The 143,072-nt window shown below is 44.3% G+C and overlaps 5 protein-coding genes and 1 long non-coding RNA gene across 7 annotated transcripts; 2 read left to right on the top strand and 4 right to left on the bottom strand.

Moving 5' to 3' along the window:
* The first annotated feature begins 1,306 nt into the window (after positions 1 to 1,306).
* Positions 1,307 to 2,771, top strand: BOLA1 (bolA family member 1). Its single transcript, XM_032154836.2, has 2 exons — positions 1,307 to 1,412; positions 1,750 to 2,771. The coding sequence occupies exon 2, from the start codon at positions 1,800 to 1,802 to the stop codon at positions 2,211 to 2,213; it is 414 nt and encodes a 137-aa protein (XP_032010727.1). The 5' UTR covers positions 1,307 to 1,412; positions 1,750 to 1,799; the 3' UTR covers positions 2,214 to 2,771.
* Positions 2,772 to 5,056: 2,285 nt separating this feature from the next.
* On the bottom strand, positions 5,057 to 19,725 carry SV2A (synaptic vesicle glycoprotein 2A). The gene is made up of 13 exons (XM_032154835.2): positions 19,612 to 19,725; positions 15,083 to 16,052; positions 13,530 to 13,710; positions 12,553 to 12,704; positions 12,297 to 12,430; positions 11,528 to 11,617; positions 11,207 to 11,317; positions 10,938 to 11,026; positions 9,767 to 9,931; positions 9,423 to 9,556; positions 8,380 to 8,586; positions 7,611 to 7,770; positions 5,057 to 6,941 (listed from the first exon to the last, which is right to left on the bottom strand). Exons 2-13 carry the CDS (start codon positions 15,702 to 15,704, stop codon positions 6,758 to 6,760), a joined length of 2,229 nt encoding a protein of 742 aa, XP_032010726.1. The 5' UTR covers positions 15,705 to 16,052; positions 19,612 to 19,725; the 3' UTR covers positions 5,057 to 6,757.
* A 6,111-nt stretch (positions 19,726 to 25,836) lies between these two features.
* Positions 25,837 to 30,305, bottom strand: SF3B4 (splicing factor 3b subunit 4). The gene is made up of 6 exons (XM_032154834.2): positions 30,228 to 30,305; positions 29,670 to 29,798; positions 28,880 to 29,422; positions 28,340 to 28,546; positions 26,361 to 26,534; positions 25,837 to 26,249 (listed from the first exon to the last, which is right to left on the bottom strand). The coding sequence occupies exons 1-6, from the start codon at positions 30,259 to 30,261 to the stop codon at positions 26,062 to 26,064; spliced, it is 1,275 nt and encodes a 424-aa protein (XP_032010725.1). The 5' UTR covers positions 30,262 to 30,305; the 3' UTR covers positions 25,837 to 26,061.
* A 94-nt stretch (positions 30,306 to 30,399) lies between these two features.
* LOC131383519 (uncharacterized) lies at positions 30,400 to 34,576 on the top strand. The gene is made up of 3 exons (XR_009213631.1): positions 30,400 to 30,851; positions 33,323 to 33,481; positions 33,721 to 34,576. It is a non-coding gene; the product is annotated as an uncharacterized LOC131383519 (long non-coding RNA).
* Positions 31,126 to 39,142, bottom strand: MTMR11 (myotubularin related protein 11). Its single transcript, XM_032154833.2, has 17 exons — positions 39,077 to 39,142; positions 38,650 to 38,725; positions 38,075 to 38,196; positions 37,790 to 37,850; positions 37,476 to 37,618; positions 36,938 to 37,016; positions 36,681 to 36,816; positions 36,345 to 36,432; positions 36,100 to 36,188; positions 35,894 to 36,018; positions 34,742 to 34,808; positions 34,441 to 34,511; positions 33,757 to 33,923; positions 33,295 to 33,468; positions 32,868 to 33,050; positions 32,126 to 32,419; positions 31,126 to 31,821 (listed from the first exon to the last, which is right to left on the bottom strand). The coding sequence occupies exons 1-17, from the start codon at positions 39,140 to 39,142 to the stop codon at positions 31,633 to 31,635; spliced, it is 2,130 nt and encodes a 709-aa protein (XP_032010724.1). The 3' UTR covers positions 31,126 to 31,632.
* Positions 39,143 to 43,647: 4,505 nt separating this feature from the next.
* On the bottom strand, positions 43,648 to 115,790 carry OTUD7B (OTU deubiquitinase 7B). Of its 2 annotated transcripts, none has more exons than XM_032154825.2 (12): positions 115,501 to 115,790; positions 80,670 to 80,820; positions 74,006 to 74,194; positions 69,909 to 70,136; positions 68,394 to 68,495; positions 66,647 to 66,774; positions 62,153 to 62,265; positions 52,524 to 52,651; positions 52,057 to 52,206; positions 51,397 to 51,511; positions 49,690 to 49,774; positions 43,648 to 47,501 (listed from the first exon to the last, which is right to left on the bottom strand). In XM_032154825.2, the coding sequence occupies exons 2-12, from the start codon at positions 80,752 to 80,754 to the stop codon at positions 46,293 to 46,295; spliced, it is 2,532 nt and encodes an 843-aa protein (XP_032010716.1). In that variant the 5' UTR covers positions 80,755 to 80,820; positions 115,501 to 115,790; the 3' UTR covers positions 43,648 to 46,292. The 2 variants fall into 2 exon arrangements, with proteins under 2 accessions (XP_032010716.1, XP_058295336.1); XM_058439353.1 differs by lacking the exon at positions 115,501 to 115,790 and adding an exon at positions 82,954 to 83,152 and having other exon boundaries at positions 46,179 to 47,501.
* Between the last annotated feature and the right edge of the window lie 27,282 nt (positions 115,791 to 143,072).

Below are 143,072 nucleotides of genomic sequence, written 5' to 3'. Positions count from 1 at the left end.
ATCTAGGTGAAGAGTGGATAAATGGGTTGCTCATTGTATTAATCTTGCAAATTTTCTGGAAGTTTTAATTTTTTTTAAAGGCTAGGGAAAACAGTGTATGTCATAGGTTGAATTTCTTGAGTGTGATAAAGGTATTGTGGTTATGTAGGAGAATATCTTTGTTCTTAGGAGATACATATTGGAGTAGTTAGGGGTGAAATGTCATGCTATCTGCAACTTATTTCCAAATGGTTCATCCAAAAAAGCATATAAATATATTTTAAAGTATATGTAAAGTACTTAAATATATGAGTATATATGTACAAGTATAAAATAAATATAAATGTAAAAAATGGTGGGTCAAGTGAAAGGTAGAGGGTGTTGCTTTGAACTATTCAACTTTTCTGTGGCTTTGACATTTTTCAAAATGAGAAGTTGGGGAAAAACATTTAGAAATACGTAAATATATTAAGGATACAAAATAAAATTTAAATAATTTTACAAGTTAAGAATCATCCTGGAAAAATTACATCCTGTTACATCAATGCTTAAAACCTCAGTAGCTTCCCACTACTTCTAGGATAAAGACAAAATTGCCTAAGAAGGGCTACAAGGCCTGGGGTGGTCTGGCCCCTTCCTCTCCTCCCGGTACCCTACTCATCACCATCATCTGCCCGCTAGGCTCCAGCCACACATAACCACACTCTAACTACACCAGAAGGAAAGACTCCCTCAAAATTATCTCTCCTCCTGTCCTTTATACATGCGGCTACCAAAGCCAAAACCTCACTATGAGGGACTGAGAAATGGATTCTCATGTTGTTTCTGCTGAACTGTTTCCCTAAATCTTCTCGGAAATATTCTCTGCCGCCCCCCATTCCACCTCTCCAACCCCAGCCAAGTCTGGGTAACTTGCCTCCCTAGCATCCTGTGTTTATCTCATCGTAGCACCTAGTACCCAGTACTGCAATTGTCCGCTCACTTGCTAGTCTTCAGTGCTCTGTTATCTCCTTGAAGACAGGGCCTGACTTGACCCCCCAGTCCCCAGCACTAGTCTGGGGCACAGTAATTATGTATTCAATCAGACTTCCATTTGCTTGCATATAAAATAAAGGAGTTGGGCTGGATGATCTACAAGATCTATTGGCAGTAAAAGAGATCTAATAATCCCAGTCCCAACTGCGCGTGAATTCCCTTTTTCTTTGCATTGCTGGGTTCAGAATTTCTGACCAACTTATCAGTGGAGAGAATCCGAGACTACAGTTCCCATGATCCCTCAGGGCACCACGTGGTGCCTGCCCGTCCTACCAACGCGCAGCGAGGACTCCATTTCCCAGCGTGCCTCAGGAAGGGCGCCAGGACTGCATTTTGCTCCGGAGCGTTTAGCGTCCTGGCCCTGAGCGGGAATCGCAGTAGCCGAGGCTGAGCGGCAGGTAGAAGGGGCTTCTCCGGGGCTTCACAGGGAATACAGGGGCTTCGGCCCAACCACAAGTACGCAGTTGCACATGCCCTACTTTTGCCCATTCTTTGCAAATCCCCTAAGGAACGAACGCGCCTCGCGTGCGAGCATTTCTAATCTCCGCTTGTCCCTCCACTTCCACAGCTGGAGGTCGAATTCACCACGTCACGTAGAGAAAAGGGGCGGTGTCTCGGGTCTCCGTGTGTGGCATCAAGGCGGGCTCCCTACAGGAGCTGGTGTGGACGTCCGGGCGTGGGGTTAGGGCGGATGCGGGGATCGCGGGGCGGGTGTTGACATTGTGCTCTCACCAGGCGGATCGCCCCGACCCTCACTCCTGGCGTTTGCGTCTCTGGCGTAGCCGATGCTGAGTGGGCGGCTGGTCCCGGGTCTGGTCTCCATGGCTGGCCGCGTCTGTTTGTCCCAGGGCAGCGCGGGATCGGGGGCCATCGGTCCAGTGGAGGCCGCCATTCGCACGAAGTTGGAGCAGGCCCTGAGCCCCGAGGTGCTAGAGCTTCGCAACGAGAGCGGTGGCCACGCAGTCCCGCCTGGCAGTGAGACGCACTTCCGCGTGGCTGTGGTGAGCTCTCGTTTCGAGGGACTGAGCCCCCTACAACGACACCGGCTGGTCCACGCAGCACTGGCCGAGGAGCTGGCAGGGCCGGTCCATGCGCTGGCCATCCAGGCACGGACCCCCGCCCAGTGGAGAGAGAACTCTCAGCTGGACACTAGCCCCCCATGCCGGGGTGGGAACAAGAAAACTCTAGGAACCCCCTGAACCCCGAGAGAGGGAGGACCAGGATCCGAATGGACTGGGTGAGCACGAATTACTGAGGCCTTCCCTTTGATACAGTCCAGGATTTGTAAGGGATGAAGACCCCTGGGCCCCATTCTGTTGGGGTTCATACATATTCTCCGAAGATAGCAACTTGCTTCAGGTCAAAGTGAACCGGAGAAAAGAGAAGAATCACTCACTACTGCTCTTGTCCTGGACTATTCAGGAAGGGCAGCCCGGGTGTTCCATGTTAAATCATGACAGAACTGCACCAGACCTGATGAGTTGGAAACGATCCTATACATTAAAAGAAATTACACTATGAGGCTGTGTTCTTAATGGACTGCTGAATCAGTGCCACAGGTGTTCTTGGGAGAAGAAAGATACCTGTAGACTAGTCGGGAAGGGCTTTATGAGGGAAGGGATCTAGTTGGATCTTTAATGGAAAGCACAAAATTAACCAGAAAGGAGAGGATAGGTGCTGTAGGCAGGGAGAAGAACCTTAGCAAAGACATAGACACTGGACTGAGCAGTGAGTTAATGGACAAGACAGGGAATATAGGCAGGGACACATTTGAATTTCATCTTGGGGGAATGTTTGGCTTTTCTACAGCTTATTCATTTCCAAAAAGTAGTACTTGTATTTGTTTAAAAGAAAAATGTTTTTAAAAACCACTAAAGCAGTGAAAAGAGGATAAGAACTAAGAAAATGATTACAAATGATGAAGAAACCTTTATATAGCCCTTTTTCTTTCTTTTCTTTTTTTTTTTGAGATGGAGTTTCGCTCTTGTTGCCCAGGCTGCAGTGCAATGGCACGATCTCGGCTCACTGCAATCTCTGCCTCTTGGGTTCAAGCGATTCTTCTGCCTCAGCCTCCCCAGTAGCTGGGATTACAGGCAAGCACCACCACGCCCAGCTATTTTTTTGTATTTTTAGTAGAGATGGGGTTTCACCATGTTGACCAGGATGGTCTCAAACTCCTGACCTCAGGTGATGCTCCTGCCTCAGCCTCCCAAAGTGCTGGGATTACAGGCGTGAGCCACTACCCGTAGTTTTTTTTGTTTTTGTTTTTGAGATGGAGTCTCACTTTGTTGCCCAGGCTGGAGTGCAGTGGTGCAATCTCAGCTCACTGCAGCCTCCGCCTCCCAGGTTCAAGCAATTCTCCTGCCTCAGCCTCCCAAGTAGCTGGGACTAGAGGCTTGTGCCACCACACCCAGCTAATTTTTTGTATTTTATAGAGACAGGGTTTCACCATGTTGCCCAGGCTGGTCTTAGACTCCTGAGCTCAGGTACTCCGCCCACCTCAGCCTCCCAAGGTGCTAGGATTACAGGCGTAAGCCACCATGCCCTGCAGTGTAGCGCTTTTTGAGCACTACAGATATTGTCATATTTCTGAGGGGAGCTCAAGTAATGTCTATAGAAGCAACTTTCCAATAATCTCAATGTGGAAATTATTAGAGAACAAAACTTGGTTAACATATATCTTTTTTTTTTTTTTGAGACGGAGTTTTGCTCTTGTTGCCCAGACTGGAGTGCAATGGCCCAGTCTCAGCTCACTACAACCTCCGCCTCCCAGGTTCAAGCGATTCTCCTGTCTCAGCCTCCCGAGTAGCTGGGATTACAGGTGCCTGCCACCATGCCCGGCTAATTTTTGTATTTTTAGTGGAGACGAGGTTTCATCATATTGGTCAGGCTAGTCTCAAACTCCTGACCTCAAGCGATCCGCCTGCATCAACCTCCCAAATTGCTGGGATTACATGCGTGAGCCACCACACCCGGCCCTGTTAACATGTATCTTGACCATTTCTAGCTAAAGAATTTAAGGTGCATGTGGTTGGGCAGTAGGGAGTTATTGACAAATTTTGAGTACAGACATGCCAGAGAGCATTTGGGGGCAGATGGATCTGGCAGTGATGTGTAAGTGAGTTGGCATGGGAGATTGGAGGAACAGAGATCAATCCAGAGTGAAGGTAGAACCCTGACTTACAGGTCATCTGTGGGAATGGAAAGGAAGGAGTTTATTTGAGAGCTACCATAAAATCAGAAAATGGTTTGATTAGAACAGAAATGGACTAGAGTGAGAGGGGAGTCAATGGTAACCCCAAGGCAGTGGTTTTCAGATTTTCTCAGGTAAGAACTCCCATGGGAGATTGTTTAAAATGAAGCTTCTGGCTGGGTGTGGTGGCTCACACCTGTAATCCCAGCAGTTTGGGAGGCCGTGGCGGGCGGATCGCCTGAGGTCAGGAGTTTGAGACCAGCTTGGGCAGCATGGTGAAACCCCATCTCTACTAAAAATACAAAAATTAGTTGGGTGTGGTGGCAGACACCTGTAATCCCATCCTCTTAGGAAGCTGAGGCAGGAGGATCACTTGAACCCAGGAGGTGGAGGTTGCAGTGAGCCGAGATCACGCCACTGCACTCCAGCCTGGGCAACAAAGCGAGACTCTGTCTCAAAAAAAAAAAACAAACAACAACAACAACAAAAAAAAACGTAGATTCAAGGTCCCTATCCTTCCAAACCAAGGAAAAAAAAAGGGTTCTGATTCAACAAGTCAAGAGTGGAGTCTGGAGTCTATATTTTTAAAAAGCATACCAGAAGATTTAGAGGAAAGTTGGTTCTATTCTTATGAAACATTACTCCCAAAGTTTTCAAATCTGGGAGACTTAGAGGGCCCTCCATCTGTAGGGGAAAGATCAACGTAGAGAGGCCAATTTAGGAAGTAAATCTGGTATACCATGTTATTCTGACCTTCAGTTTGGAAAGCTGTTTTTCCATCTCACCATTTTACCCTCCAAGGCTGTTAGGAGAATTGGATGTAGGTGGAGAGTCACAGAAGCAGGTATAGCCATTTTGTATTTTGAGGATTTGTTTCCGTTTTATTTTTCATCAATATTTTTCACTGCATTTTTCACATCAACAGAGTTGGGTTTAGGGTTCCCCAGGAGAGCAAGGGAGATGGATGGGTCCCTCCCAGGGGTGCAAGGAAGAGGGCTACGTCCAGCATGTGAGGAGTGAGGGACAAGGGCACAGGGCACACACTCGTACACTGGGCACTGGAGGAGAAGGCAGTCTTTTGAGCACAGACACCAAAGAATTAAACAGTCACCACCTGGTACAGTGTTACAAAATGGGAGGAGTGACCACAGGGTTGGGGCACCGGACGCAGCATGACAAAGGTGAATTTTGGTTTTCTTTTTTGTTATTTTCACTTTTTTCCTTTTAACTTTTTTTTAAACATTTTACAAACATCTAAAAACTACAACACATCACAGCTACAGTGGGGTGAGGGGAGGGCACCAAAGAAAGCAGCCACACAGAGTAGGGTGAGACGGGGCAGCCTAACCTACAGAGGCTATTGTGTGGAAGGGTAAAATGGGGAAACTGAGGCTTCTAGTCCCTGCATTAGGGGTCCCTTACTCACTGCCCAACCTCTCCCCACTCAGAGGAGCTGCCAGGAGGGCCCCTGCTTCCTGCCTCCGCCCCAGCTCCTTGTGCTTTTTGATCTGCTGGTTTGACCAGATGCCTGGTTTCTTTCCCTCCCCTGCCTATGAGGGGACAGGTCGGGGGCATGGGAGGGCAGCTGTGCTGTTCCCACCTGTGCTGAAGTGGGTGGAGCCTCTCACTCCAGAGGAGGCCTGTGCTTCTTGAGGAGGGAAGGAGATGGGCCTTGTCAGATGCCCTCAGATCTCCCTAGACTGTGGGACTCTTATCCCAGGCTGGCCTAGGGCTCCTCCATCCCAGGCTCAACACAGAAACCAGATTAGGCGAGGAACTATGGGAGGCAGGGTTGTGTGTGCATCTGCTAAAATTACCCTTGGCTTATATTTGAGGACAGTATAGTGATACCCCCCGCCCCATGGCACATGCACACACATATATAAGTATACATACACATTCACACACAGTCCTGTGGAGCTGCCTCAGAACTTAATCTATTAATAAATAAGAATCAGAAAGCTAATTTCATAAAATTCAGGCTTCATATTTGCAGCCCATATTGAGAGGGAAGTGGAGGCCAGAGGGCTGAGGTTTATTGCTTCTCCCCCAGCATCCAACAGGAGGTGTGAGAGGGCACCCGAGGCCCACCCTTCAGACTCTAAGAAGTTCTTTTGGTCCATGGTCTACACCAGAGCCCCAGCCCCCAGCATAATTGCGTACCTGTGGTTTCACCAGGGTCTAGGCAGAGGGAATGATGGGGAAGGCAGGAAGCCTATTCTGGAACCCCTGGAACAGGGAAGCAAGGGCCCCTCTCTAACAGGGGGAGAAGGATGGGGCTCAGCCTTCTCTTGTGCAAAGTCAAGGGTAACGGGAAGTGGGGAGTACAGCTTCATCTCAAAACTGGGATGAAGGAGCCTTCCCTGTAGTCCCTGCCCACAGGGGTCACACACATGCACACACACACGCACACGCCCACACAGCTAAGACACCAAACACGGGGAGTGGGGAATGAGGGCTCTGCAGGTCAGGATGGCAGGGCAGGGAGGGGAAGGAAGGAGTTGTTGGTCTCACAGTGTGCCTGCCAATCCCAAAGCCCTAGAGACCCCTTCACTGCAGCACCTGCCCCCGGGTCTCAGGCAGCTTCAGGGCCAGAGAGCTGCCAAGGGCAAGGGCAGCTGAGGCAAAGAGGATGGGGGCAGCCTTGGTGATTCCCACGAAGGATGTGAAGATGCTGATCCCCAGCACAGCTGCCAGCTTACACAGGGCATTCAGGAAGCCAAAAGCTGTGGTCCTGCTCAGGAGTCCCCCAGTGCAGCACGGCGCAAGGTACAGGAGGGGGGCAAAGGAAGAGTGGAGGGCAGGGAAGTGAAGGCCAGGAAGATGCAGGCAGTGTCCAAGAGGGAGAGAGAAGGTTGGAGAGATCAGAGATGTACACCAGGAATGTAGATAAATTGAGAGACAAGGGGAAAGGAGACCAAAAAGTGAGGTTAACAGTTAAAGACTTCGAGGAGTAGATACAAAAGCTACCAGGTTTTTTCTTTTTCTTTTTTTTGAGACGGAGTCTTGCTCTGTTGCCCAGGCTGGAGTGCAGTGGCGCGATCTCGGCTCACTGAAAGCTCCACATCCCAGGTTCAAGCAATTCTCCTGCCTTAGCCTCCTGAGTAGCTGCGATTACAGGCACCCGGCTAACTTTTTGCATTTTTAGTACAGACAGGGTTTCACCATGTTGGCCAGGCTGGTCTCAAACTCCTGACCTCAGGTGATCTGTCCGCCTCGGCCTCCCAAAGCACTGGGATTACAGGCATGAGTCACCATGCCCAGCCAAAGCTACCAGATTTTAGAGGAGAAAATGGAAATGCATATCCTGTCACCCCTAAGGATGCTCTTCCCATTCAGCCCTCCTTCCTCACCCCACCCCTCTCCTGAATCAACTGCCCTGCCCCCACAACATTCCAAATACCTCTTGTCTGAGGGGTAGAGTTCAACAGTCAACACGTCCAGCGCATTCCACGATGCAATGCTGACCCCACCAAAAAGGCAGAGCAGAGCGATCATGGCCGACTCGCTGTTCCCAAAAGATAGGAAGAAGCAGGAGACACAGGACATCACGCTGGAGCCAGCTGGAGCCAGGAGAGGAGAGAGCAGCATGAGCCTGGCCACGGTGAAACCCACCCACAGCCCGCCCTGTCCCATCAGCTGGCTTTCAGATAGCCCAGGATGAGACTTGTTCCCAAGGTATCCAACCAAGGTATCCAAAAGGAAGTCTTTTCACTCCTCCTCAACCTCCGTTATAATTGTTTATTAATATCAGTAACCATCATTTATTCAATGCCAGCCATGGGCCAAGGCAATTGATGCTTTACATGCATTGATCTAGCACATCAATCCTACGACACAGGTATTATTATCACCTCCATTTTCCAGAGGAAACAACCAGGCTCATAGAGGTAACTTGCCCGAGGCCAGAGGTAGGTGGTGGAGCTGAGATTCAAAACCCATAACCTCAAAGCCTGTGCTCTAACCTCTTGCAATTCTGCTTACCTCCTTTACCCCCAGAGAAGCTTCTGTGCCAGTCCCCACCCCATCCTGCAGCACCCCCTAAACAGAAAACATGAGAGAGAGGAACTCTCTAACCAATCTCTTCCACAGCCCAAGGTGAGAAGCCTGTTGACTGCCTCCTGTGGCCCCTGGCCCCTACTATCAGATCTGACTCAGCCTCTCCTGCTTACCAAGCATTCTGAGCCTGCCAATCTTGTCCATGAGCAGGGCAGACACGATATTCCCAGGAAGCACTGCCAGTGTCCCCAGGAAGCTCACAAAGTATACCATGTAGGCACCTTCGCCCGTCCCTGTCACGTCTAGCGGGCAGCCCTCCTTGTTGTGCAGGAATGTACTGTTTATCAGACGGCTGTTCACAAACTTGTACTCAAACAGGTCTGCGGGCAAAAGCCAAGATAAGCAGGCAGTCACAGCAGATGGGAGAGGGAGGCTGCTACGGCTTATGGCTCAGGGCTCTGCATGTATGAAAGTTAGTAGGAGGGGCTCTCAAAATTATTCACAGTGCTAATCACAAAACATCAAATGATATCACCATAGGAACTAGGGATCTTTACAGCAGAAAATGACCATCATCTGTCCAACAGTGTGACTTTGTCCAAGTTCTCCCATTAATAGTCTTAGCTGCTTATTCATTCTTTCTGTCTGTGCTAGCTGACTATAAGCAGTAGCGATGCCGTGGACTTAGGAAATTTTTCTGAGAAAAACATTTAAAATAATAAAAAGTCCTATCCATTGTTGTTTTCCTGCAAGATGGGAAAAGCTCGCCCAGTATGAGGTGGGAAATTTCAGTCTAGCTCACAAAACCAGCATTTCATGTGCGTATACTGAAGTTTGAGAATCACTATTAAAAAGGAGTGGATTCATGCAATGATCCCCACCAAATACCCCTTTTACTGTTTTTCTTTTTCCCAAGAACGCTGTTTTGGATGATTTTTACCTTCTTCAAAGGTGCATTAATTTTACCTACTGAGTTATAATTTCAGCCAAAGGCAAAGAAACTTGATGTTTTTGTCAGATATTCTATTACAGGAAAATGTCCAACATCCATTAGATTTTCAGAATTACTGGTGGTAGCTATCAGGCCCCTCTACCACCTTCCCACAGGGGTCCAGGGATCTCACCTTGAGAACCCTAAGAGTGAATGAAAACGGTTCCTTCTCATCAAGGTCCACCCAACCCTTTGGTCTGACACCCACCAGCCACCCGGCCTTACCAGTGTTATAGAACACAGTGTTGATGAATGTGCAGTTGCGGAAAAACGTGTTGCTGGATGTGACATCCTCGAAATAACACTCTTCAAACAGGGAATCCTCAAAGGACACTGACTTCAGCCGCAGCCCAATGAACCTGTAAGGCCAGGATAATGAAAGACACTCCCCCGTCATCCTCATGCCCCCTCCAAGACTCACTCTTCAGCGAAGTAATGGGAAGCTGGGCATTGAGGAGAAACCACAAGTGTTTGCTCCCCAAATGCCTTGTCTTGAATCCCTAGACTCATAAAAGAGACAAGAGGTAGAAGGAACAGGGAAGAAGTGAAGTTTAAAAGTCCCCACATACTTGTCATTGAAGTACTGCCCGCCTCGGTGGATCTGATTCTCCAACGTGAAGTTAAAAGTTACATGCTCTACGCGCTCCCCAGGGAACACTTTGGTGCGGGATGCATAGTCGACTGCCTGGAGATGGCGGATCATGTCAGGAAACCAGACGGTCAGGCCATAGTAGCTGAAGAGTCAAGGACAATGGAAACAGACAACAGGGCTTCAGACAAGGCTCAGAGATTAGAATCAGGCAGAGGAGAAAATGGAAATGTGTATCCTCTCCAGAACAAGGGAGAAATGGAGTCAACCTCTGTTAGGACCTTGTCCTCTCCAGCCTCACCAGCTTCTCCCTGCTCCTCCCTTCAACAGCTGCTGTGCTCCTGGGGGACTTCAGGGTCTCACACAGCAGCCACTATACTTTTTCTTATCTCCCAAGCATTTGCTTTTCCCTCTGCCAAAAACACTCTTCTCCACCCCAGCCACCCCCACTCCACCTGTCTGACTCCCATTCACCCTTTAGGACTTAGGTCCCCACCCCAGCCCAAGCCCCAAGTGCTCCCACTGCCCTTCCCCCACCCTTCTCTCATCACCCTGCTTCATAGCAAGTTTCGTCTCGCTTCTTTTTTTTTCTTTTGAGACGGAGTCTCGCTCTGTCACCCAGGCTGGAGTGCAGTGGCGCAATCTCGACTCACTGCAACCTCCATCTCCCAGATTCACGCCATTCTCCTGCCTCAGCCTCCAGAGTAGCTGGGACTACAGGCGCCCGCCACCATGCCCGGCTAATTTTTTGTATTTTTAGTAGAGACAAGGTTTCACCGTAGCCAAGATGGTCTCGATCTCCTAACCTCATGATCCGCCCGCCTCGTCCTCCCAAAGTGCTGGGATTACAGGCTTGAGCCACCGCTCCCGGCCTCATCATCCTGCTTCTTGACCAAAACATAAACTCCGGGAGGACCTGGGACCACGTCTGTTTCATCCCAGCACAGAATAGAAACTGAATCCTGGTCAGCCTACAGTACAAGTTTGTTGAGTGAACTAATGAAGTAGAGGAGCTGGCTGCAGGATCAGAGAGGGTCTGCATGGCACCTTCCCTCATCGCTTGTCCCCTGCATCTCCATTCTCCCCACCTCTCTCCCAGCCCACACACCACCACAACCACCACATACCACCCAGCCCACCCATCTCCTCACCTGAATGACATGGTGAACCACACACCCATCATCATCAGAGTGATGCGCCGATATTCGGGACCAAAACAGGAGAGAAAATTCCCCCAAACCTACAGAAGACCGGACAAAGTCAGAACTTGGCTATACTAAGTTCTAGCACCCATAGATCCCCACTTTTCTGCCCTCCCACCTCCCTTCAGCTCACCCATCACCCACACACATAGACTTCAGTCCTGCCTTCTTCTCCACTTCCCCCACTCCCTTCTCTCTACCACCCCATCCACCATTACCTGCCCCCCTAGGCTCAAGGCCCGGACCCCCCAGCGCTGGTACCAGGTCCCTGTGTCCGACTGGATCTCAATCAATTCATCCTCCTGATGAATCGTCTTAATGTGGGTAACCTGGGGTCAAGAGAAGGGGTGGGCAATCACACACTCTGTGTTTCCCAACCTCCGCCAGGTGCCTCAGTTTCCCCTGCATTAGCAGAATGGGAGGCAGGAAAATCTCCTTATGGTAGAGTGTGGTCTGAGGTGGGGGGTACTGAGAGAGGGGCCAGGTAGGGGCTGGGGCTGCAGGGCGTGGAGGTCTGAGTCGGGAGGGCTGTGGCTTACTGAGAACACTCGCTCAGGATGTCCCTTGGCTCGCATGTTGGTATCATGGACCTGCTTCAGCACCATCCAGGCCTCATCATGCTTCCCATTCTGGAGCCAAAGACACAATCCCCACATCCAAGTCAGCCCCTACCTGACCTAGAGTTATAGACCCCCTCCCTCCCACCTGGCTTCTGTAGTCACAGGACACTAAATGGTTCCCGGCCCTCAACCCCACCACCAAGCCCTGACCTACGGGCATACACTGACCACTCGGAAAGAGCCCCAAGCTGAGGTATAGCAAGACAATCAGACTTGGGCAAGAGCTGCAGGTTGAGGGTGGGGAGTGTTGTCCAGGGGAAAAAGGCAAGCACAGGTCCTGGGAATTCCATAGTACAGAGGAAAGTAAAAACCAAAGGTAAGGGAAATGATGGGCAAGCATGTAGTCAAAGACCTAATCCTGCTGGGGTTAGGAGGGGAAGGTGTAGGGGGTGGGAATGTCTCTTGAGCTGTAAATGCAGGACAGGTCCAAGGCCCTTCCCTGCAAAATCTTAAGTCATCCATGGGTGAAGAGGTCCCCTGGTTTCTCCACCCAAGAACCCCTCAGGGACACATTCCAAGGCAAAGGATGCAAGATAAAGTCCTCTGGAGAGTGGACTCTGTGAGGAAGGCAGGCAGGCAAACAGGATCAAATCAAACTCCTGTCGGTGTTTGAACACAGGAGCCCCTGCTGCCGTCCACACTCCACAGCCGACGCCCCACCCCACCCCATGCAGCTCAGCCCCATCACCTCTAGGAAGAAACGGGGGCTCTCAGGCTGCGTGGTCAGAGCCCCAATGGCAAACACAGAAGGAAAGGCGCAGACGAGGACGAAGACCCTCCAGCTGTGGAACTGGTAGGCAGAACCCATCTGAAAACTCCACCCTGGTAGGGAGAAAGTGACAGCATCAGCAGAGAAGCCAGAGGCTGGGGGAACCCACCACAGGGAGCACAGAAGAAGAGGGAGGAGGGAGATAACCTGGGGTGGATTCCGGGGGGCTGCTCACCATAGTGGGGGATGATGGCCCACGCCATAGCAGCTGCGTACACGCCACCAATCATCCAAAACATGCAGAGCCAGCTCAAATGCTCCCCTCGTTTCTCCTGGGCCAGAAACTCGGAGAAATAGGAGAAGACAATGGGGATGGACCCTCCAATCCTGGAGTGCATTTCAAGAATTCAGCATTAGCAAATGGCCATAGTCCTGATCCTCTGCCCCACTGCTCTGGACCCCGAGCCCCTTTTGTCTTCCAGGCTTTTGAAGAGACTCCATCTCACACATAAAGCCTTACAAGCTCCCCTGTGGGCCAGCCATCAAGCACCCATCCTTGGGACCATGGGAAACAGGCAAGCGAGTCTCAGGGAAAGGGAAAGAGCAAATCTTAAATCTTGAAAATGACCTACAGAGTTGGAAGGCAGGGAAGATAATTGCAGAAAAGAGAATAAATCTCCAAAGAAAAAAGACAAGCCAAAAGCCTCCAAGGGCAGATGTTGTGGGAATGGCCAGAAAGGAGCTTGGAGTTGAAGCAGAGTAAGCGGGCCTGCTATGCTTGCAAAAGTGAAGTGGCAGTGCAGGCAAGGTGTCAGGGTTCTGGCAGGTGTGGGTGTTAGCAAGGTTTGTTGTGTAATGCAGGAAATGTGTAGACTCTGGTAGGGGGTAACTCTGGGTCCACAGGAGCCCAGGGGTGGGGCTGAGGCCCACTAGGCCTCTTTGTAGAAGCAGGCTCAAAAATGGAACTAGAGGTGGGGTGGAGGACTCAGGAGTGGGCCAACATGGAACAGCATTCTGGACAGCAGCAGACAGGTCCTGGGCAGGGAGGAGCTGGCCTGAAGATGGTTGGGGGAGAAAGGAACTCATTCATCCATTCAACTCACACAGATTTAAGGTGCATTTGGTGTGCCTGGCACTGTGCTGGGCCCTAAAGATACAACAGTGACCAAGGCACAGTCCTGCCCTCAAGGGGCTTAGGAAGTGGACACTCACCCAACCCCAGAAAGTAGGCGGCAGAAGAGGAAAGTGCCGTAACCCTGGACAAAAGATGAGAAGAAGGCGAAGACGCTGTTGACTGAGAGTGAGATGAGCAGGCACTGCCTCCGACCCAGCCGGTCAGCCAGACCTCCCCAGAGGAAGGCTCCCACCATCATGCCCAGGTAGACGATGAGGCCTGGAAGGAGGAGGAAAACAGAGGCAGAGGGGGCATGAGCAGACACACCTCAATTCTCCCAGGAGATGAGCACTAAGGGAGCTGAAGGATCTGAAAAACTTCTAGAAGCTAAGTCTACCCAGAGATTAGAGCAAGTGAGAGAAAATGAATGGTGTGAGCAAAGATAGAATATCATCTCTGCAGGCCAGGGGTTCAAAGGCAGGAATGAAGGTATGGGAGAACCTGCAACTCTCCACTCTCTTCGGTCTGTCTCATTTCTCACTCTGACACACACACAGTGACACCTTTACCCCTGGCTCACTTTGAAGGAGGAATGGGTGTGCCTAGGAGCACAGACCACCCCAAGGTCCTCTCTATTCTCCCTGCTTTTTTTTTTTTTTTTTTTTTTTTGAGACAGAGTCTCGCTGTTGCCCAGGCTGGTGTGCGGTGGTGCGATCTCGGCTCACTGCAGGCTCTGCCCCCGGGGGTTCACGCCATTCTCCTGCCTCAGCCTCCCGAGTAGCTTTGATCCCTTGAAGCAGCAGGAGAGCTCTCATTTGTTCCTAGGGAAAGGGGCTCCAATTCATTTCATCTTTCCAGGAAATCCCCCACACAAAATCCATCCTTTACTCCTTCCAGTCTCAATATTTCTGGCCCAAAAACTCTCCTGTTTTTCACTTCCTTCATAAAACCAGAGCTGGAATTAATCTTTAAAATCATCTACTCCAAACTTTGCATATTCCCATGCCCAAACCAAGCCCCAGGAAGAAGAGACCTGTCCAAGACCCCATGGCAATTTGGTGGCAGAGTAAGGCCTCGATTCTTTCTCTGTGAGTCTAGGGGGTTCCTCCTCAGAGTCCCTGTCAGGAAAGGCCATCAAAGACTACATCCTGTCCCCTGGAAACTCCCGTCTGAGTGAGAGAAAGTCTAACCAGCTTCTCTGGCAGAAGATCCAGGACCCTCCCCCTCCCCCAACCACCTCAAACTGACTCTCCCCATTTATACCAAGGAGTTTGGATACTGGCTTGTTCCCCAATCAGTGAAAGAGAACAGGATAACCAGAGGGAAAGCTGTGAAGAAACATTAAATGGTAGGGACCATCCTACCAAAGCCTCCTCCTGCAGAATGAAGCAGACCACCACCCAACCACTGGCCCAAGCCCCATTCCAGCTGCCCTCCCGCAAGCCCCTCTTTCACATTCAACTTCACCCTGCCCCAAGGCCAAGAAGAGGGAGTGTGTGAGGGAAGGGTGTGCAGAGGAACCCTGAGCCCTCTGGGAACATCTTGGATGCAGGGTTCTAGGGAACCCAGTGGTAAGGACAAGAGCAATTTCCAGGAGCCAAGGAGGTTTCCAGAGTTTGAGGGGATAAGGCTGGAGCCCCCCATGTCTTACCTAGCATGCCTTTGTTGGAGTCGGACAGGCACATGTCTTTCTCAGCGCTGGGCAGCACGAAGCCCACCACAAAGACCTCCACACCATCAGCCATCAGCGCCAGACCAAGCACAAAATACAGTGTCCACTGGAAGCGGCCGTGGCCACACTCCCGTAGGATGGCTTCATACTGTTGGGCCAGTTCTTCTCGTTCTTTCCGTCGTTGTGCCTCCCCCCGGCCCCCAGGGGGACCTTCCCCATCACTCAAGCCCCCCCTTACTCCAGCCAGGGGCGCCCCATCTGCCATCCGCTCGCCTTTGCCCCCAGACTCTGCCCGGGGAATGCCCTGATATTCCCCTTCGTAGATCTCATCATCCTCGTCATGGCCCTCAGTAGCGTCACTGGACGCACCACCTTCCTCCTCATCCTGGGTCCCTTCTCCTCGGTAATAGCCATCACTGGGGGCAGGGAAGTCGTCATCATCATCCTCCTCCTCAAAGCGGGAGTACGATCTTCGGGAATATTCGTCCTGGACTCTGTCCAGGCCCTTCACCACCTTCTTGGCCGCATGCTTTTTGACTTCCTTAGCAATGTCTTTGGCCCCACGGATGAAAGCTGCCCGGTCTCGGAAGCCCTCTTCCATGATGGGGCTCAGGGCACTTCACCGGGTCTTCTCCACCTCCTGCTTCTTTTTCAGCTTTTTGCTCAAGGACTTGTAGAGTCAAAAAGACCCCTCCCCACAGTTACTTAGATGAAGTGTGTTCCAGTATCTTTGGGCACAAAAAAAAAGAGCAAACAGGTCCCAGCCAATGAGTGCCCAGGAGGGAAAAGGAAGGAGAGGAGCTTTGACCTATACCCAGTTCAGTTGGGTGGATGGGGAAGGGACAGGGGGAGCAGGGGAATGGGAAGGGGAAGGGGAGCCAGATTGGGAGGCTAAGCCAGGATATCTCAGGAAGGGTCGCCTACTTCTCTTCCACAAGCCTCTGGAGACCTAGAAAAAATAACAGACAGCAAAAGGAAGTTGTGAGTCCTAAGGTGGTGAAGAAGGCCAATATAAAGCCTCTCAACCCAGAGCCCCATCTGGACCATGTGGTGCAGAGATGGTCTTCTCGCTTTAGGCTCCCATCCACACACTAAAAAGGGATGGCTATCTGGGCTAACCGGGTCACTCACATAGAAGTCCCCTTACTTTGACCTTGGAGGACTGGCCTATGGAATTTGCTCCAAAGTCTCAGTCACCTACCCCCAAGCCCACCCTAGCCCTTGCTTTATCACCAATCTGCAAAGAACTAAACAGGAAATATGAGAAGCCAGAATTCCCTTCTTTAGTCTTGCCTGGGTTTCTTACTGGGGGTGGAGTTGAGGAGGATGTGTAAGAGGACAAGCCCTCCAACCTGTGGCCTTCCCTCCACTGATGGCATCTGAAGGCAGGGGCTTCCACTGTCCTTCCCTCAGGTCCCAAGCTTACAGGCTTCAACAAGGAGGGATTTTCTCTCAACATAGTCTAATGGGTAAAAGCTCAGCTTCCAGAGTCACAAAGACATGGGTTTGACTTCCCGTTTTGGCAAATACTAGCTAACGGACCAAGCCTCAGTTTCTTCTTGTTTAAAAAGGGGAAAGTAAGGGTTGAATGACACAATGTATCTATGCTCCTTACCATAAGTCACCTGGCACATAAAAATGATGAATAAATATTAACTTAATTTTGTGGTGACAGTAATATAGTGAAATGCCCAAGTGAAAGCCATCTTGGATGCTCTTTAGGGCGAGCAGCAGGAAGGGACACTGGCAAGGAGAATGCTGGTTCAGGGCAAAGCACATGACTGTTAGGGGTGACCTAAGTTGAAATCCCAACTCTGCCACTTACTAACTGATCTCAGTCAGGGTAGTTAACCTCCCTAAGCCTTAGTGTCCACATATTTTAACTGGGGATAATTAAATTGGGAGACTGTTTCTTGGAGTTGATCTGAGAATGTAATCTCACAGTAGATACTCTATGTTAGTTTTCTTCCTTCCTATGATGTTGAAAGTGGGAAAGAAACAGGAAGCAGCAAGGGACAACAGGGGGGTCATACTTAGATGCTGTTGCCCAGTATCCTTACAAAGAGAGTCCCAAGACCCCCCTGTCTATGTTTCAACTAATTCCAGCAGCTGGGCCCACATTAACTACCTCCAGAAAAACAAGGGAAGATCCAGAAAAGGAGGACCTGGAACCCAAGTAAAGTGGAGGAAAGATGGGAAGCTAAGAAAGAGGTGATGACTGTCCACTGCCACCTTGCTTCAGAATGTCATAGATGGGCCCCCTTTCCACAGATGGGGGTGAGAATGGAAATGACTGTCAAATGCATACATTAGAGGTTCTAAGGCTTACGGTTGCATCCCATCCCTCCAGGGCCTCCCTTCCTAATCCCCCTTAATCCTTTCTGCTCCTCCTCCAGGAGTCAAGGAAGAAGGAGTCCACAAACACCGCATTGCGTAGGAGGCGGATGTAGAATAAAGGGGGTTTGTGTGTCCCCCCAAAAAAGACATTCTCCAGAGGAAGGCATGGGATAGCCCCCTTCCTTCATAGGAGCAGAGGAAGCAGGCCTAGATTCTGATCAGAAATCATCCCCCTAAAAATATCCTGCCTCCGGTGCTCCCACCCATCCAGGGCCTTCATTAAATCTCTCACACACACACACACACACACACACACACACACACACACACACACCCTCGTAGAAGACGGTAAGCAATGCTATGTGGTTCAGAGAGAAGCACTGGCAAGCAGCACCTTACCCCCTCAGGACAGATGTAAGCAGTGGACCACGGTGACCAGAAGCAGTGACCCCTATGTCACCTTTTCTTCATGGTTCAGGGCCCAACCATCCCCCATGAAAGAGCTGGAACTGCGGAATCCCCTCAGCGCATGGCAATTTGCTAGCTTTCCTCTCTTTCCTAACCAGGATCTCCCCTCCAGCCCTGAAGGAGGCAGGACCCACCAGGAGCCATACTCTATGTTTGTTGACCCTATTTCCCCCTGAGAGGGGCATGTAGGGCAGAGAAGACTTCCACCACCACAGCAGGATATGAGGGCTCAACAGCCAGCTCCCTCAGGGCCAGCAAGCCCAGGAGGTCAGGAGAGAAAGAAAGAAGACAAATTCTTTGAGCTGGTGAGGAAGTGGTGCTATTTTTAGCCCCAAAAACAGCACAGGGTGGCTAAGCCTGGGGGAGAGAGACAAGACTTGGAGAGGTGGAGGTTAAAGAAGACAAGGTTCAGGGTTACAAGGTCCTAGGCTGGCTGACTTCACCTGACAGGAAAAAATGTGCCCAGGAGATTTTCTGCAGAGGGTGGAGACAGGCAGGGGACTCCAGAGCAAATGCTTCCTTTCAGAACAGCTCATCCAGCCCTGGATCAGAGGAGGGTCCAGAACCCCCCACCCTCCTCCCAGTCAAAGCCCCTGACTTTGGGGGCCACCCCGATCCCCAGGCCTTCCTAGCTCAGGTGACAAGGTCATTAAAAAGCAATCACTTATCAAAATGTCCGCGGGGGCGGGGGTAGAATGTGGGAGGTGTGGGAGCACCCCTTTCCCATGACAGCCCGGTCATTAAACCTCAGCCCCCACCCAGGACCATCAAGGCTGCGCCTCCCCTCCCCACATCCTACCCAGGGTTAGGAAGATGGGAGCACCTACAGTTCTGAGGGATAAAAATGAGGGTGTCAGCTGAGAATGCACACTGAGGAATACGGAGAGGCAGAGAGGGGGACGCAGGGAGAGACCTCCGCACGCACAGACATAGAGACCGCCCCTATCAGCATTTGCAGCGACCCCCCCCACACCCCATCTTGCCTCAGCTCCGGAATAAGGGAAAAGCCCCCAGAACTGACTAAATCCCTGCTCTGAGCACCTCCTCCACCCTTGGTCCTGCTGCTAGACAAGTGCCCACCTTCACTCAACACCCCTTCCCCCCACCCTGAAGCAACTGCTGCCAGCCCCCGCCATCCATGCCCCCAACACCTGGCCGCTCTCCATCTCTGTCTCCCCAGTATTTTCATTCTTCACTCCCCTTCCCTCCATCCTTCACCTGCCCTTCTTCCCCTGCCCCCCCACCCACCCAAGTCCAGGCGCGCACACTGAGGCAGCATCCATTCACCAGCCGCGGCCAAGGTCATTTATCATTCATCCTGGGGGTGGGGGGACGTCAAGGTGAGGATGGGTTAGGAGTTTGAGGGAACCCCATCCCACCTCACAACCCCACCACCACGTTAATCTCCGAAGGGGACAGTGGGGACTTGGTTAAGGTAGAGAAAAACACCCCTCCTCCCCTTTCACCAGTATTACACATATGCGCGCGCGTGTGTGTGTGTGTGTGTGTGTCCTGAAGAGCACAACTGAAATAAATGTCCATCCCCAAACCACCACCAACGCACCAACCCCCCTCACCCCTAGAGAGGGGATCGTCACCCTCCCCATAAGCAAAGCATCGGAAGATAAAATGGCTGCAAGGCAAGGCAAAGATGCTTCTGCCAGGGGCGGGGTGGAGGTGAGCGACTGAGAAAGGGGTCTCACCTGGGCTGGGTTCCCCGGGTAAGGAGTCCCGGGAGAGGACGGGGGTCCCGGCCTCGGGCGGAGGCGGCAGCGGCGACTGCTCCCGGTACCAGGGAAGCGGCAATGCAGACCTGCCCCCCCACACTCCAGCCCCGCCTCCGCCCCCCCCCCCCCCCCCCCCCCCCCCCCACCCCGCGCCACTGAGCATCGGGAGAGACCATTGGTGGGGAGGGGAGAAAAAAGGATGGGGAGGGAGTCAGGGCACGGGAAGAAATGATGAAAGGGCCGGAGGTTGTCACAAGAACAGCTGGAAATGGCACCCAGCCCTTCCCAGTCTCTTCCTAGTAAAAGATAAAAGGAACTAAATAAAAAAACAGTGATGTTAGGAAGACAAGTGGGAAGACAGGGAGATAGGGAATGTGTCAGCCCCTTCCTTAGCACCCCAGTCTCAGTATGGCAGGACCCAATAATTTCAGGGCTTTTGCTGCCTTCAAAACACCTCCCTTGCCTTCTCCACTGCTCTCAAACTCCTTTTTCACAACAGTCTCCCAAATCCAGAGTGCTCCTACTCCAAGTTTACCTGGACATTTTAGAGAAAGCAGAGATAACAAGGCGTGGTTTCTATCCTGAACTGCCAGAGTCCGAGACCCCTGGATTCCTTCAATCTCTTTCCTCAAAAAACAGTCCAGGTTACTTATTTACAGTGGAGACCTCCTCATCCTGTCCATTCAGTTGGTGGTAGCAGAAGTATTGGGGAAGTTGAGGGATTTTTACAGACCTGACCAACTGGACAGTTCCCTTTCCATTAATTTGCTCCAATGACTCAAAAAGGATCTCTCTCAATACCCTTCTCCATTTTCTCTTACTCTCCTCAACCTCCCTCCCCTCCCCTCCACACACTTGTATTTCCCGGGCAGGAAGAAGTAAATTGGTTTCAGCTTTTCCTTTCATCTTTCCTTTGCTCTTGCATGAATAACCTGGACTCAGAGATCCAAGACATGCCACTTGGTGACACTTGATGACCATCCCTGCCGAAGGAGTGAGAGGGAATGTGGTGATTTGGGGAAATACATCCTGAATGTGTCTATGCCAGATAAGGTCAGGACCTTCTGGACAGCACTGACCTGGGCTTAGACCTGGGTTCTCACTGCTAACAAGCTGTCAACTCTTGGTCAAGTTCTCCACATCTGTGAACTTCAGATTTCTCATCTGGAAAAGAGGGGCCTGGACTAGATGCTGCATCGGGTCCCTCTCAGATCTAACAGCATGTGATTCTACCTTACTAAATGTGGAGGCTTCAGAATGCTGAGATATATACATGGAGAAGGCTGACAGGCTATGTCCAAAGAGACCACACAGGTAACATTTGCCAGGTTGAATTTACCTCTGACAGGGACACGGGCCTGGGCTTTGCAGACTCCAAAGCTGGATCTTAGAAATAATCATTCATGCCAACAAAGTTCACAATCTTCTGAAATATAAAGCCATAATACATAAATATTAATTTATCATATTTAATTGTCACTCAGACTGAAAACTCATATCGACATGTCTAGTACATTCTCTCCCTGAAGCCAAATCAGAATCATAATGTCAATGTATAAATGCACAATGACATTACTGGAGGATTTGTATCTTTAATGGCATCTGGTCATCTGCAATAAGGAGCCATGCCAATGGGTCCAGAAAACTCTTCTTGGCAACAATCTTCTACCCCCACCTCTTTGCTATGGGCAGCCTTGCCAGCACTCCTGGACTGCTCTGAATCTGATGGCTTTCCAGGATGGTGCTTGGACTGGCCTCAGGGACTCTCCCTTTACTAGGCTTTCATTGCTGACCCGTCTTCAGGTTAATACACATTCTTTTTTATTTATTATTTTTTTTTTTTGAGACAGAGTCTCACTCTGTCGCCCAGGCTGGAGTGCAGTGGCACAATCTCAGCTCACTGTAACCTCCACCTCCCGTGTTCAAGTGATTCTCCTGCCTCAGCCTTCCAAGCAACTGGGACTACAGGCACGAACCACCACACCCAGCTAACTTTTTTTTTTTTTTTTTGAGGCAGAGTCTTGCTCCATCGCCAAGGCTGGAGTGCAGTGGCATGATCTCGGCTCACTGAAAGCTCCGCCTCCCAGGTTCACGCCATTGTCCTGCCTCAGCCTCCCTAGTAGCTGGGACTACAAGCACCTGCCACTACGCCCGGCTAATTTTTTGTATTTTTAGTGGAGACGGAGTTTCACCGTGTTAGCTAGGATGGTCTCGATCTCCTGAACTTATGATCCACCTGCCTCGTCCTCCCAAAGTGCTGGGATTACAGGCATGAGCCACTGTGCCCGGCTAACTTTTGTATTTTTAATGGAGACAGGGTTTCACCATGTTGGCCAGGCTGCTCTCGAACTCCGGACCTCAAGTGATCCACTCACCTCTGCCTCCCAAAGTGCTGGGATTACAGGCATGAGCCACCACACACAGCCAGGTTGACAACATTCTTTATTTAAATATGTTAACGTTTTCTTTTTTTTTTTTTTTTTGAGACCAAGTCTTGCTCTGTTGCCCAGGCTGGAGTGCAGTGGCGCAATCTCGGCTCACTGCAAGCTCTGCCTCCCGGATTCACACCATTCTCCTGCCTCAGCCTCCCGAGTAGCTGGGACTACAGGCGCCCACCACCACACCCGGCTAATTTTTTTGTGTTTTTAGTAGAGACGGGGTTTCACCATGTTAGCCAGGATGGTCTCCATCTCCTGACCTCATGATCCACCCGCCTCGGCCTCCCAAAGTGCTGGGATTACAGGCGTGAGCCACCGCGCCCAGCCAAATATGTTAACATTTTCAATTAGGTTATAGCCAAGTCCAGCAGGAGAGCATTTGGCCAGCAGGGAGCCATTTCTTCCCTTTGAGGTGACTTTGCCTACTCTCCACTGATACCTCATTTGCTAAAATAGAAATCTTGTACTCTTAGAGTGAAAGCTTATACCATCAGCCCTCCATATCCATGGGTTTGGCATCCATGGATTCAACCAACTGTGGATGGAAAATGTAGTTAGGCCTATGATGGTTGCATTTGTACTGAACATGTATAGACATTCTCCTCTTGACATTTATTTCCTAAACAATACAGTATAACAACTACTTGCATAGTATTTACACTGCATTAGGTATCACAAGTAATCTAGAGATGATTTAAAACACACTGGAGGGCCGGGCGCGGTGGCTCACGCTGGTAATCCCAGCACTTTGGGAGGCCGAGGCGGGCGGATCACGAGGTCAGGAGATCGAGACCACGGTGAAACCCCGTCTCTACTAAAAATACAAAAAAAAAATTAGCCGGGCTTGGTGGCGGGCGCCTGTAGTCCCAGCTACTCGGAGAGGCTGAGGCAGGAGAATGGCGTGAATCCGGGAGGCGGAGCTTGCAGTGAGCCGAGATTGCGCCACTGCACTCCAGCCTGGGCGACAGAGCGAGACTCCGTCTCAAAAAAAAAAAAAAGAAAAAACACTGGAGGATGTGCCTAGGTTATATGCAAATATGCCATTTTATATAAGAGATTTGGGCATTTGTGAGTTTTGATTATCTGTGGAGGGTCCTGGAACCAATCCCTTGAGAATACACAAACGACTGTATATATTTTCAAGTTCTGAAGGAAGACCTCATCATTTTCCCCCAGGTGCCAGTGCCCTGTCCCACCAACCATTCCTTTGTAGTCTCCTTTGCTGGGGCTATTTAGAGTTTCTATGGGCTCAGTCCCAGGAGCGGGAAGGCTTCTACTCTCTTCTTACTCACCACAGGCAGTCCCGACTTTAATACTGCCTATATGCTGATGATTCCCATTTATATCTGCAGTCCAGACCTTCCCATCAAGCCCAGACTCAAAATCTCTGTCTATTCAATATCACCACACGAACATCTAATAAGCATATCAAACTGGGGCAGCTAGAATTTCCGAGCCAACAGCCTCCAGGCTGAAGCAGCTGCCTCCCCTTACCTCAATTTTGTTTCAAATGGTTCCCTGCCATGATGTGAAAAAGGGCTGAGAAATGGTTTCTGGGAGCTCCCTAACTGGCTCTGACCTCAGCCTGCCTCCAATCCCAAACAGCTCTAGTGCGTTATACGCCATGCTATTTATCAATCTGTTTCTCCTCAGAAACATCCCATCCACCTGGAATGAATTTCTCCTTGCCTGGGAAAGGTCTACCCTTCCTTCAAGATTAAATGCAGGTATCACTTTTCTTCCCAGGAAGTTTTCCTGGACTTTTCTTTTTTTGAGGGGGGAGGTGGGGGAAAGAATTTCGCTCTTGTTGCCCAGGCTGGAGTGCAATGGCTTGATCTTGGCTCACTGCAACCTCCGCCTACTGGACTCAAGCGATTCTCCTGTCTCAGCCTCCTGAGTAGCTGGGATTACAGGCGCCCACCACTGCACCTGGCTAATTTTTGGTATTTTTAGTAGAGACAGAATTTCACCATGTTGCCCAGGCTGGTCTTGAACTCCTGACCTCAGGTGGTCTGCCCACCTCAGCCTCCCAAAGTGCTGAGATCACAGGCGTCAGCCAGTGCCTGGCCGTTTTCCTGGACTTTCATGCCACAATAGGTAACTTTCTTCCTGCTCTCAAAATATTTTGTTTCATTAACAATCTCTTATGTGTCAGTTTTGACAGCAGAACTACCTTGCTTATCTTTGAATCCTCAGCTGCCACCAACAGAGAGCCTTTGTAGGTACCATAAAAATGTTAATGAGAATGATGGAAGAGAACAAGAGGGCCATGCTCACTTCTTGCCTAGAATTTAGTAAAGTTCACGGTTACATAAGCCAGAGGGCACTTCAAGGAAGGGGTGACTTAACAGGATTAATGTGGCAAAGAACATGGGGGAGAAAAAGGCCATTGGATTTGGTCTACTGAAAAGTCTTTACACTGAGATTTACATGTGATGAAAATCAAGCTTGGAAGGACTGAGAAATGAGAAAAAAATTGAAATACAAACTCCTTATCTGAGATGACTGTTTACAGACATCTGTAGGAACAGAACAAAATGGAACACGTATGGAACATTTACTGTCCCCATTTACTCATTTTGTTTTGTAATTATGTAAGACATCTATATTGTTCCAAATGAAAAACACATTAACACAGTATACTCAGAGAATCCAGCTTCCCTCAATATCCCCTCCCTCCCCAGTGTTATCAATTTCCATTAGTATTTGGTTTATCCTTTTTTTTTTTTTTTGAGACGGAGTCTCGCTCTGTCGCCCAGGCTGGAGTGCAATGGCGTGATCTCGGCTCACTGCAGCCTCCGCCTCCCAGGTTCAAGTGATTCTCCTACCTCAGCCTCCCGAGTAGCTGGTTTACCCATTTTTAAAAACGTTCATACATATATATATATATATATATATGCCACTCTTAGAGAAAGTAGCACACTACACACATTATTTTCTTCACTTGGAGATCTCTCCACAGCAGTATGTAGAGATCTTCACTTGGAGATTCTTTTTACAGCTTTTTTTACATTCCTTTTTACAGATGCACAGTACTCTGCTGCATGAATTTATCAGTTTATTCAACCCATCCCTTTACTGATAGAGATGTGAGTTGTTTCCAATCTACCGCCATTGTAACAGTGCTGCAATGAATTGCTTAGTGCCTGTTACTTCATTTTTGCCAGACTATCTCCAGATACATCTGTTCACTTTAAAACAATAGTCCAGCTGGGCGAGGTGGCTCACGTCTGTAATCCCAGCACTTTGGGAGGCTGAGGTAGGGGGGATCGCTTGAGCCCAGGAGTTCAAAACCCGTCTGGGCAATATGGCGAAATCTCACCTCTACAAAAAATACAAAAATTAGCTGGGTGTGGTGGCACACACCTGTGGTCCCAGCTACTTGGGAGGCTGTGGTGGGAAAATCACCTGAGCCTGGGAGGTTAGGGCCGCAGTGAGCCATGATTGTGCCACTGCACTCCAGCCTAGGCAACAGATCAAGACCGTGTCTCCAAATAAAAAAAGGAAAAAAAAAAAAATGACGATCCTATGCTATAGATATTGGGTCCCTATCTTCCAAACTAGAAAATAAACTCTATGTAGGGAAACAATTACTCTAGTGCACAGCAAAGCTCAGCAACTGCAACAGCACATTACAGAATAAGCCTTTAAAATGTGGAGTAAGCACCCTTGCTCCTACTCCTACCTTACCATTCTTTTCATGATACTCTGACATCTCTTCTTAAAGGAAAAAAGTTACTGTTGTCAAGGAAAACACCACAAATAAACAAGGAGTTTAGTTTTATTTTCTCTGTGCATTTGCAAAATACTCAGGACCAACATAAAAAAGAAATACCTCCTGTGGAAAAAGTTACATTAAAAAGGAGAATGGAGTGGGGGTGCTGAAAGGGATTAGTACCTTAGCCCCAAGGAGCTACAGCATCTCTGATTGGTCCAAGGAATAGAAAAGATATTGGGAAGATGTAACAGGAGGAAGGAAAATGCGAATTTACTGAGGGAGAGGGCCTCGAAGTGGGCCTCGAGGGGGAACTGGTGGCCGGGGAGTGGGTCTGGGTGGAGGGAGAGGCCCCCGCTGGTAGCCATAGGGTGGGGGTCGTGGAGGGCCAGTGTATCCGTGGGGGGGCATCAGTGGAGGAGGTCCACGCATACCATGTGGAGGCATAGGACCTGGGTGACCTGCAAGGAGTAAAAGAAAAGTTAGTAAGGGCACGGGACAAGGGGTGTGCCTACAAGAAGCTATAAGAACATGATAGGTGCAGATGAGGGAGGTGGCTAGAGCCAACTTACCCATGGGAGATCCGAATGGAGGCCCTCTGGGGGGCATGCCCATTGGAGGAGGTCCAGGATGAGGCATTCCAGGTGGTGGTCGGGGCGGTGGCTGACCCCCAGAGCCTGGGGGTCCAGCGTGGGGATGTCCTAAGCCATGAGGGCCATGGTGTGCCAGCTGCATCTGAGACATCCCTATGAAAATAAAACAGACACAAGGAGAAAAGAGACAAAGAGAAGGAGGCAAAGAAAATAGAGAAAGGAAGAAAACAAAATTAGAAAGAAAGTGACATCAGAAAGAGAACTATATAGAAAAAAGGGTATAGAAAATAAGGCTGGCTGGGCACAGTGGCTCATGCCAATAATCCCAGCACTTTGGGAGGCCTAGGTGGATCACTTGAGCCCAGGAGTTCAAGAACAGCCTGGGCAACGTAGTGAGACCCCATCTCTATCAAAAAATACTTTTAATTAGCCAGGCATGATGGTGTGTGCCTGTATTCCCAGCTACTCAGGAGGCTGAGGTGGGAGGATCACTTGGGCCTGGGACGTCACAGCTACAGTGAGCCAAAACTACACCACTGCACTCCAGCCTGGATGACAGAGTGAGACCTCATCAGCAAAAAAAATAAATAAATAAAGAAGGGTGGTAAAAAGTGCTCCCTATCGTTGACCCTATTCCAACAGCACAAACCAACCAATCAACCCCTTACCCTCTTTGCTTGCTTATTCCATGATTTAGGTACTGTAATAGTAATGATAAAGTATATAACAAGTGGAGTAATAACTCTGTTGATAGGACTTGAGAAAGTAGCAGAGGACATACTGTCTAAGCAAAGATCTAATTCTAAAGGATGAATACTTCAGGAGGATAAGATCATGGGAAGAAAGCATCCCAAGCAGAAAGATTACCATGTGCAAGTCACAGGTGTGGCAAACAGCACAGTATGTTCCAGGAAACGCCAGTTAACTCAGTAATCAGGAGCAAAATGCAGTTACAGAAATGAGGGGCAGGGGCCAGATCATAAAGAGCTGTGAATGCTATGGTAATGAGTTTGGGTTTTACTCTGTAGGTCAAAGGGAGCAACAGAGGAATTCTGAGCAAGAGTGTGCACATCTGTGTCTTAAAAAACCTACCCTGTGAAAGTAGATCAAAGTTAGGGAAAACTGGAGTCAAAGTAGCAGGAAATTACTACAATAAATTAAGTGTAAAATAATGAAGGAATGAGAGACTGAACTAGGGTACTGGCCATGGGGAGAGATGCCACTGATATAAATAAGGCTTGATATTAAGAGTGGGGTGATGGGGAGCAGTCAAACATAGCTCTCAGATTCATGAATTAAGCACCTGAAAAAAAAGAACACTAGAGGAAGAATGAGTTTGAAGGAGAGGGATACAAAAATAAGGCTATCTATTAAGTAGCAGCATTAAGGATCTGGAATGTCAACAGCTATGGACTAGAGATACAGATCTAGGAGGCATCAGTATATATCCAATTAAAACTATAGATATATGCAGAAAAGAGAAACAAGCACAAAAATCTAGGAACAAGTAGACATGAGTCTATTACGGTAGCTGAGATTAAGGAGTCAGAGAGAGGGGTGGAGGATCTAGAAAAGCAAAAGCAAAAAGAGACAAGAATTTCAAACAGGAGGACACGACTAGTTTCAAGTACATCAGAGGTCAAACTAGATAAGGAGCAGAAGCGTCCCCGAGATTTGGCAATTAGGTCACCACTTTGAGGTGGAGTCAGAGAAGAGAATGCAACTAAAGGTTAAAGAAATAAAAACTGACAAGTAGAGTCTACTTGTCAGAAAAACTTAAGAAATGGATTCAGGGTGATAGATGTTAGAGAGTATTTTGTATGTTGTTTTAATAGAATGTCTGAAGGAAAGGAAAACTCTGAAACTGTTACTGTTGAGGAACAAAGGGCAGCAGGGTGAGTGATAATAGAGATGCTCTACCAAGCTCTTCCCTCCCTTTCCCAACAAAGCACACCTACCTGGATGGGGCATCCCACCCGGTGGGAATGGGTGAGGATGTGAGTGTCCATGACCAGGATGTCCTGTCCCTGGGGTTCCTGCCGAAGGGGGGCCATGTCCTGCAGCCCCAGGAGGCATAGGTGGTGGGGGCATGGCTGGGGGTATCCCAGGGGGGAGGGCTCCAGGAGGTGGAACTGGGGGTGGGAAGGAGCCAGGAGGAGGCATGCCTATAGAGGGAATGGAAAAAGGAAGAGTTAATGGTAGTGAGGAGAAAATGTCTTTAAAGAGCCTGTCCCGATCTGGCCTCTCCAGGCAGGGTGAGCTCTTTCCCCCTCCTCCCAGTGCTCTAAAATCAAAAGCAATGTTAGAAAAGTCAACCAACTTCACCCTCCTAAAGAAACCCAACAACTTTCTTCTCCACTACTACCATCACCCTTCAGTCCTCTTTCCATCAACTTACTGACTCAATGTCCCCTGTCCCCCTTTCAGACTCGTTTTTTTCTTCCTCCTGACCCTCTCCCCCAACCTTAAGACAAACATATTTTAACCAAAAGCTTTACCTGGTGGAGGAAGCCCAGACCCCAATGATGATACCACAGGATTGGGAGCAGAGGGTGGAGGAGGTGCATCTGCAAACAGCTGATGCGGGCGATCAGCCTGGGAGAGCGGGTTCTGAGCTGCCAGAAGTCGTTCGGCTGCTGAGCCATGGCGCTCACCCTTGGAGTCCTTCTTGAAGGCATAAGATACGGTGATAGGGCGGTTACAGAGGTACTGCCCATTCATGGCTTCAATTGCTGCATCCGAAGCATCAAATGAAGCAAAATTAATAAAGGCATAACCTTTGGAGTTGCCTGTGTCAGGGTCCCGCATAATCTTGGGGGTTTGTAAGATGACCCCAAAGGCGCTGAAAGTATCATAAAGCAACTTCTCATCAATCTCAGGGTCCAGGTTCCCAATGAAAATGTTGGCCCCTACATCCAGGTTTTTGTTGTGAGCTGATGCTTTGTTCACCCGTATTGGCTTCCCATAGAGTTTGATCATGTTCATGATCTTAATGGCATAGTCAGCATCTTCCTCACTCAAGAATTCCACAAAGCCATAGCCTGGAGAAGTGGAGAAGAGGAGGTTAACAACGTAAGTGAAGAGACTGAAAATGGGGTAAAACTCATCTACCCTCTAATCACAAAGAACAAGAAAGAAACAACCTCACTTTACTTAAGAATGGTTCCAGAAATAAACTGAACAGAGGTTTAAAAGAAAAAAATCTTTAGGTTGCTCAAGTTATTCCAAAACAGTTGTGAATACTGCTGGGACCCTCCGGGAGCAATTCGCCCCTTGTCATGTACTCACCTTGGTGCTGGCCAGTGACTCTATCCTTTGGCATGTGGGTGTTGACTACTGGTCCAGCCTGGAGAAACAGTTCCCACAGCAGCGGTTCACTAACCTTCTCATCCAGGCCCCCCACGTACACAGTGGCATCTGAAGGGAGGCAGCAAAAAGAGCAAGGGTGAGAGTGTAACGGGAAGAAAGGAGGTGATGGAAACATGAAGATGGAACCCAACCAGGGGAACTGGGGACCGGGGTAGGGGACAGGAGCAAAAAAAAAAGTTTAAACCCTTAAACTTCTCTCTTCCCAGGACTTCGGGAATCCTCTGAAGTCTAATTTAGTATTCTGAGTGGATTTTTTTCATTTTTTGAGTGAGAAGTCAGCAGGGGACCGGACATAAGTATCACACCCACAGGCCTCAGCCAGCACCCGGCCACCCCGCTCCCAACAGGCACGGGGCCTGTCTCGCGCCCTCTGGGGAAGGGAGGAGTCCAGTCTCCCCCCCTGCAGAGGCACTGCTGGCTGTAGTCGGGGCCTCCTAGCCACGCTGAGCCCATTCCAGACTTTCCCCCTCCAGTTACCCTGGTTCCGCTCGGAGATCGGCCCGGCAGCCATGGCGAAATAGATCCCGCCGTCTCCCAGCAGCGGTTCCGCCTTCTGACCTCAGCACGACTTCCACTTCCGGGGCGAAGGCGGACGTAGCGGTGGGCGGGGCAGCGGAAGAGGAGGTTCCTGGAAGCGGCTGCAGCCATCTTAGGAGCCTCCCAGACTTAACCTGGGTCGGGCGGTGGAGTCCTCGGCTCTCGTCCTGAGGTGCCGCTGCTAGTGGTCTTAGCGAGGAGGGCGGAACGGAAACGCTCCGACCCTCTTAATGCACTGCTAGACTTGAAAGAATCACACTGTTCCCAAAAATGTAAATTCGAAAGCTAAAAGAACAAAAACTTCAGTTTTAATATATTTTGTGGACAGTGATTCTTCTTTTGTTGTCCAGAGAAGGATGTGCTGAAGAGTTCGCCCCAACCCGAGGACTTGGCTGCTTTCAGGCGCAGAGGGAGCCTTCCATCTCGCCTGCGGCCTTCTTGCAGATTTGGCCTCACAGCCCTGATTTGGGCTGGAGGTATTTGGTTTTCCCTCGGGGAGGAGACTGCGAAACGTCCGAGCTGGAGTGACGTCCGCGCTCACCTCGTCGTAATTGCATGGGGAAGGTGAGAGCTGCTCCAAGTTGGCGTGTGACCACAGCTGAGGGGTGGATGGGATCGGAGCTCTAGAGTCTGGATCTCTAGAACACTCTGGCCCCGTCTGCCTCTAAATGGAAGACACACACAAGAGAACCCTTTCCCCAAATTGCACTTGAATTCTGCAGGGCCTCACCAAACCCAGTTCCCCTATTTCCTTAGCAATAATATTGTGGATACCTTCCTCTCTTGGATCATACACACCTTTTACCCCACCACTTTCCTACCTAGGAGAATCCTTTATTCAAACACAAGAAACAATGCCAGCAATGTGTATAAATACTATGCTTTAATGAGCCCCTTAAATAGAAATGCCACTACAAAAATACAGAGGAGACAGGGTGTTTCCTGTATCCGCCTCATTCCCATAGAAAACTATAAGGGAAGAAATAGAACTTGGAATTAAAGCAGCAGCAAGACGAGGTGAGAATGCGATTTCTAGGCCATCTCGTTGGGACTGATGAACAGCATCTCTGATCTCATGATTTAACATCTGGTTATCCAGAAGGGATGGAATTGGCTTAAAAAAAAACGATCAATTTCTGGATTGTTTTTGTTTCTTAATCCTTCAAATGACAAGAAACAAAAATATTTGTAGGAACTAAGCAAGACAAGAGTTGGAGCAGTTAACACTACCATTTGCAGCAGAAACTCAGACCTTCTTAGTGAACTTAAGGGCTGAAGTGTGAAAGCTGAGGCTGCAAGTCCAGATACAAAAAAAAAAAAAAAAAAGATTAGACAGAACCCTCCTCTACCCCAGATCCCCCTCTGCCCTGCCTTTGAGAATGCCAGCAATTTCAGTGGGATTGAGAATGGTATGTGGATCTCTTTTCTTGGAGTGATCCTCAGGAGATATTCTTGGTGTCCATTTCCGTAATAACTCCTGAAGATGGGATAGCTCATCCTGGAGGCCAGAGACTGTGGGAGCTGAGAGGCCCATCTGGGGAGGAGGCAAAGAGGAACAGAGAGGAACACTGTTGTAGCTCTGGCCCCCTGCTTGTCTGATACTTCTGGTGTCTTTAATTCTGTTTCCCATTCCAGCTATGCCCTAAATTCCACTTAATCTAAGTCACAAGCACTTTCCCACACCTCCTACACTCCCAAACCTTGTTTGATGCCAAGAGGAGTAGAACTTCACTTCCCAGTCCTCCCAGCCTTCAGCTCCTTGCCTTTCCAGCTCCTGTTCTTCTGGTTCAGCAGAGTTAAGTCCCTTGTCCCACTCCCAGTCTATTTTCCCTTCTTACCTGGACCTCAGGCCTTCCCCTCAGGTAGCAGCGTCTCCAGAGCCTGATCTGGGGTCCCAGATACCCAGGCAGCAGCAGCCCTGGAGGTAAAGGGCAAGCTCCCCAATGTGAGGGGAGACCCCATTCCTGGTCAGCCAGGCTTTCAGAGGAGATAGCAGGTCGAGGGAGCCAACGAGAAGAGACTGCCAGCAGGGAGGGACTGTCCCGCCAAGGACAGAGCTGATTCAGGGGGGTCAATGCTCCTCTAGAGAAGAGCCACACAGAACTGGGGGGTCCAGGAACCGTGAAGCTTGGCTAAAGGGAAAAGGAAATCAACTGGCAACGGAGAGACCAGATAACCCTAGTTTCCCCAATCTGGATCAGGATAGGGTGTCCTGCTGCCACCCACTCACTGCACTGGTGACTAGAACTACAAGCCTCCCCATGAGAACTCTTCTACCCTCCTCATTAGGCTTCAACTAGGCCTCAGGGCTGATTAAGGTTGATTTTAGGGCAACTTATGTGTGCATGAGACAGGAAGATGAGTAGACAGACTTGAGGAAGGACAAAAAGGGTGCCCTCTGTGCTATTCTAGGACTTTTGTCTTCCTAGGGACACCCAGGGACTGTAAGTGACAGCTGCAGAAGAGTAGTGGAGTAGCTTTCCCTAAGGAACTCAAGACATTGTGTCTTTCACTTCTCACTGTCTAGTAGCATGAGCCTGTGGGAACGTCAAGGGATTTTAGGAAGTTTAGACACTTCACCTGAGGTCTAGGGAGCCAGGAATCTGAACAGTGTTCTGGGTCATAGCCAGGATTCTGGAATTGTAGTATCTGTGCATTGCTATAGCGTAAATCCCAGTCCCAGACAGACAGCTGCAGGTTAAAAGAGTTCCCAGCTGGGGGCTGGGAGTATCCTGGGGTGTAGACTTGTGTATAGGAGTTTAACTGAACAGAGGAAGCAAGAAAAAGGATGGTTACACACAATCCTCCCACATCTAGAGACAAATCATGAGATTCTCACCTCTTATTCTAGGAAAGATGTAGAGCAAAAGTCTCATCCTGAAAATGAGAATAAATCTCCCCCTCCCCACTCACAGACCTCACTTCTCATAAAACAAATCAAGACCAAACTTCAGAGAGTACATCTCAATGGGAAAAAAAACACAAGTCAAAAATAGAAGTCACTGACCTGTCCGCTCTGCTTTCCGCGCTCCCAGGGCGTATTTCTCAGGAAGGTAAGGGTGTCAGGAACCCTGACACTGTCATGAAGAGCAAGAAGGAAAAACTCAGAGAATTGAAAATCAGCTGGAAACTGCTGGAGGAGCTGCCAGACACAATCAAGGAAGAGGAGAAACACCGGAGCCTGAAAAGAAGAGGTTGGAAGGGATTATTGGGACCCAAAGAGGGAGGATGATGAGATGATAAGGGAATGGGGAACACAGGGAATAGGGGGCACTATGGAGGTCAGGGAATGAAAATCTGAATTGAGGGTAGCAGGGGCTTGTGAGGCCTCACTCATCAGGATCTTCGTCTCAGCCTAACCTCGGGGCCCTTCTGACCGGATTCACCTCCAATGGATTATACAAAATAATTTCTCATTCTCTTACTTCTTTAGTAATATCCCACCGATGCCATCCCGAATCATTCTCACCTCTTCACTGGCCCCAGTTCCCCCAAGCCGAGTCAGGAAGGGATGTCCAGCTGCCACCCACTCTCGCTGCACTAGTGATTGGAAGCCAAACAGTGTTCGGGCTTCAGGGGCTGAAAGCAGCTGGACGAGTGAAGAGAGGAGGCCATTGAGATCACGATCACCGCGCTCTGGGTGATAAAGAAGAAGAAGGGACAAAGAAGAGGGGTCCAAGAAACTAGGGCAGAAGAGAATGAGAAGAGAAATACGGCAAGGAGAAGTGAGAGGCACAGAGGGGAAAGGTTTGGGGTAGGAGGATTGAGAGAGCACATAGAAGTGAAGAGAAAACAAAGACCTTGAATGATTCACTTCCTAGACTCCACCCGGATAGAAATACCCAGTTTCACATGTAAGGGGCAGAATCACAATTCTCAAACCAGCTTCCACACTGCCCTTCCCACCCCAACCCCAGTCCCCATCCACTGATGGAAGGAAAGGAACAAAGGAGCTAAGACCATCCTAGTGTCAGGGACCACAAGTTGTGATGGGGAGGCAGAGGTAACACTGAAGGATGAGAGTAGAGCTCGCAGGTAGTTCCCAGGAACAGGAGAGGAAGAAGCCTTATGGGTCTCCCTCCCTGAATGCAATCTGGTCAGGTGGGTAAAGAAAAGAGGCAAGGAATGGAATGGGCTTAACGAAGGAACTCACCTTGAAGTATTACAGAACGAACCCTGGATGTCACTAATACTGAAATGTCACTGGCCTTTCGAAGACAAGCCCTGGAGGAGCAGGTGAGGAAGAGGGAGGAAGAGTGATAAGCCTAGGGGAATAGAGTGATGGGTCATGGGATGGAATAAGGCCGACTCCAAATCCTACCCCTCCTCCTTCTAAAGAGCAGAAAATGGCTCTTTAGGAGGAGAACTAAAGAAAGGCCATTTAGGACCCCAAGTTAACAGAAGGTTGAGGAAGGTTGAATTATAAATGATGGCTAGAAGAAGCGAGGGAGTACCTGACATAGTCCAGCCATCGTGTTCCTTCCAGGGCTGAAAGCCATTTATCCTCAGCTACAGATGAATCTGATAGAGGGTAGAAAGATCAGAAGGGCAAAGAGATTAGAACTCAGGATTCAGGATTCAGGTTGATAGCCTGCTGGGTTAAGAACAGGAATGAAAAGTAATTGTAAATGGCCAGGATGGTTTCTAAAATTAAACTGTGATGATGGTTGTACAACATTGTAAATATAATAAAACTCACTGAATTGTATACTTCAGTGAAGGGTAAATTTTATGATATGTACATTATGTTTCAATAAAGCTGTTTAAAAAAAGAATAAATTGGGCTCAAGAAGACAGGAAATCAGTGAGTCTGTGGGAGAGGTGGGAGAGATGGGAGGTGAGTAGAAAACAGTCTCACTGGCCGGGCACGACGGCTCATGCCTGTAATCCCAGCGCTTTAGGAGGCTGAGGCGGGTGGATCACCTGAGGAGTTCGAGACCAGCCTAATCTAACATGGGGAACATGGTGAAATCTCGTCTCTACTAAAAATACAAAAATTAGCCAGGCATGGTGGCGGGCGCCTGTAATCCCAGCTACTCGGGAGGCTGAGGCAGGAGAATCGCTTGAACGCAGGAGTTGGAGGTTGCAGTGAGCCGAGATCGCGCCACTGCACTCCAGCCTGGGCCACAGAGGGAGACTCCGTCTCGTCTGCCTTTTTTTTTTTTTTTTTAAGACGAGTTTCACTCTTGTCACCCAGACTGGAATGCAATGGCACATTCTCGGTTCACCCCCCTCCTGGGTTCAAGCAATTCTCCTGCCTCAGCCTCCCCAGGTAGCTGGGATTACAAGCATCGGCCACCGCACCCAGCTATTTTTTTTTTTTTTTTTTGTATTTTTAGTAGAAACGGGGTTTCACCATGTTGGCCAGGTTGGTCTCGAACTCCTGCCCTCAAGTGATCTGCCCGCCTTGGCCTCCCATAGTGGTGGGATTACAGGCGTGAGCCACTGCGCCCAGCCAAGACTCCATCTCAAGAAAAAAAAAAGGAAAAGGAAAGAAAACAGACTCATTAGACTAAAGAGCTACTCATCTACAGCAAGCAAAGGGTAAACCAGGTTAGGCTCAGCAGACCTAGGGGTGAGGGTGAGGGGTCAAAGGTTATTCTCACCAGGCAGGCAGAGGGCCCTCAGCCTCAGGTGGGCAAGTTGGATATCTGCAAGGCTGGGCAGCTCATCCATAGTGTCTACCAGGACAACATCTGAATGCCCAGCCTGGAGCATCAACTCCACTGCTCTGGAGGGGAGGGAGTCAGGAAATAAGAGGAGTCTGCCCTGAGCACCTAACCCTTGATTCTTCCCATCAAGCCTCCCTCACCTGATATCCTCCTTGTTAGGGTCACTGGCTGTATAGAAGCCTCCACAGCGGAGAAGATCACTGCCCCCAGGGTGATGCCAGGACAAGCGCTTCACATGGGGCAGAAGAGGGTCATTGTGGGAGAAATGCCTAGCTCCACGCTACCCTTGCCCCCACGCTGACCTCACAGAGGTTCCTCCCTCCACGATGTCCCTGGCCCACATGACCCTCTAATCCACAGCCATTACCCTAACCCTCACACTGACCGGTCCACGGCCCTGATGAAAGTGGCCAAATGCTCTCCTGACCTCACTGTCCAGAAGTCGGTTAGGGACCCAGAAGTAACGGGGGAGGCTGTGAAATGAGAGTGATATTACAGTTTGGCTCAGTGACTTCATCATAAATGTAAAGCTGTTATTACAAGGAAGCTGCTTCAGAGGGACCATTCCATGGGATTTCAGGTTTAGGGATCTAGGAGGCAAGGGAGATAGCTTTGTGGGTGTCCTAGGAGGCCGGATTTTGTGGAAAGTCCTAGCTTTAGAGGATCAAGGAACTAAGGGAAGATTGGGAGAGCAGCAGGGTTGGGGTGCACTGGGGATCACCTGGTGGCTACGTCGAACCTCTCGTTGACCGTGCTGACCCTCCAGCCTCTGGCTGCCTGCTTCTTCCGCTCAGTCTCCCAGTCTTCCCCTGTCTCCATGAGAGGAATTGGTGGTTTTCTGGAGCCAGAACCCTGGCCTAGAACAGGAATGAGACATAGAGGAGGAAGGAGAAAATCAGAGACAGCTTCTCAGCTCTTTGTCGTCAGCCATCCTCTGCCTTTTCAGGCTCCTCCTTACCCTAAAGCACTCTCACTCACCAGCCTTGCTCAGAGTTATCCCCGAATATTGTTGGGCTTGATTGCTCTGAGCTCTGGCTTGGACAATGGCCATCGTCACCTGTGGAGGAAAGGACATTCCATCCTTTTGGCTTAGGCTGAGTAAGTGAAAAGAAGGAAATGGAGCCCATGTGTTGCTCCACTCTCTTTGCCAAGAATGAAGAAGAACAGTGAAGACAGTCCCTAGAGAAGGGGGCTTCCTCAGGTCATGGGGACTGGGGTCGAGAGAACAAATCTGGAACCACAGAATCCTAGAATGATGATTCTGGGAGGAATCCTGGTTTTTCAGAGGAGGAAACTTGCCCACAGTCACACTGCTGGTAATTAACAGAGTAAGGCTAGAGCGCAGGCCCTTTACTCTCATCACGCAATCATTTATCCCAGCCTTTTAGCCTTTCCTTGAGAGAAGCAGGGGGAATGATGAGAGGATCCCAGGGGCTGGAGGAGTCTCAGAAATTGTCAGGGAGAGGATCCCAAGGTTCTGGGGTGAGGAGGAAGCCTCAGGTTAGGGGCCTCTTACCTGAAAAGCCTGAGGCTCTAAGCCTCCAGCCTCAAAACCAACTCTGAGCAGCCGGAAGTCTCGGCCATGAATCAAAATCTCCTCAGGGATAAATTTAAGCAGGGACCCTGGACGGAGGAGCTGGACTCGGGACAAGCTGCTCACTGAAGTCAAGAGGTACAGAACAGTGTAACCATGGACCACAGTCCCTCCAGAAGGGACTCTTCCAGCCCATCCCACTCCATCCCTGCTGTTTTCTGAGAACAGAGGAAGGATGAGGAGGAGGGAGTTCCAACACCCCCAGTGAACCCCTTCACCAAACCCCCCCAACTTACCAGCCTCTAATCGCCCAATGTTGACCAGGGCAAAATCGTATTCACTGCTCAAGGGAGTATCCTAGACGAAGCACGTGACTGGGTAGACATCTGAAATCGCCCTCATTTTCCTACCCTGGCAGCCCCAACCCCTTCTAGGGGGCAACCACCCTAGAGAGAGTTCCCACTGATTATCAATGATACATTCAAAAGACAGCCCTTAACCCATAATGTTTGTCTAAATCCTGCTAGACTCCCCTACCCATTTCCCACTAGCTGTCATTTCTGTTGCCCCAACCATCTCACCTGATTCCACTGCCATCCACAGGGCTGGAAGGTGACCCTAAAGTTGGTACAGATCAGGGTTCCAGACAATTCCGGTTCCAGGCCCTTCCTCACCCCTGGGGCCCATGCTAGGATCTGCTCCCCTAAAGGGGAAGAAGGGAAGAAGCCCTGTTATGACTATTCCCAGTGTTGCCCACACTTGGATACACCCACCCCTCCAAGAAAGGGAGATCTAAATAGGGAAGATTAAAATCCTCCCCAAAGCCCACTACAATGTAAGCTTATGAGGAAAGATATATATTTTTTAATTTCTGTAACTAGAACAGAGCCTAGAACAGGGCCTGGCACATAGCAGGCACTACCTATGTATTGAATAAGTAAATTTGAAAAGGGGTAACAGGGTCAAGGAAACAGAAGGAATGTCAAGGTCCAGCTCTCAGCCAGCTCTAGAGGCTGTCAGCAAGGACAGCAAGCCTCAGGCAGAAGTACTTTGAGCCAGGAGAGGAACACAGAGGTATCTTTGGTGAGGGCATGAAACAAGATTGGTGTAGGATGAAATTTGGAAGAGTCTTTGGAGAGTGATAGGGCATTATTACCTGGGAGGCATCTGGAGGCCAGGCAACTGCTAGGCTGATGACTCCTGGGCTCCGGCATCCTGTTTTCCTGGACAGACTTTGGTCCAGAGAGTTGAGGGGGGTCTAGAGTTAACCCCTAGGCTCCCCAACTCCCCAAAGGCAGCTGCCTTTAGAGGCCTACACTCACACTCTCAGAGGAAACTGAGATCAGTGTCTGTGGGGAGCTCCAGATCTACCAGGGCTGGTAGACAGTAAAGGGAGGGGCTGGTTAATGGATAATGAGACAACGAACTTGAGACTGAGAAAGACAGACCAGGCTCCATCAGCAGAAGCTGATAGGACAGACACACCCTCCTCCTCCTCTAGAGCCTTCGCTTCCCCCTTTTATCTCCACCTCATCCCCATTCTCACCCTCTTGCCGACACCCCCCCAAATTCCTTCTCCTTACCCCCATCTCTGGCTCCTCCTTCTGGGGGACAATGTTGAAACTCTGGCCCCGGCCCCCCCACCACATTTCTCTGGCTCCATCCGGGGACACAGCAGTTAAGGGTGGGAAACCTCAAGGATGCTCACCCACCTCGGGGAGAGGCTGAGTCTTGTTGAGAAGAGGGGAGTTAGGGAGAGGGGTAGGGGGTTGGACACAAGGGAAAGGAGCATTTGACGTGCACAGAGCAGTGTTTGGGGGTCCTTGGAAAGGTGTGTCCAGCCCAGCCTGAGAAGTCTCCTCGGAAACTTCAGTCGACTCTGGAGAGGGCGGGAGAGATGCCCAGCCCCTTAAAGGAGAATACACACAATTCTGGAAAAGTGGAGAGGAAACGGTGGAGTCTGAGACGGACGGGTGGGGAAGAAATGGGGACTGAGAGAAAAACATCGACTCCCTTCTTTACCCCAATCCGAGACCCTGTTCTCTTCCTGTTCATGAGTACTGGAGACCGTTTGAGGGGAGCAGTTCTATTGATTATGAAGCTGGAATCATTTGGGCTACCTCTCTGGAGTGTCTCAGTGATGACTTCCCTTAAAAGCTCAGTTCTTTTGTCTTCTCAAAGGGGTTTGGGGTGGGGAGAGGGGTAGGAATGTTAAAGTGATTCAAGCCTCCTTGCTGCCTCTTCCAGAAGAAAATGAAAATTAGACCTGGGGGGATTTTTGTCAGCAGAGGCCCAAGAATTAGGTGAGGAAGCAGGGAAACTGGTTAAAGTGGTTTTGCATATCTTTCTCTAGAGGGCATGACACAGACGTCATGTGAAGACTGCAGTGGAGAAGTATAAAAAGTGTCCAAGATGCAGACACAAGTACGTTTGTGTGCAAGTCTTGGGGATGTGGGTGGGACAAAAAGATCTTACCAGTTAATCTTGCCCATCACGTAGATACACAACCAGTTGGCAATAAGTGCCCATTCCCGTATGTGACTCCACCCCTCCAACCCAGACACCAGATCTCCAAATGAATGATTCATGTTCAGGACTTTCACAGGTGAGGGCTGGAAACCTCTCTTCAGCTCAACAGTCCATCCCCCATCCCTCCCATCTGCAACCCAAGAAGCAAAGATGGGTAAGGAAAGCTGAGAACAAGGAGAGAAGTCAAGGAGCTGCAGCTCCTTTAAAGGAGGAGGACTTGGGGACAGCAAAGCAAAAATCTTTATTTAGACATGAAAAAGACAGAAAATAAAATACAAAATAAGAGTTAATGAGCTGCTGTTTTATTGCTTTTGAATCTACAGAGGCAGCAATCCTTAGGTGGGGGCCCCAGTTTTCCAAAGTGACACTCAATTTTCCCCTCCCCCCAGTATACCACCCTTCTGGCCTCAGCTTTCAGTTTCCTGTCTTGGCTGCAACTGTGGAAATAGTGAAGATATTGTGAGACAGGAAGTCAGTCTGGAACAAAGAGGTATACACCTGCTAGGAAGGTGGCCCAGAAGCCTGATTCTAGAAGTCCTAAAGGCTACAGAGCACCACCACCCCACCTCCCCCTAATGCATTCCATGGGCCTCAACCTCTTGGGGGAAGAAAATATTCCCAAGGTCTGTTGTAAAAAGAAAATAGGGGCCAGGCGCAGTGGCTCATGCCTGTAATCCCAAGCATTTTGGAAGGCCAAGGCAGGCAGATCACTTGAGGTCAGGAGTTCAGGACCAACTGGCCAACATGATGAAGCCCCATCTCTACTGAAAATACAAAAATTAGCCAGGTGTGGTGGCTCACGCCTATAATCCCAGCTACTTGGGAAGCTGAGGCAGGAGAATCGCTTGAACCCAGGAAGCAGAGGTTGCAGTGAGCCAAGATCTAATGACTACACTCCAGCCTGGGCAACATAGCAAGACTCTATAGAAAAAAAAAAAAGCATAGGAAGAGGTGTGTACCATTACTTTTAAATCCCATTATCCACTTTCCTTCTCACCACCATCCTTCATTCAAGAGCCTCATTCTATTCTTTAGCACTTTGAGGTGTGGAGACAGTGGAGGAACACAGAGAAAAAAAATCAGGGGGTAGGGGTGTGGTGGCTCATGCCTATAATCCCAGCACTTTGGAAGGCTGAGGTGGGCGGATCACCTGAGGTAAGGAATTTGAGACCAGCCTGGCCAACATGGTGAAACCCCCGACTCTACTAAAAAAAAAAAAAAAATTAGCCAGGCATGGTGGTGGGCGCCTGTAATCTCAGCTACTCGGGAGCCTGAGGCAGGAGAATCGCTTGAACCCAGGAGACGAAGGTTGCAGTGAGCCGGGATGGCGCCATTGCACTCCATCCTGGGCGACAAGAGCGAAACTCCGTCTCAAAAAAAATTAAAAATAAAAATAAAAGCAGCGGGTGGGGGGAAATCAGGAGGAGAAAAGAATTGGGCGATTTGGATCAATACTTAACCAGGAATGGAGTGGGCAGGAGCTGAGGGTTAAGGCTGCCTCTCACCACCCCACACACCCCCAGTAGAAGTACTAGATGAAGGGAAGGGTGGAGAGGCAAGGGGCTATATCAGATTTTTCCATTTTCAGAATCCTCGTCTGGCTGCAGGTTTGTGCCAGGAGTAAAGGCTGTTGGGAGGGGCAGCCAGAGGAGGGAGGTGGAGCTGAGTGACTCACAAGATGAGTCACAGATCCAGTTATAAGCACAGAAAGAGGCCAGGGTCCTTCCCACCCCCACTCCTCTTAACTGCTGCCAGCCAGCTTCCGTTGCTCTTTTCTACTGCCCCTTACCCACTTGGCCAATGCAGGAGATGGCACGGAGTAAGTCTACATGGGGACATCGTAATATTTTGTTACCCAACAGATGTATGGGGGCAAAATACCCTGTGATTTGCAGACTGGCTGTCTGCAAAGTAGAAGAGACAGAATGCCTGCATGACTCATCCAAATCTATAGTTGAAAGTCCTGGAGGGAAAGAAGGAAATTAGAAAAATCTGCAGTGCAGGTGATTCCAGGCCAGGAAGGGGCTTCTAATTCTGTCCTCTCACCTGTGGCTGTATGTCTGGGGTACTGACTCATTGGAGAAGGAAGACACAGAGGCCAGGCGCGGTGGCTCATGCCTGTAATCCCAGTACTTTGGGAGGCCGAGGCTGGCGGATCACCTGAGGTCAGGAGTTCAAGATCAGCCTGGCCAACATGGTGAAACCCCATCTCTACTAAAATACAAAAATTAGCCAGGCATGATTGTGGGTGCCTGTAATCCCAGCCACTTGGGAGGCTGAGACGGGAGAATCGCCTGAACCCAGGAGACAGTGGCTGGAGTGAGCTGAGATCGCACCATTGCACTCCAGCCTGGGCAGCTGAGCGAGATTCCGTCTCAAAAAAAAAAAAAAAGAAAGAAAAAAGAAAGAAGACTCAGAGTCCAGAGGTGTCTGAGTAATTCAGAGACAATCGTCTCTGAAATACTCTTTATTGAGAAAAAAAAAATGTGACTGGAACCTTGGACACGTGGCTAAAAGGAGTAAGAATGGCAAAAGCTAGGTTCTCAGAACACATTCAAAACCAGCTTCATTCTTTTGGGCTCAGTATCATCCCGCAGATATACAACACGAAGTCACTGCTAATTCTTGTTTGTCTGTGGGCCTTAGTTTTGCTTGATAGAAAAAAAAAAAAAAAAAAACTGAGCTAATAGAGGGAAGGTACTTCCCTTCCACTGCCCTCTACAGCACTGAGTTTAACACCATCCCCACTCCTTAAAAAGACTGAATCTTTAAAAAATCTTTGGATATAATCTTTTTATTTTGTTGATAAAAACCAGTATGGAGGAAAAACTTCTGGTTAAATCTTGTAACTTTCAATAAATGCAGCATAGGTTAAGGGAGAAGTGGAGGCCTATCCTCCAGTAATACTTACTCCATTGGAGATGGGGCAGACAGCATAGCAGGGAGGGAGTAGCACTGTCTAACATCAAAAAGGGGGAAAACAAGAACCCTGAAAATCTCCCCTCTCCATTAAAAACTTCAGTAGGTACCCCAGTTGCCCTGGATTAAAGGAACTAAGTGCACTTAAATTTAAGCTTGAGAGATGATATCATCCCTCACTTGGGGCTAAAGGGTCTACCTTCCCCCTTTACTCACACACCCCTCCTTAACTAAGGAATTTTTCTGCCCATTTCGAGTGCAGGCCATATGCCCCTTCCTTCCTTCTCCCCAACCCAGTAACGACATGGGCTTGCCTCTTCTATTCCCTCATCTTCCCAAAATACCACAAACCAAGCTGAATCTATATTAATATCCCAGGCATTATTCCTTCACCTCCCCCCATCCCACCAAGACCCTCCCAGAAAGAATGAAGCAAAACAAACTTCACTATCTCCTATAAAAAATATCCATTGTCTCAGGCTCTCTCATCCTTAGAACGGAGAGGTTTTTCAATGCCTCAATAAATAGTTACCCTCCCAAATAAAAAAAAAATAATTTATTTCTTAATAAAAAGCTATAAGGCCTGAAGCCCCATTTTACCATATTCACCCCTAGACCACCCCTCAAAATTTCCATCTTTTTTTATTTGAAAATAAGGCAAAAGGAATTGGGATTGGCTAACTTATAAATAAAAACAAACATGATACAAGGTTTTTTGTTCATTTGTCCTCAGTTTTTAAAAACAAAAGTGTTAACTAGAATCTAACAACAGATCAAATCCAAACACAGCAGTCCAGTGGAGAATCAAAACTTTTCCGGCTTTATTCTCTGGGAAAACCCCTGGTCTGTTTTCATTCCTATTGGTCCAGGCCAGCATTCTATGATATGAAGGCCTAAATTAGGAAAGCTAGGTGAGCTGTGCAAATTCAGGGTGTCTGAGCCACCTGTTGTTTGGTGTGTGATGGGGGTGGAGGCGCCAACAGTGGTGTTCTCACTAGTGTTGTTCAAATCACAGAAACGGACGTAACTAGGTTGAGGTGAGCAAAGCACTCACCTTGGGCACAAAATTTAAGGAGTGCCAAAAAACCCAGTAACCAAGATAAATACTATTTTAATGCAACACTTTTTTAAAATCACAATTAATGTAAAAACTCTATGATGGACAATGTATCAAAAATTTAAATAAGAAGGATTCATCCCCATACTTATTCGGTTCAGCCTCACTTCCCTCCTCCTAATCTCAGTCCTGTCAGATCCTGTAAGATTTCGCTATTTTATTTAACATAAATTTTTTGCATTAATTTTTTTAAATACTGCATTTTTTAAAGTATCTTGATGAATGAGTTTTATAGTAACCCTTAAATTTTGCACCTTAGGGGAGTGCTCATCTCATACCTGGTTCCAGACCTGCCTAGACATACACACATCCCTTCCTTTGGAATCTCACTGTTTCCTTAAAACAAATCTATTTTCAAAGAAAACCCTAACAGCCATAGGAAATTATTAAATCAGATTTGGAAAATAGGTGACTTCTGAGTTTGTTGAGGAGAAAATAACCTTTCTAAACCGTGAGCATTTCCAACAAGGACAATCTTGACTGGCTACCGAGGAGGAAAACACACACACACATATGCACGCACAAATGCTTTAGATCAAATGTGGGAATTACGTTCCAAGGGATGGGTTATGAGTACATACCTCAAAAGAGAAATCCAAACACAGAAAAACAGGTAATACTCTGGACACATAAGTACACTTATTCCCCTTCTTCACATGCACCCGGGAGTGTATACAATTGCATAGTTGACTTTTTTTCCCGGAAAAAAATATAAAGAAAAAGGAAAATTGGCCCAGGATAGGTCTTCCGGTTTAAAGCTCTTGGAAATGCCTCTGGCCAGAGCATAGGCTGTTCAGACTTGTGCTTTGTGCAAAATGCGAAGGAGCTCCCCCTACTGTGTCCACATCCCCACTCCCAGCCCCTAGAGAGCAAGGAAGGGTCAGGGAAAGGGAGAAATCTAAAGACAGATCAGCTCATTGGGAGTCATCTGTGCTCTGTGGTTATAGTTCACTAAAATATATTTCTCTAACTACCTTTTTATAAATTGCCCCTATATGTTTCAACATCAGTCCTAATATCAAAAATATCTCTTCTTATAAAGTATTTTTAATTATTTTAATAAACTAACCACAGATTAAGGTCAACTATGGCTTAACAAAAGAAGCCGGGATGTTAAGTTCATTCTCCAAAAGTAGAGCAAAGGGAGAAAGAACCACTTAAGTAGGAGAAAAAAAAATCATTTTTTAAATGTTTTTGCTTGCTGGGGTCTTTTTATTTCTTTTCCTTAAAAAAAAAAAAGTCAATAAAATAAGTTGCTTTCTACAGAAACGCAGCAGCCACAGAGGACTGTAGTGCTCTACTTAGGTTTTTGGTTTTGTTTGAAACAGTCTCTGGCTAAAATGTCTGTCCTCCCACCCCTCCCAAGGTGTGCCCAAACCCCAACGTATGGTTATTGCTGTGGTTAAAAAATAGATCAGCTCTGCCCCAATTGACCTGGAGAAAATGCAACACACATGACGGCTGTTCTCACCACGCTCTTCCCTTTCAACAAATACAGTTAAAGACTTAGATGAGGAAAGGATAGGGGGTAATCAGCAATCTCTTCTCAAACTGTAACAGATGACATATGACTGCTTGGAAGGAAATAAAGCTTAAGAGGAAAAGGATTTCCCTTTTAAGTTCCTCCCTTTCCCATCGAAACAAACAGATTTAAACTACCCCACCTCCTAACAGGCACCCATGAGGACACAATACTGCCTTGTCTTTCCAGATCATTCAAGAGGAAGAATTGATCCAACCTTAATTTCTACCTTAATTCAAATCAATAGCAAATGTGTCCAATTTCCCACTTCCCCTCCACACTTCTCACTCCACCACCATGTGCTTTTTCCCAACCTAAAGAACTTTGAGAACCTCCTTTGCCCGTTCCTCCCCAAGACTTCTGCCCACCTCCCACCCCCACACACCAAACCTTCCCCTGCTACTTTCTCTTAGGTCCTGGATGGGACCCAGGAGGTTATAAGACAGAATCGCCATCTTTCCCCCTTGTACCTCAAATCTCATCAAGTCAAGCTCTGCAGAGGAATAGTACAGCCCCTGAGGTGCCATCCAGCCCCGACCTGCTCTTGCCAGCCTGGCAGCACTCCTGTGTGCACACACTTAAAAGTTTTCAGCCAGGCTCCCACAAACATTACTGCATTTGCCCCCTCAACACAGGGGGACTGTGTTCTTCATGAGCCAATTAGTTGAGCTTAACTTTGTTTAGCCCCCTTGCCCTTCAATGTTCCACCCGTTCAGAACCTGTGCACCAGGAGCTCCCCATCCGGTTCCCGCTCCCTCCTCCTCAGTTCTTCCCTGTAACAACAGGAACAGAAGTTGTTTGTCTCAGGGTGTCCATAGAAGCTGCAGTTCGGTTGTTTGCATTTGGTCTGAGTTGGGGGAAGCCCCCGGAGACCTCCAGCCCATCCATCTGGCTCAGGGGGCTCTCTGTAGCCATTGCTATAGGAATCAGCCACTCGGTAGGGGGGTTGTAACAAGGCACCCCTGTGAACTCCATCCTTAGAGTGGCTGCCTGGTTCCAGAGAAGGGATGCTGTCCTGGTGGGGGTAGGGTCGCCCAGGAGGGCACTGTCTGGGGAAGGTAGCATATGGTGGTAGGCCCCCGACACATGGACCCCCTGCCAACTGCCTCCGGGGTTCCTGGCAGTGGACTCCGCCCCCAGAAGGCCGAGGGATAGTAAAGTCCCCAGGGTAGCCAGTGGAAAATGCCATTGCCCTGGACTCTGCTGGGGGACCAGTCGGCTGCTCTTCCCTAGCATCTGGCTCTGGCTTTTTGGCTGGAGGAGGGCCACCCGCTATTCCTCCATTCATGATCTTCCTCTCTGCCTCCTTCTGCTTCTGTTCTGCCAGGAATCTCTCCTCAGCATCAGAAAGGTAGCGCTGGATCATCTCCTCCTGATACTGGTGACGGTGACCCATCTTCAGGGTTCCAACAAAAATAAACTTCCCCTCCCCTTGCATGGCAGTCCTCAGAATGCTCAGGCTCTGCATCACCTCCTGGCTATACTTGCTCCCTCCGTTACCAACAGACTCAGCTGGGGGCTTCTCAGACACAGGCCCATCCCCAGCTGCCTCCTCCTTGCCACCCTTCCAGCTCTTCAGTGAGTTTTTCTTCTTCTTCTCCAGTGTCTCAGTGCCGCTGCTTCCCCCCGACCCTGTCCCCACCCCTCCAGGCTTCGAACCCTTGCTGTGCATCAGGCCCCCCATGTTCTTCTTGAGCTTGCTGCCCAAGGTTTTGCCAAAGCTGCCCAGTTTGTTAGCCACAGAATCTGCTCTCTTCTTGTCCTTCTCCCGATCTCGCTTTGACTTCTCCTTCCGCCGGCCACCCTCGTTGCTGGTGGAACTGCTGCCAACTGACTCCTTGTCTGAGTCTCCAGACTCAGGAGTGGACCGGGGCTCATCTCCAGCTGAGGCAGTGGGGGACTCAGGCTGGGCCAGAGGAGCCTGGAAGAGACAAGAACACTGTTGACAGTTCTCCCAGCAGCCTGGGGTGGGGGAATCCCCCAGGGACCTCTAGCCCATCCATCTGGCTCAGGGAGCTCCCTGCAGCCATGGCTATAGAAATTAGCCAGGTAGAAGAAGGATGGACACCTATGAGCTCCGTCCTTTGAGTGATTGCCTAGTGACTGCCTTGCTCCAGAGAAGGGCTGCTGTCATGATGAGGGAAGGGTCACCCAGGATGGCACTGTCCTTCCTGGGTTCCAGTCAGTCAGCTTTCTCCCCCACTGCAATCTGACTCCCTTCTGTAATAAGGAGATAGTAGAATAAAGCCTTTCTGTTCATTTAGAACAATGAGCAACCATATGATATGTGGCTTCTGGGTGAGAGGCCCAGACACTAGAATGTTCTTTATTATAAATTTCTCTATGCCAAATTCTGCTCGAAACTAATCTCAAGAAAGTCTTGACTAATCAAAATTAACCAAGTCTAGCCACTTTGTATCCCCTCAACTTTTATACATTCGGCACTGGAGTTCATCAATTTGCCCCTACTCCTGTGCTCCTGTTCTAACTCAGAGCCCACTGAATTAGGAGCTCTTTAAGCTACTCCGTCTCCTAGTGCCCAAAACAGAGGTCTATCTACAGAAGACTTCAGACGAAATAATGATCATCTCAAGTTCAACAAACAGTCCAGAAAACCTTTCTTAAAGAATATGTTAAGCCGGGCGCGGTGGCTCACGCCTGTAATCCCAGCACTTTGGGAGGCCGAGGCTGGTGCATCACCTGAGGTCGGGAGTTCCAGACCAGCCTGACCAACATGGAGAAACCACGTCTCTACTAAAAATACAAAATTAGCTGGACGTGGTGGTGCATGTCTGTAATCCCAGCTACTCAGGAGGCTGAGGCAGGAGAATCGCTTGAACCCAGGAGGCGGAGGTTGCAGTGAGCCGAGATCGCACCATTGCACTCCAGCCTGGGCAAAAAGAGTGAAACTCCATCTCAAAGACAAAATAGTAATAATAATAATATGTTTTAGGTCAGGCACGGTGGCTCACACCTGTAATCCCAGCACTTTCGGAGGCCAAGGCGGGCAGATCACGAGGTCAGGAGTTTGAGACCAGCCTGGCCAACATGGCAAAACCCCATCTCTACTAAAAATACAAAAATTAGCTGGGCATGGTGGCAGGCACCTGTAATCTCAGCTACTCGGGAGGCTGAGGCAGAAGAATCGCTTGAACCCAGGAGGCGGAGGTTGCAGTGAGCCGAGATTGTGTCATTGCACTCCAGCCTGGGCGACAAGAGCAAGATTCCATCTCAAAAAATATATATATGTTTTAGTATCGGACAACAGAGCCTGGCTGCAGAGGAGATGTGGAAAACAGGAGACTAACGGTTTTAAAAAAGCAGGAAAGGGCTGGGCACGGTGGCTCATGCCTGTAATCCCAAAACTTTGGGAGGCCAAGGTGGGTGGATCACCTGAGGTCAGGAGTTGGAGACCAGCCTGGCCAACATGGTGAAACCCCGTCTCTACTAAAAATACAAAAATCAACCAGGTGTGGTGGCACACGTCTGTAATCCCAGCTACTCGTGAGGCTAAGGCAGGAGAATCACTTGAACCTGGGAAGCGGAGGTTGCTGTGAGCCAAGATTGTGCCACTGCATTTCAGCCTGGGTGACAGAGCAAGACTTCCTCTAAAAAAAGAAAAAGGCAGGAAAGGCCAGGCACGGTGGCTCACACTTGTAATCCCAGCACTGTGGGAGGCCAAGGCAACAGATCATCTGAGGTCAGGCATTCGAGACCAGCCTGGCCAACATGGTGAAACCTGTCCTCTACTAAAAATACAAAAATTAGCCGGGCGTGGTGGCGCATGCCTGTAATCCCAGCTACTCAGGAGGCTGAGGCAGGAGAATTGCTTGAATCCAGGAGGCAGAGGTTGCAATGAGCCAAGATTGTGCCATTGCACTCCAGCCTGGGCGACAGAACAAGACTCCACCTCAAAAAAAAATAAAAAATACAATAAAAACAGGAAAAAGTGTCTTTGGAACTTATTTGACATCTTCTAGTTACTTCTAACCTTGAACTGTAAGCCACCACTCAGAATAGATTCAGAAGGAAACCATCCCAGATCTCCTTGTTCTGTCACTGAAAATGAAATGAAGACACACCAGGGTAGATGTGGGAGAAGTCTTCACCTGTGCATCAGAGGACAGTGGGATCCACTTCACATTCATGTAGCTATGCAGCAGATGCAATTTGACCTCTAGGGACAGAATTACACTATGAAAAAGAGAAAAAAAAATTTACTGTCACCTTTTAAAAGCAAAGCAATTTGATATAGTTGGGAGAAAGGGTGGGAGAGGGCTACATGGCTTAGGACTCAAATAGGGTTGGGTTTGAACTATTTCTCCACCAATTAATAAGCTTTATGACCTTGAGCAAGTCACTTCACCCTCCCTGAAACTCAGTTGCAGCTGAGAATGGGTATAGATAATATCTATCCTGTAGGGTTGTTGTAAAGATTAAAATAGTGTTTGGAAAGAGCCCAGCAGTGTCTGGAAAATGGGAAATACTAGACAGTAGCCATTATCATTGTTGTTATTGTAAATATTATTTACAAGGAGCTTTTGATAAATAAGTGAGAGGTTATTTTTAAAAAGCCATAAACTCTGGATTTTAAAATCAAACTCTCTTAGCTGGGACCCAGTGGCAGGAGCCCAGAGAGGGAAGCACTGGGTAAGTGCTAAGGGAGGAGCTTTTGCGTTCATACACTCTCCATCAGGAAGTTGATGCAGGAGGCAGAAGGAAGGCTTAACAAGCCACACGGAGGGAGAGTGGGGGCTGAGAGGGTAGGGAACATATTTTTCTTGCTATTAAATTCCAGAAAGGCAAAAACTCAGAGCAAACTATTTTGATCACTTATTTATTTATTTTTTGGATGGAGTTTCACTCTTGTTGCCCATACTGGAGTGTAATGGTACCATCTCAGCTCACCACAAACTCCGCCTCCTGGATTCAAGTGATTCTCCTGCCTCAGCCTCCCGAGTAGCTGGGATTATAGACATGCGCCACCACGCCTGACTAATTTTGTATTTTTAGTAGAGACGTGGTTTCTCCATGTTGGCCAGGCTGGTCTCAAACTCCCAACCTCAGGTGATCTGCCCGCCTCGGTTGCCTGTTCACTCTGACGGTGGTTTCTCCCAACATGCTGGGATTACAGGCGTAAGCCACTGCACCCAGCCTTGTTCAACTCTTTAAAACTCCTCTCGCTTGGGCTTAGACATGTGATTTGATTATCCTGATTTTCTTTTTTTTTTTTTTTTGAGACAGAGTCTCACTCTGTTGCCTAGGCTGTAGTGCAGTGGCACGATGTTGGCTCACTGCAATCCCTGCCTCCCGAGTTCAAGCGATTCTCCTGCCTCAGCCTCCCTAGTAGATGGGATTACAGGCACGCACCACCACGCCCTGCTAATTTTTGTATTTTTAGTAGAGACGAGGTTTCACCGTATTGGCCAGGCTTGTCTCGAACTCCTGATCTCGTGATCCACCCACCTCGGCCTCCCAAAGTGCTGGGATTACAGGCATCAGCCACCAGGCCCGGCCTGATTATCCTGATTTTCTGATCACTGTTTTAGGGATGAATCAGTGTATGAACACTTTTCCTATTGTAAGAAAAGAACAAGTTGAGATGCTAGGATTCCCATCTCTTTCAGAGGGAGAAAAAGCAGCTGCACCATGAAAGAGTCCTGGTGCCCAACCTCTCCTCTACCTCCCCATCTTCCCAAAACTCGCCTTAGCTTGTGACTGTCTTGCCTGAGCTGAGGAAAAATCCCTGGGAGATGGATGCTGCATGTGGAAGAAATCCCAGCACAAAGTAGATGAAAAGACTAGCCCTGGCTTACCTGGCCAATCGGACATTGTCACTATCATCTTTGCCCCACTCCCAGCCTTTTCCAGGGTCCACAGCAAAGTGCAAGGGCAGCAGCTTATACTCTGAATCTGTAAGTGGGATCACAGCTGGGGAGGAAGAAACATATCATCAAGGAATCTCCTTAAGAGAGAAAGGTAACTGAACACAGACTTATTTCACTAAAATCATACTAAGGTCTTTAATTGTAGTCACTTCTCAATTCTTACATGTGAATTACCCCTGGTATTAAAACTAATTGGCTAGTTTTCCCGCTACCACGCAGCATATGTTTTAGGCCACAAATCTCCCTGAGTCCCCACCAGTCAACTAAGTCTCATGATGTTCTTTCCAGTTAATGTATATTCAGAGAATTCAGTCATAATTTAAGACAAATTAGAAAAGCATCATTTAGAAGCTCTTACCACCTTAATCATAAGCCTTTACTGCAGAAGAGGGTATACAGGTCTTGCTTTCCTCTCAAACCCCTTTTTTTTTTTATTTGAAAACTCTGGCGTAACTTATAGCTTAATAAAACAGTATCAACATGTGCTGTCTGGGCTTGCATGTCACTTAATTCTTTCCTCCTACATTAGATCTCATTCAATTTTTTCAAGTGAAAATAATGCAGACCAAAAGACATGTCATTCAGCACCTTGTTCCTTGGTATTCTCCTTCTGCTCCATGGACACGAGTGCAGAAAAGTGGGCCTGATCATAGGCGAGCACCAGAGGGGAGCGGTGACACTGGCTGGCTGGGACCTCCAAAGGCAGATAGATTCCTCCAAAGGGAATAGGGGCAAATGCTGCAGGAAGCCATGAAGATTATTATGAAGGCTGTGTTTCTGCCTAGTGGACAATCCCTACATACCACTCTGCCAACTGAGTCCGTGCTTTCATTCCAACATGTTTAATAATTCTTTCCTAAGAAGCCCTGTCAGCTAATCCCAACTGCTTTACTCAGAATCTCTTGAGAATTTTGCACTATTCTAATTGATAACTTGCTTTTTCCCCAAGGGTCTATATATCCCCTTTCCTGCCTTCCTTCCAACGCTTAGCCTAAGGCTTTGCAAAAGGGGGTATGGGTGCTCAGGATGGAGTGAGGACTGACTGGCTGACTCACCTTCCCCTCCGGAGTCCCTCAGCATGGTGTCTGCCACGACAACTATGGGCCTCCTAAGCACATGAGCAAGGACAAAGACGTGAAACTCTTCAAGGCTCTCATATACAGGCTCCTCAGAACTCTCCACCCTGGAACGGCAGGAGGGGAGAGAGTGGAAAGGGTGCAGTAAAAATGAAAGAGTAGAAACAGGAGATCCTGAAGACCAGTTCTGCAGAAAGGGAAAAGAAGAATGTCCTTTCCTGGTTTTCCAATCTTAAGGCTGCCACTGATATAGCTGATTATTTTATGCTACCATAGCTGTTTCTACTTCCGTTTCACAGATGGGGAAATCCAAGAAAAGAGATTTGAAGGCTCTAGGGTTAAAGCAGTGTTAGGAATTTGGAGGTAATCCCTATCTCTTAATATTCTTCCTATTCAATAGCCTCTCTCCATTCTCTTCATCCAGTAGCTCAACACAACTGCATAGCTTCATCCTACTTATTTCAGAGGTTATAACCACCCACACATCACACTCATGTCTTACAAAAACAGCCAAACACAATTCCTTTCCTACGTTCCCTCACTTAAAGAACAGCCTCACCATCTATCCAGTAGCGTAATCAGAAATTTGTGAAATATTTATTGTGCTTTTATCTCTCACCTTCCAGTAATCACGTGATTTGACCAATTCTATCTCCCGTGTGTTTCTTTTTTTTTGAGACAGAGTCTTGCTCTGTCCCCCAGGCTGGAGTGCAGTGGTGCGATCTCGGCTCACTGCAAGCTCCGCCTCCCGAGTTCACGCCATTCTCCTGCCTCAGCCTCCCGAGTAGCTGGGACTACAGGCACCTGCCACCTCACCTGGCTAATTTTTTGTTTTTTTTTTGTTTTTTTTTGTTTTTTTTTGTTTTTTTTTGTTTTGAGATGGAGTCTCGCTCTGTCACCCAGGCTGGAGTGCAGTGGCGCGATCTGGGCTCACTGCAAGCTCCACCTCCTGGGTTCAGGCAATTCTCCTGCCTCAGCCTCCCGAGTAGCTGGGACTACAGGCGCCCACCACCACGCCTGGCTAATTTTTTTGTATTTTTAGTAGAGACGGGGTTTCACCGTGGTCTCGATCTCCTGACCTCGTGATCCGCCTGCCTCGGCCTCCCAAAGTGCTGGTATTACAGGCGTGAGCCACTGTGCCCGGCAATTTTTTATATTTTTAGTAGAGACAGGGTTTCACCGTGTTGGCCAGGATGGTCTCGATCTCCTGACCTCATGATCCGCCCGTCTCAGCCTCCCAAAGTGCTGGGATTGCAGGTGTGAGCCACCACGCCTGGCCTTCCTGTGTGTTCCTTTTATCTGTCTCCCCTGGCCTATCTTTAGTCTACCACACTGTTCACATCCATGGCCCTTTCCTGGATTACTACAACTGCATCTTATCCCACTCCTTTCCACTTCATTATCCACTGGAGTCAGTGTGTTCAAATATGGAGGGATAAATTTGCTCCTGTCATTCACATACTCAATATTCAATGGCTTCCACCCCCTAAAGCAATTTTATTCAATATTGGATGCTGATTCCAAACAAGGATTTCTGGGCCTTACCTCTGTCCAACTCAACTGGACTTTTCTGGGGTGGAGGTCCAGAAATCAGCTTTTTAAATAACTCTCCCAGATTATTCTTATGTACAATAAAATCTGGATAGGTTATAATTTTTAACCATTATGGAAAATTTCAAAATTTTAAACATATTCAATACTAGAAATGATAATATACTAAACACTCATGTATCCATCACCCAGCTTTAACAATTATAAACACATGGCCAACCTTTTTTTTTTTTTTTAAACAGAAAGTTTATTACAGCATATTACAGGCTTGTGTCAGTACTAAGTGGATCAATAAACAGATTCTAGGCTGCACTTTCAGGAATGCACCCAAAGCTACTCCTCAGATCTCGGGTAGCATGGGAACTGCTTGCTGCTCCTGCACAATTTTTTTTTAAATTATACTTTAAGTTCTAGGGTACATGTGCACAATGTGCAGGTTTGTTACATATGTATACATATGCCATGTTGGTGTGCTGCACCCATTAACTCGTCATTTACATTAGATATATCTCCTAATGCTATCCCTCCCCCCTCCCCCCACTCCACAACAGGCCTCGGTGTGTGATGTTCCCCACCCTGTGTCCAAGTGTTCTCATTGTTCAATTTCCATCTATGTGTGAGAACATGCGGTGTTTGGTTTTCTGTCCTTGCGATAGTTTGCTCAGAATGATGGTTTCCAGCTTCATCCACGTCCCTACAAAGGACATGAACTCATGCTTTTTTATGGCTGCATAGTATTCCATGGTGCATATGTGCCACATTTTCTTAATCCAGTCTATCATTGTTGGACACTTGGGTTGGTTCCAGGTCTTTGCCATTGTGAATAGTGCTGCAATACACATATGTGTGCATGTGTCTTTATAGCTGCATGATTTATAATCCTTTGGGTATATACCCAGTAATGGGATGGCTAGGTCAAATGGTATTTCTAGTTCTAGATCCTTGAGGAATCGCCACACGGTCTTCCACAATGGTTGAACTAGTTTACAGTCCCATCAACAGTGTAAAAGTGTTCCTATTTCTCCACATCCTCTCCAGCACCTGTTGTTTCCTGACTTTTTTAATGATCACCATTCTAACTGGTGTGAGATGGTATCTCATTGTGATTTTGATTTGCATTTCTCTGATGGCCAGTGACAATGAGCATTTTATCATGTGTCTGTTGGCTGCATAAATGTCTTCTTTTGAGAAGTGTCTGTTCATATCCTTTGCCCACTTTTTGATGGGGTTGATTTTTTCTTGTAAATTTGTTTAAGTTCTTTGTAGATTCTGGATATTAGCCCTTTGTCAGACGGGTAGATTGCAAAAATTTTCTCCCATTCTGTAAGTTGCCTGTTCACTCTGATGGTGGTTTCTTTTGCTGTGCAGAAGCTCTTTAGTTTAATTAGATCCCATTTGTCTATTTTGGCTTTTGTTGCCATTGCTTTTGGTGTTTTTAGTCATGAAGTCCTTGCCCATGCCTATGTCCTGAATGGTATTGCCTAGGTTTTCTTCTAGGGTTTTTATGGTTTTAGGTCTAACATTTAAGTCTTTAATCCATCTTGAATTAACTTTTTTATAAGGTGTAAAGAAGGGATCCAGTTTCAGCTTTCTACCTATGGATAGCCAGTTTTCCCAGCACCATTTATAAAATAGGGAATCCTTTCCCCATTTCTTGTTTTTGTCAGGTTTGTCAAAGATCAGATTGTTGTAGATGTGTGGTATTATTTCTGAAGGCTCTGTTCTGTTCCATTGGTCTCTATCTCTGTTTTGGTACCAGTACCATGCTGTTTTGGTTACTGTAGGCTTGTAGTATAGTTTGAAGTCAGGTAGCTTGATGCCTCCAGCTTTGTTCTTTTGGCTTAGGATTGTCTTGGCAATGCAGGCTCTTTTTTGGTTCCATATGGACTTTAGTTTTTTCCAATTCTGTGAAGAAAGTCATTGGTAGCTTGATGGGGATGGCATTGAATCTACAAATTACCTTGGGCAGTATGGCCATTTTCACAATATTGATTCTTCCTATCCATGAGTATGAAATGTTCTTCCATTTGTTTGTGTCCTCTTTTATTTCACTGAGCAGTGGTTTGTAGTTGTCCTTGAAGAGGTCCTTCACATCCCTTGTAAGTTGGATTTCTAGGTATTTTATTCTCTTTGAAGCAATTGTGAATGGGAGTTCACTCATGATTTGGCTCTCTGATTGTCTATTATTGGTGTATAAGGATGCTTGTGATTTTTGCACTGATTTTGTATCCTGAGACTTTGCTGAAGTTGCTTATCAGCTTAAGGAGATTTTGGGCTAAGACAATGGGGTTTTCTAAATATACAATCATGTCATCTGCAAACAGGGACAATCTGACTTTCTCTTTTCCTAATTGAATACCCTTTATTTCTTTCTCCTGCCTGATAGCCCTGGGCAGAACTTCTAACGCTATGTTGAATAGGAGTGGTGAGAAAGGGCATCTCTGTCTTGTGCCAGTTTGCAAAGGGAATGCTTCCAGTTTTTGCCCATTCAGTATGATATTGGCTGTGAGTTTGTCATAAATAGCTCTTATTATTTTGAGATACATCCCATCAATATCTAGTTTATTGAGAGTTTTTAGCATGAAGTGCTGTTGAATTTTGTCAAAGGCCTTTTCTGCATCTATTGAGATAATCACGTGGTTTTTATCTTTGGTTCTGTTTATATGATGGATTATGTTTACTGATTTGCGTATGTTGAACCAGCCTTGCCTCCCAGGGATGAAGCCAACTTGATCTTGGTGGATAAGCTGTTTGATGTGCTGCTGGATTTGGTTTGCCAGTATTTTATTGAGGATTTTTGCATCAATGTTCATCAGGGATATTGGTCTAAAATTCTCTTTTTTTGTTGTGTTTCTGCCAGGCTTTGGTATCAGGATGATGCTGGCCTCATAAAATGAGTTAGGGAGGATTCCCTCTTTTTCTATTGATTGGAATAGTTTCAGAAGGAATGGTACCAGCTCCTCTTTGTACCTCTGGTAGAATTCGGTTGTGAATCCATCTGGTCCTGGACTTTTTTTGGTTGGTATGCTATTAATTATTGCCTCAATTTCAGAGACTGTTATTGGTCTATTCAGGGGTTCAACTTCTTCCTGGTTTCGTCTTGGGAGGGTGTATGTGTTGAGGAACTTATCCGTTTCTTCTACATTTTCTAGTTTATTTGCATAGAGGTGTTTATAGTATTCTCTGATGGAAGTTTGTATTTCTGTGGGATCAGTGGTGATATCCCCTTTGTCATTTTTTATTCTGTCTATTTGATTCTTCTCTCTTTTCTTATTAGTCTTGCCAGCGGTCTATCAATTTTGTTGATCTTTTCAAAAAACCAGCTCCTGGAAAAAAAAAAAAAAAAAAAAAAACAACAGCTCCTGGATTCATTGATTTTTTGAAGGGTTTTTTGTGTCTCTATCTCCTTCAGTTCTACTCTGATCTTAGTTATTTCTTGCCTTCTGCTAGCTTTTGAATGTGTTTGCTCTTGCTTCTCTAGTTCTTTTAATTGTGATGTTAGGGTGTCAATTTTAGATCTTTCCTGCTTTCTCTTGTGGGCATTTAGTGCTATAAATTTCCCTCTACACACTGCTTTAAATGTGTCCCAGAGATTCTGGTATGTTGTGTCTTTGTTCTCATTGGTTTCAAAGAACATCTTTATTTCTGCCTTCATTTTGTTATGTACCCAGTAGTCATTCAGGAGCAGGTTGTTCAGTTTCCATGTAGTTGAGCAGTTCTGAGTGAGTTTCTTAATCCTGAGTTCTAATTTGATTGCACTGTGGTCTGAGAGACAGTTTGTTATAATTTCTTTCTTTTACATTTGCTGAGGAGTGCTTTACTTCCAACTATGTGATCAATTCTGGAATAAGTGTGATGTGGTGCTAAGAAGAAGAATGTATATTCTGTTGATTTGGGGTGGAGAGTTCTGTAGATGTCTATTCGGTCCGCTTGTTGCAGAGCTGAGTTCAAGTCCTGGATATCCTTGTTAACTTTCTGTCTCGTTGATCTCTCTAATGTTGAGAGTGGGGTGTTAAAGTCTCCCATTATTATTGTGTGGGAGTCTAAGTCTCTTTGTAGGTCTCTAAGGACTTGCTTTATGAATCTCGGTGCTCCTGTATTGGGTGCATATATATTTAACATAGTTAGCTCTTCCTGTTGAATTGATCCCTGTACCATTATGTAATGGCCTTCTTTGTCTCTTTTGATCTTTGTTGGTTTAAAGTTGGTTTTATCAGAGACTAGGATTGCAACCCCTGCTTTTTTTTGTTTTTCCATTTGCTTAGTAGATCTTCCTCCATCCCTTTATTTTGAGCCTATGTGTGTCTCTGCACCTGAGATTAGTCTCCTGAATATAGCACACTGATGGGTCTTGACTCTTTATCCAATTTGCCAGTCTGTGTCTTTTTAATTGGAGCATTTAGCCCATTTACATTTAAGGTTAATACTGTTATGTGTGAATTTGATCCTGTCATTATGATGTTAGCTGGTTATTTTGCTCGTTAGTTGATGCAGTTTCTTCCTAGCGTCGATGGTCTTTACAATCTGGCATGTTTTTGCAGTGGCTGGTACTGGTTGTTCCTTTCCATGTTTAGTGCTTCCTTTAGGAGCTCTTGTAAGGCAGGCCTGGTGGTGATAAAATCTCTCAGCATTTGCTTGCCTGTAAAGGATTTTATTTCTCCTTCACTTATAAAGCTTAGTTTGCCTGGATATGAAATTCTGGGTTGAAAATTCTTTTCTTTAAGAATGTTTAATATTGGCCCCCACTCTCTTCTGGCTTGCAGAGTTTTTGCTGAGAGATCCGCTGTTAGTCCAATGGGCTTCCCTTTGTGGGTAACCCGACCTTTCTCTCTGAACATTTTTTCCTGCATTTCAACTTTGGTGAATCTGACAATTATGTATCTCGGAGTTGCTCTTCTCGAGGAGTATCTTTGTGGCGTTCTCTGTATTTCCTGAATTTGAATGTTGGCCTGCCTTGCTAGGTTGGGGAAGTTCTCCTGGATAATATCCTGAAGAGTGTTTTCCAACTTGGTTCTATTCTCCCTGTCACTTTCAGGTACACCAATCAGACATAGATTTGGTCTTTTCACATAGTCCCATATTTCTTGGAGGCTTTGTTCGTTTCTTTTTACTCTGTTTTCTCTGAACTTCTCTTCTCGCTTCATTTCATTCATTTGATCTTCAATCACTGATACCCTTTCTTCCACTTGATTGAATCAGCTACTGAAGCTTGTGCATGTGTCACGTAGTTCTTGTGCCATGGTTTTCAGCTTCATCAGGTCGTTTAAGGTCTTCTCTACACTGTTTATTCTAGTTAGCCATTCATCTAATCTTTTTTCAAGGTTTTTAGCTTCTTTGCGATGGGTTCGAACATCTTCCTTTAGCTCAGAGTTTGTTATTACCGATCGTCTGATGCCTTCTTCTCTCAACTCGTCAAAGTCATTCTCTGTCCAGCTTTGTTCTGTTGCTGGTGAGGAGCTGTGCTCCTTTGGAGGAGAAGAGGCACTCTGATTTTTAGAATTTTCAGCTTTTCTGCTCTGGTTTCTCCCCATCTTTGTGGTTTTATCTACCTTTGGTCTTTGATGATGGTGACATACAGATGGGGTATTGGTGTGGATGTCCTTTCTGTTTGTTAGTTTTCCTTCTAACAGTCAGGACCCTCAGCTGCAAGTCTGTTGGAGTTTGCTGGAGGTCCACTCCAGACCCTGTTTGCGTGGGTATCACCAGCGGAGGCTGCAGAACAGCAAATATTGCAGAACAGCAAATGTTGCTGCCTGATCCTTTCTCTGGAAGCTTCATCTCAGAGGGGCACCTGGCTGTATGAGGTGTCAGTCGGCCCCTACTGGGAGGTGTCTCCCAGTTAGGCTACTCGGGGGTCAGGGACCCACTTGAGGAGGCAGTCTGTCCGTTCTCAGATCTCAAACTCCGTGCTAGGAGAACCACTACTCTCTTCAAAGCTGTCAGACAGGGACGTTTAAGTCTGCAGAAGTTTCTGCTGCCTTTTGTTCAGCTATGCCCTGCCCCCAGAGGTGGAGTCTACAGAGGCAGGCAGGCTGCCTTGAGCTGCAGTGGGCTCCACCCAGTTCGAGCTTCCCAGCCGCTTTGTTTACCTACTCAGGCCTCAGCAATGGCGGACGCCCCTCTCCCAGCCTCACTGCCTCCTTGCAGTTCTATCTCAGACTGCTGTGCTAGCAGTGAGCAAGGCTCTGTGGGCGTGGGACCCTCCGAGCCAGGCACGGGATATAATCTCCTAGTGTGCCATTTGCTAAGACCGTTGGAAAAGCACAGTATTAGGGTGGGAATGTCCCAATTTTCCGAGTACCATCTGTCATGGCTTCCCTTGGCTAGGAAAGGGAATTCCCCAACCCCTTGTGCTTCCCTGGTGCAGCGATGCCCCGCCCTGCTTCGGCTCACGCTCCATGGGCTGCACCCACTGTCCAACAAGCCCCAGTGAGATGAACCCGGTACCTCCGCTGGAAATGCAGAAATCATCCCTCTTCTGTGTCACTCATACTGGGAGCTGTAGACTGGAGCTGTTCCTATTCGGCCATCTTCAACACATGGTCAACCTTGTTTCACTACACCTCAGATCTATTTATCTACCTCCCCCACCACGGGGCTACCACCAGATAATCTTGAAGCAAATCCTGGAAATTATATAATTTCATCCATTTTTATTTTATTTCAGTTTCTATCTCTAAAAACATAAAGGACTACCTTTTTTTTTTTTTTTTGAGATGGAGTCTCACTCTGTCGCCAGGGCTGGAGTGCAGTGGCGTGAACTCGGCTGACTGCAACCTCTGCTTCCTGGGTTCAAGCAATTCTCCTGCCTCAGCCTCTTGAGTAGCTGGGATTACAGCAGCTCAGCACTACGCCCAGCTAATTTTTTGTATTTTTAGTAGAGACAGGGTTTCACCACATTGGCCAGGCTGGTCTCGAATTCCCACCCACCTTGGCCTCCCAAAGTGCTGGATTACAGGTGTGAACCACTGAGCCTGGCCAGGACTACCTTTTTAAACAACCACTATACCATTAATATCACATTTTATAATTTTAACAATAATCAAACACAGAGACATTGTTCACATTTCCTTAATTGTCTTATGATGTCCACACATCCCAACTGGTTGATGTCTTTTTTTTTTCTTTTAGAGACAGAGGTCTCTCTTTGTTTCCCAGGCTGGAGTGCAGGGGTGCTGTCACAACTCACTGCAGCCTCGACCTCCCCAGCTCAGGCAATCCTCCCACCTCAGCCTCCCAAGTAGCTGGGACTATAGGCATGCACCACCATGCCTGGCTAATTTTTTTTTTTTTAAGATGTGGTCTCACTGGCCAGGCATGGTGGCTCACGCTTGTAATCCCAGCACTTTGGGAGGCCAAGGTGGGTGGATCACTTGAGGCCAGGAGTTTGAGATCACCCTGGCCAAAATGGTGAAACCCCGTCTCTAATAAAAATACGAAAATTAGCTGGGCGTGGTGGCGTGCACCTGTAGTCCTAGCTACTTTGGAGGCTGAAACAGAGAATCACTTGAACCCTGGAGGCAGAGGTTGCAGTGAGCAGAGATCACACCACTGCACTCCAGCCTGGGCAACAAAGTAAGACTCTGTCTCAAAAAAAAAAAAAAAAGAAAAAGAAAAAGAAAAGAAATGGGGTCTCACTATGTTACCCAGGCTGGTTTCGAACTCCTGGGCTCACACAATCCTCCTGCCTCAGCCTTTCAAAGTGCTGAGATTACAGGTGTGAGACACCACACCTGGCCTGATATGTCTTTTTAGTCCATTTAAACCTACAAGGTCCTTGTCCCTTTTTATTTTCCTTGCAGTTTACTTACCGAAGATACTGGGTCATTTGTCCTGAAGTTTCCAAAGTCTAGATGGGCTACTTTATATTCCAGTTCAATACTGAACTACCTGTAGTTCCTAAACATATCATGTTGTTACACACTTTGGTGCCCTTAGCATAGCTCCTCTCTTTCCTTCTAATATCCTCTTAGCACAGAGCTCTCTAGACACTGGGCTGTGGAGGCCCAATGAGGACTCTATGAAGGTTTCCTCCTCCCCTACTTAGCCATACTTACCCGCCACAGTTGGCTCCATTGGTACCTAGATGCATTCGGGGTTCACTTGAGGCAAGCTTGATCAGTTCATTCCACTCCTTCTGCCATTCATCTTCTGTGTATACCAGCCCTGACTGTGTGAAGGACAGGCAAGGGACATTGGGCAATTAGAGGCTGGGTTCTAAGAGGCAATACCTATTCCACCTTATTCACTGTTACTCTACTCCCTAATCCCTTAGCACTTGGTTTACAAATTGTACTACAAAGTCAAATCTCTTACCTCTTTTACAGTCAAGATCCATGAACGAATAGTCTATGACTATTACACTTCTTTATCATCCATTCCTTTTTGACCTATTGCAATCTGTCCCATTTCTGCCCTCCATCCTGCTCACCCACTGCCACATAACATTTCACCTACCTGATTTTGGCAAAGAACAATGACCTTCTAATTGCCAAATTCAGTGGACCCTGGTTCTCATCTTAGCCTTTACGTGGGTTATTTTCCTCTTTAAATTTTCTTTGCCATTAGCTTCCATAAAATTATTTTCTATTTCTCTAAACCCTGCCTGCCCCCAAAATACTAGTGGTGTGTCAGTGTCAATGATTTTCACCTTGGTTCCCTCTGGGTGATCTCTTCTACTGCCATAATCTCATCCACTACCATCTGTATGGTATATACCATCTATCTCCAGCACAGATTTCTTAATTTCTTTTCTTTTTCTTTTGAGACAGAGTCACCCAGGCTGGAGTGCAATGGCACAATCTCGGCTTACTGCAACCTTCACCTCCCGGGTTCAAATGCTTCTTCTGCCTCAGCCTCCCGAGTAGCTGGGATTACAGCACCCACCACCACGCCCAGCTAATTTTTGCATTTTTAGTAGAGATGGGCTTTCCCCATGTTGGCCAGGCTGGTCTCGAACTCCTGACCTGGTGATCTGCCCACCTCAGCCACCCAAAATGCTGGGATTACAGGCATGAGGCATTGCACCCAGCCTAGGCTTCTTAATTTCTATATTCATATATCCAGCTATCTACTGGAGACTGCCACCTGCCCATGGCTACCTCAAACTCTGTAAAGTCAAAATAGAACTCCTGTTTTTTCCCAAATCCACTCTTCTTCCTATTTTCCTACCTTAGTGAATAGCACCAACTATCACCCAAACATCCAAGCTCAAAACCAAGGAATTATCTAATATTCCTCTCTTTCTTTCTTTCACCCACCCCACACCTGGATACCTTCTTTTTTTTTTTTTTTTTGAGACAGAGTCTCGCTCTGTCGCTCAGGCTGGAGTACAGTGGAGCGATCTCGGCTCACTGCAACCTCCACCTCCCAGGTTCAAGCGATTCTCCTGCCTCAGCCTCCCAAGTAGAAGTGCTGCATAGAAAGCCTACTTCCTGGCCCCTATCCACCTCTCTAGTCAGATACATCTCACTGAATTAGCTGTAGTTCCTGAAATGTACCATGTTGTTTTATACCACTGAGCTTTTGTCTAAGTTGTTCCTTCTGCCTGGAGTAGCTCACTTTCTATCGACCTTGTGAACAATTTCTCAACTTTTAGGATAGAACCCAAGTATCATTCCTCTAAATAGTCTCCTAAATCTGCCTTAGCAGATCAACCACTCCTTCCTTTGTATCCTCTCTCCCTAACTGCTATAGATTATTTGTTTGTTTGCTTGTTTGTTTGTTTGAGACAAAGTCTTGCTCTGTCACCCAGGATGGAGTGCAGTGGCATGATCTTGGCTCACTGCAACCTCCACCTCCCAGGTTCAAGAGATTCTCCTGCCTCAGCCTCCTGAGTAGCTGGGACTACACGTCACACCACCATGCCTGGCTAGTTTTGTATTTTCAGTAGAGACGGGGTTTCACCATGTTGGCCAGGCTGGTCTCAAATTACCAACAGGTGATCCGCCTGCCTTGGCCTCCCAAAGTGCTGGGATTACAGGCGTGAGCCACCGCACCCAGCCGGCATTAACTGCTATAGAGACATCTATTCTTAAGAGTCATACATATTATAACCTGTTGCAATTATGTATTTACATGTCCATCTCCTCCTCTACGCTAGGATCATGTTTTATGCAATATACCCAAGGTCTATTTTGTGACTATAATCAATAAACATATGCTAAGTGAAACTACAATTTTTATCAAAGGAGAGCAGGCAATGGTACAAGCAATTTTAAAATACATTGGCTTTAGGATGTATATAATGATAAGGGAAATAAGTTTACCTTATTAATTTTATTTGGCTGACATTAGTATTAAAATGAGTCTATACTGCTTAACCGCACACTGACAGAGTAGAAGGAATCACTGGAAACATGAGGGGTATTGGGAACAAATTTAATGGGAATTTTTTAAATGACACAGCTATTTTCAATTTGTAAAATGCTATCACAGATTTTACTTCAATTAAAAATAAAGAGAGCAATGCCCAGGTTCTATATGGAGTGCTGCAGTCACTCCAACAGACACATCCAGAGGGATCCCGCTCCCTCTTCCTCGCCGGTTTCCGCTTCCTGTTTTAAGGTACACAGCCACTAGGTGGTGTACACTTCTAGCCTTAACATTTAAGAAACTATTACTGAGCCTCACCACCAATTTCAACATAAAACAAGGAAGCCCAGGAAATCAAAACTTATTTAGTGTGGTTTTGGTACTGGGGAGCTAAAGGAAGCTTCTCCAGTTCATTATCCTCCTCCTACCATTCCCACTCCCAAGGTGGGTATAATGCTATGAATGATCTAAGCTAAGACAATTATGAAGGCCACATTTTCAGTATGAACTTTCACTGTGCTGAGCAAAATGAGAAAACGATTGCTCCATTACTAGCCACTATTCTCTATGCATGTTGGGGACTTTCAGAGGGAAAGGCTGACTTTGAGAGGGAAAGGCTGGCTGGCCAAGGATAGAACGTGGGTATTTCTGGGTTTTCTGGCTAAATACCATTATAATCTAACCCCATCTTTAGAATAATAACTGTAATTGCTTTAATAACTGGAATTGGGCACACTTATTTTCTGGCTGTTGCTGTCATTTCTACTTAATAGTTGGCATTTTCTGGTTTGGCCTTTTCTTGCCTCTGCAGTGGTTAAGGTTCCGGTATTACCTGAACTCAACAGTGAAGAGGACAAAGCTGACTACCACGAAACTGACTACTGATTTGCTTTGGGTTCTAAATTCTAGGCTACCTCTAGCTCAGGCAAAAGCTTTCCACAAGATCCAGCCAAGCTTTCGGTGCTAAAAAAGAATGTCACTTATGTGGCCTTGCCCTGTGGTTTATTTCCCTCAGGAATCTTCTGGGGAAGACTGGCTGCTCAAAGAGAGGATTCTGATCTTAATATCATCTACTTTTAACAACTGGATTATTTGTTTTCGAGGAAGAAACATAGCATGTTCTACTTACATATTAAATCTTCAGGATATAAAATTCTAAATAACTAAAACAAAAAAACCTCTTCTATATTGTCAAGTTATGACAGAGCAATAAAATGAGAAAAAAAGAAAGGTGGACGAAAAAGGAAAGTTTCTGAAGAGATATTGCCATATTAAATGCCAGAAAGATCCAGCCATAACATGGCAAAAAAAAAAAAAATAGATATACATAAAAAGCAGGAGATACAAACATAGCAGACAGAATCACAGGAAAAGGAAATAGGGAGCCTCATTATTTTTATGTAAAGGCATAATGTCATTATTGAAGGGAAGTAATCAGCAAACTTTTTCTGTGAAGGGCCAGGTAGTCAATAAGTATGGGCTGTGCAGGCCACATGTTACTACTCTGCTGTTGGAGGAAGAAAGCAGTTACACGGGTAAACATCCAAGAAATGCGCAGGGCTGTGTTCTGATAAAAGGTTTTTTTTTTTTACAAAATAGCCATAGTTTGCCCAACCCGTTTTGGAGAGGGCAAGTACAAACAATCTGTTGTTACTGCCTTATATAACAGCAGCCTCAACATTTGACAAACTCCTGAGAAGTACTGTTCAAACTCAATTAAATAGGTATGCTTTTTGTGTGTGTGTGTGATTAGAATGCTGGTTCCTTATGCTTTTTAAAATTTAAAATAAACTAAACTGAGTATATGAAAAACAAATGGTATATATGTCCAAAAAGATTTTAAGCATTCACATTTCTATAGGGGCTGAAAACATAAGTCTTTAAAAATTGATCTAGCCTTATTACAAGCAAAAAAACAAAACAATACAAAAATCCTGTGGAATTGTTGTAACTCATTTTGCAAAATACTGCCACTAAAAGCTATAAAGCACCTATTGGGGGAAAAGCACAATGTTAGATAACCTCTCTGTAGGTCTCATGCCCACCATCAGTTCTCATGACCACATCAGAAGGCATTTACCCCATTGGTGTTAACTGCATTTTCTCCAATTTTCAGGATCATAAGGGGAGTCACACTGACCTAAACACTTGGAAATATTTTCTATTGGCAGGCACCAGGTGACTTTGGCAACTAGGTAACTTTAGGAAACAAGGTGCTCCCACTCACACACTCCCACCTCTTTATTCTGCTGCGTCTGCTGCCACCTCCAGCGCCTTTTCAACGCTTCCTTCTCAACTCCCTTCTCCATCAGTGCATACAAAGCTTTCCGCAGCATCAAGTCCCGATCATGGAAACCCCACATTCCTGTGGCAAAAAAAGCATAATGGTAAGATACCTCAGCTTGACTGCTAATTTTTGTATTTTTTTTTTAAATTATTGTACTTTAAGTTTTAGGGTACATGTGCACAATGCGCAGGTTTGTTACATATGTATACATGTGCCATGTTGGTGTGCTGCACCCATTAACTCGTCATTTGGCATTAGGTGTATCTCCTAATGCTATCCCTCCCCCTTCCCCCTGCTAATTTTTGTATTTTTAGTAGAGATGGGGTTTCACCATGTTGGCCAGGCTGGTCTCGAACCCCTGGCCTCAAGTGACCCCCCTGCCTTACCCTCCCAAAGTGCTGGGATTATAGGTGTGAGCCATGGCACCAGGCTGCAAATAATATATTAAGTTGTAAATTGACTTAATTTTTTGTTTATTCGGTTTTTCTGTGAGTTTTTTTGGTTGGTTTGTTTTTGAGACAGAGTTTCGCTCTGTCCCCCAGGCTGGAGTGCCATGGTGTGTTCTTGGCTTACCGCAACCTCCGCCTCCCATGTTCAAGAGATTCTCCTGCCTCAGCTTCCCAAGTAGCTAGGATTACAGGTGTCCACCACCACATCAGGCTAATTTTTGTATTTTTAGTAGATATAGGGTTTCATGACGTTGGCCAGGCTGGTCTCGAACTCCCAACCTCAGGTGATCCATCCACCTTGGCATCCCAAAGTGCTGGGACTACAGGTGTGAGCCACTACGCCTGACCTTTTTTTTTTTTTTTTTTTTTTTTTTTGAGACAGAGTCTTGCTCTGTTGCCCAGGCTGGAGTACAGTGGTGCGATCTCGGCTGACTCACTGCAACCTCTGGCCCCCCGGATTCAGCGATTCTCCTACCTCAGCCTCCCTAGTAGCTGGGGGGATTACAGGCACCTGCCACCATGCCCAGCTTATTTTTGTATTTTTAGTAGAGATGGTGTTTCACCATGTTGTCCAGGCTGGTCTCAAACTCCTGGCCTCAAGTGATCTGCCCACCTTGGCCTCCCACAGTGTTGGAATTACACGCGTGAGCCATTGCGCCCAGCCCTTACTTTAAATATTAAGCCTATTTACAGCGGGGCATGGTGGCTCCCACCTGTAATCCCAGCTACTTGGGAGGCTGAGGCAGGAGAATCGCTTGAACCCAGGGGTGGAGGTTGCAGTGAGCCGAGATCACACTACTGTACTCCAGCCTGGGCAACAGAGTGAGACTCCGTCTCAAAAACTAAATAAATAAATAAAATGAAGTAAGTGTGTGTTACAAAGGACTGCTAAAAACATACCTTTTTCATACACCAAAAGAATAAATATTAAGTAGAATTGTACACATACACACATCTAGCTATACACTGCTGGCTTACTCCTACTCATTACTCCTGGGGTCAGCTTTCAAAGCCAGCCCAAGCTAGTATCTGTGCTCTCTTCACTATCTCACTAGCAAAGGTAGGGCCCACTCCCATTTCCTCTTGTGCCAACATAAACACACAGACACACACGTAAGCATGCACAATCTCGCTCTGAACCATCATTTCTGCCTAAGATCAAGGTTGTCTGGATGAAGTCCTACACATGAGATTTGACTCAACTGTTTTCTTTCTGCAGGCGAATGGAGGACTGCTTTCAAGACTCACCAAGGGAGGCTGCATGCAGGAGGCAGTTCCCATCTCCAGTAGTTGCCAAAGGCAGCAGCCTTTGAGAGGTAGGATCCACACTCACCCACCAGTTCAAACGCCCTGTAGAAACAAGATAGTGGAGGAAAAGGAGATTATCCATGAAGCCCTTCCCACCTTCCTATTTCTAAAACAGACTCCAAAGCAGCCTCCTCTAGGAGGCCTATCCAGAACAAAACCATCACTTGATTACTCTTTATATCTTCTTCACTTATATCTAGTCAGTCAGAATCTTGTGAGCACAATTGGTTAGATCAGTGAGTAGGGTCAATTTTGTCCCAAAGGGACACTGGCAATGACTGAAGATCTGTTTGCATGTCACAACTGGTAGCGGGATGCTACTGGTATCTAACGGGTAGAGGCCAGGGATGCTGCTAACCATGATACAATGCACAAGGCAGCTTGCAAAACAAAGAATTATCTAGACCAAAATGTCAGTAGTGCCAAGGTTGAGAAACCCTGGGTTAAATGACGAGGCCAAGGACATAAGTTGAAACTGTTGACTGCTTGGACTGGCCCTGATTCCTTCCCTCCACTCAGGAGACCAGTATGTATCACAGCAACAAAGCTCAGCAAAAATCCATCATGAACAAAACAAAAACAACTCAAAGCATGTATTTAAGGTGTCTTATGAGTATCATCTGCATATATGACAGCATGTCAGCATGTGTGGGGTGTGACTTTAAAGGAATAAGCAATAAAATAAAGTACATAAAATACCCAAGAAAATAAGTCTTAATTCCATACAGTCATCCCACAATTGCCAACCCATTATTTACATGAGGAAAATATCTTATGAGTGATGTGTAAGTTTTCTTGAACTACTGTGGAGCATAGTTTTTGAACTACTGAAAGAAAAACTGGCTTATAAACTCCCCAGACCAGATAATTTACTAACTTAAAAAAAAAATTACAAATAGATGTATATGGTTAGTATAGAAGGTTACAAAATGAAAAATAAAAGCTTCCTTTCCATGCCCTTATCTAACTCCAGTTCTTATCCCACGCAAGCATTTTAATGCCTGATTAGCTTTTCCAAAGTTTCCAGCTGCCTCACCCTATAATAAGAATTTTAACAATAATTTAAGATAAACACAATTACAAACGTAAATACATTTGGGGGGATAGGTTCACTACTGTGCATCATCTACAGCACTGGTCATTTCTGTTCACAAGGGTGTTCCAGGGGCAATTATAATTAGTTTTATTTTTTTCATGTATTGATTTCTAGGTATTGATTCCTAGGCCTTTTCACATGTATATCTGGTTTCTCTTCCATCAACCAGGAAATTCCCAGAATAAAGTATCTAATCTGTATCCTTTCTTTGACAGCACAAGTTTATCCCACTGACTCCTGACTTTGCAATCAGATAATACACTTAAACTGGAAGCTACTGATCAAGTCCAGCCCCTCCACAAGGCTGCCTGTAGGTGGAGAGTAGAGGGAAGAGCGTGGGAGAGGAAGCATTCACTGACCTGCCTGTTCCAAGGCAACCAGCATGGACTGCTCAATGAGGTCTCTCTCTATGAAGCTGCGGAAGTCTTCATTATACACAGTGAGATCTGGAAGCTGGAAGGCACAGATGGGCATTTCCAGGGGGTGCTCATTGCTCCCCCCACCCCCACCATTGGAGGAGACATGGGACCGGGCCAGGGAAACAATGCTGGAGCTGGCGTGGGAGATGCCCCTAGACAGGCGTTTTTCTGCAATGAGAAATGGAGTCACCTTAGAACATACACAGCCCACTTGGAGAACTCTACACTGAGGTGGTGATAGTTACCTCTCAACAGGGTTTACAGTCAGAGAAAAACTAAGTCTAACTGACTACTGAATTTCAGAACCCTTTTTCTGAAGCCAAATACAATTGGAGAAATAGAGAAAGTATTTTTGTAGGCACTCACATTAGCACCAAATATCCATTCCTCTTTCTGCCTTTGTTTGGAATTTGCCTGATCTTCCCCTCCCTCTGACTCTGTCTTCCTCCACTTCCATATTTCCCAATGTGATAGGGACCCATTCATTTAGCAATTTGGTCATTGTTTGGCGGGAGGAGAGGGAATAAGGGAAGTGAGGTTTCACTAGACTAGAGTTAGTCAAATAACCTCTCTGGTAATTCTCAGGGTCTTGGAAAATACCTTTTCTAAAGGGTATTTTCATTCTAGAAAGATTATAAAAGAAATCCATTATAGAAAAGAAAATCCTTTGGGAGGCCGAGGCAGGTGGATCACCTGAGGTCAGGTGTTCAAGAGCAGCCTGGCCAACATGGTGAAACACTGTCTCTACTAAAAATACAAAAATTAGCCGGGCATGGTGGTGTGCCCCTGTAATCCCAGCTACTCGGGAGGCTGAGGTGGGAGAATTGCTTGAACCTGGCAGGCGGAGGCTGCAGTGAGCCAAGATCGTGCCACTGCACTCCTGCCTGGCAACAGAGCAAGACCCCGTCTCAAAAAAAAAAAAAAAAGACAATCAACAATAAATCTTACACACTTGGGAACTTTCTTCCTACATCAATAACATTAATTTATATTGCTTCCTACAACTATTCTCAATACCCATATTTATCAGAAATTTATAGGGACAGTCAATTGTTAACAGTCTATAGAGAACAATAATGTAGATAGGACCCCACATCATTTAATTTGTTTTGAATACATGACACTTGTAATTCCCAAGCAGATATTCCACTGTGATTATAATTTGCTCAATGTAGTATTACAGTTCATTTGTATGGCTTCAATTATGTAACGATTTAATGATGATCCAAAGGGGGCAAAATTTCAAAAGCATGTTGGGCCGTTCTTAATACAATATTTGCCAGATATGATACAGAAAATAAACTGAGTTGTCTAAAGTTATCTTATAGTGATGTTATTTTTCAAATATTTTTTAGTTTTGTTTTTTGTTTTTGTTTTTGTTCTTTGAGACAGAGTCTTGCTCTGTCGCTCAGGCTGGAGTGCAGTACTGCAATCTCGGCTCACTGCAACCTCTGCCTCCCAGGTTCAAGCGATTCTCCTGCCTCAGCCTCCTGAGTAGCTAGGATTACAGGCACACGCCACCACACTCAGCTAATTTTTTTTTTTTTTATTTTTAGTAGAGACGGGGTTTCTCCACGTTGGCCAGGCTGTTCTCCTCAAACTCCTGGCCTCAGGTGATCTACCAGCCTTGGCCTCCCAAAGTGCTGGGATTACAGGCGTGAGCCACCACACCCACCTTAAAAATATTTTTTAGGTATTCATAGGCTGGGCATGGTGGCTCACACCTCTAATCCCAAAACTTTGGGAAGCCAAGGTAGAAGGATCACTTGAGCCCAGGAATTCAGGACCAGCCTGGGCAACAGAGTGAGACCTAATTTCTACAAAGAATCAAAAATTTAGCTAGGTGAGGTGGTGCGTGCCCATGCTCCCAGCTACTTGGGAGGCTGAGGCAGTAGGATCCCTTGAGCCCAGGAGGTTTAGGCTGTAGTGAGGTGTGTTCCGCCAGCCTCACTCCAGCGTTGAGGGACAGAGCAAGACCCTGCCTCAAAAACAGTACCATGTGCCTATGGTAAAAAATCAATATACTATCAAAAGGTATAAAATGATTTCACAAGGAAGTCTTCTTATCATTCAAAATTCCTGATCCCTTCCCCAGAGGCAAACTTTTGTATCCTTCTAGAAATTTTTATGCATACGGAAGCATATACAGGTTTTGGCCGGGCATGATGGCTCACACCTGTAATTCCAGCACTTTGGGAGGCCGAGGCAGGTGGATCACAAGGTCAGGAGATTGACACCATTCTGGCTAACATGGTGAAACCCCATCTCTACTAAAAATGCATATACAGATTTTAAAATCATCTTTTATAACACAAATGAGAGTATACTACATACATTGCATTGCGTCTTACCTTTTTGAAAAAAATTATATATATTTTTATATGGAGTCTCACTCCGTCACCCAGGCTGGAGTGCAGTGGTGCGATCTAGGTTTACTGCAACCTCTGCCTCCTGGGCTTAAGCAAGTCTCCTGCCTCAACCTCCCGAGTAGCTGGGATTACAGGTGTGCACCACCATGCCCAGCTAATTTTTGTAATTTTAGCAGAGACAGGGTTTCACCATGTAGGCCAGGCTGGTCTCGAATTCCTGACCTCAGGTGATCCACCAGCCTTGGCCTCCCAAAGTGCTGGGATTACAGGTGTGAGCCATCAAGCCCAGCCCCCTTCTGAATAGATTTTAGAAATTTTTCCAAAACAGTACACCAAGTTCTACCTAATTCTTTCTAATGATTGCAGAGTATTCCACAATATGGATGATTACAATTTACTTAACTACTTCTTTACTAATGGACATTAAATGTTTTCGGGGCCAGGCACAGTGGCTCACACCTGTAATCCCAGCACTTTGGGGGGCCAAATCAGATGGATTGCCTCAAGGAAAAAAAAAAGTTTCAAGACTTAATTATTGTAAAATAATGCTGCTGTGAATATCCTTATATGCTGCATTTATGTATTTCTTTTTTTTAATTTTTATTCTTTTTTTTTTTTTTTTGAGACAGAGTCTCACTGTGTCACCCAGGCTGGAGTGCAATGGTGTAATCTCAGTTCACTGCAACCTCCGCCTCCCAAGTTCAAGCAATTCTCCTGCCTCAGCCTCCCAAGTAGCTGGGATTACAGGCATGTACCACCACGCCCAGCTAATGTTTGTATTTTTAATAGAGATGGGGTTTCACCACGTTGGCCAGACTGGTCTCGAACTCCTGACCTCAGGTGATCCGCCCACCTCGACCTTCCAAAGTGCTGGGATTACAGGCATGAGCCACCACACCCGGCCTTATGTGTTTATTTATTTATTTATTTATTTATTTTTATTTTTATTTTTTTTGAGACGGGGTCTCACTCTTTCACCCAGCCCGGAGTGCAGTGACGCGATCTTGGCTCACTGCAAGCTCCGCCTCCCGGGTTCACGCCATTTTCCTGCCTCAGCCTCTCCGAGTATCTGGGACTACAGGCGCCCGCCACCTCGCCCGGCTAATTTTTTGTATTTTTAGTAGAGACGGGGTTTCACCGTTTTAACCAGGATGGTCTCGATCTCCTGACCTCGTGATCCGCCCGCCTCGGCCTCCCAAAGTGCTGGGATTACAGGCGTGAGCCACCACACCCGGCCTTATGTATTTATTTAAAGAATACATATGTGCACATACACATACATGATAAATTGCTAAGTCAGAGTACATATGCATTTTAATTTTGATAGATATTGGCAAATATTAACAAATTACCCCCCAAAGAGGTAGTGACTCTTTCAATTCTACCTTTATGTGAACTTTATATCAACAAGGAGATTGTTATCCTCCTTCCTCTATTTCTTTCACAGTATCTGAGGAAGGCTTTTATATAGGATAACACTAAAGATGCAGAGATGCAGTGAGGGACTGCAGCACCTGGGCAGACTGAGGCCACCTCAGTCTTGGTTCGGCTGGGAGAAGGGGAAGAAATGGAATCACCTCCAATGGATCACTAGACTTTATGACTCCATTTAACAGTCCCCTCCCTTCCTACTCCATATACGGAAACATTCCCCAGTCACCCCAGTACCTTGAACGATGTCATCCTGCCGTTGGAGGATGGGTCGGGGAGGGCGAGTAGGCTCTCTGTCAGAAAACCCTTTTTCAGGGGTCCTAGAGCCGCCACTCCCCTCACTAAAGGATGGGGGTAGGTTCCCAGCATGGACTTGACGTAGCTGTTCAAAATCACTGAGGGCAGCACTCACATCCCAATTCTTTCCTGTCAGGAGACAAAGCAAAAAGCAAACTGTGCACCCATAGTATAGAGACACAAAGATCACACTAACTATCCTATCAAAACCAGCATGCAAATACCCACGCACATAATCATTCTTCTTTTCCTTACCCTGCTTTAATTTTCTTTATAACACTTCAATCTAACTTATCAAATGTCTTTACTTACTTATTTGTTGTCTATTTCCTAAGTAAGTGCCATGAAAATAGAAACTTTGTCCCTCTGAACTAAAAGAGCCCTTAAAGATCTAGTAACCTAAAATTAAAACTTCCTTTTACAGATAAAGTCTAGAGAAGTAAATTATTTGCCCAAAGTCACAGCTAGTTCCCACCAGACCCAGTAGGACTCAAGCCCAGGTCTCCTAATTCTGAGATCCAAAGAGGTTCTTAGCCTACATGTACTCTAGTGTGTCCTAAACCACTAAACCTGCATATAAGATCATGGGCTTGTGCATTTTCTAGTGAAAGAGTTCATAGCTGTCATCAGCTTATCAAAGGAAACAGTATTTCCCCCAAATTTAAGAATCACCATTCTACTAAAGAAATGACCCTAAATGATAAGATTTGTCATAATGGATTTTTCTGATGCTTTCTCCAGCTAAATTATCCAACAAATATGCGTTGTATAATTGCTCACATTTCTTTCTGTTGTATTCCATCTACCACCACCTTCATTCAATTCCTATCACCTACTGTCCTACCTCCAATCCATTCCAAAGAATCCCATGAGATTAATCTTTCTAAAGCACAGTTGTGATCATTTTAGTTCCATAATCGAGATTTTCAATGGCCTACCACTGCCTACAGAATAAAACTCAGGCTCTTTGGCTTGATACTCAAGGCTTTGTATGTCCTGGCCTACTTTTCTGGCCTCTTCTCCGTGCTTCAATCTCCTTATCCATGAAAATGCAGATGATAGTAACAGTGCCTACCTCATAGAGTTGTTATGAAGATTAAATGAGTTGAAAGCACTTAGAATAGTGCTTGGTTTTACTTACAATTTTACATCTAAATCATTACATTAGCCAACTGTTCTGACTCCCTTTGCTCACTCTGTTTCAATCATCACTGACCTTGCTGTTCCTAGAACATGCTAAGTCCACTCCCACTCTAGGACCTTTCCACTGATTATTCCCTCTACCTAGAAGGCTCTTTCCGCAATATATCCACACAGACAACTCCTCATTAGCTTTAGGTATTTGCTCAAATATCACATTGTTAGTAAGCCCTACCCTGACTTAAAAATCACAACCCAGCCGGGCGCGGTGGCTCACGCTTGTAATCCCAGCACTTTGGGAGGCCGAGGCGGGCGGATCACGAGGTCAGGAGATCGAGACCACGGTGAAACCCCGTCTCTACTAAAAATACAAAAAAAATTAGCCGGGTGTGGTGGCGGGCGCCTGTAGTCCCAGCTACTCGGGAGGCTGAGGCAGGAGAATGGCGTGAACCCGGGAGGCGGAGCTTGCAGTGAGCCGAGATTGCGCCACTGCACTCCAGCCTGGGCGACAGAGCGAGACTCCGTCTCACAAAAAAAAAAAAAAAAAAAAATCACAACCCACTTCATCATTCCCTTTACTCTTCTCCATTGCACTTAACAGTTTATCATATACTTTATAATTTACTTAGTTATCACATTTGTTGTTTATTGACCCTCTCTCCTGCTAGAACATGAAGGCAGGTATTTTTGTTTGTTTTGTTTTGTTGGAGCATCTAGAACAGTACCTGGCACACAGTAGTCACTCAATAAATATTTGTTGAATTAATGGATAACTCTTCTCCTGAATTAATGCATGAACGAGTGACATCTGCCTTGAGCATCGGATCTATACTTCCAACTGTCTGCAAATGTCCTTAAAATCAGGTCTTCCTAACAATCCACATGGCCAAATTGAGTATCCATCATTTTCCTTCCCAAAACTTGCTGCTTCTCCCCTTCCTATGTTCCCTAAATCAGTAATGGCATCACAATCCCTCCAGGCCCTGAAACTTCAGTCATTTTCAGCTAACTTCAGTCATTTTCAGCTCCTCAAGTTTCCTCAGATCGCACTCTTCCTCTTCCCTCACCACCAAGTCAATTTGTACCCCTAAAACATCTCTCAAATCCATTTCTTATTATCCATTTTTATTGCCACTGCCCCATTTGAGGTCCTCATAATCTTTAGTCTTTGGCCTTTTAGGAAGGAATTCCCTATCTGGTCTCTCTGCTCCTAATCTCTTTCCTTTCTAATTTGTTCTTTATAATATGATAGTTTATTTTTGATTTCTTTCTCTCATTTTCAATTATCAGTATTGAACAGTCCCATTAGCCAGGTGTGGTGGTGTGTGCTCGTGGTCCTAGCTACTCAGGAGGCTGAGATGGGAGGCTCACTTGAGCCCAGGAGGCCGAGGTTGCAGTGAGCTGAGATTACACAACTGCACTCCTGCCTGGATGACAGAGTGAGACCCCATCTCATACAAAACAAAACAAAAATCAAACAGTCCTATTGAAATACAATCAGTTAACTGTTGTTGTTGTTGTTGTTGTTGTTATTTTTGAGATGGAGTCTTGCTGTGTCACCCAGGCTGGGGTGCAGTGGCACGATCTCGGCTCACTGCAACGTTCTCCTGGGTTCACGCAATTCTCCTGCCTCAGCCTCTTGAGTAACTGGGATAACAGGCACGTGCCACCATTCCTGGCTAATTTTTGTATTTTTAGTAGAGATGGGGCTTCACCCTGTTGGCCAGGATGGTCTCGAACTCCTGACCTCACGTGATCCACCTGCCTCGGCCTCCCAAAGTGCTGGGATTACAGGTGTGAGCCACCGCACCTGGCCTCAGTTAACTTTTAAAAGAAAAAACAAGCAACAGAGAGAAAATGAGGATGAGGTCCATTTATGCTCCTTCTAAATTTTTTTTTTTTTTTGAGATGGATTCTCTTTCTGTTGCCCAGACTGGAGTGCAGTGGCGTGATCTCGGCTCACTGCAATCTCCACCTCCTGGGTTCAAGCAATTCTCTGCCTCAGCCTCCCAAGTAGCTGGGTTTACAGGCACGTGTCACCATGCCCGGCTAATTTTTGTATTTTTTTAGTACAGACGGGGTTTCACCATCTTGGCCAGGCTGGTCTTGAACTCGACGGAGTCTCGTTCTATCGCCCAAGCTGGAGTGCAGTGGTGCAATCCCGGCTCACTGCAACCTCTGCCCTGCTGGGTTCAGGCAATTCTCATGCTTCAACCTCCTGAGTAGCTGGGATTACAGGTGTGTGCCACCACACCCACCTAAGTTTTTTGTATTTTTCCTTCTAAATTATCTTAATTCCACCCCCTTCTATCTATTGCTACCACCATAGTCTACATCATCATCATCTGTCACCTGAACTAAGGCAATATTCCTAACTGTTCTAATCATTTCTTCTCTGGCCAGAGTGTTCTCTACAACAAGTACACTGTTAAAAACTCAAATCCAATCATGTCACTCATCTGATTAAAATCCTTCACCAGTTTCCTAGTGAACTTAGAATAAAATTTAAACTCCTCATCATGGCCTACAAAGGCCCTGCACTCTCTTTTTTTCTTTTATTTCTTCTTTTTTTTTTTTCTCCTTAGTAACTTTTTTTTTTTTTTTTTGAGACAGAGTCTCACTCTGTCACCCTGGCTGGAGCGCAGTGGCAGAATCTCGACTCACCACGGTCTCTGCCTCCCAGGTTCAAGAGATTCTCCTGACTCAGTCTCCCGAGCAGCTGGGACTACAGGCACCCGCCACCACACTCAGCTAATTTTTGTATTTTTAGTAGAAACGGGGTTTCACCATGTTGGCTAGGCTGGTCTCAAACTCCTGACCTCAGGTGATCTGCCTGCCTCAGCCTCTCAAAGTGTTAGGATTACAGGCATAAGCCACTGTACCCAGCCTCTTTCTTTCCTCTTTTTTTTTTTTTAAGAGACGAGGTCTTGCTATGCTGCCCAGGCTGGTCTCAAACTCCTGGGCTTAAGCGATCCTCCCACCTCAGCCTCCCAGGTAGCTGGGATTACAGTGAATACCACCACACCTGGCTAGAGCCCCTATTTTCTGCTTCCTGCCTATCTCACCAGCTTCCTACCACTTTTGCACCATTCTTACTACCTCATTATTAATAGTTTCTCCAATGTGCCAAACTGTCTTGCACCTTAGGGCCCTTGCATAAGCTGTTATTCTGCATAAACACTCTCTTCTACATCCCTTTGTCTTGCTGCTCCTACTTGTCCTTCAGGGCTCAGCTTAAAAATCACTCCTCAGAAAAGGCCTTCCTGCACTCTAGATCTAAGTTAGGGTTCTTTCTTCACTCTCACAGCACCCTCAACATTTCTTTCACAGCATGAGTGTATGTATGTGTGCACACATGTGAGCATGCCAGCAATAATTTGTAACATAATTGCTTACAGCCACACTCTGAAACCAGATTGCCTAGGTTCAAATCCTACTTAACTTCACTGAGCCTCAGGTTTTAAAATTATAACTCCAGGATAATAAAACTTTATTGTATGGTGGTTGTGAGAATAAAATAACATATCTCAAGTACTTTGCACATACTGAACACTCATAAGTGTTCAACACATGTTATAAGAGGAATGCAGAAAGGTTAAGGATTTTATGAAAGAGGAAACATTTGAGCTGAATCTTGAAGGATGAGGAGAATAATAGAGGAAAGAAATGCTGCAGACTGAGGAAGTAACCTAACATGATCACCGAGAGGTAACAAGTCAGGCCTGGCTGCATAGGAAGTATAGGGAAAAGTAGTAGGAGATGAAACTAAAAAGGCAAATTACACTGGGCACGGTGGCTCATGCCTGTAATCCCAGCACTTTGGGAGGCTGAGGTGGGTGGATCACGAGTCAGGAGTTTGAAACCAGCCTGGCCAGCATGGTGAAACCCCATCTCTACTAAAAATACACAAATTAGCCGGGCATGGTGGCGCGTGCCTGTAGTCCCAGCTACTCGGGAGGCTGAGGCAGGAGAAACGCTTGAATCTGGGAGGCGGAGGTTGTGGTGAGCCGACATCGCGCCACTGCACTCCAGCCTGGGCGACAGAGCAAGACTCCGTCTCAAAAAGAAAAAAAAAAAAGAAAATGCAAATTAAAGGCAAAGTTGTACAGAATTACTAAACTGGAATTTAAACCCTGATCTTCTGTTTCCAAACTCATGCTCTCCTCACAGGTAGCCAAGCAAATGTCTAATTGTCACACCTTGCTAAGGGCTGACAATTTAAAATATTACCTATGTATGCTAAGAACTTGCCCCATCCCCATAGGCCTGCCTGTTTGTGTTATTACATATTTTCATCTATTATTTGTGACTCTAAACAAAGAATCCTAGGGACATGATTCTAACCCTTCAGGACCTTAAAATCTAGAACATTCAGCCGGGTGTGGTGGCTCATGCCTGAAATCCCAGCACTTTGGGAGGCCGAGGCAGGTGGATCACCTGAGGTCGGGAGTTCGAGACCAGCCTGACCAAAATGGAGAAACCCCATCTCTACTAAAAATACAAAATTAGCTGGGTATGGTGGTGCATGCCTGTAATCCCAGCTACTCTGGAGGCTGAGGCAGGAGAATTGCATGAACCTGGGACGAGGAGGTTGCAGTGACCCAAGATTGCACCATTGCACTCTAGCCTGGGCAACAACAGCAAAACTCCGTCTCAAAAAAAAAAAAAAAATCTAGAACATTCAAACATATGTGTATAAAGATATAAGTAAACAAAAGCAGCAAAATGAAAACATTAAATTGATTCATTCAACATAGAATTACCCATAATGTATGTTATGTAAGGAAAGAACAAAACCATGGATGATCCCATCATGAAAACCCTAAAGTCACTTATATATAAAGAGGAAGTCTTACAGATCTAAAATTATGCTTTTAGGCTGGGCACAGTGGCTCATGCCTGTAATCCCAGCACTTTGAGATGCCGAGGCAGGCAGATTACCTGAGGTAAGGAGTTCAAGACCAGCGTGGCCAACCGGTGAAACTTCATCTCTACTAAAAAATAGAAAAATTAGCCAGGTGTGGTGGCAGGCACCTGTAATCCCAGCTACTCAGGAGTCTGAGGCAGGAGAATTGACTGAACCTGGGAGGCAGAGATTGCAGTGAGCCAAGATCATGCCACTGCTCTCCAGCCTGGGCAACAAAGCGAGACTCTGTCTCAAAAATAAATAAATAAATGAAAATAAAATAAAATTATGTTTGTAATGGACTAATATAAAATTTCACTTGCATTGCCTGAGCATAAACTGACAATGGAGAAAACTACCCCAGTAAGTTCAAGGTGAAAAAGGGATTTTAAAATTTCAAATTATGATGGGTTATACACAAAGTATATCGTTAGAATTAACTATAGGGCCTAACATACACAAAGTATCTTCCTGATCACCTTAAATGTTCCAAATCATCCTAATGATAAATACCACATTTTACTTTCTCTTTTCTCATTCTCCCCTACAACTCCTCACCTTCTAGGAGATCTCGCGCTAGCCCTGGCTCTGCTCCTGTGGAACGGACAAAATCTGACAGAACAGCATCCATGTCCAGGGTCATGTGATCATCAAGTACTTTCAGCCAGCTGGATGTAGGTAGAACATAGATCAAAATTCAGGCCTCCACCTGAGGAATAAATAAATACATAAGGCTCAAATTACACTGGAACAGGATAATCACAGTCCCACGTCAGCAGCTTCCTAACCAAATGGGGAAACTATCCTAGCTCATTCATTTCAGTTGAATTTTAAAATACAGCACTTTAAAATTATGAAGAGTAACATTTTATTTCCTAACTCTTCATTAACATCTCAACGTCTACAGTAACCTGTAATACCACTCTGAAAAATGCTTTTCCTGTACTTTTCCTGAGTACTGCTTTTCTACCATGAGTTTGCTTATCCAAACTAAAGAAGGAAGCAACAGGCTACCACCCTAAAGAACTCCCCACCTGCAATAGTCGCTAACATGGCACCTTTGTGTATTTCCTTCCTGGCACTTGAATACTCTCAAATTATTTTAATTAGTTGCTGTCTAGCCAACTCCTCTAATATATAAGTTTCTTGAAAGCAGGAAACTTGTATGTCTCCTTCACTAATGTATCCCCTGCATGTATCACTTGGCACAGTGCTAGGCAAACTGGCCCTCAATAAATATTTGTTGAGTGAATGAACAATTACTATACACTGGATAATTTCAGAGTTGACTAGTGTTTTGATGCTAGCAGAGGAGTAAACTGATAGCTAAAACTACTCAAAATACAGCATTAGGCCAGGTGCGGTAGCTAACGCCTTTAATCTCAGCACTTTGGGAGGCCGAGGTAGGTGTATCACCTGAGGTTAGGAGTTTGAGACCAGCCTGGCCAACATGGCAAAACCCCATTTCTACTAAAAATACAAAAATTAGCCAGGCGTGGTGGCGGGCACCTGTAATCCCAGCTACTCGGGAGGCTGAGGCAGGAGAATCACTTGAACCCACGTGGGGCGGGGGTTGCAGTGAGCCAAGATCACGCCACTTCACTCCAGCCTGGTCAAAAGAGCGACTCTCTGTCTCAAAAAATCAAATTAAATTAAATTAAAGAATAAGTTATTCCACAAAGCAGAGTGGGACCCGAAAGGTTCATAACAAGATTCAATCTCTGTCCATTAACCTCACAAACCCAGGAAACACATCTACTCCAAACACATCTTTCTCCACACAGGACAGATTACTGTCAAATAAGTTCAACTGAAAAAGATCTCTTCTTTCAGACTTTGGCAGAAACTACGTCCCTAACCTGACAGCCTGGCACCAATCCAACATTCCTCTGAGGTTAAAAGTCAGAGGGAAGCAATAACAGAGTGAAGAACAATCTCTGATAAAATTCTGCCAAGTTTACAGCTTTCTATAGAAGACTCACTCATTAAGTTGCCAGGTACACTTGCCCTACCATACCCACCAATCCCCTGCCTTTTGGGAAAGGTCAAAGTATAATTGTTGAAGGCAAAAAGTGACAAGGCAAATAAACAAAAAAGATTTGTGGGTTATAAAACCAGCAGGTCACTAACTTGCTAACACTGGATTTTTTTTTTTTTTTTTTTTTTTTGAGAGAGAAAGAGATGGCAAAATAGAAATTTTTCTCTCCTGTCCTGTTCTAGTAGTACAAGAGATCCATGAGTGCAGGGACACGATTTCTTCATTTTTGTAACTCCAACATCTAGTGTAGCATCTATAACATGGTAGGTAGTCAAATGCCTGATGAATAAATGATTCAATGACTAAGCCACATGAATGATTCAATGACTTCCACATCAGCTACCAACAAACCAACCAATTTGAAGCTTAGCAGATCATAAATTCTAGGGCACTTGTTATCACCCTTCTATTTCTAAGTTTTAAAAACTCTCCTTTCTAAAGGGACATCAACCATGCTGTCACTACTCTTACCTCCCTCACACTACATGAGTTTACCTACATACACCTATACGTATTAACTAGGTGACTTTGGTCAAATTACTTACAGGGTTTCAGTTGTCTCTTCTATAATCTAGACTTGGATTAGATGACTCATAAGATACTTTCAAGGTTTAAAAAATAAACTTCTTCAGTTCACTACAGCCTCATGATCTATGATCTTTGACTATCTATCATTCTAGATATTGTCAATTTTAAATTTACCTGAGTTTCAACATCATAATTATCAGAAAGAATTACTAATACATAAAGAACTTTTGGTCTAAGATACCTCAAATTCAAAATTAAAGTAAATCAGTCCCTTACCTTCAGGAATTAGGAATTAAATTCCTTCAGAATTAATAGATGAATGAATCCTCCCCCTACCCCCCAGTAGAGGCAAGAATTTCTTCTCCAAACCCATTTTAGCCACAGCCTTAGGTCACAGGAAGTGGTAGCAGCTCAAATAACTTATACACATGAATAATCCAAAACCAAGTGTATAGCTGCAAAACAAATTTCAATCTTCTCTCTTTAAAAAAAAAGCAATGCAATTGTAAAGCCATTTTAATAACTTTCTGAAAGAATGTGAGAAATATACAATAAGTACACAAAATAGTAATCACAAACAGGTGCTCAGCAAAAAGGAAAAGAGTTGACTAAGCCATAGGCATATAGGCAATTTCACAGCCAGACAGTCTTCTGAGTGAGAGAAGTGAATGAAAACCAGTGTTATGGCATCATAGATCTCACATGTCAACATAGCACACAGGCTATTCTTCTCAAAAAACATTTTAACAAAGTAATTTAGAGGTTCAACATTATCTAGAATGCCTTGCTCTTTAGCAAACATTTGAAGCACTAAGCCAAACTTCTTAACAGCACATTCTTACATTTGATGTCTCCAGGTGCATGCTGTGGACCCTGACCTAACCCCACCCAACAGGTGAGAACAACAGCTTTTGTTACATCACCACTAATACCTTGCTTAGGCTTTTCAAATTCCAAATGGAGATATCAAACCAATGATTAAAACACAGTGTTTGGGCCGGGCACAGTGGCTCACACGTGTAATTCCAGCACTCTGGGAGGCAGAGGAGGGTGGATCACCTGAGGTCAGGAGTTTGAGACCAGCGTGGCCAACATGGTGAAACCCTGTCTCTACTAAAAATACAAAAATTTGCTGGGCGTGATGGCTAGTCCCAGCTACTAGGGAGGCTGAGGCAGAAGGATCACTTGAACCAGGAAGGCGGAGGTTGCAGTGAGCTGAGATGGCACCACTGCACTCTAGCCTGGGCGACAGAGCAAGACTCTCTCTCGAAAAAAAAAAAGTTTGGGCTGGGCACAGTGGCTCATACCTGTAATCCCAGCACTTTGAGAGGCTGAGGCGGGAGGATCACTTGAGCCCAGGAGTTTGAGACCAGCCTGGACAACACAGTGGGACCCTGTCTCTAAAAACCTTTTTTAAACTAGGTAAGCATGGTCGTGTGTGCCTGTAGTCCCAGCCACTTGAGTGGCTGAGGTGGGAGGACTGCTTGAGCCTGGGAGGTCAAGGCTATATAGTGTGCGACAATCGTGCCTCTACTCTTCAGCCTGGGCGACAGAGTGAGACCCTGTTTCAAAAAAAAAAAAAAAAAAGCAAACCAAACACACAGTTTTTGGCTCTGTCTCAGGGAGGAGGAGGAGGAGGAGGAAGAGGAAGAGGAGGGGAGGGGGAGGGGGAGAAGAAGAAAACCAGTGGCTTTCAACCTTTCAAATAAAACAGAGGAGGTTTTCAACTATTTGTTAACCGAATGGTGTAAAGACAGCTCTCACCTGGCATCAACATCTTCTAGCTGAAAGGGACTTTAGCAATTACTTAATCCAAATACCTGCCCCCATGCAAGAATCCTGCTATTACATCTCTGACATAAATCACATAGTCTCCACTTGAATACAAGGTCTGACAGGGACCTCATTACTTTGCTATAATGTCTACTTTATTACTGGACAGCTTTAACTGTTAGAAAATGCTTTTCTAAACTAAAACAAAAGCTATCACCAGCCTCACACCCCAACTATAACTTTCACATACCGGTTTTGATTCTGTTCTCCAGGACAATAAAATCTACTTCCCAAGGATGATGGAATTTTCATGCAAAATTATTAGACAAAGCATTTCTTTACATAAACATTTGTTGTAGATCAACATCATGATGTTGTTATGAGCCAAACAGTGGCCTTTATTTTACAAAATCCTGTCTTATATCAGTACTTGCTTGTACCTATATTCACTTATAAATATTTGTGCTGACTTCATTATATAAACTTAACAGGCTGAATAAATTATGTTGTTCAAAATTTGCTTCTGCTATCTTTGCCTCTCACCCCTACTTCCACTTCCATACCATCTTGAAGTAATGACGCAGTCAAGAATAAAAACTAACAAGTTAATATTAGTTAAGCACTTCTAAAAACACTCTTACTAGGCCGGGCACAGTGGCTCACGACTGTAATCCCAGCACTTTGGGAGGCCAAGGCGGGTGGATCAGGAGGTCAGGAGATCGAGACCATCCTGGCTAACATGGTGAAACCCCGTCTCTACTACAAATACAAAAAATTAGCTGGGCATGGTGGCAGACGCCTGTAGTCCCAGCTACTCGGTAGGCTGAGGCAAGAGAATGACGTGAACCCGGGAGGCAGAGCTTGCAGTGAGCCAAGATAGCGCCACTGCACTCCAGCCTGGGCAACAGAGCAAGACTCCATCTCAAAAAAATAAATAAATAAATAAAAATAAAAACATTCTTACTCATTAATGACAAAACTCTTGCAGCAGGTCTCATTATTCCCAATTTATAAACAGAGAAACAAAAAAGACTTCAAAAGTCAGGTAGGTGGCCCAAAGTCTGAACCTAGATAGTCTGAACCCATGCTCTTTCACTGTACCATACTAGGGGATGCATTACTGATTCCTGGAACTGCCCTGATTCTTGCTCATTTAATTTGTTCACCATAGGAAAAGGTTGTGCCTATCTCTCGTATTTATCAAAGACTTAAACACCTGCCTTATATAACTTTATTTATTTATTTAGAGACAAGGTCTAGCTCTGTCACCCAGGCTGGAGTGCAGGGGTTTGATCTTGGCTCACTGCAACCTCCACCCCCCAGGCTCAGGCAATCCTCCCACCTCAGCCTCCTGAGTAGCTGGGACCAAAGGCACTTAAATAACTTTAAATCCTACCATCTTCCTGAGCAATTTCAGTATCCACCTGCACAACTCACCTAACATTTCTGCCTTAGAATTTCATTATCTCTTCTAATACTAAGACCACCTCCACAACAACAACTCAAACCTGGACCCTGCCATTTCCTGAAACCATTCCACCTCTAAATCTTAAACTCAAACATTTTACTCTGGCCACAACCTCATCTCCTTCCAGCTTTTCCTCTCTACTTTTTTTTTTTTTTTTTTTTAAGATGGAGTCTCGCTCTGTCTCCCAGGCTGGAGTGCAGTGGCCTGATCTCAGTTCACTGCAAGCTCCGCCCCCCAGGTTCACGCCATTCTCCTGCCTCAGCCTCCCAAGTAGCTGGGAAGCTGGGACTACAGGCGCCTGCCACCACACCCGGCTAATTTTTTTGTATTTTTAGTAGAGACGGGGTTTCACCTTGTTAGCCAGGATGGTCTCGATCTCCTGACCTCCTGATCCACCCGCCTTGACCTCCCAAAGTGCTGGGATTACAGGCGTGAGCCACTGTGCCCGGCCTCCTCTCTACTTTTAAACCTGCCTGCTCACTAAGACATCCAGTCTCTTAACCATCTTATTCATTAATTCAACAGAAGTATTTGGAGTGCCTTTGTGTGAGGCACTATGCTCATGACTAAAAACACAACAGTGAACTAGACACAATCCCTATCCTCAAAAGCTTCCAGCATGGAGGAAAAAACCCACAAAATCCTACCATCTTCCTGAGCAATTTCAACAACCACTTGCACAATTCATCTAACATTTCTGCCTTTCATAATCTTTTCAAATAGTTTCACAAACAATTATAATTATAGTAAATGTTAGAGAAGGGAGTGTTATCTCCTATAGGGAGTCAGGAAAAGCTTCCCCAAGGAAATTATGTTTCATCTACGAATTAAGATTAATTAAGATTAAGCAGCAATTGGAGAGACAAATTGGGAAAGGAAGAACGCTCCAAGCAGAGGAAACATACACTAAACTTCCGTGGCAGGAAGGAACATAAAGATGAGAATGTTGCTACAAGAGAATGAAGAGAGGGCCTAGTGGACCCTGTTAAAGATTTGAGATCTTATCTTAAACATAATGAGAAGCCACTGAAGGGCTGCACGCAGAGGTAGAACATAATCAGATGTGAATTGTTAAAAGATCACCCTGGTTACAATGAGGGAGTTCGGAAGAAGCACAGTGGATTTAGGGAGAGAATTGATTAGAAAATTCTTGCAAAATAGAGCTAAACCAGAATAAAAGCAGTGAAGTTTGAGAAAAATGGATAGATTCCACTTTATCTCTTCTTGCCTAACAAAGTAAAACCAATAATTGATAACCTAATTTACTTTCCTGTGAAAATTTAGTTCCCTTATCCATTTCATCTGTCCAACTTGGATGGATCCCACATTCTAACTTCCCTGCTAACCTTGCAGAGCAATGTGACTACTAACATGTTATTCAGCCACCTTGCTTTTATTGAAACACTGCTATCTTTGCTTAACTTTAGTACCTCCATCAATCTTCTGAGCTACTATCCCATACCTTCACCATGCTCCTTGAGCCTCCCACCCAATCCACATCACTTCCCCTTACTCCTGTCAAATGACCTTGCCTCCTACTTCACAGAAAAAAAAATTACAAAGCAAAGCAAGAGGAGTTCCTTTAGGTTTCCTCCCCTGCTCCTATTTGTTGGTGGTTACTCTCCTCTTCCCTGCAAAACTCCTTGTCCTCAACCTACAAAAATAGGCTTCTGCAGAAAGAGAATGGCACTGGCTTATATATAAGATCATCACAATCGTCCTTACTTCTGCTCTTTTTGTAGCATTTGATACTTACTGACCACTCTTCCTGCTTCTCTGGCCCTGTGTCTTGGTCATCTTTGTGGACTCCCATTTCTGTGCCTGAACCAAACTTAGTGCACCCACCATTCTAGCCTTAGGCCTTCCATCTTCTCATTGAAACTTCATTCACAGCCCTAAGCACCCAAATGTTCACGACTCCAAATGTATCTGCACCCCCAAATTCTTTCCACCTCACCTGGGAATCATACAGGCACTTAAAACTCAGTACGTAAAAACATGAGCTTATTCTCTCATCTCTGTCTCCCATCCTTTCAAACTATTCCTCTTCCAGTACTGCCTATTGTAGCAAATAGTCCCCAATCATCCAAGTCACAAGCCAGGGAGCCGCCCTGGACTTCTCTCTTGCCTTATCCACACAAATAATCTTTCACTAAGCTTTACTAATTTCACCTTAAATATCTCTCAAATCCCTGCAAAACCTTCCACAGGCTACAGCTCTTTTATTCTATCAGGTTTTCATAACCTGCACCCCAGGAAATAGCTCCCTAACTCCTCCCTCTACCTCTCTCCATCAATTGATTGGCCTCCACAGGCAACCACTATGAGCAATTTAAAATGCCAATATTATAGTATTATATCCCACTGTTCTAAATTCTTCAATGGATTTTCAATGGCTAAAGCCTAAGATTCAAATTCCTATACAGGGGCCAGGCGCAGTGGCTCACACCTGTAATCCCAGCACTTTGGGAGGCCGAGGCAGGCAGATCACCTGAGGTCAAAAGTTCAAGACCAGCCTAGCCAACATGGTGAAACCCCATCTCTACTGAAAATAGAAAAATTAGCCAGGCGTGGTGGCATGTGCCCTTTATCCCAGCTACTCGGGAGGCTGAGGCAGGAGAATCACTTGAACCTGGGAGGCAGAGGTTGCAGTGAGCCAGGATCATGCCACTGCACTCCAGCTTGGGCGACAGAGCGAGACCCCATCTCAAAATAAACAAACAAACAAAAAAACAAATTCCTATACAGGGTCGGGCATGGTGGCTCCCTCCTGGTGACCTGCGCCTATAATCTTAGCACTTTGGGAGGCCGCGGAGGAAGGATCACTTGAGTCCTGGAGTTTAAGACCAGCCTGGGCAATGTAGCGAGAACCCATCTCTACAAAAAAATTAATTTATTTATTTAATTAGCCGGGTGTGGAGGCGCATGCCTGTAGTCCCAGCTACTCAGGAGGCTGAGGTGGGAGGGTCACTTGAGCACAGAAGGTTGATGCTGCAGTCAGCCATGATGGCACCACTGCACTCAGCCTGAGGGGCAAAGTGAGACCCTGTATGAAAAAAAAAATCTATACAGGACAAACAAGGCCCTTCATGATCTGGCTCTACCTAACTCTCCAGCCTTTTCTACCTCCCATCATTTCCTCCCTTGTACTGGGAGTTCCCGAAGTGTACTATGTGCTTCAAATCTCAGTCCCTTTGCACATATTGTTCCCTTTAACTGGAGTAACTCCTAGGTGTAGCAGGTGAATTCTTACCTCTTCTTTAAAACTAACTTAAATACTACCTCATTTGCAAAAGTTCTCTGACTTCCTAAATTGCCCACTTCTTTCTTGGTGCCCCCACTGTACCCTGTACGCTACTTTTACCATAATGTTTATCACCCTGCATGGTAGTTGTGTTTATTTATATGTTTGTCTCCCCACTAAACCAGGAACAATTTGAGGGCAGGAATCTTGGCTTGTTCATCCAATATTCCCCAGCATCCAAGTACCTAGCAGGCACTCAATTTTTGTTCAGATGAACTGAAGTATATTTGTATGGTACCCCATAACACACACACACACACACACACACACACACAGTACTGTTGATAGTCTATCAGTGTTGTACACAGACAAGTCTAAAACAGTAACTCATCTCAAAGACATCTGTTTAAGATTGTTGTACGACTTTATTTGCAACAAATTTCTCTTCCTATACATTGTTTAGCTCAGAATAATATTAAAATCAGTCTGCATATTCCAAGTGTCCAACTTACTTAATAACAGAGAAAATGACCCAAAATTAAACACCATGGATAATAAAGCTCTATTAAAATGCCAGAGAAACTACTGACCCTACATTCTCTCATTTACAACATTCCCCAAAGCTTCCACAGTTTCACTCTCTACCCATCTCCTGATTTCACTGAAGCATTAGAGCTGCATTTGAGTCCTCTCCAACTCTTCCCATAACTCACTGGAAAACCACAACACTCAAGACTGTCAAAAACTTTAAAAAGTCAGAGACTCCTCCATGTCTATGATGTCAGTCCCAAGGAATCCAGACAGAGAGAAAGAGGAGGGACAGAGGCACTTAGAACTTTCACATAATTCTTGATTAGGTGGGAGGGAGAGATGAATAATTGTCTTGGCAGATTGTTTTTAGTTAATATGGGTCCTTCAAGTCAAAGCAACAAAATATAACCTTCTTAGAAAATATGACCAATTTTACTCTATTTTTTTTCTTTTTTCTTTTATTTGCGGATCTAGTCCTGAATCCAGACCAATCCTACTCTAAAGGGATCTATATAACACTAAATGTTACAATCCAGAAGTAACAAGATGAGTCTCAAAGTAAGAAAAGAAAGAAATACGTTTTAAAGCTTTAGATATTATTTCATTTAAACTTCCAAACAACTCTGAGAACTTTGTATTGTTACTCCACATCACAGATGAAGATACCAAAGTTCACAGAGGTTAGGTAATATGCCCAAGGCAACACAGGTAAAAGTGGCAGACCCAGGATTTTTATCAACCCAGCCCAGCTGACTCCAGAGAACATACGCTCACATACAATGCCACATTTCGTTCAGGGAGGAGGACTAAGAAAACATGGGCAGTCCACTATGTGGACGTCCACCCTCACTGCTTCAACTCCTCTCAACTCCACATCAGAAGAAAGAACTGGCTCTGGATTCAGACAGATCTTGGTTCCAATCCCAGAGCTACTATTTAAGGGCTATGTAATCATAGGTAAGTAATACAACCATTTTGTGCCTCAGATTCTTCATGTATAAAATGAGGGAAATGTATGCATTTCAGCCCTCCTGTTAGGATTAAATAACATACGTGAAGCCTTAGGGCAGCTTATTGATATACAATAAATCCTCAACAATAGTTGCCTTCTTTCTGCCCAATTCCTTCCCACACACTCTATCTCACTCCACTGGTGCCCAACATAGCCCCCTCCCTGTATCTTTCCTTTAAAAGTTTCCTCTACCCCTCCCAAACAAACCCTTCAGTCCCACGATCATTTCCAAAACAGAGTCTTGACACATACACACAGTGCCCAGCCTATCATTTCCAATCCAGTGTCTTTCAACTCAAGCCTTCAAGAAAATATCCTAAAGGGGGTCCTTTAGTTGTACCTTCCACCAGATGGTCTCTCAAAAATAACAGCAAAAGAAAAGTGTCTGTCCCTTCCTAGATGTACAGACACAGCTACACAGCTCATTCATTCCCAAATCTCCAGGAACAGCAATTTCACACATATTTACTGGAATCCCAATGTCTTAATCTACCAATCCTACCTCCCCAACCTGTACCTCTTACTACTTCTACTCATTCCAGGTTCAAAGATTTTGTAATAGTCTCTTAATCTCATGCATATTATCTATTTTTTTGATTATTGGAAGGAAATGTTTACATATCCTTCTACTCACCCTGCGTACTTCTGGGTTGTTTTCTACCTCTAATGCAGGATATACTTAGGGAATGTCTACTTTCTCTCTCTAAGTCAAACATGGAGTAAAAAAAAATCTCAACTCAATCATATAACCACTCCCAAAACAATTTATTTGTTTATCAAATGTTACTGTGGATACACAACATTAAGGTCTCAGGAACTAGCCCCGGTGGCTTCATCACTACCACTAGTATGTGTGTGTGTCAGAAAAAAATTTAACTATTTTTTCAAGAATTTCTAGTTTTGTATCAGTCCTACAAATAGCAGGCCTGATATAAAACTCTGACAGACAAATCCCATTAATAACCAAAGGGTAATATAACGATCAGGGACTAGTGAACAGAGAACTTGGAAATTGGCATTTGTCTCTTCAGTGCTACTGATAAAGGCTCCTTAAATTACAGTTATTTGGGAAATTTAATAATTTGGAAGACTTGCAAAAGGGAAGTAATCTTTGGGAAAATGGGGGCAGGGAGAGTCATACAGAAAGTCTGTTATTATAATATTGGCACAACAATAGTAGCTTAAATAGAAACAAGAATCATGTCAATGTTTATTTTTTTTAGATCCAGACCAGCAGGTCTATTTGCAACACACAATGAACTGTTTTCTTCCTTTCAACTAAGGCCAAGGATAATCCAAGGTTTGGGCTCTCAACAAATTCAACTTTTAAAAGAATAATCTGCAAAAACAAAAGTTCTACTTGACCTATTAAATATTCTAATTATTGAATTTTCGACACAAGAGAAAAAAACACTATAAATCAAGAGACTAGGCTAATAGCAAAACACACTATCCCTCTAGAATCAATTCTCAAACATTCCTTCAGTAGCTGACAATCTTCTCTCCCTTTCTTGATTTCTTTAGTCATTTCACTATAAATTACAGAATTTCCATTAAAGGGGAGAAATAGAAGAAAAAAAATTCAAATTACTATACTGTCCACTCTTGGTTATCCACAGGAAATTAATCCACCTCATAAATTTCTTCTGGTAAATTAATTTCCCTCAGCATACAAGTACTAATTAATTTCTTATAAAGCCTCAAAACAGGCCAGGCGTGGCGGCTCACACTTGTAATCTCAGCACTTTGGGAGGCCGAGGCGGGCAGATCACTTGAGGTCAGGAGTTCGAGACCAGCCTAGCCAACACAGTGAAACCCTGTCTCTACTAAAAATACAAAAATTAGCCAGGTGTGGTGGTGGGCACCTGTAATCCCAGCTACTCAGGAGGCTGAGGCAGGAGAATCGGTTGAACCTGGGAGGCAGAGTTTGCACTGAGCCAAAATTGTGCCACTGAACTCCAGCCTGGGTGACAGAGTGAGACTCTGTCCAAAAAAAAAAGCCTCAGAAAAATGACAAATTTGGGCCAGGTGCAGTGGCACACACCTGTAGTCTCAGTGAGACCCATCTCTACAAAAAACAAAACAAACAAAAAACCCACAAAAATTAGCTGGGCATGGTGGCACACACTGTAGACCCAGCTACTCAAGAGGCTGAGCCAAGAGGATCACTCGAGGCCAGGCATTCAAAACTGCAGTGAGCTATGATAGTGCCACTGCACTCCAGCCTGGGTGACAGGGTGAGACCCTGTTAAAAAAAAAAAAGAAGGCGGCAGGGGGCAGGGGGAGGGGAGGGAGGGAAATTGTCTTTTATAAAATTATATAATTCAGTTAAAAGATGGATACTTCTTATTACTATTGTCATTTTTTAAAATTCTCCATCTTTAAGTTCCATAGTTCCATCTTTCCTAGCCATACTTAAATCTCATTTGATCTACAGGTCCAGTATTCAAAACATCCACCTGGCATCTGCTGTTATTATTTACTGTCTTGTGATACTAGTTGACCTTCCTGATACTCACATCTTAACTCTCCAATCTGACTATCAGTCATTCATTCAAAATTTACCAAGTTGGTCTACCATCTACCAGGCACTGCCATGGGGCCTTGGAGATATCCCAGTCCTACCTTCAAGGCACTCTGATCTGATGAGAGAAATATAAACATGTTATTAGTGCCCATTGGGGTAGGAAGAGATATAGAAGCAACCAGTTTACCCAGGTGGGTTAGGGAAGCTTCTAAACTTTTAGCCAAGCCTTTAAGGACGTGTAAAAGCTCACCAGGATGGAGGACAAGAGTACATTCAAGACAGAAGTAAGATTCTTGAAGTCTGCACCTTTCTTTTATACTTGAAAACATTCTAAACAGGCCTAACACATTGCTTAGCACATAGTAGATGCCCAGCAAATATTTGTGGTTCTAAACTATTCATGCTAGTCCGTATATGTGGATAATTGAGAGTTATCTATACCCAAAATAGGCCTGTGAGTTACACACTGGTTTCAAATTTGTCCCATCAAGATGTATAAATAGGTCTATATGAATAAATATAACTTATATTTGTACAGCTGTCTGTTCACTAATAGTTTCTCTGTTATAATTTTTTTGTTTTTAAAGCACTTTCATAAATATAACCTCAAACATTTTTCAAATTAAATACTTTTTGAGGTTTTTAATCCCATCTATTCTGATGGAAAACACATACACATAGAAAAATTTACAAAGCTTAGGCTGGGCGCGGTGGCGCATGCCTGTAATCCCAGCACTTTGGGAGGCCGAGGCAGGTGGATAACCTGAGGTCAGGAGTTTGCGACCAGCCTAACATAGTGAAACCCCATCTCTACCAAATACAAAAAATTAGCCAGGCATGGTGGCACATGCCTGTAATCCGAGCTACTTGGGAGGCTGAGACAGGAGAATCGCTTGTACCTACCTGGGAGGCAGAGGTTGCAGTGAGCTGAGATCACGCCACTGCACTCCAGCCTGGGCAACAAGAGCGAAATTCCATCGCAAAAAAAAAAAAAAAAAAAGGTTTACAAAGCTTAAATGATACCCAGATAGCACAGAGGTTGGGCCTATGTATTCGGACTCAGAATGCAGGGCTCATATCAGTTTTCTAGGGATTTACAGCAAAACCAGATCAGTCTAGATGTGCAAACTCCACAGCCTAAATAACTTACTATTTTGTTTTTTAAAATACTATCCATATTCACTACATTGTTTCCTAGCCACTACTATCCTCCCCACCTCCCACAAACCCCACAAACACACACACATTTTCCAGGTTGGTGTTAAAAAGCACAAACTCTAACCCAGTGTATCCTGGGCACTATTTGGCCCTCTCATTTCTACGGATTGTACCTTTTATAATAATAATTTTTCTTTTAGAAGAAACCAAGTCTCTTTTATTTATGCACATAAAATTAGTTACAAGCATATAACACAATCTGATAGTTCTAGTTTACCTGGGAACATAGAATATATACTTCATTTATATAATTAACATTTCACATTTGGGTCTTATGTAGAACAAACCTGGTGGTGAGGTACAGAAAGTCAGTCTGTTTTCCTGATAGACAATTTACAATCACAAACTTTTAGAACTAGAACATCAGAGACTATTTTTATTCCACACCCTCAAGTTACAGATGACAACACACAGAACCAGAAGAGTGAGATTAAGTGACTTGTCCAGATTCAAAGAGCTAACTATAGTAAAACTGAGTACAGAATATAAATCTGCTTACTCCCATTCCAGTAATCTTTCCTTGACTTCACATGTACCAGTAGCCCTCAATTTTCCATGGGATCTACTTTGTGGATTTATTCACAAAAACTGCCTTTCCCCAGCCACCCAGCTAAATCTCTTACTCCTGCAGATGCATACCAAAGAAAAAGATGTATACCTAGGAAATTTAATCACTTAAGCCATATTTAGGAAAGGAAATCATCTATAAAGTAAATCATGGGGCAGGGCACGGTGGCTCACGCCTGCAATCTTAGCTCTTTGGGAGGCCGAGGCAGGTGGATCATGAGGTCAAGAGATCGAGACCATCCTAGCCAACATGGTGAAACTCCATCTCTACTAAAAATACAAAAATTAGCTGGGCATGGTACGCACCTGTAGTCCCAGCTACTCAGGAGGCTGAGGCAGGAGAATCACTTGAACCCGGGAGGCGGAGGTTGCAGTGAGCTGAGATCGTGCCACTGCACTCCAGCCTGGCGACATAGCAAGACTCCGTCTCAAAATAAGAAAATCATGAAGGCATGCCAAAACCAAATAATCATTTATGTTTTGCTCATCACTACTAAAGATATAACTGAATTTGTAAGTATTCTTCTAATGTTATAACTATTTTGTAGCAAGAGGGTAAGACAAAATTATGTATGACATCAGGATAATTTTTCTCTTCTACTGATAGTTTGAAGCTACTTATCATACACCATCCAGAAATCACAGCTATATCTAAATTGTTTTTTGTGTTCTTGTTTTTTTTTTTTTAGACAGAGTCTCACTCTGTCACCCAGGCTGGAGTGCAGTAGTGCAATCTCGGCTCACTACAACCTCAGCCTTCCGGGTTCAAGCGATTCTCATGTCTCAGCCTCCTACGTAGCTAGGATTATAGGCGTGCACCACCACACCTGGCTAATTTTTGTATCATAAAGACGGGGTTTGGCCACGTTGGCCAGGCTGGTCTCAAACTCCTGGCCTCAAGTGATCCACCCACCTCAGTCTCCCAAAGTGCTGGGATTGCTGGCGTGAACCACCGGGCTGGCCTATAGCTAAATTTTGAACAGGACAAAACATAAAACCAAGAGAGAAATAAACCACCAACTTTTAACATACTGTATTACTTCTCCTTAGCCGAAAGTGTTGGCTGGGCATGGTGGCTCACACCTGTAATCCCAACACTTTGGGAGGCTGAGATGGGTGGATCACCTGAGGTCAGGGGTTCAAGACCAGTCTGGCCAACATGGGGAAACCCCATCTCTACTAAAAATACAAAAATTGGCCAGGCATGGTGGCACATGCCTGTAATCCCAGCTACAAGGGAGGCTGAGGCAGGAGCATCGCTTGAACTAGGGAGGTGGAGGCTGCAATGAGCTGAGATCGCACCACTGTACTCCAGCCTGGGCAACGGAGACTCTGTCTCAAAAAAAAGAAAGTATACAGCCTGAAAGCATCAAAGCAATAACTTTCTTCACATTCACATTTATTCAAGTTTATTTGTAGGAAGGCAATATTTCCTCTTCCCCTGAGGAAGGCCCACCATCAGTACAGTAGTGCCCAGGTCACTGCAATTCTCTCCTGATGAAAACCTTAACATCCTGACTCAATCATTCAAAAAGCACTTAATAAGGACCCACTCTTAATGCCAGGCAGGCTGCTAAGTGAAGGGGATGCATCAGCCAATAAGTCGTTATCTCTGCTTTCCAAAAGTTCATCTAATGGACTGGTTCCAGAGAAAACCCAAAGATACATATCAGCCAACTTCCTTTATTTAATAAAAGGTTTACTAAGTGCCAGACCAGAGACAGAAAAAGATGAAGTGGAAATTTTAAAAGGTGAGAGGCTTTTTCAATTTACTAAACAAATTTACTAAACAATTTGCTTCTTTGGATTATTAAAGTCATGTGTTCCTCTCCAAGAATATCAATCATCAGAAATTGACTGTAAAGGTTTTTTTATAATAATATCTAACCAAATATTTTGGTCAAAGGCACTGTTTCCTTAATCTTACTAATCTGGAAAAGTAAGCAGATACTTATCTACATCGATACATTTTAAAATATCTATTATATAATATGTGTAATATAGGAATGTGGTTGATCTTACCAAAACTGGGGTGAGTTGCTTCCTGTGCAGACAGATGCTTCCAATAGAATGTACTCTAAGCCTCTAGGGTCAAACATGTAAATCCTGTTTAAACTTTCTTGCCCCATACTGAGTGGGTACAAGTAGTATGGGCAATGCTTCACAATGACCACAATTACATAGGCCAAGTTTTCAGTGAAGGTTTCTGTTTTTCCTTCTCCTTTCCACAAAAACTACAAAAGGTATCAATTAGTACACAGGCCATCTGGGAAACATCTCATTGTGTTCTGAGCCTTCTTGAAATTAATCCAAGAAACCAATCCTTCTAAGAGTGAGTCCTATCCCATTATTATTTTTAACACTATTATTGGTAGTGGTAGTGGTGATAACAAGTGCTAACTTTGCAGTTCATAAAATACTTTCAAATATATTACCTCATTCACTGAAAAAAATGAAGAGGGGATAAAAGGAAATATCATAGGCAATTATCTCAAACATCAAAAACCAAACCCAGCCAGGCACGGTGGCTCACGCCTATAATCCCAGCACTTCAGGAGGCTGAGGTGGGCGGATCACGAGGTCAAGAGATCGATACCATCCTGGCCAACATGTTGAAACCCCGTCTCTACTAAAAATACAAAAATTAGGTGGGCGTGGTGGCATACGCCTGTAAACCCAGCTACTTGGGAGGCTGAGGCAGGAGAATCGCTTGAACCTGGGAGGCGGAGGTCAGGTTGCAGTGAGCTGAGATCACACCACTGCACTCCAGCCTGGTGACAGAGCGAGACTACATCTCAAAAAAAAAAAAAAAAACCCAATACAGTTACCCAACTGTAACCTCAAACTCCTGGGCTCAGGCAATCCTCTTGCCTTAGCCTCCTAAGTAGCTAGGACTACAGGCAAATGCCACCATGCCTGGCTAATCAAACCCAATTTAACTGGAAATGAAGAGCAAGCATTTTCAACTCAAGAAGTTATTTCTATCAAAAAAGCATTGGACTGACTCTGGCAATGCAAAAATCACAGAAAAAATTTCCCTGTAAATTATCCCCTTAAATGCTAGGTCTAATTGATTCAGTGTATAAATGTTAAGATTACAATCTCAGCAAGAATTTGACACTATAAATCTTTGTTTACCTCAATCTTTTTCCCAAATGCTTTACCCACAGTTAAATACTTAATAAATATTATTCTACAGAAGGAATACTAACAATAAAGAAGCTGCTCTAGAAAGACAAACTGACAACATTTAGCATTCAAGGACCTTTTGAAGATTTAACGTTTATTGTGCACCTAATTCAAGTACCATGCATTACTTGTGGGTTAGATACAACCACATAAATCATCTCGCTAACCTCATGAACCATGCCCAGATACTCCTGGATCCCCAATACTAAATCGATTAGCTTTCCAATACCAGACAGTTCTAATACTGGCAACCTTGGCTGGGCGCAGTGGCTCATGCCTGTAATCCTAGCACTTTGGAAGGCTGAGGCAGGTAGATCACTGGAGGTCAGGAGTTACAGACCAGCCTGGCCAACACGGGGAAACCCTGTCTCTACTAAAAATACAAAAATTAGCTGGGCATGGTAGTGCGTGCCTGTAATCCCAACTACTACGAAGGCTGAGGCAGGGGAATCGCTTGAACCTGGGAGGCAGGGGTTGCAGTGAGCCAAGATCATGCCACTGCACTCCAGCCTGGGTGACAAAGCAAACCTCCACCTCAAAAAAAAAAAAAAAAAAAAACACTGGCAACATTGATCCCACCTAATTAATCCTTAGAACCTAACTGGAACTCAATTCCTACTGGAACTCAGCTACTTGCTCTAAGTCTTAAGCATTTTTTTTATGCTTTCTACTAGGTAATGCTCAAAATAAATCCTTGCACCTGTTCTGAAGATGCTAACTCCAGAGTAAAGACCACACATCCCAGGTATGGCACACAGTAATAGTGGCCATAATCTAAAACAAGTCCTCTCTTAGATAGCACAAGCTAAAGAATAAACCTAGAATGCTAACAAAACTGAATTTCAGCTGGGCAAAAGACATTGGATCTTGGTATTGTTCCCAACCTCAAAACTCTTTTCTAGTCCTCTGAATACAGAAAGCTTTTTCTATTTGAATGAACTGAGCAGGCAAGTTTGACTCAAGAGTCCCCCTATCTGCATACTCATCAGAGAGAACTGAGGGAAAACAAAAAAAATTCCAACTTGCATGACCACATTACAATGTTAACAACACATTACTCACTATTTTGCTACAAGAAAGAACCTGCAAGTAGGCACGAACTTTCAGGAAGCCAAAAGAAACAAGCAAACAACATTCTCCTAGTTCTCAAAGCACAAACACATTCAAATGCCAAAGCAGGTCACACAGTCCAGTTTATACCCAGGTACAAGTGACTGGAGAGGGAGAAGGAAGAGGCGAGGGGAAGAGAGGAAAAGCATTATTGTGCAAGTATGCTTTTCAGCACCACACACATTTCTTTCTTGGATTCATCAAGACCATTTTTAACAACAACAACAACAACAACAACTGGGGTTCCACCTATTTTTATGCCTTTATGTATTCACAGAGAACATCCAATATATGTAAACAGTGGCATAATGTAACAATGGTTGCAGACATTCCTTTTGGAATCCGTTAGAGCTATATCTAAATCCTACCTGTTACTTTCTTGATTTGTGACCTTGGGTAAATTATTTAACGTCTCTATTGCTTAGCAGATGCTTCATCTGACATTCACTATAGCATCCTCAGGACCTTAAACAGTGCCTAAATCACACTAATACATACTTTGAATGAATTAATCTGTAAGGTTGCATAAGAGCATCTATTTTATGGCATTGCTATGAGTATAAATGAGGTGTTATATAAAATGTTTAGTATAACTCAAGCTAGGATCTTGCTACGAAATAGTAAAGTTTTCTTCCCTTTATTCTCCGGCCAGGTCAGAAGTTATGACAGACAAGCTGTGGCCAGGAATAAGATACGATAAGCATGGGAGAAGCCAAGCATTAGAAGATGTTTACTACTATCACCATGGGCCATACCTAGGATGACTGGTGTTTATGCTGGAGTTAGAAGCTTAAGAACAGGCACAAGGATTTCTTGTGAGCATTACCTAGCAGAAAACATTTAAAAATGCTTAAGACTGTGACAGCAAGGAGCTGAGTTCCAGGAAGCAGCTGAGTTCCTAGTCAAAAAATCCGAGAATATTTAGTCTTGGCAGACAAAATTAAATAACAGTGTCAGTCCCTTATGGTAGGTGCATAGCAAGTGTTAGCTGATTCAGAAAATTGTATTTTCAATCCTCAAATATCTTTTATCACATAGATAAAAGGAAGGAGGGAAACAAGAAAAGGGGTAGGAACGAGTCACATCTTAAATATGCCTGACTATGTATTTTAAAAGCAAATACAAAAGATCTAAGGCTATTCAACCTTGTAAAAAATCTCCTATTAGCAAAAATACTCGATTTATAGTATTTACTCTCCCTTTCAGGTAATAAGATCTATGTCAGTAAACTGTTTTTAACTGCTGACAGGGTAAATAAGCCTGAAAGATTTGGGTCTAAAGCTCTCTTCCCTTTACTAAAAAAAAAGACTAATGGGCCTTTGAGGCTACTTTACCCACAGCTTTCAACTCAAGCAAGCCTACCTTCTTGCAGGGAGAGTGGGGGTGGGGCGGGGGCACTAATTGTATCTTCAAATTGGGAGTCAGAGAGAATATGCACTTAAATCCAAAATCTGAAGAAATCTTTCCCCTTGAATATGACGAATTGAATCTCAGAAGATAGCTCTAAGAAACCCAGGCCACTGTTGCATTAAGAGCCTGATAGACATAAGTACACACATTTTGTGTCTAAATATAAGGAAAACCCATATGGAACTGAAACAGCTTGTGGTTAAACCTCACCATAATGTGGTCTTCAACTTCCCATTTCGTTTTCCAGGCATAGTTCTGTTTTTAACCACTTGACCCATCTCCTCTCAAGCAATGTGATCTAGTAGAAAGAGCACTAAACAACAATCAAAAGAACGGATGATACACAACAAGTCCTACTACTTACTAGGCACGCAAACATAAACCAGTTACTTAAACCCCGAATTCAGTATCTACTGAGAATGCTGAGCCAGACTCAGTACCTTTCAAAGCTGTCTACCAAGGTACCCCACTTTGGAGAGGCATCAGAAACCCACCAAACCCAGCTCTCCCTATTGCTGTTACCCAGACTGAAAATGTGTGATCATTCTTATCTAACCTTTTTCACGATAATCAGTTACCAAATTCTCTTTATCTCTCTTCAAATTACTCAAATCTCTCCCCCTTTCTGCATTACCATTACCCTTGTAGACAGTCTTTTTCCTGGACTATTATAACAGTCCTCTAACTGGTATCCTTTCCTCTATTTTATACCACAAGGCTGAATCAGTTGTCCTAAAATACTAATTCATACAATTCCCTAATCAGAGATTTTTCAGTATAAGTATAAAAACCAAATTCCTTTGGCTGAGATTTAAGTCTCGCTCCAATTTATCTAACTCTCTAACTTTACTAACTTTACTGATCTTATTGCCCTCCTAGGTAAAACACTGTGCTACAAACTACTTTTCCTGCCCCCAAAACAAGGTGAGCTCAGCTCACTGGTTCTCCACCTTGAATGTTTCCCCGCTATGTTTCTCTCTTCTCTAAGGTCTAGATTACCATAAAGGTAAAATTGTTCCCTATCTATTCCCTTTAAACTTCTATATAGCTATGTAACTGTACTCCTCACTTGGTACTTAGTACCTAGGACTTTGTATTACTATTTATCTATTTATGCAAATATTCAGTGTTCACAAATAATTAGTGAGTTCTTAATGACTTTGACTGTTTCCAGAATATACTGGAAGCCTAACTTTTCAGAGAACAGATATCCAATAAACTGTTGATAGTAACTACTACCTTAGACAAGTCATTTAAATTTTCTGGGTCTCGTTTTCCTCACCTAGAAAATGACAATATGTAAATCTCTTTTCAGTTCTAAAATGCTATATGATATTATATATACTGCTACATAGCCTGTATTTGTTTCTCACATTTTTTTTCTTTATATGCATTTATCTATATGTAACCATGTCCTATGTAACCTAGAATATAAATTCCCAAGGGGCCAGTTCTCCTCCTGCTTATTTATTTACTGGGTAACTCCTCCTTGGCATCTCCTTAGTGCATCGTCCCCAGATTCCAGTGCATAGCAAGTGTTCGGTGGAAAGGAATTTGTAGTTTCAATCAGGCAGCAAACATTAAGGGAAATTTGCATAGATGATTTAAATCTCAATTTTCATAATGAACTAGTATATTATACAAAATTACAAAGATGTGAGAAAGAAGGAACTTAAAGTTGTTAAAATGACAGGACACCTTGTACCAAATAGCCAGGAATTTATTTTAGGCAAGCAAAGAAGCTAGGACACAGAAACTCTTAAGTCTAACTCTCAAATTCTATTTTCAGAGTTCTAAGAAGGGGTATGGAAAGTCTCTATTCATGTCAGTAAACAACAGGGACCAAGTATTGTTCATGTCAGAGAATCCTGTCCCTTAGAACTGATAGAAATTTTCAGGAAATGGATGGTTTCATACTTAGCCAGGTGAGCTACCAGTTCAAGAGAGGCAAAAGCAGATGCTCACAATGGAACACATAAGAGGAGATAAGTTTCTAAAATATATTTTTGTTGGAGCTAGGCATGGTGGCACATACCTATAGTCCCAGCTACTCAGGAGGCTGAGGTGGGAGGATGGCTTTAGCCCAGGAGTTCAAGACCAGCCTGGGCAACATAGTGAGACCCTGTCTCTAATAAATAAATAAACTACATTTTTGTCAGTTAGCATCATTGTATTTTCCCATTGTCATGCCTTAATTCTTCACATTCGACTACCTTCATGTAAATATCAATATTAATTAACACTAAAGCCTCAGAGGAATTCGCTCTTCCTTTTCTTTTTGATGTTAGCTATTAATGATTCAAAAGGCACTAGTAGACGAACTCATTTAAAATGACCCTGACTTTCCAAAGAACTATTTTAGAACACAGCACTGGTACTTTCAAAGCTGCATTCTATCTATAATATTCTCTAAGTAGGTATCTGTAGAGTGTAGCCTGGATACAACTTTGATTAGCTAATATAAAAGGCTTATAAAGAATTCTAAGCCAGATTTTGAAGAATGAAACAGAAGCCCTTTAAATGTTTATACCTATCCCCTTCTTTCTGCTCCTGTTCTTCAATCCTATTTTATAACATCTGCTAACTCCTACCTACTCTGTTTCTTTGCTCTTTCCCCTGTCTTCTGCATTCTCCTCCCCCCAACCCTAAGAACAGCTCTGGGAGCCACAAGGTCAACAACCTGGTGCTAGGAACTAGGGCTCTTGCCCTCTTTCCTTTTAAGACCCCAAATAACATCAAAAAGACACAGACAATTACCTTTTTCTGTGGTTTTCGCCCCCCACCAGATCTCCTTATCAAGACTAGAGAGGAGACACGGGGGTAGCAGGTAAGGGGAGGAATAAGTCATTTACTCACAGGAACTATAACCTCATTAAAGCCAACTCAATTACATGTAGATATTTACAGCAAAAATGTTCATCTCAAGCTTATTTCCTAGAGCCTGTTGTGGCCTACAACTCTCATACGTTCCCCCTCCACCTTCTAAAATATACTAAATATGTGCTCAGAAATAAAAAGCATTTATTAAAAATTTGAGCTAAACATAACTGCAAAAGAAAATCCCCTGCAAATTAAAGTTCAGAAATGCATTTTAGACGTATAAATGGGCTGGGCACAGTGGCTCACACCTGTAATCCCAACACGTTGGGAGGCAGCAGGAAGACTGCTTGAACCCAGGAATTCGAGACCAGCCTGGGAAATACGGCAAAACCCCATCTCTACAAAAAATGTAAAAACTTAGCTAGGTATGGTGTTGCACACCTGTGGATCCCAGCTTCTTGGGAGGCTGAGGTGAGAGAATCACCTGAGCCTGGGAGGTCAAGGCTGCAGTGAGCTGCGATCATGCCACTCTACTCCAACCTGGATGACAGAGTGAGACCTTGGCTCAAAAAAAAAAAAAAAAAAGAATAGATTTGGGATTATCTACTTCAAAAAGGTCCATGATATTGCCTTTCAGAATGCCAAGAGGAAATCACAACCTGTTGGTTTAACCAAGCAAAACTGTCAAGAGTTGACTGCTTTTTACCTACAAAATGGCAATTTCATATAGTTTAACTTAATATTAATTTCCTACTTGGGGGTCGGAGGAGCTTCCATAAGGCCAAAACAATGTTATATTGGGACTATATGTTACAGAATTAAAAGCTTCAAAATATGCTGATACACAACCTGGCCTCATCATAAAAAAAGGAATGGGGTGAAAAGCACATGTACATATATATGTGTGAATGTGTGTATCCAATAATTGGATACACACATTGGTCCTCAGCAGTGTTTATTAAGTGAATAGACAGGCTGCCTTTTCTTAATAAAGCCCATCTCCATCTCCTGTGAAGGTGTCAAGACCTTGATGACAAAAGCAGAATCTGATAGCTAGTGAAATGAGTCTGGCAGCAGGAACATGCTGCCTCAAAAGCCACCAGGATCAATTCCCAGGACTTTCCCAATTGGGATGCTATCACCTATCAATTCCCATTTCATTTTCTAAGGAATGTTTACTCTCACCTCTGCAGGAAGTTAGTCTTGACTACTTTTACCATTTATGTACATTTTTATGTAATTTTCAGTGCCAAGTGTTTGTTTATAAGCTTTATTTTTCATGGGGTCTACCCCAATAGTCAAATTAATAGTTCACCAACATAAAGGATGGACTTTTGTTGTTGTTCATAATCTATTTAGTCATGAACAGTGTCTAAATGCCTACTATGTGTAAGTTTCTATGGCATGCCTCATAAGGGATACAAAGAAAAAGGGACTACTTATCCACTCTCAAAGAGCTTACAGTATAGTAGAAGAGGCATGCCAAGGGCACAAATAAACCAAAATACAAGAATACACAACTACCACATGACAAGTACCAATAAAATGATAGGAAGATTCAGTTGTGGGAAAGATTATATCCCGCTGGAGAAAAAAGAAAATCAGGAACGTTTTTGTGGAAGAGATAGTTTACACTGGGACTTTAAGAATGGGTAAGTTTCCAAAAAAAAAAAACAGGGCAAGTGGGAGCTGGGCGCGGTGGCTCACACCTGTAATCCAACAGTTTGGGAGACTGATGCAGGCAGATCACTTGAGGTCAGGAGTTCGAGACCAGTCTGGCTAACATTAGGAAACTCTGCCTCTACTAAAAAATACAAAAATTAGCCGGGCGTGGTAGCACGCACCTGTAGTCCCACCTACTTGGGAGGCTGAGGCAGGACAATCACTTGAATGCGGGAGGTAGATGTTGCAGTGAGTAAAGATAGCGCCACTGCACTCCAGCCTGGGTGACAGAGCAAGACCCTGTCTTAAAAAAAGAAAACAAAAAACAAACAAAAAAACAGGACAAGTGGGGAGGGCAATGGAGAAAACAGGTTTAAAACTTAGGTGACTGAATGAACTAGATCTACCTGTAGACACATCTGAAAAGCAATGTTGAGAAAAAAAGTTACAAAAGGATACATACATGATCCTATTTATGTAAGATTTCAAAACAAAACTGTATGTTGCCTATGAATACATACGTGGGGCCGGGCGTGGTGGCTCATGCCTGTAATCCCAGCACTTCGGGAGGCCAACGTGGGCAGATCACTTGAGGTCACGAGTTCAAGACCAGCCTGGTCAATAGGGCAAAACTCGGTCTCTACTAAAAATACAAAAATTACCTGGGCACTGTGGCACGCACCTATAATCCCAGCTGCTCGGGAGGCTGAGGCAAGAGAATCGCTTGAACTCGGGAGGCAGAGGTTGCAGTAAGCAGAGATCGTGCCACTGCACTCCAGCCTGGGTGACAGAGCAAGACTCCATCTCAAAAATAAATAAATAATAAATAAATAAATATGTGGGGGGAGAGGGAGTATAAAACATGAAGGAATGAACACATCAATTCAGGCCAGTAGTCATTTCTTGAGAAAGAGGAAGGAGGAAAGGATGCAGGGTGGAACTTCAGTTATATCTATAACATTAATATTTTAAAGGGAGTAAGACATCTAACAAATATGTCAAAATGTTAATGTCCATCAAGTTGGGGTTGTAGACTCAAAATTGTCTGGGTTTTTCCCCTGAACTTTTCTAAATCTTTGAAATATCTCATTATGCAAAATTGTAAAATTAATAAAGGGCCAGGTGATTGGAAGAATAGAGGAGTCAACACAAAAACAGGAGCAGAATGGTTTCCCGAAACTAAGGAGATATCTGACTTGTTCAGTTTTAGACTGAAGAGGAGCCTTCACATCCCTCAAACAGCACGCACAAGCAGCGCTTAGAACAGGGTAGAGTGGGGACTGACAAAAATGGACAAGAAGGTTTATTGCCATCTCAAATCAGATAGCAGAGGGGAGTGAAAAACCACCTTCCCACATAATTTAAATGCCAGTGTAACCAAGTTATCTCCCCTAAAACAGCCAAGAAAACTTCCAGTTACACAGGAATTCAGATAAGTACTCACTGTGAGTAGCTATTCTGTGCCTCCTCTCTACCCACCCCTTGCCTCTCCCAAATACTCACAAACAAAAACAAAATGTACCCTTGCCCACTTGAGAAAGAATTAAGACTTGGCAGCTCTGCTAAAGTGGACAGCTTCCAAACCAAGGCCCTTCTCTGGGGAAGATGCTGACAGAGCCCAGAGAAAAGAATTTAAAAATCACAACTCAGACAAGTTTTGAGGAAGGCCTGTCAATGGAAGGTATCCATCCTTCCACACGTCCTTAAGTCCCAACTTCTCTCAGGGGAATCTACGGACTTAGAGGATGCCCTCTACCCTGTTCTGTTCTCCTCCAGCAAAAGTGACTAAAACACAAAATCCAAACTCTCGCTTAGCACTTTAAAACCAAACAATTTCCCTCCACAAAAATCCAATGAAAATGAAAATACAGGGAAGATGCAGAATCTGAGCATTTAATATTTTAAAGAGAGTAAGATATCTAAAACAAATATGACAAAATGTTAACGTCCATCAAATTTGGGTTGTAGGCTCAAAATTGTTTCTGTTTGGGTTTTTTCCCTGAACTTTTCTAAATTTTGTTTAAATATTCTTTTTTTTAAGATAAATATACTTTTAATCAGTGCCCAATTTATCATAGCTTATTTAACAAGTTTCAGTGGCACAAATTAAAACTAAGTTTAAAAGAAAACAACTTAAAGGGAGCTTAGTGGCAGAGATAAAGACACGCAACGAAACAAATACCTTGACCTTCTTCTACATCTGAATCACTACAGCTGAAAAATCCTAACACCTTATGCAGCCCAGTCCAGGGCACCAAACTGCCCCTCTTCCCAATGGTACTCTCAGGAAACATCTTTCTCAGTCAGACCTAGGAAAATACCTCTATTCACTTTGGACTGGTTAAAAAAAGACGGTAGAATGGAATGACGTTAAGTCCTTCTATCTGCTAGTACAATGCAATGTGGCAGAATGACACAAACACTGAAATGGGACTTGGGAGAGAAGAGAGAGGTAAACTCACCTCTATTAATCACCTAGTACATACTGAAGACTGAATTCCGGACTAAGCTATCACAGAACCACTTCTGTGATCCTGAGTAAACCTCAGGTATTCTATTTGAAAATGAATGAGGAAAACTAAGAAAGCATAGCAGTCCCTCCAGTTGTCTGATTCCATGAATCTGTAAATATGATCACTCTCAATAAATGTGTTCAGTATAATGAAGTTATTGAAAGGAATTTTGCTTTCTCCGTCTCCAATCCACTCTACACACCACTGACATAATCTTTCTAGGATGTGAAACTTATTAAATGGCTCATGATATACTGCAGTATAAGATAAAGCTCCAGGCCCGGCACAGTGGCTCACGCCTGTAATCCCAGCACTTTGGGAGGCTGAGGCGGGCGGATCATGAGGTCAGGAGATCGAGACCATCCTGGCTAACATGGTGAAACCCCGCCTCTACTAAAAATACAAAAAATTAGCCAGGCATGGTGGCGGGCGCCTGTAGTTCCAGCAACTCAGGAGGCTGAGGCAGGAGAATGGCGTGAACCCAGGAGGCGGAGCTTGCAGTGAGCCGAGATTGTGCCACTGCACTCCAGGCTGGGTGACAGAGCAAGACTCCGTCTCAAAAAAAAAAAAAAAAAAAAAAAAAAAAAAAAAAAAAAAAGATAAAGCTCCGTATGATCCAGCGTTGCCTACCTGTTCAGCCTGCCCTCCATCCCACCCTCCAGCCATAATGATTAAGTAAAAGTTACCTGAAGAAGCCTGGCCTTCATTCCTTTAAGCTTTTGTTCATGGTATTTTCTCAGACTGGAATGTAATTCTTGTCATCTGTAGAGTATATCCTTAATTCATCTTTCAAGACTCAGCTCAAATGCTAACTCCTCAGGGAGGCTCTTTCCAACCTCAGCGTGCCCAAGGCAGAACTGACCCTTGGGCTCCCACTCTCCTTGCTACATACTTCTATCACAGCATCTATCACACTTCATTCCATCTATATATTTACATATCTGTCTCCTCCCACTAGACCCATACGCTCCTCGTGGGTTCCTTGTCTCTCTTACCTCCATCTCAGTGCCTAGGACGGTGTTTACAAGATAGGAGACATGTTTAAGTTTAGACGTGTTTAGGTTTATCAGTACCATTTTCTTTGCCCTTCTGCTCTTTCCCTAAACTCTGGTCCTCAGAGAGCTCATTAATTCTCTTGGCTACAGCTACCACACCTAGGCCATGAATTGCAAAACTGCATTTCCAAACCTACCCCCATCTTTACCCCAGCTCACACCCAGGACAGCCTTCATTTGGACATTTCATTGCCACTTTAAATCCAACACATCCCAAATTATACTCATCATATTTCCCTAAAATGAGGAAAGCTTCCTAACTTCTTTATTTCAGTCAATGTCTCAGACACCCAGGCATAATGTGTCACAGTCGTAGTTGACTCATCACCCTTCTTCATCTCCCACATCCAGCCCTCATTAATTTCCATTTTTCCTTCACAGTCTTTCACTCTTTCCTCTCCTTAGCCTACCCTCCACAACTCTAACTCGGGCCTCATCACTTCACACACCCCCAGTGTCAATCTCCATTCCCTCCAAGCCAACCTGTGTATTAGTATCATCATACTGCTATTCTATTCAAAAATCTTCTACCATTTAAAATATAAAGTTGACCGGGCACAGTGGCTCATGCCTGTCATCCCAGCACTTTGGGAAGCTAGGGTGGGTGGATCACTTGAGGTCAGGAGTTTGAGACCAGCCTGGCCAACACGGTGAAATCCTGTCTCTACTAAAAATACAAAAATCAGCTGGGCATGGTGGTACATGCCTGTAATCCCAGCTACTCAGGAGGCTGAGGCACGAGAATCACTTGAACCCAGGAGGCGGAGGTTGCAGTGAGCCAAGTTGTGTCACTGCACTCCAGCCTGAGCCGGACAACAGAGCAAGACCCTGTCTCAAAAAAAATAATAAATAAATATATATATATATATGTATAAACTTATAAGCCTAGCTTTTTAACTCCCTCTATAAACATAGCTCCAAACCAACCTACCCACCTTCATTTCACTACTCGCTGCCACTCAGGTTAGTCTCCTCACTGCCCCAAGAACATCTCAGGTATAGTCCTGTTTCCAGGCTTTTGCTTGATCCCTTTCAGCTCCAATATGAAATGTTTTGTTATCCTCTTCATCTTCATCCCTTGTACCTAATACACTTATTTATTTACTTATTTATTTATTTATTTATTTATTTTGGAGACAGAGTCTTGCTCTGTCACCGAGGCTGGAGTACAGTGGTGCCATCTCGGCTCTTTGCAACCTCCATTTCCTGGGTTCAAGTGATTCTCCTGCCTCAGCCTCCTGAGTAGCCGGGATTACAGGCGTGAGCCACTGTGCCTGGCCTATTTTTTTATTGAGATCTGAAATGAGTTATAATTCCTCCGTGACATAACTACTTGAGTACTCTTCTCCCCAAATACCTATGGTATGAGGTCTGCACTATGTAACTAACAATATAGTTTCACATTTTAACATTTTGTCTGGCATATTAAGAGGCTCATCAAGTATTCATTCCTTCTTATTCTTCTTACTCCCAACTGGACTGTAAACTCTTCAAGGACACAAAGTTGTCATTTTTCCTAATCCTCCGTAGCACCTAGCAAAGAATTAAACACATAGCGGGTCACTACAAATAACAGTTTAGTAATTTTCTTATCTACACCTATTTCTTAGAGGAAATAAAGGGATAAGGTATAATCCTAAAAAAAACACAATTGAAAATAATCCCTATCTAGTTGTATAAAATAAGATTCCTGACTTTTCCACCTGATTTCTAGCTCAGAAATACTACAATCTCCTGACTCAAGAAGTAAATAATAATCCTGTGCTCATGACATCACAGTTTGGTAATGATTATAAAGAGGTCGGGGAGGGTGGCAGGGATGGAGGAAAGCAAGTCAACTGGAGTAAAAAAAAAAGGATGAAAGAATGGCATGTGATTTTGTTTACTTCTTAAATGTGGACACTTCTGCCCATTCCTTTTTTTTTTTTTTTATTGGACATACTTTCAAACAACTTTCCTACAGGAGGAAAAGTCTGACAGATTTTCAATGAAGCGATATCTGGAAGAGCCTCTACAAAGCACAAGTCCTTTGAGAAAGCCGGCTTAATCTTCAACAACACAACATAATGTAGTGGCATTCGTCCAGATACTGTGAATGAAGGCTCATTCTGGCTGGAACACAAGCATCACCTGCCAGTCATTCTCAGACATAAGACAGCCAGCCTAGGAGGCCACATTGGATTCATACAGATTTTGAAAAGAAATTGGTCTATCAACATATTCAGTGTAGTCTAGTCTTAATTATCCACAAATGGATTATTCATTTTATGGATTTCTAAGGCCAAATCTTCAATGCAAGATTGACCGTTCTTCATCATCAGTGAACTCTCCCCGCCATCAGATAATATAAGCTTAGAAATGCAAATTTATTTCAATATTAGTATGATCCCCAAAAATGAAAATAAATCTGGTTTAAAAAATAATGTATTTTCGGATGGGCACACTGGCTCACGCCTGTAATCCCAGCACTTTGGGAGGCTGAGGCAGGCGGATCATGAGGTCAGGAGATCGAGACCATCCTGGCTAACACGGTGAAACCCCGTCTCTACTAAAAATACAAAAAATTAGCCGGGCATGGTGGTGGGCACCTGTAGTCCCAGCTACTTGGGAGGCTGAGGCAGGAGAATGGCATGAACCTGGGAGGCGGAGCTTGCAGTGAGCTGAGATTGCGCCACTGCACTCCAGCCTAGGTGCAAAGTTGTCATTTTCCTAATCCTCCATAGCACCTAGCAAAGAATTAAACTCATAGTGGGTCACTACAAATAACAGTTTAGTAATTTTTCTTATCTAAAACTATTTCTTAGAGGAAATAAAGGGATAAGGTATAATCCTAAAAAAACACAGTTGAAAATAACCAATAAATGTCTTTATTAAGTTCTGAATTACCTACAACAGTGCTCCCTACATTAGCAGAGACAACTGAGAGTTAAATGCACTTGAAACATAATGCTGTCCTTACTATAAGCTCTTGAGGAGAATCCGGCCATAGTCTTGAGACTTCCCCACAGGTTGGTGCACTACGAGACAGGCACAAGCAGGCTCAGCATAGTAAGGTGTGTAAACCCAAAACCTTCTACAAGGAATCTTATGCCTCCTGGCTGTATCCGTTCAGGCCAGGATGGTACAGAAAATAAGAGTCACAATGTACGGATGCCTGCCTGACTCCTTGTCCCTGAGTTCCTGAACCAAAGGGCTCAATATTTCTCATTAAATCCGTCCTTTGTTCAAGGACCTACAATGATTCTATTGAGCCTTCTATCAACACCCAACAGAGTCTGGCTTCTGAGTCCCCTCCACCCTCTTGCCTGCTCTACCCATGACTGGCCCAACCCACATTCTCTACAGTCACTCTCATATATTCCCCCCACTCACAACTTAGTCATTCATACCATCATTGCACACTGTACATTCTATACTTTCTGTTTGGAAGATCCTTTCTTTTCTTTTATTCCCAACACAATAACTATTTCATTTACTTGAATGCTCACATTTTACAGATAAGGAAAAGAAGTTAACTTGTCCAAGGTCACACGGTAAAAAGTAGACCCAAGGTCTGAACAAAGACCCATCTAACTCAATAGCCCATACCTCTTTATGACTCATCCATAGCCCCCCAAGTCCATTTCAAAATTTACTGACTCAGAAATCTCCCCAATTTATTTCACTGATTCTTACTTTGTTACTTCAAGTCTTCTCAGCCCTTACATACTTATCAGCACGTTAAATTTGCTTTTGTCTATATGTTGTTTCCTAAATGTTAAAGCTTATAATAGTCTGCCTTCCCATATTTATATACCACCTTTCCCATCCACCCTCAACCCCAAGAGCAAAGACACATGTCTTTACATCTTTTATACCTCCCTAAAGCCTGTCACTGGAGCATGGAGACTGCTTTATCCAGAGAAGTGTTCAATCATTACTCAGCAAGGATGTCTTATTTAAAAACAAACAAACAACTCCCTTCTATTATATTAAAAAGTCAACTGAATTCAGGCATTCATGAGAAAAACTGCCCTGTATCTATCTTCCAGTTACACAAACTTTTAATTACCTGAATTTATCAGAGGCTACAAAAAAGATTCCACAGTCTGCTATTCCACAACTCCTAAGTTCCCACACAAAAGGTACTGCTGAGGTCACATTTCAAAGCGCTATTTAAGGATTTTCCCTTTGGTGGGATGAGTGTTTAGGGTAAGGAGAGTGCTACTCATACACACATACACATACACTATAATGGCCAGTGTATTTTAGCATGCTTAAGATACTCAGGAGCTCCAAAACTTTGACAAGTGGCACTTAGTGCCCTCATAACAATCAGAATACTTATTTTGGTTACATACATTGAATCTCAAAATTGCAAATAAAGCCTCCTGAGAACTACGAATAGTGGTGGACTACCAGGCAGCTCCCCACTCATTCCTAGGCTTCTTCAACCCCTTTGATCCCCATGCCCTGGAATAAAGTATGCAGTTCAACTTAGGGAGCTGCTAGATGCAAATATAAATAGAATTTACCCAGATATCATCACTAATATTGGCACCAATCAACTCACACAGATCAAAACAATTATTGATCATCAACAGATTCTGGGAAAGGTGTATGTGGTTTTTAAAAATTAGATTTTCGTCTCCAAATTAAATCTTTTTTTAAATAGCAGTCTCAAAAGAAAGATTAAACAAATAAAGCTTTGGGAAATTTTCCAAGTTGTTGGCAACATAAGGCCACTAAAGGCCACCTAATGATTAGCATTCATTACCGGTCACCAGGCCTTATACAAGTCAGTAGATAGCCAGCTCTTGCTTTGGCAAAGTTTTACATTTTTCTCTGAGGGAGTCTTCGGTATTAAAAGCAAGGAATAAGTCAAATAAGGCAACGACAATAAACAATTAGTTTGGCAACTATCTTCCTTCCATCTTTCCTTCTATCTTGAAAGTGTAATGTCCAAAGCAGATATCTGTTCAATTCTAAATTATTCATTTAACGGATAATTATTGGCAGAAAGGTGGTGATAATCAAAAATGGGGGTAAAATCGAAAAAATCTATTTTGGTTTTGGAATATATGTTTTCAGCATATTTACCTTCTTAATTATTCCTAGTATGAGCTAATATTTGCATTCATTTGCAATCTCTAAGTACATAGTAACTGGCCACTTTGTCAGGGAGGTGCTCTGAGGCAAGCTGGGTCAATAGTGGAAATTAGAACGGTAGGGTATTCAGCCTGCAGAGGAGCAACATCAAGTTCATTTATTTTACAGTTTTGTTCAGCCTTCAAAATATCAATAGACTAGCAGAGCAGGTTGGTTACTAAACGTTAAAAGAACTACTTGAAAAACAATGAAGACAAAGAGTATAATTAATTCTTCATTGTTTGCGCATAATGTATTTGTAAGTTTTACACAGTAAATGTTTAACTAACTCTGATTCTCCCTAGCCACCCAGCTTCCGTCCCTGAAGTCTTCTCCCCATCAGGAATGCAATCTCATTTAGTAGGAAGAAAATTTTCTAAATGTTTTCAGAAGTTACATAGCATAGAAACTGTTTTTTAAATATTTAGGGGTTAGCAACTCTTTGGAGCCAGTCTTACCGCCACCTCTTTCTCTACTCTATCCTTTTCCACCTTTGAAATAGATTCTGAAAGACAAAGGATCCAACCTCCTCAAAAATCTCGTAAATATACAGTACTAGAGGCCAAAGACTGAAAAATTAGCAGCCTGTGAATTTCTAAGTAAAGCGTTACGTAGTACGTATAAAAAGATAAAGAAAATAAAAGTCAACGTCCTGCTAATTCTAGGCTTTGCATTCATGAAAAGCTGCCTGAAAAGTTTGTGGGTAACTTCTTCCATAAAATTCCACCGGTCAGTTTCTACTTTCAAATTTTTACATCTTTATTGTGCCCAGAGAAGCCACCTAGATTAGACAGAAAGACTACCACGAGGGGGGAGAAAGAGACTCTGAGCGCTGGTCCTTGTGAGCCGACAAGCTAAAAATACGCCGGCCCAGTAAACAAATCCCATTCCATCCCGGCCGGAGCCACACCGTTAACCTAGTAATTATGACAAGAGTGAGATCACGCAGCCCCCGGCTTACTCATCATCAGCTTCTAAAGTTTCCATCGGCTCATGGCAACTTTTCTTTTTTCTAAAGTTCTTAAGACTGTCCTAGAATCCGTCAACCTCCGTCTCTCTCTCTCTCTCTCTCTCTCTCTCACACACACACACACACACACACACACACACACACACACACCTTTTTCTCGCCTTTCCTCCATTACTGTATGCACCTTAGTTTGGCTATCAATACGAAGAATAAGCTTGTTTGCTTTTCATTTTAGTTTTATATTGAGATTTTAAATGAACTTTATCCTACTGTGGGGATAATAGACTGCATCTTAATCACCTTAAAACTCCACCATCCCTCCCGAAAGTCTAGCTGACAAGGGGGGACCGTCCAAACTGGCCAGCACAGCTCAGGAAGGGAGGCCGGGAGCTGGAGAGCGCGGGGTATGAACGCAGGACGAAGGTGAAAGGGAAGAGGAAAGGTTGGGACGAAGCAAGGAGCAGTCAGGGCGAGAAAGGAGTGCGGAGGGGAGATGGCTTCGGGTGAAATAGATTCGGAAAGGAGAAAGGGGACAGTGGCGATCTGAGGAGCAGAGTTTGCGAGTCTGAGAAGCCGGGAGGGGCGGGAGCAGACGGGGGACGGTGTCAGGGCGGGGGGCTCCGTTACCCTCGCGACTCCCGGGGCAAGGCCCTAGGCCGGGGCGGAGCGCGGGGCCCGGCCGCCTCTCCTCATTCCTCGGCAGTGACCCCGGGGTCCGGCCGGCCCCTCCCCCGACGGCGATGGTGGTGGAGGCGGTGGTGGAGACTGCGACCGCAGCTGTTGCTCCGCACGGGATCTGGAGCTGGAGCCAGAAGGGACTGATCGGGACTGGCCTCCCCCAGTGGCTTTTTGCCCGCTCCGCACCCGGTCGCCACTCCGGCTCCGGCGGCTGGTTCAGGATCGGTGGCTTTCGGCTGTCCGGCCGGAAACAGGCGCCAGTTTCCGGCCGGAGTGAGTTGGTGGTGACACCCAGGCCGCCCCCGGGCCTCCTCCCGCTCCGCCCCGTTGCAGCCCCGCCTTATCGCCGCTCCCCAGGCCGCGGCCAGTTTGGCGCTTACCCCGCGCGTGACCCCGTGTTTTCCCGACCCGCGTCCCTAAAGCTCCTGGTCTGAAGCATTCTTGAACAGGAGTTGGAGGAGTACAGGGTGGACTCTTAGGACTCTGGGGTAGAATCAGTCGGCTACAGCCGTTGGGAAGGAGCTGAAAGGGGTGGAGTAGTTGTACAAAGGTGAGAGATGAAAATACTTAAGAATGAAAAGACTGAAAATTCTAGTAACTCTACACAATCATTCTGGAGTGACCCGAGGAAAATTAGCTTCTTCCAGACCAGTCTCCACCCAATTATATATTTCTCTTGTTCCTTCACTCTTGAAGTGAACATACCCTTCTCTGTAAACACTTAGTATTTACTTACTTGCATAACAGTGATACCCTGTTGATATATCTGCTTTAGACTGCTAACAGTAAAAAAAACTTACATAGTGCGTTTGTTATGTCTTTTAAAACATAATGGCGTAATTCAAACATGTATTGTATCTCTGTGATGTGTATCACTGTGCTCAGTGATACAGGGGGATACAAAAATTAACAAGACATAATCCCAGACATCAAAGGTTTTACAATTTAGTAAAATACATAAAACTATATTATATGTAGCAGAACTTGTATGTGTCCTACGTGAGTGACAATGAGCTGTGGCTACGAGAACATAATAAGCCATCCCTGTCACATCGTAGACCTTCCATATTTGTTGAATGAATGAATAAGTATTAGGCCTGTGTGGACTGTTTCAAGAAAGAAAGGCCTTAATAAATGCCTCTTTATGACAAACACAAAACGATGCCAACCCCGGCTATACTCTAACAAAAGACATTTGAAATTTTAATTCAGATTCCTACCATTGTAGCACCTGGTCTGCATATTCAAAATAATGTTTATTGTCTAATTGTGCCCATTATGCCTATGTTAAAACAAATATTCTAGTCGACTTTTCTTTCCCCTCACTTCTTCCTCAGTTTCTAAAGGGGAGGCATGGGGCATAGACATTTTAGAATTGTCTAGCTCAGAATAGGAAACTGACACCTGAAACGGGAACTTCTTAGACAGCTATAGCTCTTAAGGATACACCTGGGTTTAGAATTGAAAATTTAGAGCTGGGCCCAAGGCCGTCCATACATTCTAAGGCCAAACAAGTCAGAGTGCCTTGCACGGGGGCATATCGAAGACATACAATACAGGTTGACAAGTAAAGCCATTTGGCCTGGGCTTCAAGCATATAGGGACCACAAATTTTAGCTACCGTTTGGTGGCAAATTTAAGGAGGAGAGCAGGATGAGATTTGGTCACCTAAATTGACTCTAACTGAACTGAACTGGAAGGGTATGGGGGTGGAAGCTTGGGACTCTCGGGTAGAATCAGTTGGGTACAGCCGTTGGAAAGGAGCTGAAAGGGATGCCATTCTAGAAAGGTGAGAGGGATGAAAATACTTTAGAATGAAAAGACTGAAATTCTAGTAACTCTACACAAGCATTCTGGAATGATTGTGACAACAATCACTGACCACACCTACCCTTTGCTAGTTAAATCTGAGATGGGAGCACAGATCTGTAGAAGAGGAGCCTCAAAATCTGAAAGTTGCCTTGTTTCACCACAGCTGTCCAGAACCAGGTCATACTCATATAAATATGTCTTTCTAATCTTAACGCCACTGCCACAGACTTAATAGAACCAGGCGTGGAGCTCAAAGGCACTCTACCTCAGTATAAGACAGACTTTTTCTTTTGTCAGTGACCATAGAAAGTCTTCATATTTGAAAGCTGGGCCAAGTTGCTGGTCAAAGTCATTTAAGTGACCACACTTTATATGCTTGCCTGGAAATTTAGGGGCCAGGAAGTGATGGGGTCGCAGTTGCTTTGTGCCTATTTCTTGCTCTGACCATCCATCATTCATTGTTGTTTGTGCAGTTGCTCAATGGGCTGCTTGTCTTTGGTCAGCCCAGGCTGTGTGGGTAGCAGTGTGGTCAGCTGGGCTGGGAGCCAGGCCACCTGGGTTCTGGTCCCAGCTCAACCAGTCCCTAATCCATTAAGTGACTCCCTTCCCATTCCTGTGTGTCAGTTTCTCTGCCTAGAAACTAGAGGCTTCTTCTCTAGTGATAGGCAGCCATTTAGGCTGGCACTAGGTTGGATGCTCAGAGGCAGCTGTTTAATGTAGACGTTGGCAGCAGCTAGAACACAGTTGACTATTTCTTGCTGCTAGGTAGAATAGTAAGGGAGAAAAGGTAAAAGCACCAGAGAAAATCCTACCAGTGTACACAGGGCCACACACCCTCAACTGCTATTCTGTCCAAAGTTCTTTTCCACCCTAGAGATCTGTTTTTGTTTACTCATCTTAGCAATTCTAAGGGCTGCTTCAAGGAGCTCCCTGAGCTTTTACATCACTTTAAGCAAGAGCAGAAAAACCAGAGCTTTGCATTTCACCAGAGAAACTAAAAAGAGAGACTATTTCAATACTGGAGCTAATAGCTAGAGTTGGAGAAAATGTTCAGAGAAAGGTTGTAGCTAGGCAGGGAAAAATATTATTTACATTTATATGCTTTTGTGGTGGAAAAGAAAACTAAACTAAACTAACTTCCTTTCCACTGCCACCAATATAATTTAGACCATTGGTTCTGGGGAGTTTTTTAAAACTGTATATTATACATGCCTAGGAACCTCAGACTGATGCAGAATTCTTTCTTGGAACTGAAGACCATGGATCTATATTTTTAAAAAAAATATCTAGGGCTCGGCCGGGTGCAGTGGCTCACGCTTGTAATACCAGCACTTTGGGAGGCCGAGGCGGGCGGATCATGAGGTCAGGAGACTGAGACCATCCTGGCTAACACGGTGAAACCCTGTCCCTACTAAAAATACAAAAAATTAGCCAGGCGAGGTGGCGGGCGCCTGTAGTCCCAGCTACTTGGGAGGCTGAGGCAAGAGAATGGCGTGCAGTGAGTGAGTCCGCCCTGCACTCACCTGGCAACAGGATGAGACTCTGTCTCAAATATATATATATGGCTCAGCCAGGCATGGTGGATCCTGCCTGAAATCCCAGCACTTTGGGAGGCCAAGGCAGGAGAATGGCTTGAGCCCAGGAGTTTGAGACTAGCCTGGGCAATATAGGGAGATCCCATTTCTACAAAAATAAAAAAAAATTAGTCAGGCATGGTGGTGCATGCCTGTGGTCCCAGCTACTAGGGAGGCTAAGGTGGGAGGATCACTTGAGTCTGGGAGATCGAGGCTCAGGGAACCATGATTGCACCACTGCACTCCAGCCTGGGTGACAGAAGGAAAGTGTCTCAAAAAAAAAAAAAAAAAAAAGCTGTGTGAGGGGGAAGTTTCATAATGTTAAACACATTCCTACCATATAACCTAGTAATTCCACTCCCTAGGAATTTACCCAATAGAAATGAAATATATGTGTACACAAAAAACTTATACGTGAATGTTCACTATAGCTTTATTCATAATAGCTCCAAACTAGAAACATTTTAAATGTTCACCAACAGAAAATTTGTTACTTATATTGTTCTTACAATGGAGTACAATTTTAAAAAATAAATGATCATTAAACACAACAATATGAATGAATCTTGAACTCATTTGTGGTGCAAAAAAAGCCATTTATGTGAAATTCAGGAACAGGCAAATGTAATCTTGAAGATAAAAATCAGAACTGTGGTTACCTATTAGGGAGAGGTGAAGATCAGATAGGAAGCGACATGAGGGAACTTTCTGAGGTGATGAGAATGTTCTGTGTCTTGATAAGGATGGCTGTTACACACAGACATCAAATTGTATACTTAAGATCACTATATGTGAATTTTACCTCAATTAAAAAAAATCCAGGGTTTCTTGATATCATTTAACCAGGTTAAACATTTACATTTACTTGTGGATTATCTGATTGATATTTGCTTCACCCATCAGATTCTGACGCTCCATTAGCTAAGTTTACCATTTTATGTATAGTACCTAGCATAGTATGTGACCCACGACAGTCATTTATTAAATATCTATTAAGGGAATGAATGAATGAATGAATTGGCAGCCAGTTGGCAATTGAAAGCGTTGCTTTGGTAGATTATTATTTCATATTTAGCATCTTGTAATAGTATAGCTGAGCCTCCCTAATCCCAGGCCCTCTATATGCTTGCACACCAGTGCTAAGATTATGGTTCCTAAATTCTTTTTTTTTTTTTTGAGATGGAGTCTGGCTCTGTCACCCAGGCTGGAGTGCAGTGGTGCAATCTCGGCTCACCGCAACCTCCGCCTCCCGGGTTCAAGCAATTCTCGTGCCTCAGCCTCCGGAGTACCTGGGATTACAGGCACGTGACACCACGTGCGGCTAATTCTTGTATTTTTAGTAGAGATGTTGGCCAGGACGGTCTTGAACTCCTGACCTCAAGTGATCCACCCGCCTCGGCATCCCAAAGTGCTGAAATTACAAGCGTGAGCCACCATGCCCGGCCGCTTCCTAAATTATTTCATGGATGTTTTCTCTCTTCAAAAACTCTAGCAAACATGTTGGTTGTTTAACCAATGTCCATCTTCCTCCTTCCTCCATGCCTGTAGAACCTTGATTAGGTTCAGGTAACCAGCCTGCTGTACACGGTTTCAGGGGAGACTGGCCTTAGTAGAGGGGGTGGCGGCTGAGTGGGAGGAACACGGGTGAAACACTAATGGATCGTAGGGCTCCCTTCCCCTTGCCAGTGCTTGATCTAGGCATGTGACAGAGTTCTGACCAATGCGAGATGTGAGAAAATCTGCTGAAGGCTTTTGGGAAAGACTGCTCTTACAAAGAGATGAAAAGAAAGAATAAATTATTTTCCTGTGCTGCTGAAAGTTGTTGGATTTGGAAATGTTGTGCTGGTCAGAGGCCAGACTGACATACTAAGGATGACAGAGCAAAAGTATTAAAAGAATCTGGGTCTTTGGTGTCCTGCTGAATTAACCAATCCCAGAGTGGTCCAACTTGAAATTCTTGTTATATGAGATAAATGCATCTTTCTTATTTTTTGAGCCATTTCAAATTTAGTTTTTCTATTACTTGTAACCAAAATAATCTCAACTAATAAAATGTCATCAACAATACCTCAATGTCAATGGATAAACTGAAAATTCCTTAATCTCCTTTGTAAGAGGGAGCCCAGCCTGGTCTTAACTCCATTTCTACATTTGTGTTCTACTTCCTTGACCACCAGTGGTGTGCTAGTAAATATTAACAACCGGTTCTCCAGGGTGAAAAAGCCCTAATTTGTAGCATTTACTAATTTTCTTTTTCTTTTCTTTTCTTTTTTTTTTTTTGACACAGTCTCGCTCTTGTCGCCCAGGCTGGAGTGCAGTGGCACAATCCTGACTCACTGCAACCTCTGCCTCCCGGGTTCAAGCTTCTCCTGCCTCAGCCTCCTGAGTAGCTGGGATTACAGGCACCCACCACCACGCCTGGCTAATTTTGTGTTTTTAGTAGACACGGGGTTTCACCATGTTGGCCAGGCTGGTCTTGAACTCCTGACCTCAGGTGATCTGACTGCCTCGGCCTCCCAAAGTGCTGAGATTACAGGAGTGAGCCACCATACCCAGCCAGCAGTTACTAATTTTCATGGTGCAAATATTTCTACCACTGATAATTTCATGCTACCAATGTGATATTGCTGAACAAGGAGCTGGGAAATGTGCAGTCGGCTCTAGCAAGTCAGTAAGAGACAGCTTGAGCTAACTCCAGCAAACCACCATGTTACCACCCGTCTCCCCTGTCTCTAAGTTTTCTGTCTGGATAGAGTTCAAGGCCCAATCTGTATCACCTCCTTTTAAAGTCTTCATGTTAAATCCTAAACTATAAATGTCTTTATCAGTCAACTGGAATTTAGCAATTGCCTTGAATTGTTAATTTTCACAAGTATTTGCTCATAAGTGAACTGCTTAATCAATTAATGAAAAACACTTAGCAATAATAAAAATGTCAAAAGAGAGGAGTTTAGTGACACCATTTTACCTTCCTGCACTCCCTAAAGTGTTCCTAGGATTAGGCATTAGGAGAACTCCTAAGAAGAAAATCCCTGCCTCCAGGCCCTAAAATCACTGGAGGTGCTTTATTGTAAATAAGATTTATCAGCTCCCAATTATTGCAAGTAACAGTTCCCAGGAGAGCTGGGTTAAGAAATTAAAAAAGGGCCCTTGGCAAGATTGGGTGTGTTTCTATTATGGTCCTGACAAATCCCCTGAGGATGTGAGAATGGGCTTCTAAGGCCATTACAGGCCTAGCAACAAGTAGATAAAGAAAAGAAGCCAGTTCCTTAGGCTGTGAGGAGAGCAAGTGCTACCTTACCTAATTGGAATGCAGGTCAGGTGGGTCAGCTTCATCTCCACCTCACAGGTGACACACCCCAGGCTTGGAGGAAGCATGTACTTAAGACTACCAACACTTTAGCTCAGGCAATGAGGAGAGGCCTGGGAATAGAATGACGAAGTCACTCTGCCCCTGACTAGGTCAGCACTGGGAGGGAGGCCAAACTCAGGCTACTGGAAACTGACAGAGCATTCAGGGGATAGAAGATTGACACTACATCAGGCTCTGGTTATTGCTTTGGGGTATTTACTTGACACTCTCATTAACTCCCCTTTTTTCTTTGTGACTAATGGCCCAGGTTGACCTCAACAGGTGGTACCGCATACAAAGAACATTTCCTAAATTATAAAGACATGCTTTCCCCCCGCCCGCCCGCCCGCATCAGGGAGCTTTGGAGTTGAGTGACTATATCTAATTGGCATCTACTAGAATCTCTCACTGATGTGCCCTGTATTTCCATATTACTGTCCTGATCAGCACTGTGGCTGTTCCCATGTTGCTTGTGGTCTGTGGACGAGCCTGCAGATCATAGCAACAACTCATAGAGATGTCAATGGAAGTCATTATTTTCAGTTGGAAAAAAATTTAGAATTGAAAAGTGTCACCATTACATAGGTAACCTTCCTAGTTTAAAAAGAGATAAAATCCCGAGGTCCAAAGAAATTAGTGAAACAAGACCAAAAACTACGAAGGGATCCATGGATACGAGTAAAGTACTCTAGAAGCACCCAAGGGAAAAATATAAGAACTGAGGCAATTTAAAAATAAAACACTGCCTATAGTAGGAAAGAGGAAGGGAAACTGAGGGGCCAAATAATGAAAACGGGCAGAAAGAGGTCCCAGGTGCTAATCAAGGATGCTGGACCTGCCAACACCTTTTAAGCAGACTAGCTGCCCTCAGGCAGTGCCCTTCCACTCCTTCCCCAGGCTGCAGATCACACACAAGTGGCAGCTCTCCTCTTACTTGCCAATATATGATGCTGCATCTAGTGTGATACTGCTTGCCTCCTTATCTAGACCCTCTATATGAGCAAAAAATACTCAGCAAAATGGGAATTAACGACAATTACATGAATTCTATTGATGTATCTAAGCACCCACTATGTGTAAAGCATGCAAAGATGCAATCATTGCCCTTAAGAAGTTTTCATGAACAAGACTAGCAGTTAGAAGTCCAAATCCTTCTCTGCTTGACACGTATCTTTCATCTTATTCAGGAAAAAAGACAAATGGTGTAAAGGACAAGGCAGCCTGTGACTGCAAACATTCGTCCCTGAAAGGAGCTGAAAGGGCTGAGTCTTACTGCCCCCACAGCGTATTCTCTTCTTGGTTTCCTGAACAGACTTTCCTTTCAGTCTTTAGTTTCCTCCTCCCCTCTTTCTCTATATGAATGATATCTGCAGCCCTTTATGCAGCAAACAGCTTCTAACACTCAGCAAGACAGTATGGTGGCTACTCCTAAAATGAAAGCACAGTCTAGTGAGTTGATGTTGCTCTAGCCTATTCCTATGGAATACCCCAATGCTAGAAATACACACATCTACAATAATTAGGTTATACTGCAGACACAGTTGTTACTAGTGTCCCTGCTCAGAATCTAGGTTAGCACTTTTGTTTTAAGGTCTGAATCCATTGTCAATAACTCTACATTGAATCATTATATCTATTCCTTTCTCAATTCTCATTGCTACAATCCCCTAGCTCATTACCTCTGACCTAAACTATTGTAAAGTAACTCCACAACTCTCTCTTGCCTTTCCTATCTCTCTTCTCCCATCTACTCTTCACACCTTGCCTGAAACTAAGATCTGGTCACATCATTTCCCAGCTCAAAAGCCCCCAATTGTCTTTGTTCTGTTTGTTTGTTTGTTTGTTTGGAGACAGGGTCTTGCTCTGTTGCCCAGGCTGGAGGTCAGTGGCACAATATCAGCTCACTGCAACCTCCTCCTCCCAGGTTCAAGAGATCCTCCTGCCTCAGCCTCCTGAGTAGCTGGAATTAGAGGCATGGGCACCATGCCTGGCTAATTTTTGTATTTTTAGTAGAAATGGGGTTTCACCATTTTGGCCAGGTTGGCCTCGAACTCTTGACCTCAGTGATCCACCCACCTCGCAGGTGTTGGGATTACAGGTGTGAGCCACTGGCACCCTGGCCCAATTGTCCTTAAAGGGAAATTTATCTACTGCCAATAATAAAAATAATAGTAAATATTATTATCTTTGTTATCATTATTCATGTGGTTGGCACGATCCATCCCTAGGGGACTAAATGATTTCAGAGAGCTCATAGATTGCTCTGGGATCATTGTGTAACTGAGAAAGAAAAACTTGTTATTTAGAACCCAACCAGGCCAGGTGCAGTGGCTCACACCTGTAATCCTAATACTTTGGGAAGCTGAGGCGGGAAGATCACTTGAGCCTAGGAGTTCAAGACCAGCCTGGGCAATGTAGTGAGACACTGTCTCTACAAAATTTTTAAAATTAGCCAGGTATGTGCCTGTAGTCCTGGCTACTCAGGAGGCTGAGGAGAGAGGATCACTTGAGCCAGGGAGTTTGAGGCTGCAGTGAACTGAGATTGCATCACTACATTACAACCTGGGTGACGGAGTGAAACCCTGTCTCAAAAACAAAACAACACAATCAACCCCAACTGTAGCTGCCTACTTTTAAGGTAGGTGATGTAATTCATATAGCAGGGAAAGAATTCTTCACACTGCCTCCTAATAGAATTGGAAGAAGGGAACGGCAGGCCAGATGCAGTGGCTCACGCCTGTAATCTCACTTTGGGAGGCTGAGGCGGGTGGATCATTTGAGGTCAGGAGTTCGAGACCAGCCTGAATAACATGGTGAAACCCTGTCTCTACTAAAAATGCAAAGAATTAGCCAGACGTGGTGGCGTGCACCTGTAGTCCCAGCTATTCAGGAGACTGAAGCAGAAGAATCGCTTGAACTAGGGAGGTAGAGGTTGCAGTCAGCCAAGATCATGCCACTGCACTCCAGCCTGGGTGACAGAGCAAGACTCCGTCTCAAAAAAAAAAAAAAAAAAAAAAAATTAAATACGTAGGCATATGCTGTATGGGCCTCTATTTGTACCCTTGCCCCAGGCCCCACAAAGTTAGAGGCAGGCCTATTTAAAATTAAAACTGCTTGAGACTAGAGACTATTTACGGAGAACTACTTAAAGGAAAATATGTTTCTCTGCTATTTCTGAAAAACTTTTATTATAAACTTAGATTTTTATTTAAAGCTACTGATTTATCTTGAAAATTTTCTCTGAAAGCCAAATAGGCCCCTATCATATAATTGTCTGTGTCTAAAATCACATTTCCCCCCAAAATGTTTGGTGCACCTAAATAACGACTGACACTTATTGATTGCTTAGTTTCCAAACAGGGTGTGGATCTTTGCCCCTAACTTTATCTGGCCCTGTTCTGGTCTCTGCTGGGGCAGCACCTTCCACCTTTTCTCCTCTGGTTGGTTCAGTCTCCATCCCCCTACTTCTGTTGGCTAGACTTCTAATAAAACAAAAGCAATTCATTTTTTGAGTACATAATTTTAAAATTTTTCTGTTATTTTGAGGTTTTTTTTAATAGCAAATACATTGGCCCTTTTATATTTCTTTCTCTCAAAACACACACACCCCTAACAATTGTTTTTAAAATGAGTCAGATTTTTCCCCCTTCAGGTCATATACTTCTAGTAGGAAACATGTTCCATTTTGCTATATCAGACAGTATTTTGTTAAGGCTTTTGATGTCTGTTTTTTTCCAGTGGCGGTGAGGAAGAAGGCAGGCCAGGTCTGGGCAGGGTCCTAGAGGCTGGGAGGACTATAGTCAGGTTTTCACACACAGCAGCTGGGAGGGAACAAAGCCAGAGGGTGAATGTAAAACTATATTTGGGGAGGTGTGGCAAAGGTTAATATTAATCTGGAAAAACGAGATCTTGTCATCTTACCAAGTTCAAGGGTCAAATTCAGAGCCAAAAATAGGAGATGAAGTCAGAGATCAGGAACTCAGTAAACCCAAGTCCAGTAGTTAAAGCAGATATGAGGTGAAAAGAACCAGTGCTACAGAGTGAAACAGGTGGAGCCCCAGAGCTCCCTGTTATGGGGTGAGTGAACCTGAACTAAGTCCACGTCGGATTTAATGAGAGAAGACACGACAGCACCAGCCCGGTGGAATCCAAATTCTAGTGCTCAGTGAATACTTCGTGCATGATAAAATGGGTTTACTAATTAGTCAAGAAGATTTATGAAGCATATATAAGATTCATTAAAATGTGCATATCACCAGCAAATTTAGCAGCTTTCCTAAAGAGAGGCAGAAGGGAGAAAAAAGGTGTGAATGTTAACATTTAAAATTCATTAACATTACAGATGCAGTGGTTACTCCAGACTTTCTCTTGCCACTGAAACATCTAATCCAGTCATTTAGAATACAGCTTCTTATTCCAAAATGAAGAATAATCTAAACTCTCTCTTCCTCTCTCTCCTTAATCATTCTTCCTGCTTCCCAGCCTGAGCCTGGAACTTTTAATGGAAGTAATGGGTCAAGTCAAGACTAGTTCCACAGTCTTTAGCTGTGTCAAATACTGTAAAATCTCATGCTGGGCCGGGCACGGTGGCCCACGCCAGTAATCCCAGCACTTTGGGAGGCCAAGGCAGGTGGATCACCTGAGGTCGGGGGTTTGAGACCAGCCTGGCCAACATGGTGAAACTCCGTCTCTACTAAAAATACAAAGATTAGCCAGGAGTGGTGGTGCATGCCTGTAATCCCAGCTACTCAGGAGGCTGAGGCAGGAGAATCGCTTGAAAGTGGGAGGCGGAGGTTGTGGTGAGCCAAGATCGTGCCATTGCACTCCAGCCTGGGCGACAGAGCGAAACTCTGTCTCAAAAAAAAAAAAAAAATCTCGTGCTCAAGGTCTGAGGCAGCTGATTTGGCTGAGAGAGCAACTCCAGCCCTTGGTAACTGGGATTGTTGAAAAGAGCCGCAACCACACGTGATCACATGTGCAGAGCACACACTTCATGGCTTCAGGGTGTGTTTCCCAGTCTAGCGGTAGTGCCTCACCTCGGAGCTCATTGGAAATGCAGATGGGAGACTTGTGGGCATCAAGAGACACCACAGGCCATCTAATGACATCTTATCACTATGTCTCTAAAAGAGGCTTCTGCAAGCTGCTACAGCAGGTGGAAGTCTACCTGGGCCGATCAGTTAAGAGTCACTCTCCATTTACCCTCACTTTTATTTAACTCTTTAGTATCCCACCAGATTTATCTTATATTCAATGGTATGTATTTTTAAGAACCCAAGAGAAAAAAGAAACATCTCAAAGTGCCCTATTTACTAAAGAGCCCAAGGAGTCTCTTTACACAGCAGCAGCCACAGCAACCACAGCAACAAACAGCATTAGCATCCAGTAAGGTCAGTGTTTGCCACCATTGTGGCAAGAGATTTACCATAATTAAATGATCACTGGCAGTGGGGAACTGGGTACTAGAAAAAACAGAGAAATCCCTCTCACCTGGTATATGTTCTGAAAGCAGAATTAAGAAGTACTGACTTCAGATGCACAAAGGTGAATCTTAGTCACTAGACTACCCAGAATGGCTTTTATCAAAAACATGAAAGGTAAGTGTTTCCAAGAATATGGAGAAAAGGGAACCCAGCCCACTGTTTGTGGGAATGTAAATTTGTACAACCATTTTGAAAAACACTGTGGAGTTTCCTCAAAAAATAAATATAGAATTACCATAAAATCCAGCAATTCAACTTCTGAGTACATATCCAAAGAAATTGAAATCAGTGCATCAAAGAGATATACGCACTCCCATGTTTATTGCAGCATTATTCACAATAGCCAAGATATAGAAGCAACCCAAATGTCCATCAGCATATAAACAGACACAGAAAATGTGGTATATATACACAGTGGAATACCAGAGAGCCTTGAAGAAGAAGGAAATCTTATTTACAACATGCATGAATCTGAAGGACATAGGCTAAGTGAAGTGAGTCAGGTACAGAAAGACAGATACTGTATAATCTCACTTATATGTGGAATCTAAAAAAGTTGAATTCATAGACACAGAGAGTAGAATGGTGGTTACCAGAGGCTGTGGTGCAGGGATAGAGAAAGCAGAGATGTTGATCAAAGGATACAAAGTTTCAGTTACACAAAAGGGTAAGTTTTAGAGATCTGTTGTTGTGCAGCATGGCGACCTTGGTTAATAATAAGGTTTTATATATTTCAAAATCGCTAAAAGAGTAGATTTCAAATGTTCTTGCCACACAAAAAAGATAGGCTAGGTGATGGATATGTTAGTTAGCTTGATTTAATCTTTCTACATGTATACATATATAAAAACATCACATTTTACCCTCATAAATATATAATTATTATTCATCAATTAAAAAAGTTTTAAAGGTATTCCAGCTTCCTCCTACACGTGTTAATGAGTGATGACACAATTGAACTAGCACTTTAATTGGCAGCAGTACTATTTCCTTCCTCATTTTGACACATCAGACAGTGGCCAGTGCTAAGGACATGAGAGACAATTATTTCTCAATAGAGTGCCACTATTTAGTGTATCAACAAAAACAATTTCCGAGCACTTATCTGCACAAGGTGGAATAAATATTCCATTCCCCAAGTTAAATCTAGTTCCTGCTTAGCTTTTCTAAGAGCCTGTGATTTGTTTTAGATCACCAACTCTTAAGTCCTTTCAAACAAAACCATTTTCATTTTTTGTTAAGAATGAGACCAGGGCAAAATAATAATGTCAAGGTAACAGTTTTTCTGGCAGGAGCTTGTTCCTGATTATTGCCTCTGCACTCAGGAATGAAGGATCTCACAGGCTTATGAGGGAACATTAGCTTAAATAGGAAGAGAACAATAAAGAGGATCAGGGATTTGAGTACAAGGTGATAAAGCCTAGAAACAGATGGCTTGATGAAGAATGTTAAATAGGGTTAAAGATACTGATCTACATGCCATTTTTAGTGTCCTTCTCAAAAACTGGAGAAATTAATATTTTAGGAGTTTAGCCTAAGATATACAACAAGAATTATAAATATATAAATACAGATATTGGAGAACAAATGCCTCAATAAATAGAACTAATAGCATCTGCCGTTTTAGAGTGTGGTGTATGTGTAGCACATGGAAAGCTAAAGAATTGATGGTTTCTCACTCAATCCTCTCAACAACGCTTTCTTTAAAAGTCTTCAGTGAAGTTTTAGAAAACACCACAATTAGCCGGGTGTGGTGGCTCACGCCTGTAATCCCAACACTTTGGGAGGCTAAGGCGGGCGGCTCTCTTGAGGTCAGGAGTTGGAGACCAGCCTGGCCAACATGGTGAAATCCCATCTCTACTAAAAATACAAAAATTAGCCGGGTGTGGTGGCACACATCTGTAGTCCCAGCTACTCGGCAGGCTGAGGGAGGAAAATCACTTGAACCCAGGAGGCGGAGGCTGCAGTGAGCTGAGATCACACCACTGCACTCCAGCCTGTGTGACAGAGTGAGACTCTGTCTCAAAAACAGAAACAAAACAAAACAAAACAAAACAAAAAAAAACCCACCACAACATTATCTGAACTGAGTTAGAGAAGATAAAATATAAGATAGGTCTCAGGGGCTGGGCATGGTGCCTCATGCCTGTAATCCCAGCACTTTGGGAGACTGAGACAGGTGGATCACCTGAGGTCAGGAGTTCAAGACCAGCCTGACCAACATGGAGAAACCCTGTCTCTACTAAAAATACAACTGGGCGTGGTGGCACATGCCTGTAATCCCAGCTACTTGGGAGGCTGAAGCAGGAGAATTGCTTGAACCCAGGAGGCGGAGGTTGCAGTGAGCCGAGATCATGCCATTGCATTCCAGCCTGGGCAACAAGAGCGAAACTCCGTTTCAAAAACAAGCAAACGAAACACACACACACACACACACACACACACACACACACACACACACACACACACAAACTATAGACCTCAGGAAAGACTGAAACCCAGGGCTAAAATGTTTCCAGAATTCTCTGTAGCCTCTATTACAATTTCTTTCTGCATGTGAGCATTATTCTCTCCCACTACAGACTGACTTCTTCCAAACAAGAGGGGAATATCAACTTCAGAGCCTCACATCTTACAGTGCTCGCCACCAGAGGGGACCTAAGACTACCTTTCTCTGTGTGAATTCGAAAATCTGATGGAAAGGCTCTGATCAGACTGTACTGGGTCAGGTGACCATCTTCAGACAAATACATTATGTCTAATATAGGGGATAGTGAAATATTTTGTTTGGGTCAGTTTTCTAGCCCTAGAGAAATTATTGTGGCAGGGAAATAAGCCCCCACATGAATTACACAACTGAAAAAAGAGATGTGGTCAGGTGCTCTGTTCATACTTGAGACAAAAGAGCAGAGGAGACGCAGAGCTGTGAGAGTCTGTTTGTCAGGTTGCAAGAAGGATCTGCAGAGCTCTGGAGCATGAATGGCCTTGAGTGAGGGCACTTGGCAAACAGGACAAGTGACTACCAATATGAATTTTAGAAAATACAAGTATTCCTTGGAGATTCCTAGAATTTTATGGAGAAATAGGCCTCCCAGTGTTTTCCAAAGGGAGCAGGAAGGACTGAGAAAGTGCATAACCCTTCAGTTTAAGAACACTTCCTGGAAGGTGCATACAACATTTTGCTTACATCCATTGGCCAGAACTTGGATCAGAACATGATCACACTCAGCTGCAAAGGAGGCTGATACAAGCATTATTTATTCTGGGTGGCCATTTGCCAAGTTAAAATTAAAAATTCTTTTACTAAGAAAGAAGGCCAGATGGAAACTAGAAGAAAACTAGCAACATATATCATAGACCACGCAATGAATATTTATTTATTATTTTGTCTCACCATAACAGTACTTTTCTTCTGTGGAGAGAATGCTTCTCTCCTACTGCAACCATGTGATTTTGAAGGGACTTGCCTGTAACAGTATCCCACTTCCCTGATGGTAGAAATAAGTTTCCAACCCAGCTTGTTTCAAGCATAATACCCCCATCTGCCTTATCCTCAGTGATTTGTGCAAAGGTAACACATAGTCCAAATGTGACCTATGAGAGCCCTTTCCTGGGATTTTCTAACTGGATTTTTCTCGGGTTACAAGGTCATAAACATATAAGCCCAGGGCTACTTAAGGCTATAGTTGAGATATGGTGACAGCAACTTAAAAGACTAAAGCCAATACAGAAAGAGAAAAGTGAAAAGTGAAGAGAGAGAAATGAGAAATTTCTGGATAATATCCAAGCTCTTGGTGCCAGTCATCCATAAAAATAAATCCACTCTTACCCTTTCTGCAGATTGGCCATATAAACCTATATGTCTCCGATTATTGCTTAAGCTCATTCCATCTAGGATTCTGTAATTTGCAATCAAAAGTATATTTATATTTAGAATTTATATAAATTGTAGAAATACTTAGAAATTAAATTTCTAAACAGTTAAAGCTATACTATATTCATAATCAGTGGAAGCCATTAATCATGTGATGTGTTCCTGCTAAATAGTCTCCAACTGTCAGCCTTCAGATAACATAAATCAAAGGTATTACATTGTATTGTATTGTGTTGTGTTCTGTTGTGTTGTATTGGGCTGTATTGTATTAGGTGATTCTGAACAATCACCTACCGAACCTAGCGCCTGTTAACTAGGCTCTAGGGATATAAGATTATAGCACTATCTCTAACTTCAAGGGCCTCATCTTCTATAGGGAACACAGAGGTAATAAATAATTATAATACCATGCAGAAATATAAAAGGTAAAGCCGGGCACAGTGGCTCACGCCTGTAATCCCAGCACTTTGGGAGGCTGAGGTGGGTGGATCACCTGAGGTTAGGAGTTCGAGACTAGCCTGGCCAATGTGGTGAAACCCCGTCTCTACTAAAACTACAAAAAATTAGCTGGGCGTGGTAGTGCACACCTGTAGTCCCAGCTACTTGAGAGGCTGAGGCAGGAGAATCAGTTGAACCTGGGAGGCAGAGGCTACACTGAGCTGAGATCAGGCCGCTGCACTCCAACCTGGGCAACAGAGTGAGACTCCATCTCAAAAAATAAATAGATAAGGTAATCAATGGCACGAAAGCAGAAGTGATCAACTTGATATTTCTAACTTCATCTGCCAAAGAAGATTTCTTGTAATAATCTGCTAGTATCCTTTAGTGGTAAAAGGATAACTGCTACAAAAAAGTGTATTTTCTTAAAATTCCAAATTGGAAATATTTCTTTTCTTTATTATTTCCCTATGAAATAATTAAATTCTATTCTATTTTATCCTGAGAGATTTTAAGTAGAATAGTAAAAAAATCCGACTAATTTGGTGAGTTCAAAATAGTGCATGATTAATTAGTCAAGACCATAAGAATTTCTCAGACATTTTTAATACAAGGAAAAAATACAATTAAAAAAGCTTTCTGAAGTATCCAAAATAACATATCACTATCTGAATCACAAAACCATAATTTTAGGCTGAATTCCCTTAAATAGGAAAATTAACTTTTTAGATAGTAGGTGGTATTCAATAATACTTATGTTTTCACTAGATCATCTGTACATAACTATTTTTCTCAAAAGAGTTATTTATTTAAATCAAACAGGTTTAACAAGGCTCTAGGATGCAGTTGTCAATAGTATCCTTAATACAACAGATACCATGAAACCAAACACACAGAGCCAAGCAAGCATTAACAAGTTCTGTAGAGCCCAGCTCAAGCTAAAGTGATCATTGGATTCAATACAATCAAGATCATTTGGCCTAATAAAAGGTTCAGGATTCTCAAGAGAACCTGGGCAAAGCCAAATTAAGAGAAAAGGCAATGTGAAAGAAAAATTAAACACTTCACTGTGTTTTTTTTTCCATTTTTTTAATTGTGGTAAAATACACATAATACAAATGTACTTACAGTATCTTAGCCATTTTTAAGTACCATATACAGTTCAATGGTATTAAGCACATCAATATTGTTGTGTAATCATGACCACCATCCAACTCCAGAATTCTTTTCACTTTGCAAAACTGAAACACTATATTCATTAAACAATAAGTCTCCATTCTCCCTGTTCCACCTAACCCTTGGCAACCGCTATTCTACTTTCTGTCTCTATATTTTTTATTGCTTTATGTACTTTGTGCTTTTTGAGACCGGGTTTCACTCTTGTTGCCCAGGCTGGAGTGCAATGGCACAGTCTCAGCTCACTGCAACCTCCACCTCCCAGGTTCAAGCAATTCTCCTGCCTCAGCCTCCCAAGTAGCTGGGATTACAGGCGTGAGCCACCACACCCGGTTGCTCTAGGTACTTTGAATAAGTGAAATCATACATATAGTATTTGTCTTTTTTTGTAATGGCTTATTTTACCTAGCATAATGTCCTCAAGGTTCATCCATATTGTAGCATATGTCAGAATTTCCTTCCTTTTTAAGGCTGAATAATATTCCATTGTGTATATATAGCATATTTTGTTTATCAATTCATATGCTGATGGACATTTGGTGAACTGTAGTGTTTTTATGAATTAAAATTATATATTATAATCTCTAGTATCGGCTATATTCAATAAATATACTAGAAAAATAGTTGAATTGATGGTGAGTTAGGAAATTCAGTTTTGTTTCCAAATCTCAAAAGATACCAGAGAGAATATATTTATCTATACAATTAATTAGATGAATAATTTTTGTCAAAATTGTTATAAGTTTAATAGGAAAGTTTCAGTGACAAAACAACAACCCCTACTGTGGTATGTTGACAGAAGGACCCATCCACCCACAAACTGTTGCTTGATTAAACCCATTGTCCAGGGTTCTGATATCAGCAGGCTATGGAACACCAACAATTCTATCTATATTTGAATTGTGATTCAAGTGAGGCCATTCTTGATACTTAGAAGACTTTTGTTTGGCACATAAGTAACTATAGTAAGTAACTGCATTTATGACCCTATTGCTTAAGGATGCTTTAGATTTGTACTAGCAATAGCTCAAGAATGAACTTACTAGAGGGTCCAAGAGAAGTTTCAACAATTTAGCCCAAAGAAAGCTCTAGGAAAGCATTTATTTGCCACTGTCTCCAGTAGAGGTTGTTCATTCTCTCAGGGTCCACAGTCTCCAGGACAAGCAATTTGGTGGTTGCATTCTCTTGGCTCCCCATTTTTCATATAAGAAACAGAGGATCCAAAATATTTCAGTAACTCACCCTAGGTCATATAGCAGGGAAGTTGCAATGGGTTCTCCAAAGATGCTCTCGTCTCTGAAATCTTAAAAGTCCAGTAATCCACAACGTATACGAATCTCCTATCCCTCCATCTGTTTACCCCTCATACTCTCCACACCCCTCTTTTAAAGCACCACAGCCAGCTCAAGTTCTAGATGTCTTCATTTTCTCTGAGTCTATCTAGGGGAGCCCAGGTCCCATAGTCAAACTGTTCGTGCACTGGTTCTCTCTTGCCCTAACATACATAATTCATGAATTCCTAATGTTAGATCAGTCAAACTGATTTCTCTGCTACTACGTTGTAAGTACAGCTGGGGAAAATTACACCTGTGGATTGATAACAATACAAAATTTTAAATATCAAATTTAAGTTAGAAAACGCTTCTCTCATTCCTTCAGTCACTATTCTAAACTTTCACCACCATCTTCCTTTATGACCATCACCTTGCTCCTTCTCAAAAGATGACCTAATCTCCCAGTTCACTTAGATGGTATGGATGAGAAGGAATTTCCTTACCCTCCAGGCCCTACATTTATAAGCCTGTTTACAGCTGAATCTATCCTTATCTCACACAAGTTTCTGAACAAAAGCCCTTCCCTCTAGCGTAGAGGAAATGCCCCTTGTATTCAAGGTTAACATTCCTCGTTATTGTACATAGTTCTATCCCCTTCTGCTTCCTCAGGGAATTTGTGCCATTAATGTTTCATTTATCTTCTATATTTTCCATTTCTCTTTCTCTCCTGGATTCCTCCCTGCAGCCCACAGCACCCTCATTTTAAAACAAATAAAACAAAAGCCAGCTTCATAAAACATTCATTGGAACCTGTGTCTCCTTTAAACTACTGAGCTTCCTCACAAATGAGCTTCTTGAAATGTACACCAAATCTCTCCTCTCTACTTCCTCAACTCCCATTTGCTCTTCAAACCACTTGAATTGGGCTTCCATTGCCACCAGTTCACTGAAACTGTTGTAGCAAGTGTCTGCAGCAGCTGTACTTGTCACCCTTTCATGATTACTATTGTTTACCTATGCATTCTGTTTCTTCACTGAATATAGCTTTGAATTTTTGTCTGTGCAGTTACTGCACAGTTTTTTTGTTTTCGTTTTTTGAGACAGAGTTTTGCTCTTGTCACCCAGGCCCGCCACCACACTGGCTAATTTTGTATTTTTAGTAGAGACGGGGTTTCACCATGTTGGCTGGGCTGGGTCCTCGAACTCCTGACCTCAGGTGATTCACCTGCCTTGGCCTCTCAAAGTGTTGAGATTACAGGGGTGAGCCATGGTGCCTGGCCTCTATTTTTTATTTTTGTTTTCATCCCCTTATCTGATTTTTCATTGTATTCTTGATTGTGCCCAGCAAGAAGAAATCTAACAAATATTTGTTAAATAAATTAAAGAGGCCGGGCGCGGTGGCTCACGCTTGTAATCCCAGCACTTTGGGAGGCCGAGGCGGGCGGATCACGAGGTCAGGAGATCGAGACCACGGTGAAACCCCGTCTCTACTAAAAAATACAAAAAATTAGCCGGGCGTGGTGGCGGGCGCCTGTAGTCCTAGCTACTCGGAGAGGCTGAGGCAGGAGAATGGCGTGAACCCGGGAGGCGGAGCTTGCAGTGAGCCGAGATCGCGCCACTGCACTCCAGCCTGGGTGACAGGGCAAGACTCCGTCTCAAAAAAAAAAAAAAAAAAAAAAAATTAAAGAAAAATTTAAATAACATGACAGAGCACGATGCCACCATATTTTAGATGAGGCACAAGGCTAGGCCTAAACAAAACTTTTCTCTGGTGACAACTACCTGCATTACACTCCTCATTAACCTCATCTTGCTGTTTCTGGCTCAGTGCTCTTCTGCTGTCCCACAGAGCCTGTTACTTTCCCTTCTACTGCCATAAAATTTACCTGTCCTATTTTTTATTTCCTCAGGGTCTAAGATTTCAGCCAGCAAGTCAGACAAACTAATTTTCATTAATAGAGAACAGTAATTGGAGAAGCCAAAAGAAGCACATGCCTAGGCAATAAATGTGCATTTTTAATACAACGCTGTGCTTTCTCTAACTATAAAATACATTTTTTATTATAGAAAAAATTTTAAGCACCAAAATATAGAAAAGAAAAAGCACACACACACAAAAATCAGACAAGTCATAACATTTTGGTTTTAATACAGCATAGTAGTTAAGAGCCCAGACTCTGCTGCCTAAGCTTGAATCCCAGCTCTACCACCTTCTAGCTCTTTGACCTTGGGCAAGTGACTTAACCTGTCTATGTCTCAGCTTTATCATCTGTAAAGCAGAGATAGTGATAGTACCTGTTATTGCTATGAGAATTAAATGAGCTAACATATGTGAAGTGCTTAAAACACTCTCTGTCACATAATAAGGTATATGTTAAGTATTTGCTATTATTGTTTTGGCAAACATCCTTCCAGATAGCTAAGACAGACCAACAGAGAAGAGATATAACTATAAACACACATTCTTTAAAAAGTATTGGAATCATTCTTTACCTATATTTTCTTATTTGCTTTTGCCACTTAAAAGCACACCATAAGGCCAGGCGTGGTGGCTCACACCTGTAATCCCAGCACTTTGGGAGGCCAAGGCAGGTGGATCACTTGAGGTCAGGAGTTCGAGACCAGCCTGGCCAACATGGTGAAACGCTGTCTCTACTAAAAATACAAAAAATTAGCCGGGCATGGTGGCGCACACCTGTAATCCCAGCTACTCAAGAGGCTGAGGCAGGAGAATCACTTGAACCTGGGAGGCAGAGGTTGCAGTGAGCCAAAATCACGCCATTGCACTCCAGCCTGGGCAACAAGAGAGAAATTCTGTCTCAAAAAAATAAAAGAAAGAAAGCACACCATGAGGCCAGGCATGGTGGCTCATGCCTGTAGTACCAGCACTTTTGGAGGCTAAAGTGGGAGGACTGCTTGAGCCCAGGAGTTCCGAGACTAGCTTGGGCAACATAGCAAGAACCTGTCTACAAAAAAAAAAAAAAAAAGCCAGGTATGGTGGTGCATGCCTGTAGTCCCAGCTACTTGGTAAATTGAGGTGGGAGGATTGATTGAGACCAGGAGTTTAAGGCTGCAGTGAGACATGATCTTGCCACTGTACTCTAGCCTGGGCGACAGACCAAAATCCTGTTAAAAGAAGAAAAGAAGAAAAAGAAGAGGAAGAAGAGGAGGAAAAGGAAGAAGAAGAAGAAGCAGGAGGAGGAGGAGGAAGAAGAAGAAGAAAGTATACCATGAGTATCTTCCCACATTTTAAAATTCTTCAACAGTAGATGTTTCAAACTGGTAAACCTGTGGCTAGAATTTAATTGTGTCTTGGCCAAAACAGTATTCTTTTATAATGTAAATTAATGCCTCCACGTGGAGTATAAACTCTCCAGTTCACCACCGTCCTCACGAATCCCTAGTGTCTTCACACATATACTTTACTTGCTAAACAACTGAAGGCATTTGAGTTTTTTAACCCCCAACATAATTTTTAGTAACTGCATATTATCTTATTACATGACTAGGACATTCTGTAATTACTCAGTTTCCATTGTTAGACATTTAACTTTTTTTGACTCACTATTATAAATAATGCTGGGAAGAACATCTATAAATCTTTGTTATACATATTTTCTACATCTCTTTTCCTAAAAATAAAAATGCTGGGTTAAAGTTTGAATGCGTTTAAGACCTTTAATATGTATTGCTCAATTACCTTATAAAAAAATTGTACTGCTGTACATTTCTACTAGCCCATTTTTCTGAAGTTATTGATACCTGTATTATCACTTTTAAAACTTTTGCCCCAAAAAATATAATAATAAAATAATATACATCTTTTAAATATGGCCTTTTGAGAACAAAATATTCTTCCCTCCAGCCTCCCAAACTCATTCTTTTCCCAGCTGCCCAGACAACTAAGTGAAATAGTTGGAGGAAGGCAAGAATCCTAACTATAGCCATCAATATTATCCTTAACATCAACACTTCAATATTATCCAGTGTCTTTATGTCACAAAGAACTTGCCAGTGGTAAAAAAGAGGAGTTAAAATATAGGATATTTTTAGTCTCTGCTAATCTCTACCACGTAGTGTTAATAGTAGCAGTAGTTATCATCTACTGCTCATTTTACTATGTTTAAGCACTGTAGCAAGCCCTTTGCCTGCATTCATCCTCACAATAATACATACTAACATTATGACATATTATCAATATTAGTATGTACTATACATATTAATAATTGTTTTTGAGACGCAATCTCACTGTGTCACTAGACTGAAGTATAGTGGCACAATCTCGGCTCACTGCAACCTCCACCTCCCAGGTTTAGGCGATTCTCCTGCCTTAGCCTCCCAAGTAGCTGGGACTACAGTTGTGCGCCACCACGCCCAGCTAATTTTTGTATTTTTAGTAGAGACCAGGTTTCACCATGTTGGCCAGGATGGTCTCAATCTCTTGACCTTGTGATCCACCCACCTCAGCCTCCCAAAGTGCTGGGATTACAGGCGTGAGCCACCACACCCGGCCTAATAATATTATTTTAAGAATTATAATGGACAACACTGAGGATCACACAGGTTAAGGAGATTTGTTTAAACTTATATAAGTGGCAAAGCCAGGATTCAAGCCCAAGCTAGTTTAACTCCAAAACCATGACATTAGAATGTCTCTAAGCATGTTATTACTAATAAATCTGTTTCATTTAGACTTTTAATTTCTCAAAAGACTTTCATATACATAGTTTGGCCCTAATAAGTCTGTGGGATACAATTAAAGGTATTGGGATCAATTCTAGATTAGGGAACTAAGGCAAAGTCTGCTCCAATATAATAATAAACACATGTCCATTGCTGCCTATTAGGGTCATAACCAGCACCATATCTGCAGTTAGAGCTCAAAAATTACTCACATAAGCACTTTAAGTTAGATGTAGATGACAGCCCTATAGATATCACACACACATAGTTTCTGCTAGCTGCAGCAAGAATGCCAGTGACAGAATTATGACAGGAGTTCTGGCCAGCTCCAACCCATCCTCATTCAGCAAGCTTGTTCTTTCTCTGTTTCTGCTCCCAGCTGACAGAGCTACTTTAAAAAAAGAAATCATTTCTGCAAACATTTGAAGCAGCTCAACCCTCTGGCATTTAGCAGAATAGGACTCTGTCAGAATAATCTAGAAATCTGTTTTCTGATGCTAGAATTAAAATGCCTGTGTTTTTAGTATTTTTTGGTGTTGTTATGCCATTAGATTTGTCCAAAAATATAAATATATGCATAGGCTTTGACTTGTTCAAAATAGCATATTTTGAACATTGCGGTTTTATTATCTTATGTTTACTTATGGGCCTTTAAAAATGTCATTATGAGCCAGGCACGGTGGCTCACACCTGTAATCCCAGCACTTTGAGAGGCTGAGGCAGGAAGATCACCTGAAGTCAGGAGTTCGAGACCACCCTGGCTAACATGGTGAAACCCCATTTCTACTAAAAATACAAAAAATTAGCCAGGCATGGTCGTGCGCACCTGTAATCCCATCTACTCAGGAGGATGAGGCAGGAGAATCGCTTGAACCCAGGAGGCAGAGGTTGTAGTGAGCCGAGATCGCGCCATTGCACTATAGCTTGGGCAACAAGAGCGAAACTCCATCTCAAAAAAAAAAAAAAAAGTCAGTATGATTTAGAGTACTAATACAGTGCACGGCATAACTGATTTTAACAGCTTTTTTCATAAGACCAACACTTGACAGCTTCCCAATACTTAAATATTTTCTAATTAGTGATATATTGGTAATACAGTAATCCAATCCAGAGCTAGGCTTGGGAGAAATTGAGCCCAAGAAACGAGTGGGCATAACAGCAGGGCAGAAAAAGGCAGCCTGAGTCCGGGAGGCCTAAGCCTCAGAGACAGAGAGGGGAACACAGGGTTCAGGTATGGGTGGCATGGATGCTGACAAATACAGCGCTATTTAGAGCATCTAACGTCCTCTAACACAGAACCATCAGCTGCCTGGGTTCCAGCCTCTAGAAAAGAGAAAAACAATATGCCAACCACAACCCTAATGCAAGGGTTACCATATGTATATGTTTCTATTGTCTTCCTTAGGCTTATGTCATTTTTACAGTTGCAATAATAGTAGGTACTCAGTTAATATTAGCATTGTGTGCCAAGAACAGTGCTAGGTAGGGGGATAATCCTTATTTTCACACCAAACCTGCAGAGTAGCTAACAATATCCTCATGGGACAGATAAGGACACTGATGCCCAGAGTTAAGCCACACAACTGGTGAGGGGGTAAAGCTAAGATTGGGACCCTGGTTGCTTTGGGTTCAAAGTCAGTATCTTTTAATGACATCACAACTGCCTCTCCCATAAAATATCTTTGCCTGCTACTTACGCATACATTGCTCTTTGGTGAGACTTGACCATGTTACTATGTGGTCTTCACCATTGTTAAGTTTTTTTTTTTTTTTTTTTGAGACATTCTCTCCCTGCCATCCAGGCTGGAGTGCAATGGTGCAAACTCAGCTCACTGAACCTCCCCTTCCCGGGCTCAAGCGATCTTCTCGCCTCAGCCTTCCAAGTAACTGGGACCACAGGCACGTGCCACCACACCTGGTTAATTTTTGTATTTTTTTGTAGAGATAGGGTATTGCCATGTTGCCCAGGCTGGTCTTGAACTCCTGGGCTGAAGCAATCCTCCCGCCTGGGCATCCCAAAGTGCTGGGATTACTGGCAAGAGCCACCGTGCCCAGCTCATTGTAACTTTTTTTTTTTTTTTTTTTTTGAGACAGAGCCTTGCTCTGTTGCCCAGGCTGGTGTGCAGTGGCGCGAGCTCGGCTGACTGCAACCTCCACCTCCCTGCTCAAGTGATCCTCCTGCCTCAGCCTCTCAAGTAGCTGGGATTACAGGCACGTGCCACCACACTCAACTAATTTTTGTATTTTTGGTAGAGATGGGGTTTTGTCATGTTGGCCAGGCTGGTCTCAAACTCCTGGCCTCAAGTGATCACCCACCTCAGCTTCCCAAAGTGCTGGGATTACAGGCTGAGCCACCACACTTGGCCCGTTGTAACTTTTTTGAAGTTCAACATTCTAAGGAGTGAAGCTATCATTATTATGTGAGCAATCATTTTCCCGTTGCTAAATTTTTATGATCATAAATAAAGCTACAGTGAATATGAAAAATTTGTTTTAATAGAATGATCCACAAAGGAGTGGATCTAGAAATAAACATCATGAAATTAAGAAAATTAAGACACACTTTAAGATCATTTCTATATTGATTAAAATTATTAGTTTTTCTTACTTAATAAAAAAATCTTTGTCCCACAACAGCTTAATAACAACAACACACACACACACACACACACACACAATTGAATAATGTGAGCTCATGTATGTCATTAACTCATTCTTAGAATTGAATTATTCATCTAGTAAGATCTAAATGGAAGCATGTATAAACACTCGGCTGTCTAGCCCTTTTAAAATAATGGCAAACTGCTCTTTTACTGCTCCTATTCATCCTATAGACAAAAACTACAATTGTTAATTTTTAAATATGGCATGTCCTTTATTTAGGGCAATTTTCAAGCATATATGAGAAAATAAGAGCTAGCAAAAATTAGATCAGATACAGTCCGGTCAACTCAGCATTCTATCTAATGGAAGTGATGCTGAAGATCAATTCCTAAGAAAGCATGCTGGCTGTCCTTGATAGGAGAGATCACAAAATGTTCAAGCAGCAGCACAAAATACCCTCTTTTTTTTTTTTTTTAAGTAAAAGCTTTCTATCTTATTGCCCATTCCTTAATCTGAGAAAAGGACTATTTATAGATAGTGAATCAAATACAAGCATTTGCCTTGTATAAACCCCACTAAAAAGGCAGTAAAGGCATATAGCTCCAAGAACAAAGAGAATGGGAGAAAAGATACATGACATTTTGAAAGTTGGCTAACAAGTATCTATTTTAGCAGATGATACCTTATCATATAAATTTCAAGCCTCTTCATATATTTTCCTTTTTTATTAAAAATTGCTAATTATGAAAAATTCAAGACTCTGGTATAAACTGGACAGTATTGTTCTCTCACTACAAATGAAGTTTGTATCTACTTTTCTTTTTTCATTTTCTAGATCGAGTCTTACTCTGTCTCCCAGGATGGAGTGCAGTGCCACGATCTCAGCTCACTGCAACTTCCACCTCCCAGGTTCAAGCGATTCTCATGCCTCAGCCTCCTGCGTAGCTGGGATTACAGGTGCATGCTAACATGCCCAGTTAATTTTTGTATTTTTAGTAGAGATGGGGTTTCAATCATTCTACTATCTTTTAAATGAAATACTTATTTTATATCTCTTTTTAAATCTAACAAACGAATATATTTATAAACTGGTGGCTTTGTTTGTTTTTTTCAGATGGAGTCCCATTCTGTTGCCCAGGCTGGAGTGCAGTGGTGCAATCATAGCTCACTGCAGCCTCCACCTCTCCAGGCTCAGGTGATCCTCCCACCTCAGCCTCCCAAGTAGCTGGGACTACAGGCACGCCTTCACAC

The sequence above is a fragment of the Hylobates moloch genome, unplaced genomic scaffold (genome assembly GCF_009828535.3).
Source record: "Hylobates moloch isolate HMO894 unplaced genomic scaffold, HMol_V3 SCAFFOLD_5, whole genome shotgun sequence".
NCBI lineage: Eukaryota > Metazoa > Chordata > Mammalia > Primates > Hylobatidae > Hylobates > Hylobates moloch.
The sequence above is the reverse complement of the archived record's forward strand: the minus strand, read 5'-3'. Positions and strand labels throughout refer to the sequence as shown.

Excerpts from the sequence above, each read along its gene's own strand:
- BOLA1 (XM_032154836.2), top strand. The coding sequence starts at position 1,800 with ATGCTGAGTGGGCGGCTGGTCCCGGGTCTGGTCTCCATGGCTGGCCGC.
- SV2A (XM_032154835.2), bottom strand. The coding sequence starts at position 15,704 with ATGGAAGAGGGCTTCCGAGACCGGGCAGCTTTCATCCGTGGGGCCAAA. Across the intron at positions 13,711-15,082 it reads CTCCAACAAAGGCATGCTAG|GCCTCATCGTCTACCTGGGC; the intron begins GTAAGACATGGG and ends TCCTCCTTCCAG. Across the intron at positions 11,027-11,206 it reads CCTTGAGCCTAGGGGGGCAG|GTTTGGGGGAATTTTCTCTC; the intron begins GTAATGGTGGAT and ends GGTCTTCTGTAG.
- SF3B4 (XM_032154834.2), bottom strand. The coding sequence starts at position 30,261 with ATGGCTGCCGGGCCGATCTCCGAGCGGAACCAGG. Across the intron at positions 29,423-29,669 it reads AGTCACTGGCCAGCACCAAG|GCTATGGCTTTGTGGAATTC; the intron begins GTGAGTACATGA and ends CCACTTCTCCAG. Across the intron at positions 26,535-28,339 it reads GGGTGGGATGCCCCATCCAG|GGATGTCTCAGATGCAGCTG; the intron begins GTAGGTGTGCTT and ends TTATTTTCATAG.
- MTMR11 (XM_032154833.2), bottom strand. The coding sequence starts at position 39,142 with ATGTGGTGGGGGGGCCGGGGCCAGAGTTTCAACATTGTCCCCCAGAAG. Across the intron at positions 36,189-36,344 it reads TTCATCAGGGCCGTGGACCG|CGCTTGTCCTGGCATCACCC; the intron begins GTCAGTGTGAGG and ends CCCCATGTGAAG. Across the intron at positions 31,822-32,125 it reads GGGGAAGGCCTGAGGTCCAG|ATGGGCCTCTCAGCTCCCAC; the intron begins GTAAGAAGGGAA and ends CCTCCTCCCCAG.
- OTUD7B (XM_032154825.2), bottom strand. The coding sequence starts at position 80,754 with ATGACCCTGGACATGGATGCTGTTCTGTCAGATTTTGTCCGTTCCACA. Across the intron at positions 51,512-52,056 it reads GGAGAATACCAAGGAACAAG|CTGTGATCCCACTTACAGAT; the intron begins GTGCTGAATGAC and ends CTTCCTCCCCAG. Across the intron at positions 49,775-51,396 it reads GACAATGTCCGATTGGCCAG|TGTAATTCTGTCCCTAGAGG; the intron begins GTAAGCCAGGGC and ends TCTTTTTCATAG.